Below are 144,179 nucleotides of genomic sequence, written 5' to 3' on the forward strand. Positions count from 1 at the left end.
AGATTTTAAAAATGCTGTCTTTTATTCACTTAGCACTTTTACAGTTAGTACAGGACCATTCTTTTCACTGCCTCAAAAAATCTTCTGTGTTTGGCCTATTCATCCCTCCTTCTCCCCCAACCCCTAGCAACCACCATCTTTTTACTGTCTTCATAGTTTTGCCTTTTCCAAAATGTCATATGGGGCACCTGGGTGGCTCAGTGGTTAAGCATCTGCCTTTGGCTCAGATCATGATCCTGAGGTCCTGAGATTGAGACTTGCATCGGGCTCCCTGCCCTCCCTCTACCCCTTCTCTCTGCTTGTATGCTCTCTCTGAAATAACTAAATAAAATATTTTTTTTAAATGTCCTATAGTTGGAAGTATACATTATGTAGCCTTTTCAGACTGGCTTCTTTCACTTAGTAACATGCATTTAAGTTTCCTCTGCGTCTTTTTATGGCTTGACAGCTCATTTCTTTTTAGTGTTGAATCATATTTTACTGTGTGGATGTACCACTGTTTATCCACTCACCTACTGAAAACATCTTGGTTGCTTCCAAGTTTTGGCAATTATGGATAAGCTGCTATAAACATCTGTGTGCAGGTTTTTGTGTGGACATAAGCTTTCAACTCCTTTGGGTAAATATCAAGGAACGCGTTCACTGGATTCTATGTTTAGTGGTTTTTTTGTGTTTTGGCTTTTTTAACATTTCTTTCCTTTTTTTTAAGATTATTTATTTGAGAGAGAGCGAGAGAGAGAGAGAGAGAGAGAGAGAGAGAGAGCACAAGCAAACAGGGCGAGCAGCCCAGCAAAGGAAGAGGGAGAATCAGGCTCCCCACTGAGATGGAAGCCCTATGTGGGGCTTGATCTCAGGACCCAGGATCATGACCTGAGCTGAAGCCAGATGCCTAACCGAGTGAGCCACCCAGGCACCTCCTTTTTCTTTTCTTTCTTTCTTTTTTTTTTCTTTAACATTTCTTTAAAAATAGGGATGTCCCTTTCTGGCGGTGACGACCTCCCCACGAGAACATGCCCCTTGCGAAGGATCTCCTGCACCCGTCCCCGGAAGAGGAGAAGAGGAAGCACAAGAAGAAGCGCCTGGTGCAGAGCCCCAACTCCTACTTCATGGACGTGAAGTGCCTGGGATGCTACAAAATCACCACCGTCTTCAGCCACACAAAGACGGTAGTTCTGTGTGTCGGCTGTTCTACTGTCCTCTGCCAGCCCACGGGAGGAAAAGCAAGGCTTACAGAAGGATGCTCCTTCAGGCGGAAGCAGCACTAAAAGCTCCCTGAATCAAGATGAGTGGGACACTATCCCAATAAACAGATTTTGGATACAAAAAATAAATAAAATAAAATAAAATAAAATAAAATAAAATAAAATAAAATAAAATAAAATAAAATAAAATAAAATAAATAAAATAAAATAAAAATAGGGATGCCTGGATGGTCAGCGGTTGTGCATCTGCCTTCAGCTCAGGTCATGATCCCACAGTCCTGGGATCAAGTCCCACATGGGGCTTCCTGCATGGAGTCTGCTTCTCCCTCTGCGTCTCTCATGGATGGATAAAATCTTAAAAAACAAAATAATCTCTACACCCAACAAACAGCTCAAACTCAAGACTCCAAGATGGAGAGTCACACACTCCACCGGCTGAGCCAGCCAGGCACCCTGCCTATGTTTAGTTTTTTAAGAAACTGTCAAACTACTTTCCAAAGTGGCTATAGCATTTTGTCCCCTCACCAGCAATGAGCGAGAGTTCCCATTGCCCCACATTGTCAGCAGCATTAGGCGTTGTCAACTCTAGAATCTTTCATCAACCCAAACAGAAACTCTGAACAGTGACTGAGCCTTCCTCCTTTCCTCAGCCCCTGGTACACCTTTTCTACTGTGTCTCTGAGTTCAACGACTCTAGCTCCCTCATACAAGTGAAATTGTGGCCTTTTTTTTTTTTTTTAATTGTAGCCATTTTTGAAAACAATCCATCACCTCTGCTCTTAGAATAGGTGGATTTATGGGGCTCCAAATGCTTCATCATCTATATCTGTCCCATATTCTAGGCACGGCCATCCTTTCCAGAGTCACGTGTACATGTCATCTCCAAGATGGCTGGCCTTGGGACGACTGAGTGGCTCAGTGGTTGAGCGTCTGCCTTCAGCTCAGGTCATGAACCTGGGGTCCTGGGATCGAGTCTCACATCCGGCTCCCCTCAGGGAAACTGCTTCTCCCTCTGCCTATGTCTCTGCTTCTTTCTCTCTGTGTCTCTCATGAATCTTTTTCTTATTTTTTTTTTAATTTTTATTTATTTATGAAGTCACACAGAGAGAGAGAGAGAGAGAGAGAGAGAGAGAGGCAGAGACACAGGCAGAGGGAGAAGCAGGCTCCATGCACCGGGAGCCCGACGTGGGACTCGATCCTGGGTCTCCAGGATCGCGCCCCGGGCCAAAGGCAGGCGCTAAACCGCTGCGCCACCCAGGATTCCCCTCTTATTTTTTTTCTTATTTTTTTTGTTATTTTATTTTATTTTATTTTATTTTATTTTATTTTATTTTATTTTATTTTATTTATGATAGTCACACACAGAGAGAGAGAGAGAGAGGCAGAGACATAGGCAGAGGGATAAGCAGGCTCCATGCACCGGGAGCCCGACGTGAGATTCGATCCCGGGTCTCCAGGATCGCACCCTGGGCCAAAGGCAGGCGCCAAACCGCTGCGCCACCCAGGGATCCCTGAATCTTTTTTAAAAAGATTTTATTTATTTATTTGAGAAAGAGAGAGCACAGGAGCAGGAGGGAAGGGCAGAGGGAGAGGGAGAAGCAGACTCTCCGCTGAGCAGGGAGCCTGACGTGGGAATTGATCCCAGGACCTTGCAATCATGACCTGAGCCAAAGGCAGACACTTAACCAACTGAACTACCCAGGCACCCCCCAACTGATTTTAATCAGTATTCTCACTGTAATAAACTATAACTATGGGTATAACAACATTCAATGAGTTCTTTCTAGCAAATAATCAAACCTGAGGGTGGTCTTGGGGACCCCTGAACTCTGAAGTTGGTGTGAGAAGTGAGGACGGTCTTATGGACTATTGCCTAGTTTGACAAGAGGGTACACAGATGGAGAATGCTATCCTGTTAACAGTAAATGCAAGAATAATGGTCATAATGCCCTCAGTCAGATGGGGCATGGGGATGCTTCTGGAAACTGCCCAGGGAGAATCACAAATTCAGTTCAAACTTGTATTGGTTGGTGATGATGGAAAAATGACATTCATGAAACATCATCTGGTGAATTGGAGAATCATGTGACTACATCGGAGGTTGAGGCCCATTCCTTTGTGTTCCACACCAGCAAGAGGACCATTCAGTCCAATGTATGGAATACAATAGGTCAGGAGAAATTTGGTGGACCAAGAGATTACTATTATGTATAAACCCTGTGTGCCATTGTAATGTTCCATGTGACATGAAGCGTTACTTCTGAGGATGTGCCTAACTGGCATAGAGATTTGGTACGAGTATATGAAAACATCCCCATCACACTGTGTGACAACAAAGTGGGTACTAAGGACAGGAACGTTAAGGCAAAATCCATAATCTTCCATCGAAAGAAGAATCTTCAGTAGTTTGACATTTCTGCTAAAAGTAGCTACAAACTTTGAAAAGCTCTTCCTTGGAGATCCCTGGGTGGCTCTGCGGTTTGGCACCTGCCTTTGGGCGATCTTGGAGTCCCAGGATTGAGTCCCACGTTGGGATCCCTGCATAGAGCCTGTTTCTCTCTCTGTCTCTCATGAATAAATAAATAAAATCTTAAGAAAGAAAGAAGAAAGAAAGAGAGAAAGAAAGAAAAAAGAAAAGAAAAGAAAAGGAAGAAAAGAAAAGAAAAGAAAAGAAAAGAAAAGAAAAGAAAAGAAGAAAAGAAAAAAAGAAAAGAAAAAAGAAAAGAAAAGAAAAGCTCTTCCTTTGGCTTGTTTGAAAACTAACTGTAGGGCAGCCCCGGTGGCGCAGCGGTTTGGTGCCGCCTGCAGCCTGGGGTGTGATCCTGGAGCCCCGGGATCGAGTCCCACATCGGGCTCCCTGCATGGAGCCTGCTTTCTCCCTCTGTCTGTGTCTCTGCCCCTCTCTCTCTGTGTCTATGAATAAATAAATAAAACCTTAAAAAAAAAAAGAAAACTAACTGTAGACCCTAACTTGGAGTTTGTCACCATGCCTGCTCTTGCCCCATACCAGAGGTTGTCACCGACACAGTTTTGGCAGTGCAGTATGAGGCTGGTAGAGCGGGGTGGCGGGGGGGGGGGGGGGGGGGGGGGACTGGGCGGGCCACCACAGTGTGCCCAGAAACACCATCTCCACATGTATCAGATACCTCTATCCTTTTGTGGCTGGTGAGCAGTTTCATGGTGTCCATGCCAACTACAGGTTGGCTGCTCTCTAATGAACGTGCCTTCTTCCCATTAGACCATCTTTATTTTAAGTGCCTTATAGGAAGAGATACATTTAGTTTCAAAATCCATTTGCAGGGATCCCTGAGTGGCGCAGCGGTTTGGCGCCTGCCTTTGGCCCAGGGCGCGATCCTGGAGACCCGGAATCGAATCCCACGTCGGGCTCCCTGCATGGAACCTGCTTCTCCCTCTGCCTGTGTCTCTGCCCCTCTCTCTCTCTCTCTCTCTCTCTCTCTGTCTCTCTGTGACTATCATAAATAAAAAAAAAAAATCCATTTGCATTACAGTAAGAAATTTCAACGTGGGGATCCCTGGGTGGCTCAGCAGTTTAGTGCCGCCTTCCACCCGGGGCCTGATCCTAGGGACGGAGAATCAAGTCCCGCATCAGGCTCCCTGCATGGAGCCTGCTTCTCCCTCTGCCTGTATCTCTACCTCTGTGTGTGTGTGTGTGTGTGTGTCTCATGAATAAATAAATAAAATCTTAAAAAAAAAAAAAAAAGGATAGGGGGCCTGGGTGGCTCAATTAAGTGAGTGACTCGATTTTGGCTCAGGTCATGGTCTCGGTTGTGGGATTGAGCCTCATGTTGGGCTCAGAGATCAGCCTGGCGTCTGCTTGAGATTTTTTTTCTCATCCTCTCATCCTCTCCCTCTGCCTCTCCCCACTCTGTGTTCGCTCTCTCAAATAAATAAATAAATAAATCTTCTATTTTTTTTTTTTTTTTTAGAAAGTATAAGAACAGGAGGGGGAAGTGGGTGAGGGAGGAGATGAAACAAAATTGACCCTACTCTTGATGAGATGAGCACTGGGTGTTATACCATATGTTGGCAAATTGAATTTAAATTAAAAAAATATATTTTTTAAAGATTTTATTTATTCATGAGAGACACACAGAGAGAGGCAGAGATGTAGGCAGAGGGAGAAGCAGGCTCCCCATTGGCAGCTGGATGGGGGACTCGATCCCAGGACCCAGGGATCATCACCCCAGCAGAAGGCAGATGCTCAACCACTGAGTTACCCAGGTGTCTCTTAAATATTTTTTAAAAATTTGACCCTACCTTGGTAAATGATGAAGCTGAGGATTCATTATCTATTCATCTATTTTTTAAACATGTGTGAAATTTTCCATAGTAGAAAGGAGGAAATGAAAGGAGGGTTGTGAGGGACACCTGGGTGGCTCAGTGGCTCAGCGGATTAGCACCAGTCTTCTGCCCAGGCGGGGTCCTGGCTTGATCCTGGAGTCCCCAGATCGAGTCCCACCGTGCTTCTTCCTGTCTATGTCTCTGCCTCTGTGTCTCGTGAATAAATAAAATCTTAAAAAAAAAAAAAAAAGGAGGGTTGTGAAAATTTCATTAGGAAGCTGGATATTTAACACCGCTTCTAATAGTTTATTTTTCATTTTCTTTACATGATTGCATAATACAGTTAAATCATTTCTTTTCCCACCAGGCCCCATTTTGACTCTCCAAATACTCTCCAGTTCACCCCTGAAAGTCATTGGGATATTATATAAATTTTCTGGGTGTCTCATGACGTGAACAAGGACGAGGAGCCTGGCCTGACCCCACATCCACAAACCTCGCCAAAGGCCGCCGGCGCCCCCGACAGGGCTCCAAGAGGGCAGGCGCCCCGGCCTCCCCGCCCCCAGCCGTCCCGGGCGGGAAGGGACGCTGAGGAAGCGCAGCCTCCCGGGGGCCCAGGGCGGCTCTCCCGGCCGCTCCTGCCCACGCTCTGGCTTCCAGGAGTGGCTGCGCCCAGGCTCGCCTGCCCCGTGGCGCGCGCCCCGGGCTCGGGGTGGGGGTGAGGGTGAGGGTGCTGGGAGCGGCCGGAAAAGGCGGGCCAGCCTGAATTACCAACCGCTCCAAACCATCCGGGGAGGGGCCAGAAGCATCTCTCAGGCCTTCCATCCCCACCCCCTCCCACCCGCCTGCGGCTTTGCGCACGCCCTGGCCTCCGGTCGCCCTGGGACGCCCCGGCCTTGGGGAGCGGGAGACCTCTGCCCCGCTGAGTCACACTCTCCGGGAGCCCTGGGACCCCTGGGCTCTGATCCTCGACGGCTGTACACCCGCGCAGCCCCGAAGTGAAGGGGCGCGGCGCCGAGGGCCGGGGAGATGGGGGGCGCGGCGGCCCCGGCTGGGCGTGGAGCGCCCCCCGAGGCAGTCTGGAACCCGACTTTCCGCCGCCTTAGCGACCCCGTCCCGCTTCCCGTTTGGAATGATTGATGCGAGCTCTCCTGCCTCGAAGCCACCCTCCCAGGAAGCCCTCTTTCCTTGCAAGGGCGCCCAGACCCCGCGGCGCGAGCGGGGAGGGAGGGAGGAAGGGGGGGTGGGCAGGCGGGCAGAGGGGAAGGAGGGAGAATGAATGAATTGCATTGGCCGGTGGCATCCGCAGCGGACGATGCGGACACTCCCGGTGGGGGCCCCCTCCCCCGGGCCCAGCACTCGGCTTCCCCGCGCCGGCTGCAGACAAATGAGCCCCCAGCACGCGGACCAGAACAGAAGCAAGGCTATTTTATTACTTCTTATTTATATATGTATGTATGTATGTATTTATTTATTTATTTATTTTGCACGGTAATTAATAAATAAACTGCTGCACCGGAGGGGAAAAGAAAGCTAGCAAGCAGAATCCAAACATGCTCTCGGTTGCCATTTGGTTATGTAAGAAGGAGGAACGAAGGCTAGTTGGCCGTAAAGAATTCCTCCAATGCCATGCTCCAAATCAGAGCCCCTGCAAGGAATTAAATCAAAAGGGAAAGCAGGCACCAACAGCCAGCACAGAAAGTGGGGCAGAGTTCTGCCAGCAGCTCACGTAATGTTCCTGCTCCTAAGGGGACGACTGTCACATGTCGCAGAATTAGGCCCAGAGAGCCACCAGCCCTCCACACCAGCTCCTAGTTCCACCCCTGCCTCCCCATTCACTTTCTTTCTGAGCAAGGGTGGGCTCCCAGGCAGCTTCCTTTGTTCTGGGTGCCCACCTCCATCCATCAGGGCCAGAGGTGCTGGGGCAGGGGGCACACAGCTGCCCCAAGGTACAGGGCCACCAGAGTCCCCTCACCCAGGAATTTAGGATTGAGATGGAGAAAGAGAAAAAATGTCTGAAGAGCCAGAGGCCATTGGGTGTGTAAACAGGGGAGCTGTGGGGGGCTGTAAGCCTGAGGAGGCAGAGGGAGCAGTCAGGGAGAAGAAAAGACCAAGGGAAGGAGGGAGAGCGTGAAAGAGAGAAAGGGAGAGACAGCATAAAGAGCTGCTAAGCACAGAGGGTCAGACCACAGGAATTCTGCTTATGCTCCCAGCTGCCTTCTAGGCCTTTCTGAGGCCCACCGCAGCAGCCCCCTCCCCCATCTTGCGGCAACAATAATCCCTGTCTTCTGGTTCACCAGGCACCTGTGACCTATAACCTTCAAGCTCAACGAGCTTGAAACTTCTGTTGCTTGTACTCTACGGGCTTCTAAATCACATGCCTTCTATCAAGCTTTTAGTTTTTAGAGAAGTTGTAGGTTCACAGCAAAATTGAGAGGAAGATAAGAGAGTTCCCATATACCCTCTGCCCCCTCTACATACACAGCCCTCCCCCCTCCCCCAATATCAACATCCCCCACCAGAGTGCACATTTGTTAAACTGATGAACATACGTTGACACATCATAATCACTCAGAGTCTGTAGTTTACCTTAAGGTTTATTCTTGGTGGTGTACGTTCTATGGCTTTGCACAAATGTAGAATTGTTACTGATTTGATCTATTACAGCCACTCACCCAGGAAACAGGTGAGTCCTGGCCCTGCCCCGGCCACCTGCTCAGTCCAGGGGAATCCCCGGGAAATTGGGGGCCAGACAAGTCAAAAGTGCAGCTCTTGGTTAAGTTTGCCAATGCTGGGGATCCCTGGGTGGCTCAGCGGTTTGGTGCCTGCCTTTGGCCCAGGGCACAATCCTGGAGTCCCGGGATGGAGTCCCACGTTGGGCTCCCAGCATGAAGCCTCCTTCTCCCTTTGCCTGTGTCTCTGCCTCTCTCTCTCTCTCTCTCTATGTCTATCATGAATAAATAAATAAAATCTTTAAAAAGTTTGCCAATGCTGTTGCCAAACAAACTCACATAAACTCACCGCAAGAGACATCAATAACTCAAGAGGTGAGGGTTTGGAAGAGAGAAAGGGAGAAATTTATTTCGGGTGCTGGCAACTGGGGCTGGTGGCAGGCTCAAGCGACCTCTCTGCCTGCAAGATGGACATCTAGAGCTTTCGAGAGAGAGATTTGGGAGGTATGTGCAAGAGAGCAGGCAGGGAGCGCATGATCGTGCATGGGGGTCAGTATGGGTCCAGGCCATGAAGAGGACGTGTGGGGTGTGGCCTTCTAGGCATTCCACTGGTATCAGGGCTTTTCTGGTCTGGTGCTTGGAATGTTCTGGTCATTGCAAAACATCTTCGTCAATGCCTTAAGAAAATGTGATAAGAAATAAGCACAATGGGTTTTAGTTAGAGTATGAGGTAAGCAGACTTGTCTATTCCTGGTTTTAATTGTTGGGGTCTATAGTTGAGCAAGAGGGCTCGCTGACATAATGACATGTATCCAGCATTACAGTGTCATACAGACTAATTTCATTGCCCTAAAAATCCTCTGCACTCTGCCTCTTCTTCCCTCCCCCTAAGCTCTGGCAACCACTGATCCTTTTACTGTCTCCATAGTTTTGTCTTTTCCAGAATGTTAGAGTTGGACTCACTCAGTATGTAGCCTTTTCAGATTGGCTTCTTTCACTTAGTAATTCAAATTGCTTTTTTTTTTTAAAGAATTTATTTATTTATTCATTAGACACAGAGAAAGAGAGACAAAGAGAGAGAGAGAGAGAGAGAGGCAGAGACACAGGCAGAGGGAGAAGCAGGCTCCACGCAGGGAACCTGACGTGGGACTTGATCCTGGGACTCCAAGATCACACCCTGGGCCGAAGGCGGCGCTAAACCACTGAGCCACCCAGGGATCCCCTGCTTTTTTTTTTTTTAAATTAGTTTCGTAGGTAGAATTTAGTGATTCATCAGTTGCGCATAACACCCCGTGCTCATCACATCGAGTGCCCTCCTTAATGCCCATCACCCAGTTACTCCATCCGTCCGCCCCTTCAATTTGCTTTTATGGTAGAAGTTTCCCATTTGCATTTTTCCCAACCCTTCTCTTCTTTAGTGGACATACTACATCATACCTTCCAGTTGTGGGAAAAAGCATATTTGGGATCTACCAATAAATTGGAATCAAACGTTTTTCCTTTGGGAAAAAGGGAAATGACACTCACTGAATCCTAGACACTAGAAATCCCAGCATTTCTCATTTTGGCCATAGTCCAACTGATCTAGAGCATTCTCTGACTTCATTTTCCAGAGCAGGGATGTTAAAAACCTGGGGATATGTGTTCTGAATGGCAGCTGCTTCCCCCAAGGATGGGCATGCTCCTGAGCCTGGCATCCAAGGGGCCATCCCTTAAGTGCCCCCCCCTCACCCCAGGCAGCACGGGCCCATCTGCAGTAAGTAGAGGCCAGTAATGCTGTGCATCGAGATAAAACCATGGGGGCCTGTTTCAGGGGCACTTGCAAAGACTTCTTGTCCCCTTTACCTGGAGGTCAAGAGCATCGTACTACTGGCACACTTAATCCCCACGCTGGCCGTGCGATTCTCCCATCACCTATAATAATGACAGTAACAGCAGTGGCCATTTACCTACTGCTAATTATATGCCAGGCACCTTGCTAAGCACTTTATACCTATTTATTTAATCCTCCCAACCTCATGAGATCGTATCCTTCATTTTATAACCAAAGAATCTGAGTCACAGGAAAATTGTTACATGCTCAAGGTCACACAGCTTAGAAGTGGCCTACCCAGGATGTGGGTCCAGGGAGTCTAGTTCCAGGGTTCGAGTGGGAACCACAGCGCTGTGATGGGGGAAGATATTAGTTATATATTGCTGTGTAACAAAAGCCTCCAATACTTAGTGGCTTAAAATAATGGACAGTTATGGCACACAGTTTCTGAGGGTCAGGAATCTGGGTGCTCTGGCTCTGAGGGTCTTGGGGGGAAGGCTGTAGTAAAGGTATACTCTCCCAAGACTTTACTGAAACTAGAGGATCTGCTCTTTCTTTCTTTCTTTCTTTCTTTCTTTCTTTCTTCTTTCTTTCTTTCTTTCTTTTTCTTTCTTTCTTTCTTTCATCATGAGAGACACAGAGAAAGCAGAGACACAGGCAGAGGGAGAAGCAGGCTTCCCACAGGGAGCCCTATGTGGGCTCGATCCCAGAACCCCAGGATCACCACCTGAGCCAAAGGCAGACACTCAACCGCTGAGCCACCCAGGCGATCCTAGAGGATCTGCTTCTGAGCTCATTCATGTGGCTATTGGCCGGAGGAGGCCTCAGTTCCTTGCCCTGTTGGCTTTTCCATAGGGCTGCTCAGGACAAGCTTCCCCCAGTGTCAGTATTGAGGGGGAGAAAGATATTGAGAGATGAGCCACACACTCTACCTTTTATGACCTAGTCTTCCAATTACACATCATCACTTCTGCCTTCTTTTATTTGTCAAGCCAACCCACACTCAATGAGAGGATTAAGCAAAGGCGTGAATATACCAGGAAGCAGAGATCACTGGATCACCATCTTGGAGGCTGGCTACCACAGCTAAGCATAAGGACCTTGCCCTCAGAAAATCCTAAAGCCTGCTTTAGAGGTGATAACAAATAGCTACTGAGCCCTGTGCAAATGTTTGTCACCACTCAGCAGGCCCTTCCCTGTGTCTGACACATTTCACCAGGCACTATGGGGAGAGGTAGACTCATCTGGAACATGAGCTCTGTGGGGACAGGCTCTACATCTTCGGCAACATATGGTTGTCAGGCTTCCATGAATATTTTTAATTGACTGACACTAAAGAAGTAAAAGATACACTCCCTGCTCTTAGAAAGTTAACAACCTAGTTTTAAAGCAATCTATTTTTTTTTAAAGATTTTATTTATTTATTCATGAGAGACACACAGAGAGAGGCAGAGACATAGGCAGAGGGAGAAGCAGGCTCCCTGTAGGGAGCCCAATGTGGGACTCCATCCCAGGACCCCAGGATCATGCCTGGAGACAAAGGCAGATGCTCAACCACTGAGCCACCCAGGTACCCCTAAAGCAATCTTTTTTTTTTTTTTTCCCTAAAGCAATCTTAATTGCATTTTATTTGCGTACCTTTTGTTATAAAATATACATCACATAAAATTTCCACTTGAATCATTTTTCAAATGTACCGTTTAGTGGCATTAAATACATTCACATTGTTGTACAACCATCACCACCATCCATCTCCAGAACTTAATCATCATCTCAAATTGAAAATCTGTGCCCATTAAAGAACTCCCCATTTCCCTCTCTCCCCCACCCCCCCACCCCTGGCAACCACCTTTCTACTTTCTATGAGTCTGGCAAACTCCAGGTACTTGATACCAGTGGAATCATACCATACTTGTCCTCTTGTGACTGGTTTATTTTGGCCTAATGTCTTCAAAGTTCATTCATGTTGCAGAATGTGTCAGAATTCCCTTCCTTTTTAAGGCTGAATAATATGTTCCATTGGATGTGTATGCCACATTTGGTTTACCCATTTATCTATCACTGGACATTTGGGGTGCTTCCACCTCTGGTCTATTGTGAATAATGCTGCTATGAACGTGCGTGTGCAAATCTATTTGAGTCCCAGTTTGCAATTCTTTTGGGTACATACCCTGAAGTGGAATTGTTGGGTCATATGGTAAGTCTGTATTTCTTTTCTTTCTTTTTTCTTTTTTTTTTTTTTTTTTATGTCTAATTGTTTGAGGAACCACCATACTGTGTTCTTAACAACCCAGTGTCAATAAACACTATTGTTTTGGGGCCCCTGTTCTAAGCTCTATATACTTTATTTGAAACCAACACTGCAGGGATCCCTGGGTGGCGCAGCGGTTTGGCGCCTGCCTTTGGCCCAGGGCGCGATCCTGGAGACCCGGGATCGAATCCCACGTCAGGCTCCCGGTGCATGGAGCCTGCTTCTCCCTCTGCCTGTGTCTCTGCCTCATTCTCTCTCTCTCTCTGTGACTGTCACAAATAAATAAAAATTTAAAAAAAAAAAAAAAAGAAAAAAAAAGAAACCAACACTGCAAGGTAGAGTTGTTATTCTCACTTTTCAACAGATGAGTTAATTTGCTCAACATCGCATAACTATTTAGAAGGCAAGGTCAACACAGATGGATCGCTTAGCAAGGCAAACGGCTACAAATCCAGTTCAATAAAACCCAAAGTCAGTGCAAGGCCACAGGGTGCAGCTGTCTGCAGAAAGGTTCCTACGAGTAAGTGGTGAACCACATTTTGAAGATGTTCTGTGATGAGGCATCTGATGGAAATCTAGGAAGACACTTGGCTGCAGAAGGGACAAGAGCCTTACTTTGAACCCTAGGGGTCTGTGTGTGATTCTCTTATCTGGGCTTGTCAGGGGCTCCATACAGCATCCCTATCCAGAGAGGCTTTTGAGAACCATCAGCCCAAGTGGCAGAGTGGCTTGTACCATAGCAGAGCTGTCTCTTGCTCTGGGTGCCCTCTGAACTGTCTGCCTCCCTGTTTCTCAGCAATTGGATCAGAGCAGCTGGCTAGAATGGGGTGTATGTTGCCCCTAAAATTCAAAATGGGGGTGCCTGGGTGGCTCAGTTGGTTAAGTGTCTGATCATGACCTTCAGCTCAGGTCATGATCTCAGGGTCCTGGGATCGAGTCCCCGCATCAGGTTCTTTGCTCAGCAGGGAGTCTGTTTCTCCCTCTGCCTCTCTGGCTCTCATTGTCTCTCAAATAAATAACATCTTTAAAAAATAAAATAAAATAAAATCTAAAATGACACTGTAGGGGAGCACACTTTACCAGCCCAAAATAAGTCTCTTTGGCATAAGGACCATTATAGGCTGATTATTTTCAAGGGACTGCAAATAAGTGAAACTCAGAAAACTAAGCGGATGGTACCCTTTTGAAAGAGAGGTTTACAGGTGTAAGGGAACTCACCCATTTCCAAGTGTGTCTCTCTGGTGGTTCCAGGGAGAAGGGGATGACTCCATATCTCTAGAAACTCATCAGTGGAGAACACAGTGACTTAACTCTGCATAACAACCTTACCCTTGTTGACTATGCTTTTTCTGATAACCTCACATAACTGACTCCCCACACCCAACATCTTTTGTCTTTAGTTGGAGATGATATTTAAGTGATAGCTTCTGCCATTTGGGGGAGTTACTCAGTTATCCTGGGTGTCTCTCATGCGTGCAGGAGGAATCTGTGTTTTTAAACTTCTGTTTGGTTTTCTCTTGTTACTTCATCTTGTATTTCAAGGGGGTCTCAGCCAAGGACCTAGAAGGGAAGAAGGAAAAATTATTCCACTGCTTTGACACGAAATACTGTGCCTTTTTCTTGATGGTAAGGGTGTTCCAACTTGTGTTTCATTTTGGAAGTGGCATCCCACTGGCTCCCTAGAAACTTCCTCCAGGTGGTGGAAATTACAATATGTGAATAGTGAATCCAGTTTTGAAGTTGCGATCAGAAAGGTAAATGAAGGAAGAGAATGGCATTCGAGGCGGAATAAGGGCAGAGGCACCATGACACAGACAAGCATGTTACAAATGATCTACCACACTGATGTATGCAGAGGGAACAAGGATGGTTCACCTGGAGGGCTCACGGGACTCAGGATACAGCTGCACTCATGGCTGAGATTTATCACAGGGACACAAAGCCCAATCAGCATAAGGAAAAAGTGTACGAGGCCAAGTCCAAAGGAGACCAGGAATAAGCGTCCAAGATTCCTTTTCCCGTGGGGTCACACAGGACATGCTTAACTCCCCCAGCAATGTGCAGTGATGACATGTTTGAAATGGAGTTTACCAGAGAAACTCATTAGAGACTGGTTTTTACTGGGGGCTCATGTAGGCACGCTTTGCCTGGCATGACCCACATTCCAACCTCCCAGAAAGAAAGCAGTTCAGCATGAACCACACTGTTTTCATAGAGTCTAGGCACAGTGGGCCACTCTTATCAGGTAGGGAATGGTGGGAGAACACCTGGGTGGCTCAGTGGTTGAGCATCTGCCTTCAGTTCAGGTCGTGATCCTGGAGTTTGGGGATCGAGTCCCGCATCGGGCTCCCTGTGAGGAGCCTGCTTCTCCCTCTGCCTCTGTGTCTCTCCCTCTGCCTCTGTGTCTCTCTTTATGTGTCTCGTGAGCAAATAAATAAATTTTTTTTAAAGTAGGAAATGGTGGAAGCCCTCCTCAAATCCCGATTTCCAGGCACCAGTCAAGGGCCAACCTGGGCAGCTGGCCTTTCTACGTAGAAGCAGTCAGGCTTGCTGTGTCAACCTCATTTTGCACAACACATATCCCATAGAACGGCTCAGACAGGTCCATGAGGGAGATGCACAGGTGTTCATTCAACTGCTATTGTGGTAACGGGGATCCCCAGGCACTCTGGGCATCTGTCACAGGGACAGGGTACATGGTTCAGTAGGGTGGAGGTGTACCCTGGAATATCATGCAGCAATTAGAAGCAATGGATTATATGTACACGTATTGACAGGAACGGATCTGAAAAACTTAATCCTTGGTGGAAAAAAAGGTGAGAAACAGGCTGATATATATAAGCCAATACCATTAATGTAAATTCAAAATATATACAGGTACTATTCATATAAATTTCAAAAACAGGAAACGTAATGTGTACTGTTAGAAGTCCAGATGCAAATCACCCTTGGAGAGGTAGTGACTGGTAAGGGGCATGAGGTGCTTCTGGAGCATTGGTCCCATTCTCTCTCTCTCCTGAGCTGGGAGCCACACAAAGGTGTGTCTATTTTGTGAAAAAATTTCCACCTGTATACTTATGATTTGTGCATTTTTCCATGTGTGTTACATGGCTATACAATTTACATTAAAACAAAAAGCTCATTGGAGTGCCTCGGTGGCTCAGTTGGTGGAGCGTCTGCCTTTGGCTCAGGTCACGATCCTGGGGTCTTGGGGTGGAGCCCAGCGTCGGGCTCCCCATTCTGCAGGGAGTCTGCTTCTCCCTCCCACTCTGTCCCTTTCCCCCCATTAGTGCTTGCTCTCTCTAGAGCTGTCTCTTTCTCTCAAATAAATACAATCTTAAAACAACAATAACAACAACCCATATTCATGGAAAAGAGCCCATAGGAAGGAAAAGATAAATACTAAAATGATTGTCTAGGGGCAAGGGAGGTGAGGTGGGAACAGAGAGAAAATGAAGAATACCCGCACACACTCTTGCATGCGTGCACGCAATAGGCCTTAGGGGGATCAGTGTTGTTAATAGGACACAGAGGAGTATTATTAATTTGCCCCTCTGCACCTGGGTTTTTTTTTTTTTTTTTAAGATACTAAAAAGCTCACCTTGTGATTTCACTGTTCAGAGGGACTTGATTTCTTTGCAGTGTTTATGAGCCCAGCTCTGTTTACCCAGTTCCCTAAGAGATTGGTGACCCCTCACCCCCCACACTGTCTCCAACCTGGAAGAGCACTAAGGGTTACCTAGCAGGGTTGAGATCCCAGAAGGCCCACCAGCCTCGCTCTGGAACCCTCCGGTCAACATCACCCTTGCTGAGTGACTTAGTAGAGAGGAAAGATGCACTCTCATCAAATCCCCGGAAAGACTTAAGAGAGATTTGTAAGTTCTCACCAGAGCTGCATCCCTATCCCCTGGAGGGCTCATTAAAGCACAAAGTGCTGCCCTGCCCCCCGGGGGTGTCTGATTCAATTGGTCTAGGGGGAGGCTAGAGAATTTGTATTTCTAACAAGTTTGCAAGAGCTGCTGTTGCTGATACTCCTGGAACCTCACTTTGAGAACCACTGATGCTTGGGATCCCTGGGTGGCGCAGCGGTTTGGTGCCTGCCTTTGGCCCAGGGCACAATCCTGGAGACCCGGGATCGAATCCCACGTCGGGCTCCCGGTGCATGGAGCCTGCTTCTCCCTCTGCCTATGTCTCTGCCTCTCTCTCTCTCTCTCTCTCTGTGACTATCATAAATAAAAAAATAAAAAAATAAAGAACCACTGATGCTACAAAAGACGAAGAGAAGTCCAGCTACCAGCCATTTCTGATAAGCAAGATTTCCTCCCCCAGAGCCACCCCAGGCTACAAAACAAACCTCAGCTCTGACTGTGCTCTAACCAGATAGTGTGACCCCAGACGTGGAGCTGATTGCATAGACAATGCAGGAAACTCATGAGGGGAAGATCTGTAGGTTTTGAGACATCAACAGGCCACTCCTCCAACCAGCCCAACCCTCCATCCAGCACAAGAGGTGGTGGTCTGAGCTTTCAGCTGAGAAATTTGGGCAATGGCCAAGTTCACTAGAATGGTAGTCTCAGGGAAATGTGAGTGTATATCCAAGCAGGTAATTGCATGATGACCCCACTCGAGAACAGAGCATGTTCTGGAAAGAAGTGGTCAGTAGGGAGTCTGGACCAGGGCTTCCTAACCTCTTCACACACTGAAAATGATTAACACTTGCAGTATTCATTCCAGATTGCTGATAAAAGGTTTGGTTAAAAAAAAAAAAGAAAAATGATTCTATTTCCTTTATATATCTAATCATGGTAATAAAAAAGGATTTGGTGACTAAATAAAATATAGAAGTTGTATACAATTCAAATAAAATTACAAGAAAGTGTACAAGCATCAGTTCTTGGGGCAGAGTTGTAGGCCATTACCTGCACTTAGGTAGCCACAGCACTCTGGCTGGGAAGCTCTGCTCCAAAGCCTCCTACTCCACCAAGCAGGAACCAGGTTCCACCTGCCAGAGGCAAGAGCCAAGCTGACCAAGAGGTCCCCATTGGGGTGTTGGTTAGCTATAGCTGTGTAACAAAACATAGCGGCTTAAACAACACTGAACACCCTCTCACAGTGTCTGTGGGTCAAGAGTCTGGGAGTAGCTCCCAGGGTGGTTCTGACTCCACGTCTCCCATGAGATTATAGTCAAGTTTGGACTGAAGTCTCTGAGGACTCCACTGGGCTGGAGCATCCACTTCCAAAATGGCTGACTCACATGACCGGCAAGTCAACACTGGCTGTTGGCAGGAGACTTCCATTCCTTACCACGTGGGCCTCTCTTGAGAGCTGTGTGAGTGTCTTCGCAACATGGCAGCTGGCTCTTGCCAGAAAAAAATGATCCAAGAGAGAAGAAGGCACAAGCTACCATTTCTCTTATGGCCTGACTTCAGAAGTCATGCAGTGTCACTTCTGCAGTCTCCTATTAGCTACGCTGACATTCATTGAGGGAGGGTTGTATACAAGAGAACAAATACCCCAGGGCCAACATCCAGGGCCATCTTTGAGGCTCCTGACATAGGCAGCCTGGGCGGCGGGGGGGTGAGGTGGGTCGGGGATGGCTAGGGCTCTACACTCATATCCTGGCCTACAGGAACTATTCCTCTGGGCGATGCTTCTTCCTAAACTCTAATTTGGTGCTCACTTTATCAGTTAGGATTAGGCATGGCTGTTAAACAGAACATAAGTGGTTTACACCAGATAGATGTTTATTTCTCTTTCATTTAAAAGAAGTCCAGAGATGGGGCAACTCAGGTAGCTCAGCCGTTAGCACCGCCTTCAGCCCAGGGCATGATCCTGGAGGCCTGGGATCGAGTCCCACATGGGGCTCCCTGTATGGAACCTGCTTCTCCCTCTGCCTGTGTCTCTGCCTCTCTCTCTCTCTGTCTCTCATGAATAAATAAATAAAATCTTTTAAAAAAATAAAATAAGATAAAAATAAAAGAAGTCCAGAGATAAGCAAACCAAGGCTGACAGGTGGCTCCATAGGCTTCTGGGACTCAGGTTCTTGCTATCTTTCTACTCCTTCATCCTCAGGGCAGGGCTTCCATCCCTCAGATCACAAGGCTGCTGGAAGTCCATCAGCACACCCATATTCTAGGCAGGAAGGAAAGGAAAGGCAAAGGACAAAAGGCCTTTCCGAGAAACCTCATCCACCAACTTCCCCTCACATGTCAGTGGTCATCCCTAGCTGCAAGGGAGTCTGGGACCGTCATTTTCTATCTGGCATATTGCTACCTCCAATAATACCACGGTACTGTTGGTAAGGGGGCAGAGGAGAAAGAGGAGTGGGTAGGCATGTTTGTAGTGGGGACAGAGGGGTGCAAGAGCATCTGGCTCCTGGTGGGGGGGGGTCCCAAACAGACCAGGTTTGGCCACTTGCTACTGACAAAACCCAAAGGCAGAGAAACAAGTGGAGGTGAAACAAGGAAGGACTTTATTTCAGTGAGGCCACCACCAGGAAGACAGTAGATCTGCATCTCAAATATTGTCTCCAAAGCGCCAAAAATACTTCCAGGTTTATATAAGGAAAACGTGGAGGTGGAAGCACCTGGCTGGCTCAGTCAGAATCAGCTTGTGATTCTTTATCTCAGGGTCATGAGTTTGAGCCCCACATAGGGTGTAAAGATTATTAAAACATAAATTTTAAAAAACAAAGGAAAAAATGTGGGTCAAAGATGGGTGGGTACACGCAGGTGGCAAGGAAGGTCAAACTGATCACTGTCTTGGAGTCAATCATGGGTGGGATCTTGCGGGCTCAGGGCAGTTCTTGCTCTTGAGGGGTAGTTTCATTTCCCAACAGGGGATGCTTTGCCCTGGGGTCTTCCACCTGAGCCAAGAGACAAGCTGGAAGAAACCCAACTAGAGAGGTCAAAATCGGGATGCCTGGGTGGCTCAGCAGTTGAGCGTCTGCCTTTGACTTACGGCGTGATCCTGGAGTCCTGGGATCTCGGGATCGAGTCCCACATCGGGCTTCCTGAATGGAGCCTGCTTCTCCCTCTGTCTACATCTCTGCCTCTTTTTCTGTGTCTCTCATGAATAAGTAAATAAAATATTAAAAAAAAAAAAAGAAAGGTCAAAATGGAGGCAGCTGGGGCATCTGGGCAGCACCATTGGTTAAGGATCTGACTCTTTTATTTTATTTATTTATTTATTTATTTATTTATTTATTTATTTATTTATTTTTTAGGATGTGACTCTTGATTTGGACTCAGGTTATGATCTCGGGGTGGTGGGATCTAGCCCCATGTCGGGTTCTGTACTGAGGGTGGGGCCTTCTCCCTCTCCGTCTGCCCCTCCCCTCCATGCATGGGCATGTGCACACTCTCTCTCTAAAAATAAATAAATAGTGAAATAAATAAATAAAATGGAGGCAGCTGAAGTCCTCTATCATGTCCACCATGTTTGCTAAGCAAACTTCCCACAAAATTATTTAGCCTCCCAGTATCCTTCATTCAGAGTCGGGGGGTTATTAATGGGAAACATGGATATTTCTGGACCATGAAAACTTATGTTCAGTGTAAAGAAATATGTACTTCTTTTATTTTTTTAAGATTTTATTTACTTATTCATGGGAGACACACAGAGAGGCAAAGACACAGACGGAGGGAGAAGCAGGCTCCCTGCAGGGAGCCGGATGCGGGACTCTATCCCAGGACCCCATCCCAGGACCCCAGAATCACGCCCTGAGCCAAAGGCAGATGCTCAACCGCTGAGCCACCCAGGCGTCCCAAGAAACATGTACTTCTTAAAGTCAACATACTGGAATCCAGCCTACATGTCAGCTTGGGAGCCTTTGGTTATTCCAAGACAGTGATCTGGACTGATGCTAGGGGGTCTAGGAATAGAGCTCCTGGATCCTGGAGCCCAGCCCCTCAGGTGTGCCACCTAGCCAGCTCTCCTGGGTCAGGCCACTTTTCCCAGGACACTGCCAGGGAGCAGAGCACCCCCACTGCTTGCAGGGTGGCCGGCCTCTATCCCTGCCTCTGCCCTGGGGATTCTCTGCCCCATCCCACCCGCTGGGGGGGGGGGGGGAGAGTGCCCCTCCCTCCACTCTCCTCCCTTGTCACCCAGCAGGACCTCTTCAGTCAGCCCAGGCTTTCCCTAAACACCTGAACCAGGACTTGCCTCCAGTGGCTCAGCTTTTGCCACCCTTGCCAAGGCCCTGAGGCCAGGGACTAGATCTGGGCTGGGCCTGCTCTGAGAGGAAAGTACCAGAAGAGCTGTGAAATAATAGTCCGATACATTTTCCTGTCTTGAGTGAGAGGTAGTGGCCAGCCTGGGCATGCTAAGGAGCTTAAACTTTATTCTGTAGGTGTTGGAAGCTACTGGAATTTTTTCCACGAGGAAGTGACATGACCAGATGGGCATTTTAGGAAAATGATTCTGGAGGCAGCAGGGAGATTGAACTGGAAAAAACAGGTTCTCGAGAGAAACAATCATACAGTCCAGACGACATCTTTATTTTTTTTTAAGATTTTATTTATTTATTCATGAGAGACACACAGAGAGATGACACTCTAGTGTCTAGGACCTTTGCTCCCCTTCCCAATCCTACCCCCTCCCCAATTGCTCCAAACTCCTCCACCTGGCTCCCCAGGGGGACTCTTACACTCCAAACTCACCTCAGATCTGGGTCTGACTCTCTTCCCACCTCCTCTCCAAGTCCTTCCGGTCATAATTGAGCCGTTTCAGGCACATGATCCCATAATGCAGACTCACCCTGAGCAGTAGGGGAAAGTGGGGTCACAGATGAATCTTCACAACTCCAGTGGCTGCTGCTGCTTCCCTCCCCATTGGCTGTGGTCTTCTGGGAAAGGTCGGGGAGTTGTTCCACTGGGTCAGTTTTAGGGAATGCTGACCTTCCCAGGACTTGGGGTATTTTCAACAGGCAGTTCCTATTGGCTAACCTGGACAGGGTATGGGGTCAACTAGCCAAGCTGTCTGAGGATTTGGACTTTTCCTGATGGGCCATCTTATTGGTTGGAAGGGGCACAGAATTTCAGGATTTCCTGAGAATCCAGGCTAATCGACCAAAGATAGTCCGAGGACTTTCCCATCACCAGTCCCATTGGCCAAAGACTCTCTAGGAGTGAGGCTTCCCCTTGGACTGTCCCCATTGGCCAGGCAGCCCCCACCTGTGGAAGCTGTCCACCATCTTGAGTTGGCCCCGGAGCTCCTTCTTGTTAAGATGATCTAACATGCAGGCATCCACCAGTGACTCCATGAAATAGCTGCGGTATTGGGGCAGCCCCAGGCTGGGCAGCCAGTCGTTTCCCACCCACTCATGGTTCATGTCACCATATGCCAGGATCTGGGGCCATGGGCAGGTGGGGGAGGGGTCAGAAGGCCTGACCCAGAAGATCCCGGGTCTCCAGGATAATGCCCTGGGCTGAAGGCAGGCACTCAACCGCTGAGCCACCCAGGCATTCCAATAAAACTGTTTTTTTTTTTTTTTTTTTTTTTAGATTTTATTTATTTATTCTTGAGAGACACAGGGAGAGAGAGAGAGGCGGAGACAGAGACATAGGCAGAGGGAGAAGCAGGCTCCATGCCGGGAGCCCGACGTGGGACTCGATCCCAGAACTCCAGGATCAGGCCCTGGGCTGAAGGAGGCAGCACTAAACCGCTGAGCCACCCGGGCTGCCCAAAACTGATTTTTAATAAACAAGACAGGGGCACCTGGGCAGCTCACCTGGTTGAGTGTCCCACTAGTGATTTAAGCTCAGGTCGTAATCTTGTGGGTCATGGGATGGAGCCCTGAGTAGGGCTCCTGGCTCAGTGGGGAGTCTGCTGGGGATTCTCTCTCTCCATCTGCCCCTAAAATAAATAAATAAATCTTACCAAGAAAGAAAAGAAAGAAAGAAAGAAAGAAAGAAAGAAAGAAAGAAAGAAAGAAAGAAAGAAAAGAAAAAAAGAAAGAAAAGAAAAGAAAAAAAGAAAGAAGAAAGAAAGAAGAAAGAAAGAAAGAAAAAGAAAGAAAGAAAGAAAGAAAGAAAGAAAGAAAGAAAGAAAGAAAGAAAGAAAGAAAGAAAAGGAACAAAGAGGCTCACCTAGCTGGCTTAGTTGGTAAAGCATGTGACCCTTGATCTCAGGAGTTGTGAGTTCAAGCCCCACATTGGGTGTAGAGATCACTTTAAAAAAAAAATCTAAAAAAAAAAAAAAAGAAAAAAGAAAAAAAGGAGGGAAATATTGAAATGCCTCTGAGGCTGCTGACGAGGATGGGTTCAAGGGCACAAGTGCCCGGTCAGGTGGGCCCCTGAACCCGGAAGGACCTACCAGGCGGACGAAGACATCTGACCCAGCTGCGTCCAGCGGCCCTCGGCGGAGAAGGAGGCCAGGAGGCCGGGTAGGTTATCTTTCTCGCCGACTCTGCGGTGCGAGCCCGGGGCGGGCGGGGAGAAGCAGACGGCTTTGAACCTGCTGTTAGGAAAAGCAGGAAGCCAGCCACCTGGTTCGAGTCCAAGGCTTGTCAGACCTAAAGCTGGAGCTCATTAATCAGTAATGAAGCCATGAAGCCATTCGGTGTGTTGATGGATTTTACCCTAGCAACCTGGGGGCAAAGCGGAGGGAGAAACGTTGCAAATGCCAGCGCCCTCCGGGCCTCCTGGACCGCGCCGCCGCTCCCACCGGGCACAGGGGTCTTGCAGGTTCTGCAGACCAGGCTGCCTCTGCGTGTGGGGAGGCCGCGGGGCAGCCCCAGAGGCCTGGCCTGTGTCCCCTCAGGCTGGGTGCTGTTTCTCAGGGCCTCTGCTCCCATGTGGCCTTGGACACTTCAGGCTCCCCCTGCGCCCCCCCTTGCCAGTCCCACGGCCAAGCCCCAGGTTGGGGGTGTGCTCTTGCTCTGCTGACTGCCAGCTCTGTTCAGGGAGGAGAAGCATCAGAAGTACTCTGGAACCCTAAACTTTGGTCTGCTTCCCCGCCTCAGTCACCTCCAGGGATTTAAGGGTCGGCAGACCTCCTCCCTCCTTCATAGAAGGAAAATCCTCCCCGGAGGTGCCTGTCCGCCTGAGCACAGGCCCTATTCGTGGTAATCCATTACCTTCCATCCTGCTCCATTGGAGTTTTTTCATCTTTAATTATCTTGTGATGACAAAATTACATGCTCTTTGGAAGACAAACAAGGTGGAAATGTATACTTTTCGGTGCTTCCACCTTCCAGAAATAACCCCTGCTCGCTCTGGTTTATATTCCTCAGGATAGATGTGTGTATTCTCGCATATGAGAATGCATTAATTTTATTTTTTATATTTATTTTTGATTGTGTTAAAATATACACAATAAACATGACATTGTATAGAATGTAAAAAATTTTCTAAATTTATACAATATAAAATGAAATTTTAATTTACCATTTTAAGCATTCTTTAAATTAAAAAAATTTAAAGATTTTATTTGAGGGAGAGAGTGCACATGAGCAAGGGTGGTGCGGGAAGGGAGGGGGTGGGAGAGGAGGGTGGGGGAGTGAGGGGGTGGGGGAGTGGGAGGGAGGGTAGAAGGAGAAGCAATATCAGGCTGAGTGCAAAGCCAGATGGGGATCTCAGGACCCTGAGATCAGGACCTGAGATGAAGTCAGAGGTTTAACCAACTGAGCCACCCAGGTGCTCCCATTTTGGCCATTTTTAAGTATACAGTTCACACTGTTGTGGAATCACCACCAACCACCTATCTCCAGAACTTTCTCATCTTCCCAAACTGAAATTCTGTCTCCATTAAACACTAATTCCCTACCCCACCCCCCACCCAGCCCCTAGAACCCAGGGACTTTGTGTCTTTGTGAATTGGGCTACTCTAGGGACTTCATCTAAGTGGAATCATACAATATTTGTCCTTTTTAAAAAAGTATTTAAGTAATCTTTCTATCTGACGTGGGGCTGGAACTCAAGATGCTGAGATCAAGAGTTGCAAGCTTTTCTGACTGAGCCAGCCAAGTGCCCCATTTATGTCTGTTTTATTTCTCTTAGCATAATGTTTTCAAATTTCATCCATGTTGTAGTATGTGTCAGAATTTCATTCCTTTTTAAGGCTGAATGATATTCCATTGTCTGGTTAGACCACATTTGGTTTATCCATATTCATCCATTAATGGACATTGGATTGTTTCCACTGACTGTATTCTTATATATGAGAATATGTTCTTGGGGTGCCTGGCTCAGTCAGTGGAGCATGTGACTTTTGATCTCAAGGTTGTGAGTTTGAGCCCCACCTTGGGTGTACAGATTACTTAAAAAAATAAAGGTAAAGAAAAGAATATATTCTTATATGAAAGAATATCAGTTAATCCTATTGATTCTCTCTCTCAGCCCAATCTAGTTTTCACACAGAAGAGATCACTGAATATGCCTTCTCTCCTTCCATGTCCATAATCTATAATCAGATGCCTTCCCAGACCAGGCCCCTCTGATATTCTGTACCCTGTACTGCTTTTTGCCTCTGTGCTTTTATCCCACAGATTTTGCCTTTTTCTAGAAGTTTCTATTGCCTAAATCTCTTTCAGTGCTCCTCTGCTTAGCCAATCCCTTGGTCTTCCCCAACTAGTCCAACTCTTCCCTTGTCCAGGGATTCCTGCTGTTTGTATCCACAGCAGCACTTTACAGATCAGCACATAATTTGCTAGTTTTTTTGTATGACTTCCCAACTAATGATAGGCATGATTTGAAGATGCAGTTATCACCTCTGTATTCTCCGTACTCTAAGTTCAATACTAGGCACACTGATTTATGTAGGGCTGATCCCACAGGATCCTGAGAGCCTAGCAAACAAGTTAGACTCAATGTTAGAGGGGCATCTGTAAGCATGGCAGTGACAAAACCAAGACATATTTTATGCAAATCTGTTTTTCCTATGGGGGAAAAAACTAAAGTAAATGTCCTTTGTAAGCCATAAGAACTGTGGTTTTCTCTCCACATCTGGTTAACACTCCCCATCTCATCAATATATGGACAGTATATATTTACTGCACATTTGGGGTTGGCATTCAGAATCACGACTACAAAGTCATTATGCAGGCTTTGCGGCACAGGACTTGGACAAAAGCCAGCAGGGTAGAGAGGAAAGTGTGCTGGAAGAGATTTGAAAATCCTATGCAATCGCTATGAACAACTTCATGCCAATAAATTTGGAAAATTAAATGAAAGAGACAATCTTGTAGATGTAAAGTAATAAAATCAATTCAAAAAGAAATGGAATGTCAGAATAAATCAATAACCTCTTAAAAAGATGAAACAGAAAGTAAAAATTCTCCCCCAGTGCCCACACTCTACCCTCCACAAAAGAAAGAAAAAGAGGAAGGGAGGAAGGAAGAGATCCAGCTTCAGGTACTTTCATGGATGTGTTTTACTCCATCCTCAGAAAATAGGAGATCCTATCTTATATGAACCATTACATAAAATAGAAGGGGAAACTGCCCAGATCATTTTATGGGGCTATTAGAATCTTGAAATCCAAGCCAGATAAGTACAATAACAAGATAAGGAGGAAATTGACTAAACTCATTTATAAGCACAAATTAAAAAAATTTTTTTAAAGGTTTTATTTATTTGAGAGAGAAAGAGGATGAGCATGAGTGGGTGGGGAGTAGGGCAGAGGGAGAGGGAGAAGCAGACCCCCTGTTGAGCAGGGAGCTCGTTATGGGGCTTGATCCCAGGACCCTGGGATCATGACCTGAGACAAAGGCAGACACCTCGCCGTCTGAGCCACCCAGGTGCCCCCCAAATTTTTGAATAGAATATTAGCAAGTCGAATCCAGCAATGTATAAGACACTAAAACATTATGGCCAAGGAGAGTTATTGCAGGCATGCAAGGATGGTTTAACATCAGCAAATCTATATGGAATTCAGTGTGTATAGAAGAAAGAAGTATGAGCATCAGGAAACATATTTAAGTTCTATCTCTGTTCTGCCACTAACCAACTGTGGAATCTTTCGCCTCCCTTCTGCCCACTTCCAACAGGGCTCTCAGGAGGGCCTCTTCACTGAGAGGGGGAGCAAAGCTTTGAGAAACACAGCTCCATTTTTTTTCACCTGTGAAATGAAATAGTCTATCACTTTATAAGCTTTATGAAAGGAACATGATAGAGTCGAACGAAACAGGAACGGAAAAATTGCCATGTAGATGGGCCGCAGCTAAGCAATTGTGCCCATGGTGCTGGTGGGCTCCTTAGAGGCGATCAGGCCCACAGTGCCACCCTGTGGCTTGTTGGGAAATGCATAAGAGGTATAGGCACCTCTGGGGCCAGTTGAAGGTAGACAAGAAGAAACAAATTTAGACTAAATACAATGGTGTATGATGGAAGTACACATTACCATCTGAGGTAGCTTGCTTGCTTGCTTTTATTTTTTAAAAAAGATTTTATTTACTTATTTAAGAGAGAGGGAGTGAGAGAATGAGCAAGGGGGAGGAGCAGACTCTCTGCTGAGTGGGAAGCCTGACATGGGGCTTGATCCCAGGACTCCAAGATCATGACCTGAGCTGAAGGCAGATGCTTAACCAACTGAGCCACCCAGGCACCCCTCTTTCTTTCTTTCTTTTTTTTTTTAACTTTTTAAAAAAGTTTATTTATTTGTTGATTTATTTATTGAAGTAATCTCTATATCCAACATGGAGTTCAAACTCATGAGCCTGAGATCAAGAGTCACATGCTCTTCTGACTGAGCCAGCCAGGTGCCCCTGAAGTCATTTTCAAAACAAAACTAAACTAAAAAAAAAAAAAAAGTGATTCTGATCAAGCTTCTACATCTGGTTCGTCCAAATACAGTAGTCACAGCCATATTTGGCTATTTATATTTAGATGAATCGAAATTACATAAAATTAAAAATCCAATTCTTAAGTCACACTAGCCACATCTCAAGTGCTCAGTACTCACATGTGGCTAGTGGGCAGCCATATTAGTGCAGATATAGAACATTTCTGTCATTACAAAAAGTTCTACTGAACAGCATTGGCCTAGCTCTAATTACCAACTTATAGAGAATACAGAAGACAAAGGAACATGTCAGGGCAGCCCGGGTGGCTCAGCGGTTTAGTGCCGCCTTCAGCCCAGGATCTGATCCTGGAGACCTGGGATCGAGTCCTACTTCGGGCTCCCTGCATGGGGCCTGCTTCTCCCTCTGCCTGTGTCTTTGTCTCTCTCTCCCTCTCTCTCATGAATACATAAATAAAATCTTTTTAAAAAAAAAAAAAAGGAACATGTCAAATCACACCATGAGGATGCACTAATCAACCTTTAGTCTATGGGAAATTCTTATCAGGAAATATTGAATTTCTTCAATAACAAAAAATTACAAGATAAAAATGAAATGGAGGGTAAATGTATAGACTAACAGACTTAAGAAACATACCATCAGGGGATCCCTGGGTGGCTCAGCAGTTTAGCGCCTGCCTTTGGCCCAGGGCGTGATCCTGGACACCCGGGACCGAGTCCCACGTCAGGCTCCCTGCATGGAGCCTGCTTCTCCCTCTGTGGCTCTGCCTCTCTCTCTCTCTCTCTCTTTCTGTCTCTCATGAATAAATAAATAAAATCTTAAAAAAAAAAAGAAAAGAAACATACCATCAATAGGACTTATTTACATCTGATTCAAACAAACTTTTGAAGGTGCCTGGGTGGCTCAATTGGTTAAGCGTCTGCCTTGGGCTCGGGTCATAATTCTGGGGTCCTGGGATCGAGTCCGGGGGTCCCTGTTCAGTGGGAAGTCGGCTTCTCTGCCCGTCCCCGCTCTCACAAAAATAAATAAATAAAATCTTTAAAAAAAAAAAAACACCCCAAAATGAACTATTGATTTTGTATAAAATCAGTTGGGGACATGAGACCACTGAGTAAATGGTTGATGGTATGAACTACTGTTATGGGGGGTGTTAATAGTATTGTAGTTATTTTCTTTTATAAAAGTCTTTAACTCTGGGCAGCCCTGGTGGTGCAGCAGTTTAGCGCTGCCTGTAGCCCAGGGTGTGATCCTGGAGTACAGGGATCAAGTCCCACGTCGGGCTCCCTGTAGGGAGCCTGCTTCTCCCTCTGCCTGTGTCTCTGCCTCTCTCTCTCTCTCTCTCTCTGAATAAATAAATAAAATCTTAAAAAAAAAAAGTCTTTAACTCTTAGGGGCACCTGGCTGGCTCAGTTGGTAGAGGATGTGACTCTACTCTGGGTTGTGAGTTCGAGCCCCGTGTTGGGTGTAGAGATTACTTTAAAAAATGAAATCTTAAAAAAAAGTCTTTAACTTTTAGAGATACATTTTGAAAAATCTGCAGATGAAATTATATTCTGTCTGAGATTTGTTTCAAAGCCTTCTAGGGGTAGGGAAGTGAGAAAGGAATAGAGGACATGAGATTGGCCATGAATTGATAATTTTTTTTTAAAGATTTTATTTATTTATTCATGAGAGACACAGAGAGAGAGAGAGAGAGAGAGAGAGAGAGAGAGAGAGAAAGAGGCAGAGACACATGCAGAGGGAGAAGCAGGTTCCATGCAGGGAGCCTGATGTGGGACTTGATCCCAGGTCTCCAGGATCAGGCCCCGGGCTGAAGGGGCAGGCACTAAACCGCTGAACCACCCAGGGATCCCCCGATAATTTTTGAATCTGAGTAGTAAGTACTAAGGGTACCCAGATATTTGGTCAAACATTATTCTGGGTGTGTCTGTGAATGGTTTTGGATGAGATTAACAGTTAAATTGGTAGACTGAGGAAAGTAGATTGCCCTTCCCAATGCGAATGGGCCTCATCCAATTAGTTGAAGGCCTGAGTAGAACAGAAAGGCCGAGAAAGAGGGAATTCCTCCTGCCTGCCTGCCTAAAAACTGGGACGTTGTTTTTTTTTTTTTTTTTTTTTTTTTTTTTTTTTTTTTTTCCCCTGTCTGAACTGTAAAACATCAGCTCTTCTTAGGTCTCAGGATCATCACTGAGATTGGAACTACACCATTGGTTCTCTGGGTCTCCAGCTTGCTGACTGCAGACCTTGGGACTTATCAGCCTCTATAATTGTATGAGCCAATTCTTTGTGATGAATCTCTTTATATACATACACATCCTATTGGTTCTGTTTCTCTGGAGAACCTGATTAATACATTTGATAAGTAAACACCATCACTGGATAAAAACTCCAGTAGGCTCCCTGATTTTTCCGCAGTCTTAGGCACAGCCCTATGCCTAAAGTCACAAGTACAACCTCTCTTCCATAATTAGAATATCCAGTCCAAGATAATCTTCATACCTCCTCATCTCCCCTGGCTCTAACCTACTTCTGGTTGGAATCCTCTAACAGTTAGGTGTGGCTCGCTTCCTATTTCCCCCACCTTACACTTCCCCTTCCCTCCCCCACCTCTAGCTTCTCAGAGGTGAGGTTGAGTGGAGGGAGGAGTGGTTTTTCTCTTGACCTGTTGCTCTCTCTGAGTCTGGGATGTGTCTATGGCTGATTCTCTCTCACCTGAGAGTTGCTGTGGGCTCTTCAAAGATTCTTACTACTGTCGTTCTCTCCCGGGGTGGTGGATACAGAAGTATGGGCAGTGCCTCCCTCAGCCCTGGGCATTGGGCACTACCCTCCAGCTTCTTTGTGTGTTTTCACCTCCCCTCCGCCCCAGAAGTCCTCTTGGGCAGTCTCTAAGACAACCCCAAGGGGACTGTCTCCTTTGGGGCCAAGAAAACACCCAAACTTTCTCCCAACACGCTCTGGAAGGGTAGGCTGATGTCATGCGGCAGTGCTCCTCTCTTGGCCACTATGGCAGTGAGCTTGCCGTCATTTGCCCTTTAGAAGGCTTGGGTAGGAGGAGCGCCTGGGTGGCTCAGTGGGTTAAGTGTCCAACTCTTGGTTTCCGCTCAGGTCATGATCTCAGGGTCGTGGGATCAAGCTCCACATTGGACTCCACTTGTCCTTCTCCCTCTGCTCCTCCCCCTGCTCATGCTCTCTCTCTCAAAATAAATAAATAAATCTTAGAAAGAAAGAGAGAAAGAAAGAAAGAAGTAAGTCTTGGGTGGGAGCAGTCCCCAGTCCCCAGCCTACTTTAGTGTTCTCCAGTGTGGAGTTGACACCTCTCACTCTAGCCCTGAGCTTCTCTGTGGCTGGGTGGGGAGTAGGGGCTGGGGGACCACACAGTGGCATTCTGACATGTGTGCAAACACCCCAGGCCAACTCTTGACCAATTCTGACTTAGAGCCCGTCCATAAATTCAATCTTCCTCCACCCCCACCCCCATTCCCACTCTAGGCAGACAGACGATTCTCAGGCACCTTTTAAGTGGCTCCTCAGAAACTCCTCCAGTGATATCAGAGCCCAAGAGCTCACACTGGTGGTCCCTCCTTTCCCGGTTCACTCTGGCCCCCACTCCCATTTCCTGGGGCACTTCACAATATAAACTCTGCAAGGAAGCTCCTTTCTCAGGCCCTGCTTTTGAGGGGTGGCAAGGAGACAGGCTCAGATGGACCGCTCATTAGGCTTTGGGTCAAAAGGCATCACCTCCCCCACATACCTCCTTCCCCACATTACCTGTCATTTTTCGGGGGTAGGTGGGGGTCTTAGACACAACAACTACTACCCACCTCTGCCTCAAATCTCTTCAACAGTTTTCCCCTTCCCCCTCTCAGACCTTTCCTGTCCTTGAAACCCCAGCGCAGTTGAACAGGTTCAAGGACCTTTACCTTTGTAAATCTGTACATGTATATGCCAATTTGGCCCCTCACTCCAAAAGTTCATATTTACTGTTGCTTAGTATCTGTGTAGAAGCTTCCATTTTCATATCCTGTTACACACTAAACATTCAACCCAGAGTTCCTTTTCGGGAAAACAATGGCATCTAGTTTTTTCTTTTGTGTCTATAACACAATTCCCAATTCTCCTACTATGCTGGTTGCATCTGCCCCGCCCCCCGCCATCACCAGGTCTTGCTCTGAGCCTGGTTACTAACGTCAATCTGAAACTTTGCCCACTCCCTGCCCACCGCTAGTGACAGCAATGAAGCCTACATACAATGCAGCTATAAATGCAGCCTAATGTGCTCGTTTTTGCAGCCACGTCATCTGGCCACTTCGGCAGTAGCTCCCCAGCCCCATTTCCTAATGCCTTCTGGATATTTCCACCTGGATGCCTGCAGGCTCCTCAGATTAACAAATCAGCAGCTCATTATGTCCTCCCACTGGCTGCCTCATGTATTTGTGGTCTTGGTAGATGGAGTCATCCAAACAGTGTCCTGGGCAAGTCACCTCACAGACTTTCCTAAGGCCTCTGACTCCTCCTCCCCTGCCCTTCTTCTTCTTCTTCTTTTTTTTTTTCCCCAAGATTTTATCTATTTATTCACGATAGACACACAGAGAGGAGAAGCAGGCTCCATGCAGGGCTAAACTGCTGAGCCACCCAGGGATCCCATCTCCCCTGCCCTTCTGATCTACCTATCCCCAGACTCTCTGCAGGGCCACTGAAACCACGATTTGAAGCTCTGGCTCCTTCTCTATTTCTGCCACCAAGTCCCTGGTTTCCAGTCTCTGACAGTAACCTGGTGACTGAGTTTTCCAGTCCTTTCTAGTCATTCCTTTCTGCTCTCCTCATTTTATTCTTGTATTGAGTCATGTTTCTCAATGATGACTGCCTGCTATTAATTTTCAAAGTCTCAGGATCATGCTGGCTGCATCCAAATAACAGTCATCTGAGTACATACTCCCCAATCCCCTGGGAGCATTAAGTGGCCATGGCTCATTAGGAGGCTGCACAGTGGCCTGTATGCCTCACTCAGTACCCTGGCTTTGAGGGCAGGATTCTGGAACACTGTGATCTTCTCCACCCACATCTCTCAGTTGATGTCATCCTGAGACACTAACTTGAGGTACTTTCAAAGTACCTGCTTGGGTCCATGGATCTGCAGAGGCTAATGGGCAGGCCCAACCTTGGAGTGGTCAAGGGGATACAGGGATGCTGGTACCAAATCCACAGGGTAGAAGTCATCCAGACTACAGAAGAACAGTTTTGTTTTTTTTTTTAAAGTCATCTCTATGCCCAATGTAGGGCTTGAACTCATGACCTCAAGATCAAGAGTTGCATGTTCTTCCAACTGAGCCAGTCAGGTGCTCCAAGGATGACAGCTCTCTTTTTTTTTAAGGATTTTTTTTTAATATTTTTTATTTATTTATGACAGACAGCAGAGAGAGAGAGAGAGGCAGAGGCAGAGGGAGAAGAGAGAGGCAGAGACACAGGTAGAGGGAGAAGCAGGCCCCAAGCAGGCCCCACGGGGACTCGATCCTGGGTCTCCAGGATCAGGCCCTGGGCTGAAGGCGGTGCTAAACCGCTGAGCCACCCGGGCTGCCCAGGATGACAGCTCTTAACTCTGGTGGCAAATCCCCAGAAATTCTTGTAAAATCTGATGATGGGTATTTGTAGTTCTGTTGACGATGGGGAGAAGGTTCACAATTTTCAGTAGATTCCCAAAGGGATTATGACACAAATGAAGTTCAGAAAAGAACAAAGGGGCCATCAAAATGGAACCACCATTTTGTTAGAATATGGTTCTTCCTGATTATAGTAGTAATCCATATTCATCAAAAAAATTGGAAAATGAGGGCAGCCCCAGTGGCACAGTGGTTAGGCGCCGCCTGAAGCCTAGGGTGTGATCCTGGAGACCCGGGATCGAGTCCCACGTCGGGCTCCTTACATGGAGCCTACTTCTCCCTCTGCCTATGTCTCTGCCTCTCTCTGTGTGTGTGTCTCTCATGAATAAATAAATAAAATCTTTTTAAAAAATTGGAAAATGAGAAGAGCACAAAGAAATCTCTAAAACCACTCTTGATTCCAGCATCCGGAGATAACCACAGTGGCATTTGGCTATGCATCCCTCTAGCCCTTTCTCTGGGCAAACATATTATCCTTCTAAATTTGGGCCAGAGGCTCCTTCATGACCTGCTTCTTTCTCCTTAAGATACCATAGACACTTTTCCAACTTATTAAATATCTTTCTAGAACTTTAATGACTTAAATAACTTCATAATATTCGATCACTTGGGTGCCTTATTTATTTTACTTTGCTTTCTGGGTTTTGTGTTTTTTTTGTTGTTGTTGTGATAAATAACGTTGTGATAAACATCCTCTTACATACGTTTAAAAATATTTTTTTGTGGGCGGCCCAGGAATAAATAAATAAAATCCTTAAAATTTTTTTCTTTGTTTTCTTTCAATACGATTCTAGAAGTGGAATTTTAAAAATAATTTTATTTTTTTAAGATTTTATTTATTTATTAATGAGAGACGCAGAGAGAGAGGCAGAGACACAGGCAGAGGGAGAAGCGGGCCCACGCAGGGAGCCTGATGTGGGACCTGATCTCGGGTCTCCAGGATCAGGTTCTGGGTTGAAGGCGGTGCTAAACTGCTGAGCCACCTGGGCTGCCCAGAAGTGGAATTTTTTTAAGTTTATTTAAGTAATCTCTGCACCCAACGTGGGGCTCAAACTCACGACCCCGAGATTAAGAGTCCCAGGCTCCTTCAACTGAGGCAGCCAGGCGCCCCTAGAAGTGGATTTTTTTTTTAAGATTTTATTTTTTATTCATGAGAGACACACAGAGAGAGGCAGACACATAGGCAGAGAGAGAAGTGGGCTCCCTGCAGGGAGCCTGATATGGGACTTGATCCCAGGACCCTGGGATCACATCTTGAGCCAAAGGCAGAAGCTTAACCACTGAGCCACCCAGGTGCCCCTAGAAGTGGAATTTTTAAATTAAAGGGTATAAACACTTTCATTTAAGGATTTTGATATTGACAAATTATTCTCCATAGGGTTGGCAGTTTGTGAGAATACTTATTCCCTTGCATCCTCTTGTGATCGATACTCATTGGTGTTACCTTTAGGGGAGAATCTGAGGGGGATATTTGCAATTTGCTAGATGAAGTTATTGCTTTTCAGGCTTTCCCAAGTTTCATGTGGAAGCTGGTCTGTGCTTTAGCTCTGTGTTGCACAGTTAATATTGCCTGAGAATTTTCTCCAGATTTTGACAGCCCTCTGACAGGTGCTATTCAACTGAAGATGACTCTGCTCTTTGCCTATTTAGGAGACCTGACACACGGTGACAGCTTAATTTCCAGGCAGTTATGAGAGTCCATGCAACTGAATGACAGCAGGATACAATATTTGGTGGCTCTTTCCAAAGATTCCCTCTCATCTCCAGCTTAAGTCAAAGTGTCAATGTCCTGAGAATGTTTAAGAATTGCAGCTCACCCAAAAACTCCAACCCCCACCCCTCCTCCCTGGCATGCCTCAATTTTCTGGATAATTTGAGGAGAAATGAGCACGTCTGAATAAAAACCATTTGTAATTAACAAACATCTGCATAAAGGCATTTCTGTTTTTTTTTTATTCATTTATGATAGACATAGAGAGAGGCAGAGACACAGGCAGAGGGAGAAGCAGGCTCCATGCCGGGAGTCTGAGGCGGGACTCGATCCCAGGTCTCCAGGATCACACCCTGGGCCAAAGGCAGGCGCCAAACCGCTGAGCCACCCAGGGATCCCTGGCATTTCTGTTTTTACATAACAGATATGTGAGGGATTCCAGAAAGTTGTGAGTAACTGACATCTATTTCTAATTTCTCTAGGACTAACTCAAGGTGATTCTATTCTTTTGTATAGTCTTTTTTTTTTTTTTTTGTATATATTCTCTTTTTTGTCATTATTTTGGAAATAACATCTGTTGCAAATCTCCATTTCTATCCATCCGAAAGTCACTTAGTCAGTTGGCTAACTGGGAGCCTGATTTTTTTTAAAAGATTTTATTTATTTATTCATGAGAGACAGAGAGAGAGAGAGAGAGAGAGAGAGAGAGAGGCGCAGAGGGAGAAGCAGGCTCCATGCAGGGAGCCCGATGTGGGACTCGATCCCAGGTCTCCAGGATCACGCCCTGGGCCGAAGGCAGGTGCTAAACCGCTGAGCCACCTGGGCTGCCCAGGGAGCCTAATTTGTGAAGAACATTGTACTTGGAGCTGTTCAAGGGACAGGTTTTGGTCTTGGGTCTCAATCCTGTCCCTCAGGGCTTTATTGAGGAGTGTGGCAGAGTCCCCGACAGGCTGGCTCTACTACTGTCCCTCCTTCCTGCTGGGAGGGCCCCGTTGCCGTCACAACTGTTCCCATTATCTCCTCAGCCTTTGGATACCAACAGCTGGAAGGGCACAGCTGAGGGAAAGCAGATAAATGTGGGAAATGACCCCAGAGGTCACCAGCCCACACAGTAGTGTCCCCAAACTGGCCAGCAATGTTAACTAGCAGTTTCTGTTTAAATTGAAAATTGCTCTTCCAGGGAAATTCCTGCCTTTCTCTGGTTTACAGGAAGGCTAAATGATGGAGATAGCATGGCATGGGCGCAAGCAACTTGGTCCTGAACCAACACAGAACATTCCTTAAATCCCCCATCAACTTTGCTTTTCAATATCTTTTTTTTTAAAGATTTTTATTTATTTATTCATGAGACACACAGAGAGAGAGGCAGAGACATAGGAAGAGGGAGAAGCAGGCTCCCTGTGGGGAGCCCGATGTGGGACTGGATCCCAGGAGCCCAGACCTCGACCTGAGCCGAAGGCAGATGCTCAACCACTGAGCCACCCAGGTGCCCCTTCAATATCTTAATGTAAAGCAACCAAACCCAAGTTCGTGATATAACACCATGGAAGAAAGAAGCAAAAGAGCAGGAGTCAGATACAAATAAGGATGTGTCCGCAAAATGCCATTTCAAAGCTTGTTGTTCTGGAGCTTGGAATGAAAACCAGAGCAGTGTTTAAAGTGGTTGTTAGATTCCTAGGCTAGATCTCAAAATTCTATATAATTCATACCATGGATGAAATACCTATCTTTTGTCATTAAAAATTAGTAGGAAACAAAATGTGATTTTGCAATAATATTTTTAAAACACGAAGAGGGAGATGCCTGGGTGGTGCAGTCGATTGAGCAGCTGATCCTTGGATTTGGCCTCAGGTCATGATTTCAGGGTCCTGGGATCAAGCCCCCTGTAGGGATCCCTGCTCAGCCTGGAGTCTGTTTCTCTCCCTCTTCCTGTCTCTCTGTGCCTCCCCCCAGCTCTCTCTCTCTCAAATAAATAAATCTTAAAAAACAAAACAAAACAAAGGAAAAACAATTTCAGAACAGAAAATAAGACAGGTTTTGTTCATCTGAAGCACAAGTGCTTAAAAAAATTTTAAAAATCCAGACTTATGGGCAGCCCGGGTGGCTCAGCGGTTTAGGGCCACCTTTGGCCTAGAGTGTGATCCTGGAGACCTGGGATCAAGTCCCACGTCAGGCTCCCTGCATGGAGCCTGCTTCTCCCTCTGCCTCTCTCTCTCTGTGTCTCTCATGAATAAATAAATAATTTTTTTTTTTTAAATCCAGATTTACTAGAAAATAGGGAAGAAGCAGTTCACTTTGGGGAAAACATTTTTAACAAGTACTTTTGGGAATTCTCACCGGGTTTAGGGCTTGAAGTCACAGGTTCTTTACCCTTAATTTTTCTTCAGAACTGATGGCTTTTTAAAAAAATACAAACATAGCACTAAAACCACTCTGGTTTAACATCAGCCATGACTTGGACTGGGGTGGCAGCGGGGAGGGGTCTGGGCTCGAATGTGGAATTAAAAGGGGTAGAGATTTTACTGAAGTGATTACATCCTGGTTGGAGAGAGGCTCTAGGAGATAAAGGTACTAGGTGAAAGAGGATGAAAGTGAAGAAAGATTGTCTGAGGTGGAATTACTTTGTCTGGCAAGGTGACAGATGGCAGTGAGAGAAAAGAACGGTGAAGGTAGAGGAGACCTGGGCCTACCAGTGTCCTGGGCCTATAGAATGGCCCTGTCAGCCCCTGAGAGCTTGGGTGCTGTATTAGGAGTGTTGAATACAGATGGGAGGCACCATGTGTATCCAGCCATCCACTTAGGAGACCTGTTTTAATACCCACTCTTTGAAACTAAGAGCACCCCTGCTCTGTGGTGCCAGGCTCTCAGAGCTCATTGCCAAAGATGGCCTCCCTGCTGCACTGGTATTCACGCTCTTGGATCCTGGCTGACCCTGAGACTTGCTTTTTGGCTAATAGAAAACGGTGGAATGATACTGTGTGGCTTCCGAGGCTAGATCCTAGTAAGTGCTGGGGCTCCTGGGACATGCGTTCTAGGGGAAGCCAGACACGATGCTGGCTTTGAGAAAGCCCACGTATTCAGAGACCACTACTGCGTTGTAAGGAAGCCCACATCTGCTTTCCAGCCACTCCAGACATATGAGTGCAGAAGCCTCAGGTGAGTGCAGCCTCACCTGCCATCTGACTGCAACCAAACTCAGAACCTCATGGAAGAACTGTACTCTGGGTCTCTTATCCCCCAGAACTGTGAGGAATAATAAATACATGACTGGGTTTTTTCTTTTTTTTTTAAGATTTTATTTATTTATGTATTTATGTATTTTTAGAAAGAGAACATGAGCAGGGGGAGGGGCAGAGGGAGACTCTCCAGCAGGCTCCATGACCAGCATGGAGCCAGACTCCAACTTGATCTTATGGCCCTGAGATTGTAACCTTAGCTGAAATCAATAGTCAGACACTTAACCAACTGAGCCACCCAGGCATCCAATAAATACATGGTTGTTTTAAGCCACTAAGTTTTGGGGTGCCTTTTACATAGAAGTAGATCACAGGAACCTGGATTAAGCCCCAAACTTGCTGGCCTACAAAGCACACTCACATGTTAGTTCCAAACTACCATCTTCTCCCAAGAGGGTGTGTTGACTCATAGTTCAACATGCTTAGCAAAAGGGACCATCCAGGATCTCCCAGCATGTCAATAATAATAATAATAATAATAATAATAATAATAATTTCATAGCATACTCAACATTTTTTATTCATGAGAGACACAGAGAGACAGAGGCAAAGGGAGAAGCAGGCTCCCTGTGGTGAGCCCCATGTGAGACTTGATCCCAGGACCCCGGGATCATGACCTGAGCCAAAGGCAGACGCTCAACCACTGAGTCACCTGGGCATCCCGCATACTCAACTTTTAGACCTGGATTCATTTCTTCTCAGTCTCACCCGTGGGCCGTTTGCTAGGTTAGAAATCTAGTGACTACAATTAAGGCAAAGAAATTAACCTCTTGGATGAATAAAGGCAACATTAGCTCTCTGTAGCGTTCTGGTGGGGCAGCCTTGGTGGAAACCCAGAAGTATCTCTGGGCCAATGTCCCACAGCTTACTGGAAAAGCAGCTTCCTGTCTCTACAATTTCACTGCTGTAAGTTGAAAGCTCATACAGGTTTCTCTACGTTCTCGAAGAACTGGGTCCTTCTGGAGACACAGCAGAGTGCAGGTGTTTTTCAAAGATTGGCTTCAGGAACTGAGTAAAGAAAGACCATCTGGGCACAATGCTTGAGATTCCTTGCACTGCTGAAATGACTTCAACAGAGCACTCACTTTCTGGGTGAGTTTTCACCGAGTTGTTGTTTATGATGAGGCTGGCAGAGTCATTGTTGAACAATTACACTGAGGCAATTTGGACAACACAGTCATGGAGCTAGCTTTGAGATTCCGGTTTCACCAATTCCTTCGTCTCAAAAGAACAAAGGATGTGGTCATGTTAGGGGAACTGATATGACACAAAGAATTTGTCCAAGGGGTCGGTGCCCCCTACTAGGCAGATGATCAACAAGAGTTGCTTTCCTCCTTCAACCTGGAATGCTGTCTTGAAACAGATGGCATTCAAAAATGTCTGCCCGATGAATGAATCTATGACTTAGAAGGCCTGAAAACTGAGTAGCTTGGAGTCAGGTAACTCACAGGGATACTATAAATAGCCAGATGGAAAACAACTCCATTCATGCTGTAATTGAGTTACACCCTAGGCAACTATACAGAATATTCCTCCAGGCTGGAAACAGGCAAAAATGTAGAATGTCATCAAGGACATCTTCAGGGGAAAAAAAATTACCCGTGTTTCCAGACTTTATGGACACTGTATATGTGAACATCAGACATTTCTAATCTTTTACCAGTTTGATCCCAGAGGAAGTAACAGATCTTTTTTGTTTTGGAAGGCTTTGGTCAGAACCCTGTAGCACAAACCCTCTTGTCAGCGCTGCCAAGGGGCCTCACACAGAGGAGGGACTCGGAAGTGACAAAGGTGCTTGTGAGCTGGGCTGTGGCAGTTGGTTTCCCTTGGGCTCCTGAAGGGCATCAAGAAGACATAAGCAGGGCAGCCTGGGTGGCTCAGCGGTTTAGCGCCGCCTTCAGCCCAGGGCCTGATCCTGGAGACCCAGGATCGAGTCCCACGTCGGGCTCCCTGCATGGAGCCTGCTTCTCCCTCTGCCTGTGTCTCTGCCTCTCTCTCTGTGTCTCTCATGAATGAATGAATAAATAAATAAATCTTAAAAAAAAAAGAAGACATAAGCAGGGGGGCCTGGGTGGCTCAGTAGGTTAAGCACCTGCCTTCAGCTTGGGTCATAATCCCAGGGTCCTGGGATCGAGGCCTGTGTCGGGCTCCCTGCTCAGTGGGAAGTCTACTTCTCCCTCTCCCCCTGCCCCTCACCCGGCTTGTTCATGTTCCCCACCCCCAAGTAAATAAATTAAATCCTTTAAAGATTTTATTTATTTATTCATGAGAGACACACAGAGGCAGAGACATAGGCAGAGGGAGAAGCAAGCTCCCTGCAGGGAACCTGATGTGGGACTCAGTCCCAGGACCCCGGGATCATGCCCTGAGCCAAAGGCAGACCCTCAACCACTGAGCCACCCAGGCATCCCAATAAAATCTTAAAAAAAAATCCAAACCAACCAATCAAACAAAAAACACATAAGCAGGCAGCCAGAGAAGCCAGGAGGCAGCAGCAGCAGCAGTGGTTTACCTCCCTCCAGTCCTTCCCCAGCAGTGCCGGGCTGGAGGACCAATGGTTGATCCCTTGGGAGCAATAATGGTGACAGTGAAACAAAAAGGGGCCTGATCCCCTTTCCAGAGCCAGCAACGTTTGGGGCTTTCTCCAGAAACATTTCCACTTAAGGGGACTAGCCTTTCTTTTCTCTTGGCTTTCCTTCCTAAATGGTGTTGGATTCCCTGAAACTGGAGGATGTAGGAGTGATACTACTTTCAATAGTGCATATTGAAACCCTACCCCACGGTGTGATGACATTAGGAGGCAGGGCTTTTGGGAGGTAATTAGGTCGTGAGGGTGGAGCCCTTATAATGGAATTAGTGACCTCATAAAAGAGACCCGAGAGGGCACCTGGGTGGCTCAGTGATTGAGCCTCTGCCTTCTCTGCTCAGGTCATGGTCCTGGGATCCTGGCATCTAGTCCTACATCAGGCTCCTCCCCGCAGGGAGCCTGCTTCTCCCTCAGCCTGTCTTTGCCTCTCTGTGTGTCTCTCCTCTGCCTATGTCTCTACCACTCTCTCTCATGAATAAATAAAAAATCTTAAAAAGAAAAGAAAAGAAAAGAGACTTGAGAGAGGTCCCTGGCCCTTTCTACTCCAGGAGGACACAGCAAGATGATTATCTAGGAACCAGGAAGCAGGACCTCACCAGACACAGAATCTGCCAGAGACTTGATCTTGCACCACCAGCCTCCAGCACTGTGAGAAAAACATTTGTGTCATTCATCAGCCACCCATCTGTGGAATTTCGTCACAGCAGCCTGAATGGACTAAGGCAGGTCTCCAGTTGTCCCTGTGATGAGGTCAAGATATAATACAAGGAGGTTGTGATGGTTAATTAACTACCAAGAGCGCTACCTGCTATCAAAGTTAGGTTAATTGAAAAGCATAATTGTCCAATAAACCTTTAGGGGAAAGGACAAAAAGAAGTTCAGCGTGTACATTGCTGACTAGTTTACATTTCTGGACACTTATTAAATCTTCCAGGATCCTCTGAAAATACTTCACTCAACATTTGTCAGAAGAATTTAGCAAAGAAGAAGGCAATGATGAGTTTAGTAACCTGGAGGGAAGGAAGTGATACTGGGCCTTTAAGTGAAATCTGCTCCTGCTGTTACAGCCACAAAACAATAACAAAAGAATTACCACTCTACAGGCACCTTTGAAGGCTCCGGATATATTTTAATTGCCTCAAGTTCTCATGGATCATGATGTAAGAAGCAGGTATTTAAAAGAGAGGGCTCACATGAAGAAAAAAAACGAAGTTGCAAGTCAGAAATGCTACTGGTTTCTGTTTTTAAAAACTTTCTAATTAAAAATAAATAAATAAAAACTTTCTAATTTTGAAATATAGATTCACAGGAGCTGCATAACTATGGTACAAAATGAAAGCGAGGAAATGTACAATCCACAGACCTCATTTAGATTTCTCCAGTTTTACAAGCATTCATTTATGTGTGTATGTGCACATGCACATACATATGTGTATACGTATGTGTGTATGTGTGTGTGGCTCCATGCAATGCTATCACATACGTAGCTTTGTGCAACCACCACTGCCAAGACACTGAGCTCTCCCATCTCCACAATGCTCTTTCTGATTATCCCTTTACAGTCATACCCACTCCCACCCCCACTGCAATACTAAGCTGTTCTCCACCAGAATGATGTTATTTTGTGAATGTCATACAAATGAAGTCATAGTATATAACCTTTTAAGATGGGCTTTTTTGAAAAACATTTTTTTAAAAAACATTTTTTTAAATATTTTATTTATTTACTTGTGAGAGAGCACACAGTGGGGGAGGGGAACAACAAGGGGGGTGGGGAGGAAAAGAATCTCAAGCAGACTCCCCACTGAGCACAGAGCCCAACATGGGGCTCTATCTCACAACCTTGAGATCATGACCTGAGCAAAAATCAAGAGTTGAATGCTTAACCAATGAGCCACCCAGGCGCCCCAAGATTAGCTTTTTAAAACAAGTTTACTTACTTATTTTTTAGTGATTGCTACACCCAACATGGGGCTCGAACTCATGACCCTGAGATCAAGACTTACATGCTGTACTGACTGAGCTAGTCAGGCACCCCTGGTGTCTCTTCTAATAAGGGTACCAATATCATCAGGGCCCCACCAAAACATAACCTCCTCTAAGCCTAATGACTTCCCATGGGCCCCCTATCTTCAAATACTGTCAACATTGGGGGTTAGGGCTTCAACATATGAACTTTGAGGGGGTCACAAATGTTCAGTGCATAACAATTATTCATTCTTTTTTTTTTTTAACTGTTCTTTATTTTAATTTAAAAAATTCTTTTGGGGACTCCTGGGTGGCTCAGAGGTTTAGTTTCTGCTTTTGACTCAGGGCATGATCCCGGATTCCCGGGTTCGTGTCCCACATCGGGCTCCTTTGCATGGACAAGGAGCCTGCTTCTCCCTCTTCCTATGTTTCTGCCTCTCTCTCTGTGTGTGTCTCTCATTAATAAATAAATAAAAATAAGAAAATTTTTAGGGCAGCCCCGGTGGCTCAGTGGTTTAGCGCTGCCTGCAGCCCAGGGTGTAATCCTGGAGACCCTGGATCGAGTCCCGCGTCAGACTCCCTGCGTGGGGCCTGCTTCTCCCTCTGCCTGTGTCTCTGCCTCTCTCTCTCTCCTCTCTGTGTATTCTCATAAATAAATAAATAAAATCTTGAAAAAAAGAAAGATTTTATTCATTTATTCATGAGACACACACACACACACACACACACAGAGGCAGAGACACAGGCAGAGGGAGAAGCAGCCTCCATGTAGGAAGCCCGATGTGGGACTTGATTCTGGGACTCCGGGATCACACCCTGAGCCAAAGGCAGATGCTCAACCGCTGAGCCACCCGGGTGTCCCTTAATCTTAAAAAAAATAAATAATCTCTATGCTCAATATGAGGCTTGAACTCACAACTCTGAGATCAAGAGTCACATGCTCTACTGACTGAGCCAGCCAGGCACCCCTCATTCTTTTTTATTGTTGAGTCCTATTCCATGGTATGGATGTGCCATAGTTTAGCCAGTCACCCACTGAAGGACATTTTGGATAGCTTTCAATAGTAATCTTTATTATGAATAAAGCTGCTATGAATGTTTGTGTAGAAGTTTACATGAGAAAATAAATTCTCATTTCTCTGGGATAAATGCCTGAGTCCAAGTGCTGAGTCATACGGTAAGTCCATTTTTAGTTTTGAAAGGACCTGCCCAACTGTTTGTCAGAGTGGCTATATAATGTTACATTTCCACCAGCAATGTATGAGAGGTCTAGTTTCTCTACATCCTCTCCAGCATTTGGTATTATTTGTATGTTTTATTTTGGCCATTGTGACAGGTGTGTAGTGCTTTCTTATTGTAGTTTTAATTTATTGTTTTTTTTTGGGGGGGTTATTTATTTGAGAGAGAGAGAACATAAGCAGGGAGGGGAGGAGCAGAGAGAGAGGAAGAGGCAGACTCCCCACTGAGCAGGGAGCTGGAAGCAGGGCTCCATCCCAGGACCCCGGGATCATGACCTGAGCCAAAGGCAGACGTTGAACTGACTAGGCCACCCAGGCACCCATCTCACTGTGGTTTTAATTTGTATTTCTCTAATGACTGATGATATTGACATTTTTTCATGTGTTTGTTGGCCGTTTGTATATTCCCTTCAGTGAAATATTTGTTGATATCTTTTGCCCATTTTCTAATTGGATCATTACCAGTGAGTTTTGAAAGTTCTTCATATATTCTAGATACAAGTCCTTTGTTAGATGTGTGATTTGCAAATATTTTTTCTCAGTCTTTAACAGGGTCTTTGGCAGAACAAAGTTTTTAATTTCGATGAGGTTTTATATTAAAGTTAAAAAAATAATAATCATCTCCTAGCCTGCCCTGTATTCCATGCCAAATAAGGGCAAATACATATTTCATCTGTCTGTCCATCCAAGTGATGTTTATTGAGCACCTACTATGTTCCAGGTTCAGTACCAGGTACTAGTAATCTGAAAAGGAATATAATACAGTTGCCTCCAGGGTGGCCTGGGAGGCTCAGATGGTTAAGCATCTGCCTTTGGCTCAGATCAAGTTCTGCATTGGGCTCCCTGCTCAGCAGGGAGTCTGCTTCTCCCTTTCCCTCTGCCTCTCCCTCTGCTTGTGCTTGCTCTCTCTCCAATGAATAAATACAAAATCTTAAAAAAAATACAGTTGCCTCCAAGGGTTCACAGTTTCGTGGGGAGAGGGACATGGAGCACATGCCTTCCATCAGAATGTGGTAAGGGATGTAAATCAGGCTGTGGGAGCACAAGACAGAGCACCTGCTCTGACCTGGGGAGGTGGGGGAGGCTGTTCCCTCCTTATCTCCTTCACACAGCTTCTGAGGGACTGTCAGTTATGAACCAGTTGAAATTTTAGCATTATTCTAGCTCTATGTAGGTCATAGTGTATCATGGAAATACATTTCCATCCATTCTTTTCGTCAAAATTACTGCTGGTTCATTTTCTAGAACATTCTTTCCGCATCCCCAAATGACTAATAGCAAAACTGAGATCCTGTGAGATTAGCCAAGAATTCACCCCGAATGTGATCATTTCACAAAAATAAAATGACACCTGTTAGTTCAATGGGTGGTCTTCACCGTGAAGTATAAGCATCAAGCAAATGTAGCTGGGACCTGTTGCATAACAGTCCTTGGTCCTAATATAGCAATGTTCATCTGAGAAGCTTAAAGGACTTGACTCACATGACAAGCTGCCTCATTTTGTACTGACTCTTCGAGGAAGACAAGACAAGATTTATTACACAGGAGCCTATATTCCAAATAGAGTATGATGTTCCCTACCCAGGTAACCGGAAAAGTATGTCCCGTGACGCATTCAGGAGGACCCTAGAGATCCTTCGGTGAGAAAAGAGGATCGAACCATTGGTTTAGGCCACAGTTCTGCTCCAAGAATTTTTTTTTAAAATGTAAGGCGTGATTTTGCTTATATAGAATTGAGCAAATTATTATTATAACAAATAATTGAGGTTCAAAACCTGAGTGTTGTCTGTGTTCATGTCTAATCTATACTTGCCAGTTCTTCCTGGGTGATATCCCCCCTTACATTCTCCTTCCTTCTTAGTCCTTACTACAGTTTGGTCCAGAGACACTTGACATCCAGCTGCCCAGCCTCAGTTTCTTTCTGCCCCAAACTGCCCTGTACATAACTGTTACAGATAAAATGTCTGTGTGTCCCCCCCCATCAACCAAATTCATATGTTGAAGCCTAATCCCCAATATGATGGTATTTCGAGGAGTTTAAGTAGGTCCTGAGGGTGGCGCTCTCATGAATTGGATCAGTGCCCTTATAAAAGAGGACCAGATAACACTCTTGCCCCTTCCTCCATGTGGGTACACAGGAAAAAGGCATCATCTAGGAACGAGGAAGTGGGCTCTCACTAGACACCAAATTGGCCAGCATCTTGATCTTAGATTGCTAGCCTCCCAACACTGTGAGAAATAAATGCCTGTTATTTATAGGGTCTCCAGTCCATAGTATTCTGAGATAGTAGCCTGAGCTAAGAAAGCAGCAAGGACAGATTTATATCTCAAATATGGTGTTTCTTCTTGTCACTCCCCTGCTAAGAAATCTATAGTTGCTCCTCAATGGTTACAAAATAAAGTCCAAATGCTTCATTCTCCATGATTGGTCCCAGTTGACCTTTTCCACTTACCTTTTTATCTTCCTCTACTTTTCTAAATACACATTTAAACACCATGGGCTGGGGCGCCTGGGTGGCTCATTGGTTACGCCTCTGCCTTTGGCACAGGAGCCCTGTGTTAGGCTCCCTGCTCAGTGGAGAGCCTGCTTTTCCCTCTCCTGCTCTCCCTACTTGTGCGCTCATTCTCTCTCTCTCTCTCTGTCAAATAAATAAACAAAAAACAAAAAAACACATGGTCAACAGATGGGCAGTCCCATGACATCAAGGACTGATGTCTTGCTCATTCATCACTGTGTCTCTGCATTGCAGGTTTTCCTGAATGAATGAACCATCCTCTCCAACCACTGTTTCCCAACTTGCTGCTTCCAAAAGGTCCTTGGCCAATCCTACCCCTAGCCCCTATGCATCCACACACTAGGTGTCTTCTCCCTCATTCCCACAGCCAGAAACAGCCCTTCCTCTCCTCTCTGATTATCTGACTCCTAACCATGTCTCCAGGTTTGACTCAAGTTCCAAATTTAAAGGCTTCCAGAACTTTCCTTTTTTTAAAAAAAATTTTATTTATTTATTCATGAGAGACACACAAAGAGAGGCAGAAACACAGGCAGAGGGAGGAGCAGGCTCCCTGTGGGGACCCCAGTGAAGACTCAATCCCAGGATCCCAGGATCATGACCTGAGCCAAAGGTAGATGCTCAACCATTGAGCCACCTAGGCACCTAGCCCATGCTTCCAGAGCTTTCTAGCCCATCATATCTTCCTCTTTAGAAGAGCTATTGCACTTTTGGTACCGCTCATTCATTTACTCCACATCCTCCCCCATCCACGAATGTCAGGAAGCAAGGCAGAGACCTGGAAGGTTTGTTAGATATTCCAAAGTCATAGAAAGTGGAGTTCCTAAGGAGACCAATCCTCACCCATGGTGACACTTCTAAGCAAGTAGCTCGCTAGATTTGGAATAGGTTGGAAAGAAAAATAGTGGGGCAGCCCTTTGGAGAAAGCTATTCTTCCAGGGCCCCTGCAACTCCTAAGCTTGCAGTGTTGCTGCAAAGACCCTCTCCGGTCTGGTCCTTGGCATGATTCCTTTTTCAATATAAGTTTTATTTTTTTGTGCACCTCTGCTGATCATGTGAATGAAAGAGGAACAGTTGGAAGAGCTGTACTCGCTTCACAGACTGTCTCCCTACAACAAAACTGGGTGGTCATGACCTGACTGGCCTACCAATCTAATACAGGGTAAACTCATTTGAGGAGAAACCAGCTTTAATTGTTTAAAAATCACTACTTCACTCTGTTAATTCAACAAAGAAAGGAATAACTATGCCAATAAAATGTTTTCTCCCTAAAAAAAAAAAAAAAAAAAAAAAATAGAATGCTGGCCCTGCAGTAGAGGACCTCACATTCTCATAGTCTAGATTTACTATATACTGCCTCATGTTGGGTTAATGATCTTTTTGTATATATGTCTTGTCTCCCCAGTTTTGTAATGGTAGAGCCATGTTTTAAACTTATTTGTCCCCTTCTCCCCATATCTAGCCCTTAGCATGGTGTTCACTAAACATGTTCCTTTTTTTCAGTATTATTTATTTTGAGAGAGAAAGGGGAAGAGAGAGAGCATGTGCAGATGCACACACACACACACGTGAGTTCGGGGAGAGGAAGAGGGAGAGGGAGAGAAGCAAGCAGACTCCCTGCTGAGTGCAGAGCCTAGATTCAATTTGGGGCTCCATCCCTGAGATCATGACCTGAGCCGAAATCAAGAGTTGGATGCTTAACCAACTGAACCACCCAGAAGCCCCTCAATAAACATCTTTTGAATGAATAAAATAATAATTTGATTTGCTATATCCCCCCTCTGTAGATTTCTCCCTTCACCCAGAGAAAACAATGTCCTATTACCCATTTGCAGTACTTAAGGGATGGCTCTTATTACCCTTGTTTTATCAATGAGGAAACTGAAACACAGAATGGTGAAGTAAGTGTTCCAGACTGCAAGTGAGTCATGGTTGCTTCATTCAAAATAGAGGCTGAATAGTTTTGGAACCAAAGACAGCTCCATTTCCATGGTGCCAGCATGTAGCTTTCTCTCTTAGATGCTGAGTATAAATTATGCCCTATTATATACCCGTAGAGATTTCATCAAAATCATGAACATGAACATGTGTATGTTTGAAGTCAGAGTTTGGTTTGTGCAGAATAATAAATATTCTTTTTTTTTCCAGAATGAATATTCATTCTTATGTTCAAGATCAAGTTGTATGAAAGGTAACATATGATAGATTCCAAGACATTCCAGAGAGGAAAGAGTGGGTGGCAGCTGGTGAGCTGCAAGATTTTTCTTTTCATAGAACAATTCTTGTGGAAGAAACAGCATTGCTGCCTTTTTCTATTTTCAGCCCAAAGTAACACTTAACTAATCTAATTATTATTCAAGTGAAGGTGTATAGCTAGCTGCTAACCTTCATCTGCAAGTTTTACAAAACTAATAATATACACTAGAGGATGCAAATGGGAGGTCTGCTGCAAACTTGAATTCACATAGAAGGTTTATAGTTTCAATTTGGACCACGTATACAAGGATATTTACAACATATCTATGAGGCAACAAACCCTCACGTACCCATCAACCCAGCTTAACAACTAGAACATTACCAATAGTCCTGAAGCCTTCTAGCCACACTCATCGCCTAGAAATAATAGGGATGAGCTGCCAACTGTTAAAAAATCAGGACATTTCACCTAAAAACCCAGATATCCAGCTTCTCTTGAAAAACCTGGCACTGCTGGGCCCGCATTCCTGTAGGGAAATAAGGGGTTGGGTCACTCCTCCGGTTCAGCACATCCCACCCTGTGTCTGCTATCTGGCTGTCTTCCTTCATCCACATGACCTGTCTGGCCCTGAGGCATCTGAGTTCAGAAGCCCTGGTATGTGTGTCTCCTTTCTGCTTTCTCTCCTCTGACCCAGTTCAAGACCTCCATTTCCCTAGTTCTGCCTCTGCTTTGGGGCACCTCTTTTCTGGGTGGCGCAGGACCTTTCAGAGGCACTAGGACTCCACGGAGATGCACAGATGAGAAGAAACTGTCTCAGCCCCCAGTGGACGTGAGCCGTGTACATCCTAGTGACCTGTGTACAATCGCATATTATATAAGACAGGCAATAATGGGAATGGAAAAAGGGCGTAGGAACACAAAGCAGGCAGAAACTGTGTTAGTCATGGTTCTCCAGAGAAACAGAACCAAGAGGATTGATTGATCGATTGATCGATCTGGAGATTGATTTTAAGAAATGGGCTCACATGACTGTGGGGCTGGCAAGTCAGAAATCTACAAGGTAGGCCAATAGGCTAGAGCCCCAGGGAAGAGTTGATGTTGCAGCTTGAGTCCAAAGGCTGTCTGCTAACAGAATTTCCTTTTCTTTGGGGAGCCTCAGTCTTTTTCCTCTTAAGGCCTTCGATTGCTTAGATATGCCTCACCTACATTATGGAGGGTCATCTGCTTTATTCAAAGTCTACTGACTTAAATATTAATCTTTTAAAAAATAAATTTTAATTAAAAAAAAGAATTTATTTATTTGCCAGAGAGACAGCGCAAGCAGGGGGAGCGAGAGAGGGGAAAAGCAGACTCTCTTGGGATGCCTGGATGGCTCAGGGGTTGAGCGTCTTTGGCTCCGGGTGTGATCCTGGGGTTCTGGGATCGAGTCCCGGATCGGGCTCCCTCTGAGGAGACTGCTTCTCCCTCTGCCTGTGTCTCTGCCTGTGTCTCTGTCTCTCATGAATAAATTTATAAAATCTTTAAAAAAAAAGAAAAGAAAAGAAAAGAAAAGAAAAGAAAAGAAAAGAAAAGAAAAGAAAAGCAGACTCTCCACCAAACAAGGAGTCCAATGCAGGCCTCGCTCCAAGGACCCTGGGACCATGACCTGAGCTGAAGGCAGATGCTTAACCTACTGAGCCACCCAGGCACCCTTCAATGTTAATCTTATCTGAAAAACAACTTCACAGCCACACCTAGACTGAGTTTGGCCAGATATCTGGGTACTGTGATCTGGCCAAGTTGACATATTAAAATTCACCCTCACAGACTGTATGGGTGCACGTGTGTGTGTGTGTGTGTGTGTGTGTGTAGGTTCATTTAAGAGGCAGGAACACGGGGGAAGAACATTTTGTGTGGAGGAATCGTTGTGAACCAGGGAACAGAGGTGGGCTTTGTGCTGAGTATGTTTGGAGAATAATGAGCAGTTCAGTGGAGGAGCACAAAGTGTGAGGACGGCGCTGGGGATTGTGGGGAGGGGTGGTGAGGGGACGAGGTGGACAAGAGGGGTGAGGAATGGTTGGGGACAGGAGAAAATGGGATTGGGGCTTGAATGGGAGGTGTCAAAGTGTTTTGAGCAGGGAAGTGGCACAATAAGACTGTTGTAAGAAAAACCTGGACTTGAGGTGCCTGCGTGACTCAGTCCATTAAGCGTCTGCCTTTGGCTCAGGTCATGACCCGAGGGTCCTGGGATCGAGAGCCCCATGATGGGCTCCCAGTTCAGCGGGGAGTCTGCTTCTCCTTCTCCCTCTGCCCCTCACCACCTCACGCACGCGCACTCTCTCTCAAATAAATAAATAAAATCTTTAAAAAAAAAAAAGAAAAACCTTGGACAGACTTGTAAAGGATGGGGCAGAGGAGAAAGAGTGAGGCAGGAAGAGCAGGGAGGAAGTTTCTGGCATAATCAAGATCAGGCTTGAGCAAAGCTCGAACTATCGGGGAGAATTCTTATAAACATGTATATTCTGAAAGTGGCACTCCTGCAAGAGAGAGAGATTACTCCCTACTGATGTAAAGGTAAGTAAGAGCCTCAACGAGGCAGTGGGACAAGACTAGTTGGAGAGGCACAATGTGGGAAGGAGGAATGGTCTGCTTATGGATCACAGGTAGGCTAGAAGAGAAATGGGAGTCCAAAAAAAATCACTGAGGTTTTAAGTCTGGGTGTGTGAAATGATGATGCCTCCATGTGAGATAAAAGCCAGAAAAAAAAAAGAAAAAAAGCCAGAGACTCAAGTGGTTTGGGAGCTGATGGGGAATCCTGTTTAGGACTTGCCAAGTTTGAGGTGTAGGAAGGGCCCTGGTTAATGGTGTGTGGGGCCCTAGCTTCATGGGCTGATTTGACTTCCGCTGGTGTCCACCAATTGCCAGGCCTGTCAATGACAGCATGTCCTTGGGCTTTCTGTCTGTGCGCAAGGCAGGGCTGGTTCTCCTCCCTTCTAGAGCCACCGTGAGGATTAGATGAGCTAATAATACGTATGAGGCATTTTAGAACCGTGCTTCTGAACAGACACACAAAACCAGACCATGAAAAATGCAGCTCCATCTTCCCAGAAAATGTGAAAGAAGTGTTTCAAAGCATTTTCCTTGTGGGTCTCCACATTCCAGGAGGGCTCATCTGCCCTGTGTGGGTGGTGACACTCACAACTGTGATGAAACTGAATTTCCATGATAAATCTTTCCTGCCTTTTGGTTCGTAACATTAGGATGGCCAACATGGAGGAAGACTCCCTCAGGAAGAGGGTTCGGGTTCTGCCTAAGTACACAATTCTACATTAATAGAGTACAATGGGCTGGACAGTATGATTTTGACTCCCAATTATAATGTGTAATTTTTTTTTTCTATACCATCAGGCAATTCTGACACCGGCTGGGAGCCCTACATTCAAATTCTTTCTGATGCTGTCTCCAGGTAGATCCTATAGGGTAAGGGTGCAGTCCTACATGATTGCCCCCTGTCCCCCACTTCAGATGTCACAAATCCAGATTATTACCTGTGCTTCTGACCAACAGCCACAGATCGGAGCTCCCAACAATCCCCACCTTTGGTTCAAATAATTTGCTGGAGCGGCTCATAGAGCTCAGAGAAGGGTTTCACTTAATAGATCGCCAGTTTATTATAAAAGGATGTAACTCAGAACAGCCAGATGGAAAGAGATGCACAGGGCAAGGGCGGGGAGAAAGAGAGGGAGGCTTCCACATCTTCTGCAGGACCCTGCCACTCTCCTCACATCCCCACGGGCTCACCAACCCAGAAACTCTCTGAACCAGCCTTTTTGGGTGTTTATGGAGGCTTGTTACATAGGCACGATTAAATCATTGGCCATTGGGGGTTGAATTTAACCTCCAGCTCCCCGCCCCCTCCCAGGTGGGCAGATTGGGACCGAGAGGTCCAACCTGCCAACCAGCGCCCACCCTAAGGCACTTTCCAAAAGTCACTTCATCAACCTAACAAAAGACCTTTATCACTCACTCTTTTCACAGGAAATTCCAAGGGTTTTAGGAGCTCAGTGCCGCGGAATGGGGGTCAAAGACCAAATACGTATTTCTTATTCTAAATCACAATCTCATTGACAGTCCTAGCAAGAGGTCTTTAAAGAAATCAAAATTCAAACGTTGAAAAGGTCTAAAACACTTCAAAAATGATTAAACCTAGCAGCCACCAAGGTCTGTAAAACGACGGCAATAATCACCAAAGCAGGAGGGGGTGGGGGAAATAATTAGTGAGTTTTACAAAGCACAGAGTGCGTAATTCCAACACAGGACAGTGACTGTGAGGTTCTGGCTAAGTTCTGGATTGCCCGAGAGAGAAAGACTGCTAAAGATGCCATTACCTAAGACGCAGCGTGGAATCTTGGAGGCATGTGACCCCTTTCGTTGTATTTCCAAGAGTCCTCCTCTTTCCCTAGACAAGGCAGCCTCGTTGTCCCCGCCCCTCCCGTTCTTCCAGCTCAGAGCCTCCACCCAAGGCTTTCCTATTTATCCTTTGTACTGGCTAGTCACCTTGCACGAACGGAGGCAGAAATACACTGGGTTTTTCTGTTTGAAAATGTTTTCAGCAGTGTTAGTGGTAGTGAAGATACCCTCCACGTAGCTTGGTTTTTCATCTTGCCATCTTTGTGGGAGGAAAGTGAATTCCAGGCCAGATCTGCTACTTGGGAATATAATTGCCCAAATCATGCCTAGTTTTGAATGTACCAGCCCTGACCCTCGGAGAATAAGAGTGTACAGCAATATCTCAAAGTCTAAGACTCTTCTTTTCCCTTTAGAACTTTTATCAGCTTCCATAGTAATATCTTCCTAATCACAATTGACCCTGGAAGAATGTAGGGATTAGGGACGCGGATTCCTGACCAGTTTAAAATCCACATGTAACTCTCGCCTGCCCCCAAACCTTACCACTAATAGGTTACTACTGACCAGAGGCCTTTCTGATAACAAACAGTTGATTAACATTTATATAGTATTACATACTGTATTCTTAGAATAAAGTAAGCTAGAGAAAAGAAAACGTCATTAAAATCATAAGGAAGTGGCGCTTGGTGGGCCCAGTTGGTAGAGATGTTGAGCCCCATATTGGGTGTAGAGTTTACTTTAAAAAAATCATAAGAAAATATAGGGGTACCTAGGTGGCTCAGTTGGTTAAATGTCTGCCTTCTGCTGAGGTCACGATCCGGTATCCCCTAGGATCAAGCCCCAAACCGGCTTCCAACTCAGTGGGGAGTCTGCTTCTCCCTCTGCCCCTCCCTCTGCTTGTGCTCTCTCTTTCTCACACATGTTCTCTCTTTCTCAAATAAATAAATAAAATCTTAAAAAAAGAAAATACATTGATAGTCCTGTACTGTAAAAAGATCCATGAATAAATGGACCGCGCAATTCAAAGCCCTGTTGCTCTAGGGTTAACTGTACTGTAAATTAGCTGGCAGTGGAAGCTGATCTGCTTTATTGGGAGCCCGAAACAAACAGAAACTCAAAAAGGCTATTACACTTGAAAACATAAAAGGAAACTCAGTGGGCGATGCTTTTACTTCCACACCTAGTAATTATCCTTCTGATTACAGGGGAGTTCCGCCCTCCCCGAACCTTATTCCCTATCCACACTAAAAGGAAGGATGGGGCAGTTGGACCTAGGAGATCTTTCCTCTGGACCTTGCAGAAAAACTACTGGTAATCGCGAAGGTTCACAAAAAGGCTCTGAGGTTTCTAGCTCTTAGAATCCCTTTTCCTATCACCTTTCTTCAAGCTGCAAAATAGTCTGATTATCTTTCTGCAAGGTTTTAGGTTTTTTGGGCACATTATTTCTTTGCACCACGATAATGTGATTTCAGTTTATCTTAGTCTCAGAGAATGGTGATGGAATTTACTTAAAACTATTTGCGGAAGCAAAATTATGGATTTAGATTCCTTAACGTGCCCCATATTACAACAACTTGCCCAGGGCGGGCATTTGCACTAATTACTCATCATCAAACATCTATTGGGCAGTGCAGAGTTGTGACAAGTTCCCTCTTCTCTGTGGGCTCACTCAGAACCGCAGCACAACACGGTGAATGTATCAGTGGCTTAAACAGTGGGTGCATCGGCTTAAACAGTGGGTGCCAGAGCAACTCACTCTGCTAGAAGAGTTAAGACAATGGGGACAGAGACAAGTGTATACATACTTATATCGACCATGTGCTAATTTCTCACTCCTCGCAAAGCATTTTCATGCACTAGCCCCTGAATCCCAACCACCTTTTGAGACAGAAACTATTTATTTTTATTTCTTATTTTTTTAGTAATCACTACACCCAACATGGGGCTTGAAGCAATGACCCCAAGATTAAGAGTCGCATGCTCTCCCGACTGAGCCAGCCAGGATCCTCGAGACATTAACTAGTTTTCTTCTAACTATAGATAAGGAAACTGAGGCACGGAGCTCTCAAGTAAGTTGCCCCCAGTCACACAGCTGGTCAGCAGCGAAGCAGGAATCTGAACTGCCAGTTAAAGGATCCGCAGTTTTTAGGCTTTTGTCTGCTCAGCTGTCTCTAGGGAGGGGGGAAGGGGATGGGGTGGTGCAAAGAGTATATTTGCTTCAACATGGGCCATCAACTTAAGAATGTCTGGGAATGTAAGGAAGTGAGAATGCAAAAATGTTTCCCTGGTTTCAGCTTTTCCTAACCCTTTTTAGGTTACTTCAAATAAAATTTGCAAATGACTGCCATGTGGAGAAGATATGCAAATAACCGTTTAGTGGAAGAGTCCTTCGGAGTGTTATGAAAGTTGGCTCATTTAGCTACCTCAAGTGTGCACATCATACTTTTTCAGAGTGAATGTGTTTGAAGACAAAGCTTTGTATGTTTCCTGGCCTCCTTTCCAATTTGATATTCCAATTATAACATATTGATTAACAAAACACCCTAGTGGCTTGAACTGAGTATGCTATGAGCAGGGGTTAATTGAAAATAGGAAACTGCTGTATATTTTAATTCTTTTAGGTACTCCCATGGTGGTACCCTGTACATCGGCTCTACTGAAATGTAAAACAAGGCCCAGAACCGAGGATATCAGGATATCCCATTGTTGCTATTTGCAGTTCGAACTGTCAGAACTATACCTTTTCAACCTGTTTACCCTGGTCTATATTAAAAGGAAACCGAAAGCAGACCAAGCAGAAACACCTCACCAATGCTCCGTGAGAATTCACAAATGTCAGGGCTGAAAGGGACCCTAAATGGTCGTTAAGGTTAATGATTCTCAAGGGGGGGCATTGTGGATATCTGTATTTTTGGTTGTCACAATGACTAGCACAACTATTGGCATTTAGTTGCCAGGAACTAGGCAAGCTAGATGTTTTACAATGTTGGTCAGTTCCGTGCTGCAAAGAATTGACCCGCTGGACATTCACATAAAGGAAAAAGTAGCTCATCCTAAAGCCTGGAACTATTTTACACATAGAAATATTCTCGCCTACTTTCGATGTAACATTGAAATCTCTATGAATGTACTGTAACAATTGAGAGAAAATGTTACTGTTTTGTTTCAACCATTACCAACACTTCCATCATTTTGGAAAAGGTCAGCAGTGGCAATGCTGCTCACCGTACTTGAGTTGCGAAAACACTATTTCCGTTTGCGTTTGTTGATCACCCTGAGCAGGGGTCTATCATCGCTTAGCGTCGTCGGGCGGGAGCATTCACACATTAAAGTACATCGTTTTGTTACAATCATTTTTATTCTACAGTTAGGTCACGTTTTTTGAAATTGTGTGTTGTCAGGTTTAGGTTATATTATCTATGATTTGTTATTTCAGCATGTTTAAAGGGGGCGTTAACAAGCGGTTGTCATAAAAAGGAATGGAGTCTTCTACAGGGTTTATGTAGCCCAGTCAACTCCTTATATAGATGAGGAAATGGAGACCCAAAGCAGTTAAGCAACTTGCCGGGACACAAGTGTTATGTTATCTCCCATCTCGTTAGAATTTCAGTTTCAATTTTAAAAATCTGAAAGGGAGAGAAGCTACGTGGTAATTTATGCGATGAGCACTAGTTATTTGAATTCTGGCAGAAGACCCTTTGAGGGATGGTGGAAAACCCTGTATATTATTTAATTCTGTCAGTCTGAAGGTTAGAAGAGAGGGGGGAAAAGCGTTTTTAAGAACCACGTACGCGCGGCTGCTCGCTTAAAGCCGGGGATCTACTAGTCAACACATTTTCTTCTATTTAAGGGTCTGTGTCACTGAATCAAGAACTAGGGGTAAAAAAAAAAAAAAAAAGAACTAGGGGTAGCCTGCTTCGGAGGGGGCCACAAGAAGGGGTTCCTCCGGCGGCAGAAACTCATTTCCTGCCATCCCTCATTTACTGCAGGGGCCTGAGGGCCACCCCCACCCCAAGCAGATAACGCCGTAACACGTTCTTCGGCAGGCCCTAACTGCGCCTAGCCACAAACACTGCCGACTCTGGGAGGGCCGTTTGCAAGCCTCATGAGCGCCCCGCGGGAGGAAAGGAGGGGCCTAATGTCGCCGTTGTTCCCACGGAGGGCCAGGGTCCCGGGAGGGTACGCCAGCACCGCCTCAGGTTCAGCGCCTGATTGCCTCATTGTTTCCTCACCGCGGATGAAACAGGAGGGGCTATTGCGTTCCTAGGCGGTGCCCCCGCTGCCTAGGCAACCCAGCAGTTAAGCGTCGGGCCACCAGCCCTCGTCCCCAGATCCCCAGCACTCCCGCCCCAGTCACTATTCCCCCCTCCTTCCTCCTCCTCTCCCCCCTCCTCCTTTTCCCCTTCTTCCCCCATTTTCCCCTCTTCCCTCTCCTGTCCCCTCCCCCCCCACCCCCCCGCATTTCAAGCACTCAATTGAGGCCAAGGCTTCCAGCTTCACAAAATGGCCACCGCGATCAACACCTGCGGTCACGTGACCCGCCGTCCTCCCAGCTTCGGGCTTTCTTTTGCTTGACTCCGGTTTCGCGGAGGCTGCCCGAGGAAGAGCAAGGGCTGGTTAATTCTAAGAAATCTCCAGACGCCCCCAAGCCCGAGGACTCAGAGAAAAAAGAACGAGTGCGCAACCGAAAAGAACAACAACTGGGAACACAGGGAGAAAAACAGTAAAGAGGCCTAGGTTAAATTTAAGACCTCGCAGGCGGAAAACGGGACACGAGTTATCGCGAGATCTCAAGAACTCAAAGACAGGCTAGGGTATCAGCGGAGAACAGGGGAACTGAAGCTCAAGGGAACTAGGGCAGCATTTGGCGCGCTGAACTCCAAGGTAGGACGACAAGCCAGGGACGGGACTGAATCGGAAATCACGCGAGGTTTGGACTTAACCAGCGCGCAGTAGCTAGGCAGAAGTCACAGCGGCAGGGGGAGTGCGGGTGTGAGAGGGCGGGCCTACGTCTTACGTGCTGACGTAGTAGCCTTTCGAGTGGGTATATTAGATCCGTGGTCGCGCCGTGCGCTCCAGAGCCGCAGTTCTCCCGTGAGAGGGCCTTCGCGGTGATTCTAACTCACTCAGCAGAGGAAGACTCCGAGTTCTCGGTACTCTTCAGGGATGAGTCATGTGGCGGTGGAAAATGCGCTCGGGCTGGACCAGCAGGTGAGCTGCAAGGAGCCTACCGGGATGGTTGTTGACCTAACTTGGCTTATGGCGCAGCGCTAACTGGCACTCTTAGTTCCCATTTCCTGAGTGCCTCAGGCTGGCCAGTGTCAGTGTTTTGCAACTGTGGAGGGACGGGAAGGTGGCAGAAATACTGGTTATGGCTCTCGCTCGGGCCGGGGCTCCGGCCTGGCCCGCGGTATTGTCCCTGGGCCGAGCACAATGGCGGCTTTTGTGTGTGCGTGCGCAGGCGGGTGGAGGGGGAGGGGGTGCGCGCGCTCTCGCCGAGACGCGCACGCGCGAACCTCGACTGGTTAGTGACCCAGGGGTGGTGGCGGGGTGTGTGGTATGTTGGTGCGCGAACGGGGACCTTTTTGGCCTCTTGGTCTTTCGACTCATTGCGCGCGCCGCCTGGATTCCTGTCCCAGAGACTTGGCGGCGTCGGTGTGTGTGTGCGCGCGCGCGAGCGCGCAGCGGCATTGGTGTGCGTGTGCGTGTGAGCTGGAGGGACGCGGCCCTGGAATGTAGGAGGGGGCGGTGCGGGGGGGTGGCCTTCGCTCGGGGTAATGGCGGCGGCCGCCTTTGTGTGGGGCTGGGTGCCTGGGCGGCGCTGCGGCCCACTAGCGGGAGAGAGCGGGTCCCGGGCTGGCTAGGGCCAGGAAAGGAAGATGGAATGGCATGTTGTTCCTCCCGGGCTTCCTTCCGTAGGCCTTTTCTCTCAGGCTCAGTTTCCGCAGGGGCCATGGCATGTTGGGTGCCGCGGCGGCCGAGGCCGCGTTTCCGGAGTGGAAAGTTTTGTGACGCAGAAGATTTCGGGGAGGAGTGGGGGGAAGGGGAGGGAGTAATGGGTCCTTGCGTGCGCGGTGGCGCTGGGCTCTAGATAGAGATTGAACGCGGCGGGGAGACTTCAGGGAGATTAGGGACTTGGAGCGGCTCCTTTTCCTAACTTGATCCAGATAGTCTGTGTGAAGATTTAGCGAGGGTCGCGCGTTGTTTTGGGCGGTACCTCGGGTTGTATGACCGTTCCCGTGTTTTAGTGACGTTTGATCCAGGAATCAGCCGGAGGAAAAATACCCGGAATGTAGCTTGGGGGAAATAAACAGTTTCGTTGTTGACTTGTTGCTGCCTGTGCAGTGAAATTGTGAAATAGGTCAGAACTCCGGGTCTGTCATCTTAACCGGAATCCCCTTTTCTAAAGCTTTGGGGGTAGATTAGAGGAGGACGTATGCTCTGAGCGAGAAGGGGCTATGGGCTTCGGTGGAAGGAGTCTGCATTCCTCTGCAACAGAGGCACCGTGCTTCGGATAAGCTTTTCGGTGGGATGTTTGGAGATTTTAAGTAAAGTTTTGTTTAACCACGAACTCTGGAAAAATCCTGAAACGAAGTTTAGTGACACAAATTGATAGATTTTAATGTAGTCGTGTGTAATACATTTGTAGAGACTTAACGACCTGTTTCTCTGGGAGCATTTCCCCCCCATTAATGAATCAGTTACATCCTTCAAATTGCTGACACGTCATAATGTTGAATGAAGCACATAGAGTATCTTGTCAAGAGCACAGGCTATCCCCAATTTTAGCATTTTCTATATAGGTGGTGCCGGTTTAAAAAGATTATAGGCAGGAATGAACCTTATTTGTGATATAATTAAAAAGTAGACTAGTTAGAAACAGGCAGCAAGCAAATTCATAACAAAATTGCAACAATTTAATCCTCAGTTTACAGTATCCTTTAAAGCGCTCTTGCCCAGTGTAAAATTAACAAAACTTGTACTGTAGCAAGTGCAAAAGGAATATTTATTCCCGTTGGGCTTTATTTAAATATCAGTCTCTTGTAACAGAAAGCAGGCAACATTGCTAATTCAAAGTATGGAAGCGAGGTGCCCAAAAGTCTTAACCATACTTAATTTCTTTTTAAGATTTAGCATCTGCTTCTAGTTTTCAGTGATTCCACTGATGATGCTTGCAATTTGACCGTATCCGTCTTGAGCTTTTAACAGAAGACTTAATATCACCTCTGTGACATCAATACTGTGTGATTTGGTCTTTTGTGGCTTTCTTTAAAAAAAAAAAAAAAAAAAAAGTGTCTCTTTTGACACAGTTTTTTCCCCCTGGTATTGCTTGCAGTAGTTTCTGGTTAGTCGTAACAGAATGAGAACATAGCAGATCTTTTTGTAGAATATTTAGGTTTAGAGCTTCCAGTGAAGGAGAGTAGAAATGGAGATTAAAAGTAGTGAAATGTGTTCTCTTTAAAAACATTGAATATCGGGATCCCTGGGTGGCGCAGTGGTTTGGCGCCTGCCTTTGGCCCAGGGCATGATCCTGGAGACCCGGGATCGAATCCCACATCGGGCTCCCGGTGCATGGAGCCTGCTTCTCCCTCTGCCTGTGTCTCTGCCTCTCTCTCTCTGTGACTATCATAAATAAATAAAAATTAAAAAAAAAAAAAAAAAAAAAAAAAAAAAAAAAAACATTGAATATCATTTGTGCCATTTATGTCCAAAGTCTTCTGAACCTAATCTCAGTCTTGAAAATGAGAGAATAAATAGGTAATATCTAGTTAGTTTTTAAGAGTGTTCCCATAATTAAAAATGCTTGTGCAATATTAGGGGTAAAAGGACAAATGGTCAGTTAAAATTTGTCTTTTTAAAAGCGTGCTCCATAGGCTTAAAATATTCCAAGTAGAAAGTTGGCATTGGAAATGTCAAATGTGATTGGAGTAAAAAATGAATTCCTTTGCCTATTTGACATTTTAAAATAATTTTAGTTTCTTGGAACTTTTACTATGGAAAATGTTACAGGAAAAATTCATTTTTAGTCAAATGACTTAAATTTGGATCCAACTTTTACCAGGTAGTAACACCAGCATCCTAGTGTGCTGGTTTCTAGAGTATAAACAGTTACTGCTATTTTGTGTTTGCTTAGACAAGTTTCACATCAGCCCCATTAAGCAGGCAGGGCAACTAGGGTTTATTCAATGTTAGAGGACAGGACTAGTTTTCTCTTAGTGTAATATTTCAGCACGCGAGCTGCTAACCATTTAAAACTCTCTTCTAGTTTGCTGGCCTAGACCTGAACTCTTCAGATAATCAGAGTGGAGGAAGTACAGCAAGCAGTAAGTAAACCATTTTATGGATTTCTTGACTATTAGAGCTTTAATAATTTAGTGTTTCATTGGACTTACTAGAAGCATTGTGGCCTTTTGATAATAAAAGGGTCTCAGATTCTTGAGTACAAACAATCATTAAAAAGAACTTGATAGGGGCAGCCCAGGTGGCTCAGTGGTTTAGCGCCACCTTCAGCCCAGGGCGTGATCCTGGAGACCCAGGATCGAGTCCCATGTCGGGCTCCTTGCATGGAACCTGCTTCTCCCTCTGCCTGTGTCTGCTTCTCTCTCTGTGTCTCTCATGAATTAAAAAAAAAAACAAAAAACAAAAAACAAAAAAAAACTTGATACAACGCACAAATTATCTTTGGAAGAGTTTATGTCCATTATGAATCTCTAGCCCAACTTAAAGAGGTTGTGGGAATGTGTTTATTCCTGTTACAGTGAATTTACCAGAATTAAATCCAGTAAAGGGAACATTCAACGTTCGTTAGCTACAGTTAACCCTTTCCTGTGAAGAACATGAGACTTGATGATCGAACAAGGCTATACTGAATCTTGAGATGGTTAGGATTTTAAATGCTGAAGTGAATCTTTTTTTTTTGAAAAGTTAGGTATAAAAGTTTTATTTCATTCTATTTTTTCAGAGTTTTTTTAAGATTTGTTACAGATTAGTATTAAGGTATAGGTGATTTTTTTGAATTTATTTTTTTTTTAAAGATTTTATTTATTCATGAGAGACACAGAGAGAGGCAGAGGGAGAAGCAGGCTCCCTGTGGGGAACCCAATGAGGGACTCCATTCCAGGACCCTGGGATCATGACCTGAGCCAAAGGCAGCCGCTCAACCACTGAGCCACCCAGGTGCCCCAGTATAGGTGGTTTATTATTTGGCAGTAGACCTGCTTCAGATTCCTTTAGGTCAAGTCTCTTTCTATAACTCCCCCACCCTGCCCCAAAGGAGGCGGGAAATGGATATAGGCTGTAGGAAGTGGAAGCATTAATTTTTTTTTTTTTCCCCAAGCACCGTTAGGTGGTAAAGGATGTGGCCTCATTTTTAGGCAAGAAGGGCCTCACTGGGGGCATAGAGTTACTTGGTATTTTTTTTTATATTTCACGTTATTTGCCATGTTAAAAGATCTTTTAAGAGTTGATCATCCTAATAGAGATCTTTAATATTTAATTCTACCCAAAAGTTGGAAAAGAAAGTATAAAATTGCGATTTATTAGTACTAGAGCAGGTTGGCTTTCCTTTACTTGGTGGATATACATTATTTGCTTTTGCTTCTCATCCATCGTCTAGACTGTTGTCTTGCCTGCGTGTACAGAACAACAGTTGACTATAGACTCCTCAAACCCCAAGTTAAAATTAAAACTCTCGGTTCCTTGAAATTCTTTTGCCTTTGCAGTTTTTCCTTAATACGTAGTCTTTTTTGGGGAACTTAACTGGATGGAAACAAAAAAGCCTCTTAGTGTCTAATTGCATGATTTTTTACAATTGTTTTAGGTTGTTGTGGTAATATTTATGTTGTAACAGTTTCTGTTTATGACTGTTCTCTGGAATAATTGGCCTTTATTTTTTTATTTTATTTTTTTTTAAAATAATAATTGGCCTTTAAAAAAAACTTGTGTTACATTAACCACTAGTGGCAAGTTATATTTATTTGTGGATTTCAAGATAAGGATTTTTATTTACTAAAACTTTGTCTTCCCCTTCCCTTTTTAAAGTTCTTAAAAAGCAATAACCATTTAAAGTAAAAACAGATTCGTTTTCTCCCTCTCAGTCAGACTGGAAGGCTAGATCCTAAAAAAGTTTTTTCCAAGAGCATTTTTTAGTAGCCTGAATTTTGGTAAAAAGCTTTAACTTGAAGTTTTGGCATTTAATTTTGTATTTTTTTTTTTTTCTAGAGGGGCGCTATATTCCTCCTCATTTAAGGAATAGAGAAGCTACTAAAGGTAAGTCAAGTAACTTGGTGGACCGGGATCCCTGGGTGGCGCAGCGGTTTAGCGCCTGCCTTTGGCCCAGGGCGCGATCCTGGAGACCCCGGATCGAATCCCACATCGGGCTCCCGGTGCATGGAGCCTGCTTCTCCCTCTGCCTCTGTCTCTGCCTCTCTCTCTTTCTCTCTCTGTGTGACTATCATAAATAAATAAAAAAAAAAAAAAAAAAAAAAAAAAAAAAGTAACTTGGTGGACCTAATTCTTGTGTTTAGAAGTTGAAGCCTAGGGAAAAATGAGGCATTTTGGGAAAACTCCTCTAAAGTCACACAGTGGAAAATTTCCTGTTTGCTATGTCAGATTTCTTTGTGGCCAAGGGCATGGTTTTGTACAAATTTACTGGTGTACTTTGTGATTATAATTATTTACATCGTGATTTCAATTTGAAAAAGGTGAGTAGGCATCCTACTATGTAAACCAAATTGCATGGTGATAACCCAGTTATTTGTGTTTTGCAAAACTGTCGAAAGATGGGTTATTGCAGAATAGTTAACAGATTATAAACAGATCATAACACTGGGCATGCTCCCAAAGTTGGGAGTGACTCTCTGGTTTCATCTCCTTGGGTTTAACTGCTTCATTTGAAAAGTTTTGTCTGAAACTAATGGTTATGTTTGTAATGTAGTGATAACTAGTAGATAATTCGTTATGGGACGATTGTTTGGGTGCTGTATATTCATAAAATAGGTGATCTGAGGCTTGGAGGAAAAATGAAGTTTTAGAAAACTAAAGGTTAAGGGAAGATGCTAAGACAGAATTGGAAGGGTGAAGAAATCCCAGAAACTTGGGGTTTGCTGTCATTCCTTCATGTGCACGTTCAGTCTTTATAGTAGCTTCCCTGTCCTTGGTGATAAATGGCTATAAAATCTGTATTATAGTTTCTTAACTATAGTATCATTGTTCCTAGTTACTGCATATTTTGTCTTAGATTCTCTCATTCTTAAAGTGTTCTAGCTAAAATTGGCTCCATACCTATTTAGTGCTTTTCCCTCTTGATTGCAGGGAGAGATCAAAGGGAAGAGGCAGTATCAGAGGTTTTAGAACTGGAAGAAGGCTAGACATGTAATTCAGTTTTCTTATTGCTAGCTAAGGCTGTCGATCACCTGACTGGCTAATGGTAGAGGCATTAGGCTGAAGGAAAGTAACTTATAAACAATCTCTATTTAATGAAGTGCTATTGAAATTAGTTTAAATCCTCTACTACTAGTCTTTAAACCCTCTACCTGTTGGGCTAATTCACACATTTTTCATTCTCTGTTGAATGTTTATAGTTGTACCCTAGGAATCTGCCCACACCAGTAGTGTAAAGGGATGAGCACTTCCCTTTTTTTCTAGATATTCCTGATTCTTGTCTGAGAGTATATTTCATGTGAACAGAGCATTGTTCTACTTTTTTACTTTTGAAGCTGGAAAATACTGTATCAAATCAAGTAATCTGACACCTTTAGGAATGCAAATAAACATCACCTCTAAGAAACATTGAAGCAGTGGTAACTTTCCTAGTGTAAACTCATACACATCTATAAAATGAATGGTAATTGTGGTGGACTTCAAACATTTTTTTTATAGGCAAGGCTATTGTCCTTTTCAGAGGTGGTATTTTATTCATTTATAACACTTGTAGACTGTCAAATTGCTCCATTTAGTGCACAGTATTTTCTAGTGGAGAAATAAAAATCTGAACAATTTTGTGTGCCATTGTGAACCAGCTCTAAATCTTGGTTGTCTTCTAGTACCATGATAGGAATATTTCCATTATCTTTCCAGTTCACAGAGATAAGATAGTAGTAGAGGGCTTTAAATTCAGAGACCTAGGTATTGTAAACTTCTGATTAATAAAAAAATGGGTTTGCTTTTTTTTTTTTTATTGAAGGATTCTACGATAAAGACAGTTCAGGGTGGAGTTCTAGTAAAGATAAGGATGCGTACAGCAGTTTTGGATCTCGTAGTGATTCAAGAGGGAAGTCTAGTTTCTTTAGTGATCGTGGCAGTGGATCAAGGGGAAGGTAAGTGATTTTTATTGATCTTTGTGTCTTGTGTATGCAATTCAGGAATTGGTCTTTAATTTGATGAGTACTCATTCTTTTACTCTGACCATTAAAGCATGATTTTTTTCCCCCTTAATAGACCACCTATTTGGATGTTAAGCATTATGTCTATATAATCCTATTTTCCTAGTTATAAGAGGTCTTTCTTCCTAAATTGAACTTGTTACATAGAAATTAGATGAGAATAAGAATGCCCCAGGTGTAATGAAATCCGTTACTTTTATATTTCTTTAGTTTTATTTATATTTAAAGGAGTAAGTTTATCTAGTGAATGGCCTATGGTTGAGATTTTTTGTGGTTATTCTATATGACAATTTTAAACACCTTATATTTTTGATTACACAAGTGGTGAACTGACCTCATGCGCCTAATAGCTGTGGTTAGTCCTGTGTGTCCTGATTTTTCGCAAACAGGCCTAAAACTAAAAACATCTTTAATTCAGGTAAGGATTATTTTCTACCTTTTATCCAAAGTCTGTCACACAGGTAAATTGATTGTCCTTTTAAACAACATTCTAGTATAACTGGGACAATTATTTGGTGTGCTGTTTTCTTCTCTTTCCTACCACTAAAATATTTTTGGATGAGAAGTTTAAATAAAGGTGTAAGTTATGTGCTGATAGCAGATATTTGAGACTTGGTTCTTAATTCCAGCATGTGTGAGGCCTGTGTAGGCTGTATAATTTTACAAAAATCAAGGATACTTAATTTTGAAAGTAAAGCTAAGTAAATGACACATATGATCTGATTAATTAAAGAGCCTTATTTTCAAGAGTAAGCAAAATTGACATCCTTGAAGTTAGCCATAATGAACAGTTCAACTTCTCTTTTGGTACAGTTGTAGTTACAGATACAGGAATCTGATAGTGGTTAAGTGATATGATACTGATGAGTTCGTTATGCTATTCAGGTTTGATGATCGTGGCCGGAGTGACTATGACGGCATTGGCAGCCGTGGTGATAGAAGTGGCTTTGGAAAATTTGAACGGGGTGGAAATAGTCGCTGGTGTGACAAATCAGACGAAGATGACTGGTCAAAACCGCTCCCACCGAGTGAACGCTTGGAACAGTAAGTTTTTGAAATGTATATCAATTGTGAGTAAAGCCTCATTAGCTAATATAACAAGTAAACTTACTAATCTTTTGATTTTAGGGAACTCTTTTCGGGAGGAAACACTGGGATTAACTTTGAGAAATACGACGACATTCCAGTTGAGGCAACGGGCAACAATTGTCCTCCACATATTGAAAGTGTAAGTATTTGTGCTTGAGTTGTTAAGACACAGAGGGGCGTGTATAAACTTTTCCACAGCACATCAAAATGAGGTGGGCTTCCTAAAAGCAAATGCAGAGTGTGCCTGCTTTATTTTTTTAGTTAATTAAAAAGATGCCTCATTGGTTATGGAAAGGGGAAGATTGAGTTCAGTGTTAACATTGCTAATAATTGGAAATAGAAATATAGGAAGAACCCCGACTTCTCCAATGTGTATTGAGCCTGAGGAGGTTGATTTTTCTCAAAATAGGTTTTTCATTTAAAGCAGCTGTAAAGTACAAATCAAATTGTTAGGAGTTTTTCCCCCATATTATTCGTGTATAGTAAAAATGGCTCCAGATAGCATTTCTACCTATTTAACTCTGTTGAATTTCTTGACAGTTTAGCGATGTTGAGATGGGAGAAATTATTATGGGAAACATTGAGCTTACTCGTTATACTCGCCCAACTCCAGTGCAAAAGCATGCTATTCCTATTATCAAAGAGAAAAGAGACTTGATGGCTTGTGCCCAAACAGGTAAGTTTACTTGCTAGAGTAAAAAATTGACAATTGTCAAGAATACTGTAATTAGGTTTGCTCTTGTAAAACTAGTACCAAGAAAACACATGGGGTATCTAAGTATCGTAGGGAAACATGAATCCCAGATGTAGCCTAACTGGTATTCTTTAATATGGGCATGCAGTACTTGGCTTGGTATTTCTTGTCTTAGACCTTTGGATTTTATGTTATCACTAGTATTCTCATTGGGATGTCTTGGGGAGCCTATAGAAAGTCCTCAGCCTGGAATTACTGCAATAAGGATAGATTGTTGTCTGTGCATTGCTGGGAAATGAGAACTATTAATATTATTGCATCTGGAATAAGGATAAGAGTATAGAATAGTCTGTGATCCATAGGAATGTGGCCAAGGGGAAAAGAGATGCCTTTGTGGGAAAGGAGCACCTCGCATCTTTTGGGAATGGATGTAGTTAGAGCCTCTAAATTGAGTACAAGTTTTGCTATATTGGTGAGTTTGACCAATATGAGAGTGGCAAATCTCCCATCCCCATTAAAAAAGTATAATAATCATTTGGTATTTTTCCTACCCTATGGAAGTGAGAATGTCATCGTTTGTACACTATCAGTACCTACAAGGAAGTGTTAGAAATTGACCTCACTTTTGAGGCAAAATTGCTGTTTTCTTACACATACAAATGCAAAGAAGTGAGTTAGGTATCCTTCTATAAGGGAAGAAAGTAAACAATTTTGGTTTTATGGGTCATGTGGTCTCTATCACCAATTTACTCATTTCTCCTGTTGGAGTGTGAAAACACCTATGGACTGTAACTTGGGCATGGCGGAATTCCAACAAAGCTTTATTTACAAAGATAAATACGCTGGGTCTTAGTTTCTTGACTTCTGTTACATCTGACCTACAGATGGGTCAAAGAAGTCACTTCTTGGTATTTTTAACTTTGGTGTTAATTTTTAGAAAATTTATTTGGGTGCAAAGTAAAACATTAGTAATAGGGCAGTTAAACTCATCTACCAATACTTATTAAAAAATAATGAGCAGGTTTTTCTGTGGTTGAATTAGATTATGCTTTCTCTTAAATAGGGTCTGGAAAAACTGCAGCGTTTCTCTTGCCTATCCTAAGTCAGATTTATTCAGATGGTCCAGGCGAGGCTTTGAGAGCCATGAAGGTAAATATTGTTAAATGGGACATTATTTTTAAAGCAAGCTTTATGCCCAACTTGGGGCTTAAACTCACCACCCCAATTCTCTACCGACTGAGCCAGGCAGGTGCCACTATAAATAGGACATTATAGAACTTTGGAGGTAGCTGCTGAGAGTTCTTTATAAGGAACTTTGTACTTATTCCAAGTTATTTAATGAGAATGAATTTTCAAGCATAATCAGTGAATTACAGAAGGGAATTATGTTGCAGTAGTTTTTTTTTTTTTTTTTAATAAAGAATGTTACAAATATAACTTCCTTAAATTACTTCTTAGGAAAATGGAAGGTATGGGCGTCGCAAGCAATACCCTATCTCCTTGGTATTAGCACCAACTAGAGAATTGGCAGTACAGATCTATGAGGAAGCCAGGAAAGTAAGTATGCATTTCAGGGATTATTAGCTTTCTCATTGATTATAATGAAATGTTTTATGACCATGTGAGAGTTGGCCTTGAAATTGATAAAATTTCTTTTCTTTCAGTTTTCATACCGATCTAGAGTTCGACCTTGCGTGGTTTATGGTGGTGCTGATATAGGTCAGCAGATTCGAGACTTAGAACGTGGATGCCACTTGTTAGTAGCTACTCCAGGACGACTAGTGGATATGATGGAAAGAGGAAAGATTGGATTAGATTTCTGCAAGTATGTTAATTTTTAAATGCATAAAATATAATTTTTTAAATTACTGGCCTTTAGTGTGTTTTTTTAAATATAGGATTGCTTAATTTATGGATTCTTTTTTAAAAAGATTTATGTATTTATTTGAGAAAGAGAACAGCATGAGCAGTGGGGAGGAGGAAGAGGGAGAAGCAGACTCCCTGCCTAGCAGGGAGACCTGGACAGGGCTCTATCCTAGGACTCTGGGACCATGACCTGTGTCTGCCTTCAGACACTGAGCCACCCAGGCACCCCTGGTCATTAGTTTTGTAGTTAATCAGCATTGTTGACATTTTAAGATTTGAAAAGTGGTTTTATCTTAGTCCTCTTTTATAAAAAGTTTGCTAATTGTAATTTTAATGTCGGAAAATCAACAAGCTTTTAGTAGAGGCTGAGAATGACCAGATTGGGACAGAGTGAAAAGTAGTAAGTGCTAGTTTTGCTGTGTGCTTGTGAATGATGGCCGAAATCCTGGGCTTGGGTCTTGTGTACATGTGTCCAGTCATGCAGTATGAGGGATATAACTATCAAAATGAATATATTAATTTTAATAACAGTTACACTAAAACTTTTTTCTTAAATTCTAAACTTGACAGATACTTGGTGTTAGATGAAGCTGATCGGATGTTGGATATGGGTTTTGAACCTCAGATACGTAGAATAGTTGAACAAGATACTATGCCTCCAAAGGGTGTCCGCCACACTATGATGTTTAGTGCTACATTCCCTAAGGAAATACAGGTATTGTTTGATGCTGCAACTTTTATTTACTTAGGAATTTGTTGATCTCGGTGGATAATAAACATTTTTTTTCCCTTTTAGATGCTGGCTCGTGATTTCTTGGATGAATATATCTTTTTAGCTGTAGGAAGAGTTGGCTCTACCTCTGAGAACATAACACAGAAAGTAGTTTGGGTGGAAGAGTCTGACAAACGGTCATTTTTGCTTGACCTTCTAAATGCAACAGGTAAATGACAATGTTAGCATCATTCTCTAGTGGCTTAGGTAATAATGAGAATCCACTTGGATCCCCTTTACTGCTTTTCCTCCCCATTCAGAATATTCTGTTAAAAGCCTGGCTTTTTATTTACTTATATTTGCTTGTTTTACTAAATGTAAAAAGAACTAAATCCCTATTAGTGACAAAAACTTGGTAATTTTTCACAATCAGGCAAGGATTCACTGACATTAGTATTTGTGGAGACCAAAAAAGGTGCAGATTCTCTGGAGGATTTCTTGTACCATGAAGGATATGCTTGTACCAGTATTCATGGAGATCGATCTCAGAGAGACAGAGAAGAGGCCCTTCACCAGTTCCGCTCAGGAAAAAGCCCAATTTTAGTGGCTACAGCAGTATGTATAAAGACCTCCTCACTTTTGAGTTCAGCATGTTCAACTTCTGGCTTTAAGTGCTCCATGTATAACAAAAGTTATTTTCCAGGTAGCAGCAAGAGGACTGGACATTTCAAATGTGAAACATGTTATCAACTTTGACTTGCCAAGTGATATTGAAGAATATGTACATCGCATTGGCCGTACAGGACGTGTAGGAAACCTTGGTAAGTGTTTGGTTACTTTTGATGGTCTGGTGGTGGTTTTTCAGTGGAATGCATGCAGACAAGAACTTTCCAGGATCTTAAATCTTAAGCACTCCTCTGTTTCTGAGGGATGTGATTAAAGTCTATCTCAGCGATACAAGTGACTTGTAATCTCTTTTCTTGGTATTCTACTTAATATTCTGTGTAGGAAAGTAAGAATACTATGCTTTTGTGGAAGACCTTAACTTAAGTACTTTTTTGGAACTGGTTTAGGCCTTGCCACCTCATTCTTTAACGAGAGGAATATAAATATTACCAAGGATTTGTTGGATCTTCTTGTTGAAGCTAAACAAGAAGTGCCATCTTGGTTAGAAAACATGGCTTATGAACACCACTACAAGGGTAGCAGTCGTGGACGATCTAAGAGGTAAGGCAGCATCCAGGTGGTATATAAAGAGCTGTGTCCACAGTTCACTTTTCCAGTATTTAGTTGTGTGGGCTTTGTATTTCTTGGTTGGTTGCCTTCATCCTTTGCATAAGAGGCATCGGAAGGGGTTGACACAGTTAATGCCAGCTGTTCATGGCTACAGCCTTTAAGATCACTATTAGGGAACATAGGGCTGGATAGGGAGTCATTTGAATTGCAAAATTGGAACTTGAACCCTGGGAAATTTAACAAGAATTGGGTTATTTGGAACTCCTTCCCCCGTGAACCACCAGCACATTTGTCGTTGCAGTAGTAGGTTTAGTGGAGGATTTGGTGCCCGAGACTATCGACAAAGCAGTGGTGCCAGCAGTTCCAGCTTCAGCAGTAGCCGTGCAGGCAGCAGCCGCAGTGGTGGAGGTGGCCACGGCAGCAGCAGAGGGTTTGGTGGAGGTAATGTGAATTTCTAACCTATCTTTGGGGAAGGGCTTCTTCCTCCTAGTTGTGTTTTTCAAAGTGTAATTAAAAACATTGGGGAAGTTCAGCCCTATAGATTGCTTTTCGTAATTTGACATCAAAGTATTTAAAGAAGGGAAAGAGGGATCCCTGGGTGGCGCAGCGGTTTGGCGCCTGCCTTTGGCCCAGGGCACGATCCTGGAGACCTGGGATCGAATCCCACGTCGGGCTCCCGGTGCATGGAGCCTGCTTCTCCCTCTGCCTGTGTCTCTGCGTCTCTCTCTCTCTCTGTGTGACTATCATAAATAAATAAAAATTTAAAAAAAAAAAAAAAAAAAAAAAAAAAATAAAGAAGGGAAAGATTATGTTGAACAGTGGATGACTTAATTAATTTCTCTTTTTTTAAATCTCTCATTAGGTGGCTATGGAGGCTTTTACAACAGTGATGGATATGGAGGAAATTATAACTCCCAGGGGGTTGACTGGTGGGGTAACTGAACCTGCTTTGCAGTAGGTCACCCTGCCAAACAAGCTAATATGGAAACCACATGTAACTTAGCCAGACTATACCTTGTGTAGCTTCAAGAACTCGCAGTACATTACCAGCTGTGATTCTCCACTGAAATTTTTTTTTTAAGGGAGCTCAAGGTCACATGAAGAGATGAAAGGAACAATCAGCAGCCCTGTTCAGAAAGGTGGTTCGAAGACTTCATTGCTGTAGTTTGGATTAACTCCCCTCCCGCCAACCCCCATCCCAAACTGCATTTATAATTTTGTGACTGAGGATCATTTGTTTGTTAATGTACTGTGCCTTTAACTTTAGACAACTTTTTATTTTGATGTCCTGTTGGCTCAGTAATGCTCAAGATATCAATTGTTTTGACAAAATAAATTTACTGAACTTGGGCTAAAATCAAACCTTGGCACACAGGTGTGATACAACTTAACAGGAATCATCGATTCATCCATAAATATTATAAGGAAAAAAACTTATGCGGTAGCCTGCATTAGGGCTTTTTGATACTTGCAGATTGGGGGAAAACAAACAACAAACGTCTTGAAGCATATTAATGGAATTAGTTTCTAATGTGGCAAACTGTATTAAGTTAAAGTTCTGATTTGCTCACTCTATCCTGGATAGGTATTTAGAACCTGATAGTCTTTAAACAAGCCATTCCAGTCATGATGAGGTGATGTATGAATACATGCATACATTCAAAGCACTGTTTTCAAAGTTAATGCAAGTAAATACAGCAATTCCTCTTTCAATGTTTAGGCAGATCATTAACTATGAGCTAGCCAAATGTGGGCATATTATTACAGGGAAAGTTTAAAGGTCTGATAACTTGAAATAGGTTTTTAGGAGAATTCATCTACTTAGACTTTTTAAATGCCTGCCATAAATGAAATTGAAATGGTAGAATGGCTGACCACAGCAATGACCAGCCCTCCTTGGGGCCCTGGGTGATTTTTGGTCTAATAACGCATGCTAGTGTTGATGTTTTTTGGTCAAGAGGGTATGAACAGGAAGAATTAATGCAGCAGGCTTTATTTTAAATGCCGATTCACATTACTCTGTTCAAGCTGCGTTGAGATGTTAAACTGGCTTACTATAGACTTTGTAAAAATGGCTCCAGAAGAGTAACAAACTGAAATCTTTGAGATCACACAGGTTGGAAATATGTACATAACTGCACAAGGTGTCAATTCTGCTCTACAGTGCAGTTTTAGTCAGTTTTAGTTGCATAGGTTTCCATTGTATTTATAGTCTGTTTATGCTAAATCTGGCCAAAGATGAGCATTGTCCACCACTAAAATGCCTCTGCCACTTTGAATTCTGTGCTAATTTTGTGGCCAGAATGCGGTGATCAAAACGCTCAATCTTTTTACAGTGGCATAGGAAGATGGCAAAAATTTCCTAAAGTGCAATAGATTTTCAAGTGTATTGTGCCTTGTTCTAAAACTTTTATTAAGTAGGTGCACTTGACAGTATTGAGGTCATTTGTTATGGTGCTATTTCAATTAGTCTAGGTTTAGGCCCTTGTACATTTTGCCCATAACTTTTTACAAAGTACTTCTTTTATTGCACATTCAGAGAATTTTATATATATGTCTTGTGTGCGTGTCCTTAAACTTCCAATCTTATTTTGTCTCTTGGAGATTGTTGAACGCAGCTTGTCTAGGAAGGGGATGGGACTAGATTCTAAAATTTATTTGGGACCACGGGAATAATAGTTGGGAAGAAAACTATTTGCACACGACAGATTTCTAGATACTTTTTGCTGCTAGTTTTATGTAATATTTATTGAACATTTTGACAAATATTTATTTTTGTAAGCCTAAAAGTGATTCTTTGAAAGTTTAAAGAAACTTGACCAAAAGACAGTACAAAAACACTGGCACTTGAATGTTGAATGTCACCGTATGCGTGAAATTATATATTTCGGGGTAGTGTGAGCTTTTAATGTTAAGTCATATTAAACTCTTAAGTCAAATTAAGCAGACCCGGCATTGGCAGTGTAGCCATAACTTTCTGATGTTAGTAAAAACAAAATTGGCGACTTGAAATTAAATCATGCCAAGGTTTTGATACACTTGTCTTAAGATATTAATGATACACTTCAAAAACACTGATAAGAAGTGTCCAGATTCTCAGATGTTTGTTGCGTGAGTTTTGTTTAGTTGTGTGTATTTTTTTTTTCAGTGAATGTCTGGCACATTGCAATCCTCAAACATGTGGTTATCTTTGTTGTATTGGCATATTCAGTGACTTGTACATTCAGCGGCAGCATTTAAGCAAGTTTTATCAGTAAGCAATATTTTCAGTTAAATAAACGTTTCAAAAAATCACATAAGAATGGATTTAAACTTGCTGAATGTAAAGATTGAACTTCAAGTCACTGTAGCTTTAGTAATTGCTTATTGTATTAGTTTAGATGCTAGCACTGCATGTGCTGTGCATATTCTGATTTTATTAAAATAAAAAGTTGAACTGCACAGTCTCCTTTGTTGTTGTCAATTGTGGTTTATTATAGGTGAAAATAAAGTTGTGCTCTTGCCTGAAGAATTGTAAGGTGTAATTTTTTTTGGTTTGCCGTCCAGTGCTAATTTGGAGATGTCTCTTGAGATGTAATAAAAGATGAAGTTGGCCAAAAGGATTCAAATAGATGGGAATCTAAGATTCTTAATGGAATACAGCATGTATTGCAAATTGTTTTGTACTTTGAGCAGTTTGATATGGGTGGGATTCTTTGTTCTTTGAAGCACTTGATATGAAGGTCAGCTTGAACAGTGGAAGTTGGGTAAAAATCTAATGTACTAATAATCCAAATGCAGATGAACACGTAGGGATCAAGAATGTATTTGGGGTCTGGGCAGGGGAGCTCCTAGTTGGCTCAGTCGGTAGAGCATATGCAGTTAAGTCTCAGGGGTGCGAGTTCAAGCCCCACACTGGGCGTGGAGCCTACTTCTAAGTGTATTTGGGTCAGGGGGATAGACCTGGCATGGGCACCCTTTCTCCCTTTATTTGCTGGCCTCCATTACCTCACATTCCGGCCAGCCCCTAGTACTGATTAACAGGACATGGTCTGAATCAGAACTGGATAAGACCTAAGAAGTTACGTTGGACCATATGAAAGGACTTGTTTTGGGGGTCAAACATGGTCAGGGGTTGGCAATTGGATATGACTAAACCTAGGGAAAGTACTTAATTCAGCTTTTTTTTGTTTAATAAAATGAGTTTTAAGTTTATTTTTACATTTTTTCTTTTTTTTAAATTTATTTTTTATTGGTGTTCAATTTACCAACATACAGAATAACCCCCAGTGCCTGTCACCCATTCACTCCCACCCCCCGCCCTCCTCCCCTTCTACCACCTCTAGTTCGTTTCCCAGAGTTAGCAGTCTTTACATTCTGTCTCCCTTTCTGATATTTCCCACACATTTCTTCTCCCTTCCCTTATATTCCCTTTCACTATTATTTATATTCCCCAAATGAATGAGAACATATGATGTTTGTCCTCCGATTGACTTATTTCACTCAGCTTAATTCAGCTTTTGTTTGAGTTTTTGCAGTATTGAGAACAATTTTTTATTTTTTGGCATTATAAAATACTTGCTGGATAATTAGCCATTTTTGGAGTTAGTAGTGATCTCAAACAGCAATCCTAAATTTGGGGGGCAGAATTTTGAAGATGATCAGCCACATTGGTTTTGGAGATGGGAAAGAGGAAGGATCCTGGGTTTCATCAGAAGTGTGGAAAGAGGTTATGTTAGGATGGCTGGGTTGACAAGATAGTGGCAGAAGGTGATAAGTAGTGAAACTGGATTCTAAGGATTTAAGGTCCTTTATATTAAGAGTGTACACAAGCTATCTGGGGGGGACTAAATCATTGAGATTATTTCTAGTCTAGCAGGGTTAAGATTATAACAGGTTTATTTGCATACTCTTAATTTTTGTAGTTTATTTTAATTTTTGTAGTTGAAGTGATCATGTTTATATATTTAAATGCTATTGTCACCCTACCCCCCATCAATGTTAACTGGGTTTGTTCTTAAACCATGTTTTGGCTGAATTTCAACAGATCTTTTCTAAAACAACTTACAGGGTCCATGTTTGAAAATGTTCAGTGTCTTTATTTATATAAATGTTTTTCTATCATGGGTGGCTGGTTCCCTTGCCCCTATGCTCCTAAGTGACCTGGCTGAACAGTCACTGACTTGATTTCTTTGAAGCTCAGTAACTAAGCCATCTGGGTGTTGACACTGGTCTTACCTGCCTTCCGACTGGAGTGCAGAGCTTCCATTCACTGCATTTTAGGAATCTCTTTCTCTTCTGTTCTCATTGAACACGATTCCAGATATGTTTAAGCTGCTTTGCTTCAGATCCTGTCCTCATTTCAGTTGATGTGCTTTTCAACATGTTCAGTCTGTTTCTAATATGGTTTTCCTCTGTAGTGACTTCTCCATTTCTTTCATTTTCTTTGTTGATTTTCTTCCCCCTGAGTTTTTCCTACCTATATCTGACTGGGGTGTCTTCAGGATAATTCTGAAATGTGATTGTTTTGACACAGGGCACTGTTAGTGTGGAAGAATATTTCATGACCTGGAAACACGTTTATTATGGGAGAAAACATAAAACAGATGAACACATTTACTTTATGAGGAGAAGAGGTCTCAAAACATGTTAAACGTAGAATTACCATATGACTCAGCGATTTTATTCCTAGGAGAATTCTACCCAGGAGAAATGAAAACAAGCCTACAGCTTAGGTTTGCATGCGAATGTTCATAGCATTCAAAATAACCAAAAAGTGGAAACCACCAATCAGCTGCCAATCAGCTGGTGGATAGACAAAGTCTGTATACATGGAATGGAGTGCTGTTTGGCCATAAAAAGGAAATACTGATGCTATCTCTATCCTTTGGGGACATGACCACATCCCTAATTTCCTTTCCCCTCCTCAAAGGATCATTAGGAGGGCCTTTTAGCACTGTGACACATGACTGTACTCTGACTTAAGGTTTTCTGTGGATGTCTGTATGGTTTCAGTCCTGATTTTGTTGTGTTAGCAGATCTAGTCATGGTTTATAATTTGAGGGTTCCTGTTTTCTTTGTTACAGTGAAGATGACATTTGACCTTTTTTTTTTTTTCTTAAAGTAGACTCCACACCCAACATGGGGCTTGAGCTCAGGATCAAGTGTGGTGCCCAGACGTTTTAGTTTTTAAGAACTAAGTGGAGTAAAAACGCCACTCCCATCTTTGGAAGAAAGAGGAAATCCTCATTCTTCCTTTTCCACTCTCTTCATTCTACTCTATACTCACCTAGATTTTCAACAGCCCATCTCATTTACCTGACATCAGTTGGGTAGTTGTATGCAGGATGGTGTTTGAACCTCCACTCCTGACCCAGTCACCTGATAGAATCCTAGTGGGTTATCTGGGAGACATTTGGATAGCCAAGGTTGATTTAGGACTCATTCAAAAACTGGGAGTCTGCTTGGTGTTGGGGAATGTAGCAATGATTTCAAATGTAGTCCTTGTCCTCTTGGGACCCTGGTTTTTCTTTTGCAGTTCCCCAACTTGATGTTGCAACAAAAGAATCTGGGAAATGATTCTATGGAAACTCTCCTAATAGAATCCATCCCTGGGGTTCACTCAGGAATTTCTTTTGCTTTTAATTTCCCCAGGCAACTCTGATGAAGCAAACTTAAGGTATGGAGTCTGCTGTTCTCTACCCTTTATCATCTGTTCTAAAACTTCAATTACCATAATCATGTTTCAGGTACTTCATGGCACAGACATCTCTATATTCCAAATTACAATAGATACTGCAACCAAATGAATAGTGCTCTATTAAGTTGGTCCTATGGTGTGGCACCAGTCTACCTTTGCAGCTTTTAACTTTTTCCCCATATCCTATACCGTAGCCAAATATGATGCTATTGCCCAGACACATCCTGCCCTCTGGCTTTGCTATAGTTTTTTTTTTTTTTTTTAAGATTTTGTTTATTCATGAGAGACAGAGAGAGAGAGAGGCAGAGACACAGGCAGAGGGAGAAGCAGGCTCCATGCAGGGAGCCCGACATGGGACTTGATCCCAGGTCTCCAGGATTACACCCTGGGCTGAAGGCAGCGCTAAACCATTGAGCCACCCGGGCTGCCCTGCCATAGTTCTTATTCACCCAGTTCCTTCTAACTAGAATTAGAGCTGAATTAATATTTAATTTTATATATTGTACTCAGAATTAATATTCTGCCACCATTTACAGTATTAGCGAGGTCAAGAAAATAATTGCTTTAATGGGTTAAGGAAGGAGTAGGCTTCAACTGGAGTGTGCAAAAGGAGCTCAACTCTTTGGGGGAATATATAGAAAACTAGAGGGAAATTGCAAAAATAGTGACAGTTCTGGTAAAGCAGAAAAGATTTTCTGCAGCTTCATACTTTTCCTGTACTGAACAGGTTTTATACAATTTTTTTTAAGATTATTTATTTATTTGACAGAGAGAGTGAGCAAGCAAGCAGGGGCAGAGGTAGGCAAAGGGAGAGAGAAGCAGGCTCCCCCACAGAGCAGGGAGCCCAATGTGGGGCTCGATCCCAGGACCCTGGGATCATGCCCTGAGCCAAAGGCAGACACTTAAGCAATTGAGCCACCCAGGCACCCCACAATGGTATTTTCTAATAAAACTTGTTTACTTTTATTAGTCTGAAATGACCTCTGAAATGAGGTCATGTGTACCTTTCTTGCAGTTTCCCGCTAGTAACATCTGACATAACTAGTGCATCAAAACCAGGAAATTGACATTGGTACAATCTACAGACCTCCCTTAGATTTCACCAGTTTTCTGTGTATCTTGTGTGTAGCTCTATGCAGGTTTATCACATGTTGATTTGTATAACCACCACAGAACTCTTCCATCACCAAGATCTCCCTAGTGCTACCTCTTTATAGGCACACCTGCCCCCCCCCCTTTCTGCTTCTCTACCCTGTCACCCCTGGCAACTGCTTATCTATTTTCCATCTCTAAAATGTCATTTCAGAATTGTTAACATAAATGGAATTGTGCAGTATGTGACCTTTTGAGATTGGCTTTTTATCATTCAGCATAATGTCCTTGAGAGCCCTCCAAGTTGTTGCAAATAGTTTGTTTCTTTATTGCTGAGTGGTATGGATGTTCCACAGTTTATTTATTCAGCTGTTGAAGGATATTTGGCTTGTGCCAGTTTTTGACTATTGCTAGTCAAGGTTGCTATGAACATTCGTGGACAGATCTTTGGACACAAATTTTCATTTTTCTGGCAGAAATGCAATTGTTAGATCATATGGTAAGTGTATGTTTAGTTTATGCTAAACCATTTTCCAGAGTGGCTGTACCACTCTGGTTGCATTCCCACCAACAATACACCAGAGATGCAGTTTCTCTGCATCTTCACCAACATTTGGCATTGGCTTATTTTATTTTGGCTATTCTAATTGGTGTGAGGTGGTATCTCCCTGTGGTTTTATTTATTTATTTATTTTTTCCCTGTGGTTTTAATTTGCATTTCCCTAATGGCTAGTGATGTTGAACATCTTTTCATGTGCTTGTTTGCCATCCTTCTGTTCTCTTTGGTAAAATATGTGTCTTTTGCCCATTTAAAAAATTGTTTTTCAATGCTGAGGTTTAAAAAAAATTAGTGAAATATAGTTGACATACAACGTTACATTAGTTCAGGGATTTGACAATTCTGTACATTACACAGTGCTCACCATGATACGTGTAGCTACCATCTGTCACCATACAAAGTTATTGCAACATTATTGACTGTGTTCCCTATGCTGTACTTTTCATCCCTATGATTTATTTTATAGCTGTAAATTTGTACTTCTTAATCTCCTTCGTCTATTGCCCTCATCTCCCCAATTCCCTCCCCTCTGGCAACCACCAGTTTGTTCTCTGTATGTAGGAGTCTGTTCTGTTTGTTTGTTTGTTTTGTACTGTTGAGTTTTGGGAGTTCTCTCTATATTCTAGGTACCAGTCCTTTGTCAGATGTTTGATTTACAAGTATCTTTTCTCAGTCTATAGCTTGTCTATCTTTTTATTATTATTTTAATTCCAGTGTAGTTAACATACTGTGTTCTATTAGTTTCAGGTATACAATATAGTGATTCAAAACTTCCAGTGCTTGAACACTTATCTTGACAAGATAAGTGTACTCTTAGGGCGCCTGGCTGGCTCAGTCAGAAGAACATGTGACTCTTGATCTTGGGGTCATAAGTTTGAGCCCCATGTTGGGTGTAGAGATTACTTAAAAAAAAAAAGATAAGCGTACTCTTAATCCCCATCACCCAGTTCCCTCATCTCCCAACCCACCTCTTCTCTAGTAATCCTCTGTTCTCCACATTTAAGAGTCTGTTATTTGAAGGGTGCCTGGGTAACTCAGTCAGTTGGACGTTTGACTCTTGATTTCAGCTCAGGTCTTGATCTCAGGGTCATGAGCTGAAGCCCCATATTAGGCTCCATGCTGTGGAGCCTGCTTAAAAAAAAGTCTGTCATTTGGTTTGTCTCTTTTTTTCCTTTGTTTTGCTTCTGAAATTCCACATATGAGTGAAATTATATGGTATTTGTCTTTCTCTGGCTTATTTCACTTAGCATTATATTCTCTAGATCCATTCATATTGCAAATGGCAAGATTTCATTTTTTTAAATGGCTGTATAATATTCCATTACATATATATATATATATATATATATATATATATATATATATATATTCACATCTTCTTTATCCACTCCTTTATCGATGGACATGTAGGCTGCTTGTTTTTTCTTAATGGCCTTTTGCAGAACAAACGTTTTTAGTTTTTTTTTAATTTAAAAAAAATTTATTTATGATAGAGAGAGAGAGAGAGAGAGAGAGGCAGAGACATAGGAAGAGGGAGAAGCAGGCTCCATGCACCGGGAGCCCGACGTGGGATTCGATCCCGGGTCTCCAGGATCGCGCCCTGGGCCAAAGGCAGGCGCTAAACTGCTGCGCCACCCAGGGATCCCACAGTTTTAGTTTTTAAAAAACATTTTCAATCTTGATGCAGTCCAATTATCAATGTTTCCTTTGTGGATTGTGCTTTTGGTATCATGTTTAAGAACACTTCACCTAGCCCTAGGTCCTAAAGATTTTCTATTTTTTCTAATTTATAATTTTACATTTAAATCTATGATCCATTTTGAGTCCATTTTTAAGATGTGAGGTTTAGGTTAAGGTTCACTTTTTAATCTATGGATGTTCAATTGCCCTAGCACTATTTATTGAAAATACTCCTTCCTCTGTTGAGATGCCTTAGCAACTTTGTCAAAACTCAGTTGACCAGCCTTGTGTGGGTCTGTTTTGGATTCTCTTCTGTTTCATTGATCTCTGTGTCTACCCCTCCACTAATACCACAGTTTCCATTACTTCTAACTATATAGTTAGTCTTAAAACTGGGTAGAGTGATTCTTCCCACTTTATTCTTTTTCAAATTTGTTTTAGCTATTCTAGTTCCTTTGTCTTTTCACATAAGTTTTAGAATTAGCTTTTCTTTCTTTCTTTTTTTTTTTTTTAAACTAAGCTCTATGCCCAGCATGGGGCTCAAACTCATGACCCTGAGATTGAGTCACATGTTCTACTGACTGAGCCAGCCAGGCGCCCCTAGAATAAACTTCTCTTTACAAAAAAATCTTGCTGGGATTTTGATGGTAATTGTGCTGAACCTATAGATCAATTTGGGGGAGAACTGACATCTTTACTATGTTGTCTAAAATATATTTTTAAATTCCAAACTCAGAATATCCAGCCAACAGGAAAAATCATCTGCTACTTCCTTTCTGGAGCATTCCTGTTTATTCATCTTAGGATCATGCTCCTTGTTTGGAGCATGTCCACAGAGCAGGTATCTCCATGAAATGCTACATTTTGTAAAGGAAGTTCATGTAGGAATATATGAAAGAGTCCGCCTGGTTCTCATTCTGATCCAGACATTCCCCTTCTGATCCAGTAAGCATCTTCTGGAAGGGTTCGTTCCTGTTTGTGAGGCTTCCTGAAAGTCAAGTCAGTAACCGCCTGTGCAAAAAATGCAACATTGAGGGGCGCCTGGGTGGCCCAGTGGGTTAAGCATCTGCCTTCAGCTCAGGTCACGTTCTTGGGGTCCTGGGATCGAGCCCTACATCAAGCTTCCTGCTCAGCCGGAAGTCTGCTTCTCCCTTTCCTTCTATCTGCCATGCTCTCTCTCTGTCAAATAAATAAAATCTTAAAAAGGAAATACAATATTCAGTTCATTTTAAACTTGTAAAAAGCCTTACACCTTTTCGGTTTCATCTTCTTAAAACTCATTATTGGGAGAGTACTTGGGAGTCTTACTTGAATATCAATTCTCAGCATGCACTGAACTTAATGACTATAATGTCCCAGAATTTTAATAACAAAATTTTAATGTCAGTTTTCATCAGGGAACTGTGTCCTTGGATTGTACTGTGGTGGTGACTTCCTGTAGAAGTTCTTTAATTGGCATAAGCTTAGGCAAAGCTGTCTTCTCCACAAGAGGCTGGGAAGCTGCCATGTGCAATTTGCGAGTCTGTTTATTCCATGGATTTCTAAAAGATCTACAATGTTAACAGTATCCCTTGTAATAGGACCTGTGGGATAAATTTATTTGGGCGTCAGTGTCACAAATAGGCTTTGTTTTTAAGGAACATGTTTTTCTCTTACAAACACTGAAAACCAGCCCCCTCCTAGGAATCAAGTCTGTGGCATTTATTAACCATACCCCCGGCTGAATCTCAGCCTACTCATTTCTCTCTGACTTTTCATTTTCTCGCACGGACATCTGAAACTTGCCTCCAAATTTTGGAGAGAGATAAGGTATACATATATGAAGTGAAACTTAATGCTATTTTCTAAAAGTCTGTTGTTTTGGTTTGTTACCACAGGAAGGAATATCTGGAGATGGGAATTCAGATTTAACAATGATAATACAAAAAAGGAGGGGATGTGATTCAATTTTGACAGTGCAGCAACCTGGGTAATCCTATTTATTTACTGCTTTGGAGTTGTGTGAGACATAACTCAGATTTTATCTAATTCTATAGGGCAGTTGGGTTTGTATTCCTGTTTTAGTGATCAAGCAGCCAAAGCAAAGGCATTTTTAAAAGGCATTTAGTACCAGATGATAAAGATGTACTTGGTAACAACTCTGTAGAAAACCCCAAGAGAGGAACTGGGATCACCCCTGACCTGATTCATTATCTTCTCTTAGATGCTTTCCATTACTTCCTCCATGAGGAAGTGTTCCTGTTTAAGGCCTGTCTAGCTGTGCCTTTCTCAACCACTTAGTGCTGTGGTGCCCTCTTACACCTCTGAATGCATCATCTGTATTTCCCTCTCTTCTGGATCATTCCCTTAACTTCACCCATCTCAAAGCCCTAGCTTGACCTCATGTCTCTATCCAGCTTGCGCTTCCACCCATGTTCATAGCTTTCGATACCATGTCTTTTTATTTAATATTTTACCTAGATAATACATTGAATTATTTTAAGAATCACGTGATACGTGAAGTTATATAGCAAAGTCTTACTCCCACCTTGCCCTCATCCCAACCAGTAGCCACGTATTTCTTGTCTATCCTTCCAGAGTGTCTTTATGCAAAAGTAAACATATATGAATATACTTTCTCCTCATTTTACCAGTCAGTAGAGCATGTGACCAGTCAGTAGAGCATGTGACTCTTGATCTCAGGGTCATTCAAGCCCCATGTTCGGCAGAGAGCTTGCTTAGAAAAAAAATTGCACACTATATTGTTCCATACTTTTCTTCTACTAAACAATATTTAGTGGAAAATTTTGCATGTCAACATGTAAAGTCCATTTTTTTTACAGTTCTGTACTCAGAATATTCTTATTGTGTGGCTGTACCATAATTAAGCAGCTATCCTATTGATGAATGTATAGGCTGTTTTCTATCATTTGCTATTCCTAGCAATACTGCAATAAATGATTAACTTTGTACACATAAGTATATCCATTGAAATTTGAATACATATGGTCAAGTTCTCCCCAGGAGTTGTATCAATTCACACTGCTACTAGTGATGTATAAGAGTGCTTCTTTTTCCATAATTTTGTGTATTGGCAAACTTGTATTTTGGCTAATGTAATTGAAACTTTTTTTACCTGGATAGTTTTATAGTTCTCTTCTGAGTAAGCTCAAACATCTTCCCATAATTTAAAAGGCTATTTGTATTTCTTTTTCTGTTAAGTGTCTATTCTCAACAGTCTTTGGCCGATTTCTCTTTTGGGTTATTGATCTATTTCTTGTTTGATTTGTAGAAGCTCTATAGGAGGATGATTAGCTCTTTGTTACAGTAGTGGCCAAATTGTTTTTGTTTTTGTTTTTTTTTACATTTGGTCATTTGTGTTTTCATGTTGCTTATGGTGTTTTGATTTTTGACAATATAGAGGGCTTTAAAAAATTGTTTTTTATTAGGTATTCTCTATGTCCAACATAGGGCTCGAACTCACAACCCCGAGATCAAGAGTCACATGCTCTTCTGACTGAGCCAGCCAGGCACCCCTGAGAATTTGTTTTTTTTTTTTTTCAAATGTGTAGTTTATTTCATCAATCTTCCGAATATTGAGTCATATTTTTTCCTACTCCAGCATGTCATAAAAGAATTATCCTAAAAAAAGGAGAATTCTCCTGTGTTTTCTTTTCTTATAGTTATATTTCTACCTTTGTGGTTTTATTTTCACATTAATTTTTTAATTTGGAGTTTATCTTGGTATATTATAATGGTCTATGGATCCAACATTTTTTTCTATTTGAACCAACACTATCTATTGAAACATCCATCTTTTCTATACTGTGTTAGGATACAGTTGAAGAGTTGTAACCAAGAGGCCCTGAAATAGAATAGCTTCACCAAGATAGAAGTGACTTCTCTTACTAGTTCAGAATTCATATTCTTGGGTCAGTGAGTGACTGTTGTTCTCAGCAGGATTGAGGTTCCTTCCATTTTATTTCTCAACCTTAGGGCAAGTAGTTCTCAACACGTGGTCCCTAGACCAGTAGCATCAGTGTCGCCTGGGGATTTGTTAGAAATATAAACCCTTGAGCCTCACCCCAGACCTGTTGTATCTGCAACTCTGGAGATGGAGCCCTGCCATTTGTGTTTTAGTAAGCCCTCCAGTGGTTCTGATGCCTGCTAACTTTGGGGAACCACTGACTTAGGACATTGTCCTCATCTGCGTGGTTCAAATAAGACTGCATTGTAGACGGAAGGAAAAGGGCATGGAGGAGACACTCCAGCAGTTTTCATGTGTCAGTACTGAAGGGGCACACATCACTCATGTGCCAGTTTGGGCAAAATCTTGGTCGCATGGCCACTTCTAACCCCAAGGGAGGCTGGGTAGGATCATCTAGCTGGGCACATTGAGAGATAGCTAACAGTCTCCAAATGTGGCCAACAGTGATAAGATACAAAACTCCCTTTATACAAGTAGGGTTGCTTCTGGAATTGTGAACGCTGACCTTTTTTTTTTTTTTTGAGAGGGTGGGAGGGAGGGAGAGAGATTCTTAAGCAGGTGCAATGCCCAGTGCAGAGCCCAACATGGGGCTCAGTCTCACAACCCTGAAATCATGACCTGAGCCAAAATCAAGAATTGGACGCTTAACCAACTGAGCCACCCAGGTGCCCCAACACTGGCTTTTTTGAATCATGTGCTAGAACTACATAGTTTTAATAATTCAGGCTTTGTGATATTTTTTAATATCTTTACTATCTAGTCCTTCAGTGCTCTTTTATTTAGAGTTTTGTTTTGCTTTGCTTTTTTTTTTTTAAGATTTTATTTTTAAGTAATCTCTACACCTGACATGGGGCTTGAACCCACAACCCTGAGATCAAGAGTCTCATGCTCCATCAACTAGCCAGCCAGGTGCCACTTGCTTGTTTATTTTTTAACATTTACAGTCAGTTTGTCTAGCTCTAAAAATTTGTCAGGTTGTTTTGGAATGATGTTGATTTACAAAGTAACTTAAGGATAATTGACCTTTATGATGACTCTGTTCAGTTGCCTTTTATAACTTCAGTAATGTTTTAAAATTTTCTTTGTTAGGTTTTACGCTTTTTTTTTTTAAAGATTTTATTTATTCGTGAGAGACACCCAGAGAGAGACAGGCAGAGACAGAGGGAGAGGGAAAAGTAGGCTCCTCGCAGGGAGCCTGATGTGGGACTCAATCCCAACTTAGTGGCACATAAGATTTTATTTTATTTTATTTTATTTTATTTTATTTTATTTTATTTTATTTTTTTTATTTTATTTAAATTCAACTTACCAACATATAGTATAACACCCAGTGCTCATCCCATCAAGTGCCCTCCTCAGTGCCCTATCCCTATGTACTTTTTATGTTATTTATTGCTATTATAAGTGAGGTATCTTCTTCCATTATATTTTCTAGCTGGTAATTATATATAGGAAAGTTGTTGGTTTCTGCATATTTTATTTTCTGCTACCTTATTGAATTCTTATATTGTTTATAGTAGTTTCTTGGTTGAGTCTCTTGGCTTTTCCAGGTATACAGTTACATTATGTACAAATAATAATAGTTTTACTTCCTCCTTTACAATCATTAGATCTTGAATTGGGGGAGGTTGTGTTTCTTTATTTTATATTTTTTCATTGCAGAAATGGTACTATTTATTAAAGATATACTATATTATATACTATATAAAAGATATACTATATTTAAGATATAAAGATATACTGAAATCACTCAAATAATACATAAAGTAATTTTATCTGTTCCTTAAAACTATACCATTAGACCTCTATCTATTTCTCATGTCCAATTGCCTCAGTTGGTTTCTCCAGTACAATGTTAAAATAAGAATTGTGAATTCTTCTGGTGTTTGCCATTAAGCACAATGCTGGAATAATGTTAAACATGTTAAGGGGATCAGTCTGTTCATATTTTGAATTTTCACCAAGAATGGGTATTGAGCTTGTCACATGCCTTTTCAGCCTCTGCAGAAATGATTATATGTATTTTTCTCCCCATATTTATAAATATACTTAAATATTTTAATAGATTTTATGATATTTAGATAATGGGGTACTCTTCACCATCCGAACTAAAGAACTGAACAGATGGTGGATAATAGCAGATACCTGTACCTTCTCCCTCCCTTTCCCTGACCTCTCCTGGGTCCTTCCCCCATTTCATTAAATGGCTTGATCAGTTCACCTACTCAGGTCAAAGGCTTAGAAGTCGTTCCCTTTTTTTTTTCTCTCATACCCTTCATCAACAAATCTCAGACGTTCTCCTTCCAGACCTGGCCATTTCCTCATCACCACTCTAAAATCCTGGTCCAAGTTAACTTCCTTTCTTTCCTGACTATAACAGTCTCCTTAACTGGCCTTCCTGCCTCCATTATGACTTATAAGACTATCTCTAATCCACTGTGTCCCTCTCACACCAGCCTCCTTTCACTCCCTTAACCATGCCAATTTCATCCTTTCTGCTAGAACTTCCTTTCTTCTCATGGCTGTCTCCTGCTCATTCAGGTCTCAACCCAACTGTCTCCTCTTCAGAGAGAGCCTCCTTGACATTCTTAGCTAAGTTCTCTAATTAAGTACCAAGGAAGCCCTAAAGAAATGATGTGCAACCTCTGACAGGGCCCTGAGCCAGTCTCTTGCCTACAAAAGGTGGATCAGGAGCTGCTGAGGCTGATGACACTTGTTTGGCCACCTCATTTCCAGCTTATGAGGGACAGGTCAGAGAGGGCTGGGCTTCCACTCCCTCACGGCCACTAGATGTGGCACACTCCAGGCAGATAGATGCTTCCTGGTTCCCTTGACGCTCCCATACTGAGGGCCATCCTCCCTTACTGTCTTCCTGCCATGAAAGGACCTATAGTGAGAAAGCACACTTCCTAAAAGTAAGATGCTGTCTATTTGTGAGCAAGAGGATGCCACCTTACTGCCTGTGGCCTTCAGCAAGTGACTTAATCTCTGAGTCCCAGCTTTCTTTATGTGAAGTCAGAACCACAGTACCTGCCTTTACACTTTTGGTGACAATTAAGGGAGGATATATTTAAAGAGCCATTGTATGATTCTATGATTTCAATAGACATGGAGGCAATAGTAAACTGTCATGACTGTCACAAAAAATAAAGCCCTGCCCCTCCCTGCCAATCTTCTCACTTCTCTGCCAGGGTAAGAAGCTTAGAGCCGCCCCAACAGTTCATTTTACCATCTCTCCTACAGTCACCCAAGGCTGGTTCGTTGTTTCGGAACATGGCTCATGTCTGCTATTCTTCCCTTCCTGCTGCCTTTAACCTGGACTCTGGAGATAGCTACCTCTCTGTCTTTATTCTCTCCCTGTCTGTGACAGATACTCCTTTCTGGTCTCCCTTCCCAACACAACTCCAGTTTGGCTCAGGGTGGACGTGCCTCTCTGAAAGTATACTTGGCTCCTCAGCCTCCCTCGCCCTTGAGTAGCTTTGTCTTCCAATTCTGGTCAATGAGATGTAGGTAGAAGTCCCCAGGATGGGTGGGTGTCCCTTTCTTACGTAAAACCTCATGAGAAGAGTTTTGGATCTACTATTTTTTCTTTCCTAGAACTTGGAGCCTCACACCCAGGGGGACAGGAGCTGATCTGTGACCACAAAGACAAAAACCAAATGCTGACCATAGTGGAATAGAACAATGAGCAAACCTACATCATGGATGACCCAGTGAAACCAGTACCCCAGCCTTGGCTGTCTTCCCCAGTGTGCCTCATTACATAAGAAAAATAAACCCCTGTGCATCCCAGTTTCTATCCTTTGCACTGTTTATTCTTACAACTCTTTGGCAAGTTTAAATTTTCTTCTAAATGAAAGATCGGGAAGCAAACAAGCCTATAAGCTAGTGGGAAAGGGAATCTCCCATCTGTTATGATACATAAATATTTTTACATATATTTTCCATCATATGAGATATTATCTACATGACCCTTTGGCAAATACGAAATTTCTTGTTTTAAAACTCTAACCGGATGTTTTATTTTTTCTGTTAAAAAAGAACACACACACACCTCTCGGGAATATGGAGAGCATCTGGCTGTGGTGACAGTATTGTCACAGTGCCACTATGATGGAGGTGAGCCCGTTACACCGAAACACCGTGAATCAGTGACTCACCAGTAACTACCACCACTCTTGATTTCAAGTTTTCTCTGTGAGCCAGACATTGCTCTCACTAGTTCTTGCAAGCACCCCAGTGTTGAGTTTTCTGCCTTAGGTGTGATAATGGTAGTGCAGTTACTTTTTGCAAGGGTGATTCTTACCTTTCGGAGATACATATTTATTTACCAGTGAAAGGAAGGGATGTCTGGGATCTGTTTCAGGATAATCGAGGGGCAAAAGTGAGTCAGGGTATAAACAGAACAAGATTGTCCAATCAGTTGATGGTTGTTGAAGCTGGATGGTAGATAAGTCATTTATTTATTTATTTATTTATTTATTTATTTATTTATTTATTTATTTATGAGAGGCACAGAGAGAGGCAGAGACATAGGCAGAGGGAGAAGCAGGTCCCATGCAGGGAGCCTGATGCGGGACTTTATCCCAGGACCCCGGGATCACAACCTGAGCTGAAGGCAGACTCTCATCTGCTGAGCCACCCAGACGTCCCGGTGGGTAAGTCTTTTAAAAAGATTATTCCCTTGGGATGAATTCCCAGGACTGGGGTGGTGGGTCAGAGGGTGGGATCATTTATGAGTTTAACATCGGGTTATGGCATTGATTCCTCTCTGGACTGCTAGGGGTGGGTGATCCCCATGTGTGTTCAAACTCCATGGTTTCTGGCCCTTAAAGCACATTTGTCTTCTCCTAATGTAAACTATCTGAAAAGCAGGCAAAGGGCATGCTTGTTCCAGCCCACTGTGTGGACTAAAGGAGCATTATAGAAGGCTGATATTAGTATAATAAGGGCTTCACAGCTCAAAACAGTGCTCAGGATGAGCCCAGGCCCCTGACTCACTGCCCTGCCCCAGCCCCTTTGTCAACACCCCCAACACATTAACTCCAGTTGACACCAATGTCCCAGAGTTCCGCAGAACCAGCCACTTCTCCTTAAAACCCTATCACTGTTGCCCTCATTGGGGTTCTCCACGCATCTATGCTTCTCCCCCGAATTGTTCTAGCACTGTCAGAGTTGGCCCCCCTGGCCTTTTTCTCATCCCCAAAACTACTCTCCACCCACAGGTCAGCATGCTCTTTGTAAAGGGCGACTTGGTTGTGTTATTCTCCTGCTTAGGCAAACTCTGCCAGGCTGGTTTAAACGCAGAAAAGTGCCTATCATATGCTCATAATTTAATAAATAATTACAACACAAATACCCATCCAACCAAGAGTAGAGTTTTGCCAGCATCCCAGAAGCCCAGCACATATTCCTCCCTAATCTCAGCTCCTCTTCCCAGAGGTAACCACTATGCCTTCCTTGCTTTATAGTTTTATCACTTACACATGCCATCTTAAATATTGATTTTGCCTGGTTTTGAGCTTTCTTTGCTATATAATATTCCATTTCATGGATAACACAATGTTTTGAATCCATTCTCTCATTGCTGGACATTTGGGCCATTTTCTAGTATTTTGCTCCTGAGAACAATGACAGAGCAAGCTTTGGGGTTCTAGAATTTTTGAAAAAACAAAAGTAGAGAGAATGAGTGGTATGATGAATTCCCATGGAGCCACACACAGCTTCAACTTATTAACACTGCAATGCAAGTGTTTTTAATGCAACATCAGAATCTCTGGGGGCACCTTTACTGAACGTATGGGTTCTAGCTAAATCCCTGGAGGTCCTGCATTGCATTTAGTTATGTCACTGTTTGCCAAACTATGGACTTAATCCCAATATCACCAGTGTTTTCACAAATGTTCTTGATCTGTTTCAGGATCCAACCCACAATTCCACATTGCATGTGGTTATTATGTCTCCCAGTGTCTTCTAGTCTTTGATGCTTCTTCGGTCTTATCTTTTCTCAACACTCGTGAAGTGTCCCAGTCATGTATTTTGTGGAGTGTCTCTTGATTTAGGTTTGTCTGATGTTTTCTCCTGATTAGATTGAGGTTATATATTTGGGGCAAGAATACCATGGAAATGATGTTGTGCCCCTCTCATCTCATTGCGGGGATACAGGATGTCAATGTGTCTTATTCCTGGCAACCAGCTTGATCACTGGTTAAGGTGATTTCTGCTGTGTTTCTCTACTGTAAAATTACTATGCTCCCAGCATTATTTTTTTTAAAAGATTTTATTGTTTACTAATCTCTATGCCAACATGGGGCTTAAACTCACAACTCCAAGATCAAGAGTCACTCACTCTACCGACTGAGACAGCCAGGCACCCCCCATCCTGTTTTTATTAATAAATATCTTAGAGAAGCTATTTTGAGATTATGCATCTATCCTGTTTTTCTTGAAACTTTTGCCCACTGATTTTAGCATCTATCAGTAGATCTTGCCTGTGACGATTATTATTGTGTTGTTTATATTTCTCTCGTTCCTTCTATATTTATTAATTGGAATTCTTCTGTAAGAAAGAGCTGTCCCTTCTCCCGTGTTTATTTATTTATTCAGTTATTTATCAATATCAATATGGACTCTTGGATATTAATTTTATTCTATGGGTTATAATGCAATACTGTTGTCGTTTATTGGTCGAATTGCTCTGACTTTGGCTATCGAGAGTGCCTTCAACATGTTCTTATCTTTTTGTGAGCATTTCCTTATTTTCTTTATGCAGAATTTTTGGGGAGATTTTTTCATTGACACTACCATTTACAAAGATGTTGGCAGGATTGGGGGAATTCACAAGGGATATTGAGGACTCAGGAACTAGCAACATCAGGAAGACATTAACACCCATAGATCTGAAGGGGTAGGTGAGGAAAATTATATTATTGGAGGCTGGTGAGAGCTGGTGCCATGAAAAGGGGCCACTTGACAGGAGCTGTGGCCATGGAAGGTTCCAGTCACTGCCAGAACCACAGTGAAGCAGAAAACAAGAACAGACTCCCGACTTCTTTTTCTTCCCCCCTCTCAGTCTTTTGCCTGATCTTCTGATTGTCTGGACCCACTTGGAGTCCAAAGAAGCAAGGAAGTCTGGTTAATGAAATCCGTTAAGGGTCACTTTCAAGGGCAGAGAAAAACAAAGAATGGATTTGGGGGCAACTGGAGAATAACCTTCACAAGCTAATACTTCCTCCAAGAATCCTTTCCTGGGCTGAAGGCGGCACTAAACCGCTGAGCCACCCGGGCTGCCCGGGGGTGCTGCTTCTCATTCACCCTGTTACTTCTGCTCAGGGTTGGCCCATCCACAGGAAGTGCTCAACATATATTTTGAGAAGAGATGAAAATCTGGGTGATGCAGGCCAGAGCTGGAATAGTCACAGGCCCATCTATTCCCGAATATGGCCACCCTCCAGCCCTTCAGGGGCTGAGCACACCACACAGTGTTCACACCCTGTGCCTTTTATATGCTGTTCCCTCTCCTTGGAATACCAACAAGTGACAAGTGTTAAGTGAAATTAGATGGGCAAAATGTTGATAATTGTTGAAACTGAGCAATGAGAACATAAGGGGCTCACTACACTGGTCTCTCAATAGCTTTTGTATGCTTGAGAATTCCCATAAAAATAGGTTTCAAAACAGTATTTCTGGAGCCCATGCTGTGTGCCAGACCCTTTGCTTACAGATACTGGAGACACAGTGGTGAAACAGCCAGGCAGTTGATACAAATAGGAAGAGACAGCCCCTCCTCTCACTGGAAGACTGCCCATTGTCCTATCCAGGCTAGGCTCAGGTGGTCTACCCCTGCAGCATCCCATCTGTCTTCTTCAGGACTCCAGCTCAGTACAGAATGGTCAGGGTCTTCGTGCTTCTTGCTATGACTGAACTGTGCCCTCCCCCATTCGTCTGTTGAAGCCTTAACCTCCCAGTGTGATGGTATATGGAGATGGGGTTTTTGAAATGTAATTAGGTTACATGAGGTCATGAGAGTGAGGCCCCCATGATGAGATTAATGTCCCTATAAGAAGAGATGCCAGAAGGGCACCTGGCTGCCTCATTGGTAGACCACGTGACTCTTGATCTAAGAGTTGTGAGTTCAAGCCCCACATTGGGCATAGAAGCTTACTTATAGAAGATAAATTCAGGGACATCTGGGTGGCTCAGCGGTTGAGCATCTGCCTTCGGCTCAGGGTGTGATCCTGGGATCCGGGATTGGGTCCCGTATTGGGCTCCCCACAGGAAGCCTGCTTCTCCCTCTGCCTATGTCTCTGCCTCTCTTTGTTTTTCATGAATAAATAAATAAATCTTCTAAAAAAAAGATAAATACAAAATAAAACACCACTGTGCACTATAGTTAAAAAGAAGAAGAAGAAGAAGAAGAAGAAGAAGAAGAAGAAGAAGAAGAAGAAGAAGAAGAAACACCAGAGAGCTCCCTCTCTCTCTATCATGTGAGGACACCTCGAGAAGGCTGCAAGCTAGGAAGAGGGCTCTCACCAGAAACTGACCATGCTGGCACCCTGATCTCCAATTCCAGCCTCCAGAACTATGGGAAAATTTCTGTTGTTGAAGCCACACTGTCTACGGTATTTTGTAATGGCGGCCCCAGCTGACTGATAACTTCCCTTGAGGTGACAACTGCTCCCACTGCCCCAGTTCCAGCGATATGGTTCATCACCCTTGGCCTTAGAACTGCTGAAGGGTCAAGAGCTCTGAGAGCCATGGTCAAGGCTCCACATCCAGGGTTGTTGGGGGTGAAGATGTATGAGCTCCTTTAGAGCTTTGTATGTATCCACCAAAACTGAACAGATGCAATCTCTGACCCAGCACTCCCACTCCTGGCTATATCCCCAAGAGAAATGCAAATATACACTTATCCCAAGACAAAAATGTTCATGGCAGCATTCTCTGCAATAACCCTAAACCAGAAACTGCCCAAATGCCTGCCGCTGACATGGAACAGAAATAAATGGTGTCTTCAGACAGTGGAATAAGTACAGCGATGAGAATGAATAAGGTCTTGAGACAACACGGATGAATCTCATATTGTTGACCAAAAAAAAGCAAACAAACACGAGTCGGTACTGTATGATTCCATTTATAGGAAGTTCAAAAACAGGCAAAATGAATCCACGGTATTATGAGTCAGGATAGTAGTTATGCTCCACTAAGAGTTTTTATTTTTATTTTTTAAAAACATATTTTTTTATTTTTTAAGGTTGTTTGATTATTTGTTTTTTATTAAGGAATCCTTATACCCACTGTGGGGCTCGAACTCATGACCTCAAGATCAAGAGTCGCACGCTCCACAGATGGAGCCAACCAGGCACCCCTCCACTAAAAGTTTTTAAATCCGTGCTGACAAATGGTTTGCAGGGTATGAAGTACCCGTGCACATCTGTTACCTCATTCTTTGTGCTTTTTCATGCCCACAGTGTTTTCTTGATCTCTTATTTTAGATACAGCAAAATGCGTAAGTCTTAAGTGACCAGCTTGATGAATTTTGCCACATGTATACACCTGGGTAATCCATACCTAGGTCAAGCTACAGAACTTTCCACCACTCCTGAGGGCTCCCCCACATTATTTCCTTTTATCTTCATGACAATCTCAGGATGGCAGAGCTGTTATTTGTTCCCATCACCACCAAGAAACAGCCTCAGAGATGGAGCCCTGGCACCTGGCACTGCCTCCTCAGAGTCAGGCTGCTGTTGCTCTTTACGGTGGTGTAGGGATGACTGAGTGAACCCTTGGAGACAACCTTCAGCAGCCTTCTCAGCACACCTTGTCTCGAGCTTGCATCATTAGCCAATGAGTTGACTTCCTGGAAGATGAAGCTCTGTCCCCCTTCCCACACAGCTGGGCAAGGGAGTTGGGGTGGCCAAGTGGGAGGCATCTGTTAGTTATTTTTTTAGCTCTGGTTATTTTCCAGAGTCATCTCCCAACCATCGACATTCTGGACAATGCCCTAGAGTCTGAGAGGTGTCAATGCCAGGTGCAGGGACGCTGGTGCCAGGCTAGAAACTGCCCCTGGGGAGGGAGTGGCCCCCAACTCGTTAAACTGGGTGGGCAGGGTGCCTAGGGAAGAACAGGTACCTCTAATCCATCTGCGCTTCAAAGGATCGGGGCCTGGATCGGGGCCTGGAATGGGGCTCAAGCTGAAGCTTTTGGAAGGCCAGCATGGATGCTCTTGGAGTCTAGTTTTCACAGTCTCTCGATCCCTGCCTGGGGCTGAGTGAGGTTTTCGGGCTGACCCTACACACACTAGAAGAACAAAGAGAAGGTGCATCATGACGTTTCCTGGCGATTTCTCCCTCCGTTCAAAGTCCTTCCTCAGACAGGCTCTATCCCCAGGTCATGGCCCTGGGACTTGTGTGACCTATGCTTCTCAAGGGTAACCCAGTAGGCTCCCAGTAGACACCCTTGCTCACGGTTCCCTCAGAGTTCTGGCAAGTTTCTTAGTCCTCTGAGGAGAATACTCTTGACTCTTCCATTCAGGAACAGAGCTCCCCTACCTGCTCCTGGGACTGGAACTCCATCCTCGGGAAGCAGAGGACTGCAGAGTAGCCAGGGGGACAAAGGCCTTCCTGGTTTTCCCTCCTTGCAGAGCCCCCTCCAGCCACATGCTCACTGGCTTCTGTGAGTGGGAGGCTGAGGAGCTGGGTGACTCATCCTGTTTCTGGGAAGGAGAGGATCAAAGGTTCCTTTATTTCTGACTGAGATCTGGATGACGACGTGACATGAGAATCATACAAAGGCTTGACAAAACCTAGCCTTTTTTCTATTTTTCTTTCTTTCCTTTTTTCTTTTTTAAAGATTTTATTTGAGAGAAAGAGAGCAGAAGCAGGAAGAAGGGAGGAGTAGACTCCTTGCTGAGCAGCAGACTCCCTGATGAGCAGGGAGCCTGATGCAGGACTTGATCCCAGGACCCCGGGATCCTGACCTGACCCAAAAGCAGATGCTCAACCGCCTGAACCACCCAGGTGCCCCTTCTATTTTTCTATTAAAATACGCACATGCACACACAAACCTTAACATTCCGAAGCCACAAACGAACTTACACCATCTGCTCATCCCCCAGCCTAGGAACACAATTCCAGGAAGTAGGAGAAGGCAGGCCTGCCCCAGCTGTCCTGTGAGGACCGTCGGGATGGGAACAGCTGCTTATCCTCAATGACTCTTTCCACGCAGACCCATTTCTGGGGTTTGCTGTCCCTTGGGTGGCAGAAGGGAAACTGACCCCCACCTCTGCCTAGAGACAAAGAAAAGCCGGATCTCTACTCCCATCTACCCTACAGGAGCTGGGGCTAGAAAATGAACAGCCTCCAGTGCCTCAAGCTTTCACTTGGTTAAAAACAAAGCAAAACAACAAACAAAACAAAGTAAAACAAACAAACAAAAAACCCCCACAACCCTGGGACACCTGGGCGTGATCCTGGAGACCCGAGATCAAGTCCCACATCGGGCTCCCTGCATGGAGCCTGCTTCTCCCTCTGCCTGTGTGTCTCTGCCTCTCTCTCTCTGTCTCTCATGAATAAATAAATAAAATCTTAAAAAAACCACAAACAGTTTTATTGGAACGCCTGGGTGGCTCAGCAATTGAGTGCCTGCCTTCAGCCCAGGGCATTATCCTGGAGTCCCGGGATCGAGTCCCACATTAGGCTCCCTGATGAGGAGCCTGCTTCTCCCTCTGCCTGTGTCTCTGTCTCTCTCTCTCTGTGTCTCTCATGAATAAATAAGTAAAATCTTAAACAAAACAAAACAAAACCACAACCCTCCTCATGTTCCTGGGGCCTGAGCTTCTGAGTAACTACTGTCAGCCTCTGTCCCGACAAAGAGCTTTGTCTGCCTTTGCAACAAGATTCTGGATGTTGGGCTTTGATGTGAATTCTAGTTCTTTTATTTCGGCATATGCCCTCTTGATGTCCTAAAAGTGTGTGTGTGTGTGTGTGTGTGTGTGTGTTGGGGGATGCGTTACTAGAATGACTTTGGGACAGGAAGTTATAGAAGCTCCCCCGCCAAAAAAACCCCTGCAAACCCACCCCAGATGCATCTTTGCTGGGAGTACAAAAGTAGCCAGGCCTCAGCCTGAAAGGTCCCTTTCAGAGCAAAAAGGAACCGGACAGCAAAAGTCACATGCCACCCAAGCCTCAGTGAGGTCTGGGTGAAATGGAAACTTCCTGTTTATTTTAGTCCATTCGAGCTGCCGCGGGGGGGCAGGGATTTAAACCAGGGCTATTGCAGCTTGGAAAGAATCAGAACTGCTGCATCAGTCCTGAAAACTGTGGCATGGCCCGTCCCATCAACCACGCCCTCCTGTTCCCACCCGAGGAAGAGACAGAGATCATACCATAATAATGCAGAAGAGTTACCCCGAACTTGCACCAGATGCTTTCAATGAGCTAATTTTAACCCCATGGCATCCTTTGGGGGGTGGGGGTGGGGGGTGGGGATGAGAAGCAGACACAATCCTCATTTTTTTCAACACATCACAGCCGCCCACCCCTGGGAGGCTGAATAACCCAATCGGGGTCAAACAGCAACTCAAAGGTTGAGTCAGGACCTGGCTTGGTCTCCCTCCTCCCTCTACCCCAGCTACTCCTCCCTCTACCCCAGCTACTTCCTCCTTAAGAGCTTTAAGCACTCGGTTTCTCCCGCCTTGAGTTTCAGCTCTGGGGCTGCCGTGATCATTTCCCTGGCCATGCTCCCACTCTGCCCTCCCCACCCCGGGGGTCTCTGTGGAAGGGGATCCAACCCCGGGCCACCCCACACCTCAGAGTTGGTCCGGGGTAATTCTCGGGATGGGAAACAAGTCGGGCTCCCAGAGCTTAGTGCAGGGGGCTCAAAGTTCATCACAGCTGTGCCACATGATAAAGATCCACAGGCCGAGGATGTGGGGAACTTGGCACCCTCACTCATTGCCAGTGGGATGGGTCAATGGTGCGGCTGCTGTAGAAAAGAGTTTGGCCGCGCCTCACGGGATTAAACAGAGAGTTACCCTAAGACCCGGCAATTCCACTCCTAGGTACCCACCCGAGAGGAGTGAGGACATGCAATCCTGCAAAAACTTGCACGTGAGCGTTCACAGCGGCGTGATATATGACAGCCCCAAATGGAAACGACCCGAATGTCCATTAACCAATGAGTGGATAAACGAACTGTGCTCTATTTGTACAGTGAAATCTGATTCAGCGTTAAAAGGAAGGGAGCCGCACGTGCTACATCACGGAGGGACTGTGAAAATGCGATGCTGAGTGAAGAAGCCAGACACACAAGGCCACATATTGTACGATTCCGTGTATAGGCAACGTCTAGAGCTGGCAAATAAATCCACAGAGTCCCAAAGTAGATTAGTGGTTGCCAGAGGCTGGAGGAAGGGGGGTGGGTGGAATGAGGAGTGACTGCTAATGGGTTTGGAATTTCCTTTTGGGGTGATGAAAACGTTCTAAAATTAGATAGTGGTGATGGTCGCAAAACTGTGAATATGCGACAAACCACTCACTGGTCTGCTGTAAAAGGGTGAATTTTATGGTACGTAAATTATACCTCTGTTAAGCTATTACCCAAAACAAAAACAAGACAACAACAATAAAAAACATATGCCTGGGCCCACCCTCGGAGATTCTGGTTTAGCAAGTTTGAGATGGGACTTGGGCGCCTGCCTTTTGAAAAAGTACCCTAAATGTTGGAGAGGGAGTGGTTTGCAAAGAAGCGTATGGCCTCGCTCGTGTCCCCAAAGAGCTAGTTCACAGTCACACCGGGGAAGCATGGGAGTCTGTTAGGGAAAAGTCTGTTAGTGTCAAACTGTGTGATCCTAGAGGAGAGTACATAAGAAGTTCAGGAAACAGAGAAGACAGTTTGGGTCGAGGTGGCCTGGGAAGGGTGGAGGGACTGAGCCTTGGGGGATGGGCAGGATTTACATGGACAGAGGGGCCACATTCCAGGCAGGAGAAGGGGCCTGGCAAAGATCTGGGGGTGGGAATGGAATGAGCATGGCATGGATTGGGGTCTGTTTGAACTGACCTAGAAGGTGAAATTGGGGGTGTTGGGGAAGACAAGCTTGGAGGAGTGGTCTGGGATCCTCTCTGAGTGCCAGCCAGGAAAGCACTAATGGGGGAGATGTGGAGCCAAAGAGGATTAGAATGGCGCAAAGAAAACCAAGTTTTAGGAGGAGTAACCTGCCATTTATGTAAACATGTATTGTAGGCAAGGACTGGCAGTAAAAGGCTGCTTGAAAAGCTGGGGCAGGGAGGCGCCTGGGTGGCTCAGTGGTTGAGTGTCTGCTTTTGGTTCAGGTCATGATCCCGGGGTCCTGAGATTCAGTCCCACATCGGGCTCCCCGCAGAGAGCCTGCTTTTCTCTCTGCCTATGTCTCTGCCTCTCTCTGTGTCTCATCATGAATAAATAAATAAAATCTTTAAAAAATAAAATAAAAATTAATCCTGAATAAAAATAAACAGAGGAGACTACATCACACTAAGAAAGCTTCCCACACAGCTGGGAAACCGTCAGCAAAATGAAAAGGCACCCTACCGGATGGGAGAAAATATTTGCGAATCATATATATATCTTATAAGGGGCTAGTATCCAAAATAAGCAAAGAATTTGCACAACTCAATAATACCCCCCCCCAAAACAATCCAATTGAAAAACCAGGCAGAGGATCTGAATAGACATTTTTCCAAAGAAAGCGTATAGATGGCTAAAAGATACATGGAAAGGTGCTCAATGTCATTCATCGTCGGGGAAATGTGGATCAAAACCACATGGGATATCATGTCACTCCTGTTAGGATGACTATTATCAAGAAGGCAAGAAATAACAGGTGTTGGCGAGGTTGTGGAGACAAAGGAACCCTAGTGCATTGTTAGGAATGTAAATTGGTGTGGCCACTCTGGAAAACAGTATGGACAGTCCTTAGAAAATAAAAAACAGAACTGCCATAGGATCCAGCAATCCCACTTCTGGGTATTTATCTGAAGAAAACAAAAAACACCAGTTTGAAAAGATACAGGCCCCTCCATGTTTACTGCAGCATTATTTATAATAGCCAAGGTGTGGAAGCAGCCCGTGTCCCTCAACAGATGAAGGGACAAAGAAAATGTGGTGTACATATATACAAGGGAATATCACTGAGCCATAAAAAAGGATGAAACCTTGCCATTTGCGACAACATGGATGGATTGAGGGCATTAGGTGAAGTGAAGTAAGTCAGAGAAAGACAAATACCATATGATCTCACTTATATGTGAGGTCTAAAGAAACAAAACCGGGGTGCCTGTGTGGTTCAGTCAGTTGAGCATCTAACTCTGGAGAATTCAGATCACGATAGTTCTTCCATGATGGAGAGACACTGCCTCTTCCGCCAGTATTGGTCAGGCTGTTGCTTTTGAGTAGGAAGATAAGACCTAGAGGAAGTGAAAGCCCAACATTTGTCCTATCTGATCCCCAGGAATTGTGGGAAGAAACATGGAGGCGGGGCCAGGAGAGACCTGGCGGTGGGTTCCCAGGTTACTTTTCTGGGCTTGTGGCCAAGAGAAAGGGTGAAAAGTTGAAGTTGAGAGGGAAGCCAGAAGCAGGAAGCCTTTGGTCAGATTCATATCTGGGACTCCGAGAGGTGACCATGTCCTGCACTGGCCCCTGCCGCCAAACACACACTGGGGGGCCCATGAGGATGTCTTGGCAGTGCCACCAGTTGACATAGAGCAGGGAGGAGGGTAGCTGCCCAGGATTTCCTCCCTGTGCTGCAAGACTTGGATGGAAATTTCTGTTCTGGCTGGATGTAGGCCAAGAAGAGGGCAACAGGCTATGGGTAGAAATGTAGGAGTCAACATAAATTGAGCCCCTAGAAAATTCTGCTCTGGGAAATATAGAAAGAGTGGTGCGAAGCTGACCTACAGTTTGAGCTCCCAAATGATCCTTGAATCCAAGCTTGGTGAACTCACTGACAAGCGGGGTGGGGAGACCCATAAGTTAGGCAAGACTAGGTGAGAAGCTTGAAAGCACCCCCAGCCCAGAGAAGAGACCAGAAGTGTGGCAGGAAAACTGGCAAAGTGCTTTGTCAAAGACTCCAGGGGAAGCCACAGCTTCCATGACAGACGTTCAGTTCCGGAAGCGCTTGGTGCATGCCCACGGGTGGCCAAGTTAGGCTAATCCACGTGGTCAGAGCTGTGTCTCTCATTTGCCTCGGAGCTGTTGTACCTGCCTGATGTTCAGGATGGGCAAGCTGAATTCTCCAGGCCTTGAATGTGTTCTTTTCAGAGGGGACAGTACTCCCGTTGGATCCCAGGCTGACAGGAAAGCAGGTCCCTGTTTGGGAGGCCACCCAGGCCCTTACTGGAAGAGTCCCTGCTGGAGCCACACCTATTGTCGGGGAGAGGTGAGTCAGGGCCTTCAGTAGCCCAGGGGAGCACTTCCTGTCATCAGGGAGCCTGGGTCCTGGCTGCCGGCCAGAGGACAAGGGAGCAATGGCAAGTTCCCTTCCACTACCGTGGTTGCAACTCCAAGTGCCAGAGTGGCAGAGGCCGTGGGAGTGCCCAAAGGCAGGCAGGCAGGTCACTTGCGTGGTCAGGCCTGCCCGGTTCACATCCCTGAACTGGGCCAGGAGGGCGTGTTGGGCAATTAACTGAGGATGACAGTGGCAGCTGGGCACACAACCCCTGATTTCCACATGGCTTGCTGCTTCTTGTTCTTCCTGTCTGGGGTAATTTTAGTTTTGCTTCGGTTGTTACTTTCTTTTCTTTTTTTTTCTTTTAAAGATTTATTTATTTAATTGCTAGAGGGAACGGGGAGAGGTAGAGGGAGGGGGAGAAAGAGAATCTCAAGTTGACTCCATGCTGAGCCCACGAGGGGCACGATCTCATGACCTGGGCTGAAATCAAGAATCGGATGCTCAACCGACTGAGCCACCCAGGTTCCCCGGTTGTCACTTTCTATAGCCCTTGGACTGAAAAAGGAAATGAAAAAGAAGTCGCCCCCTCCATTTGGACCCAGAGGGAAGTGTGGGCTTGGATTTTCAAGGCCTTGGTTGAGGAGGGAATAATGAGGACGTTACTTCCTGAGACTCTTGGTCGCCACAAGAAATTATGGAAATGACAAATGTTTTTCATAAGATATATTCATCCTTGGGACACAAGGTGGATATGGACACAGTCTCATTCACCAAGTTGTTTTGAGATTTTTTAAAAGATTTTATTTATTTGAGAGAGAGATTGCAAGAGAGAGAGCAACAGAGGGGCAGAGCGAGAGGGAGAAGCAGACTCCCCGCTGAGCAGGGAGCCTGATGCAGGGCTGGGTTCCAGCACCCAGGGATCATGACCTGAGTGGAAGGCAGATGCTTAATCAACTGAGTCACCCAGGCAGCCTGAAGTTGTTCCAAGGTTTTGAATTATTTGAGCCTCCTATGTTTTTTTTTTTTTGACAATTTTTGCATGTGAAAGTTGTGACCTCAAACTGTTAAAATAGACAACATTTCTGACATTCAAAGCCACTATACTTTGATCTTAGCATGATGAAAATCAGTCTTCTCCCTCAGTACTCATCGACATCAACTCCAACCTTGTTCACTCATTTATTGATTCATTCATCCATCTGTGTATTCATTCATTCATTCATTCATTCATTCAATAAACAGTTTTTGAGCATGAAATGTGTGCGATGTACTGCTTGAAGCTAGAGATACTGAGATGAAAGATAGAGTCTCTAGGTGCCAAGAGGGAGAAAATAAAAACCAATTTACCATTCCATGTGAAAATGTTAGGCTAGGTGCTGCAGGGTGCTGTGGATGGCCTGCCCCATCTCCCCTGAGCCCCCGAGCTCACCTGGAGCTTCAGTAAGCAGGTGACCACTCTACCTCCAGGCCTGCCTCTCAGCTTCTCAGCTTGAGCACCTGGCGGGGGGACCAGAATTATGGGTGAGGGTTAGCAAAAGGGCATGGCAGTTGGTAGAAAAATGTCCCAGCCTCCCAGTCTCTCAGTGTGATGGTTGGGAGGCATGTTCCTGGCCTCTGAGATGATCCCTAGCAGGTCTAAGCCCCAGTTGCCCAGGGTGCTCATCAACTCATAAACATAATCTTTATTGGCTTCCCTCTGTGTCTCACTTTCTCTACTCGAAAAGAGTAAGACTATAATTCTTGTTCTAAGATTTAAAAAAAAATACGATTTTAAAAGATTTTTATTTATTTATTTGACACACACAGAGCACACATAAGCAAGGGGACGGGAGAGGGAGAAGCAGGCTCCCTGCTGAACAGGGAGACCCATGTGAGGCTCAATCCCAGGACCCTGGGATCATGACCAGAGCCGAAGGCAGACACTCAACTGACTAAGCCACCCAGGCGCCCAAAAGATTTATTTATTTGAGAGAGAAAGAGAGAGAGCAAGTAGGGTGAGGGAGAGGGGTGGAGAGAGAAGCAGACTCTTCCCTGAGCACCAAGCCTGAGATGGGGCTTGATCTTAAGGCCCTAAGATCACCTAAGTAAAAATCAAAAGTCAGATGTTTAACCTGCTGAGCCACCCAGGTGCCCCTAAAACTTTACTTCTTTACAGGAAGGAACTCACTTGTGACTCCTGAGGTCACCTCTCAAATAAGCTACTTGCCTCCAAATCCTCCTCTCAGGGGTTTGCCTTGGGGGGGGGGTCAAACTAAGACAACAAAGATATGAATTGGGGGAGATATGGGAGCCCAGAGGAGGTACCCCCAAACTGGAAATCATACAAGTTTCACCAGACAAAAAGCCTTGAACTGAGTCAGACGAGAAGCTCGAGTTGATCGGGGGCGGGGGTGGGGTGGTGGGGTAGGTGGTGGGGTGTGTGTGTGTGTGTGTGTGTGTGTGTGTGTGTGTGTGTAGAAGACCGAGAAGGGCTTGGGCTCCAGGCGGAGGGGCCAGCGGGTGAGGAAAGGGCTGTAGGTGGGAGAGCGCGGGGAGCTGCACGGGGAGCCTCCAGCCTGCAGGGGGCGCAAGTGCGAGTTGCTGGGGTGGGCGGGGCGCCCTCCGCCCTCAACTGCCGCTCTCCTTTTTGCCTCAAATCCTTTGCCCGGTTCAAAACCGGTTCACCGGTTCGCTGGGAGCAAATCCTCTACCCCGCCTCTTAACCCCACTGGCACCCCCTGGAAATAAAGGACATCCAATATTGAAAAGCGACTTTTTAGCCAAAGTTCAGAAGTCTTCGAGGGGGGGGCGCCTGGCTGTTTCGGTCAGTAGAGCACGTGGCTCTCGATCTGGGGGTTGTGAGCTGGAGCACACACGTTGGGTGTGAAGATGACTGAAAAATAAAATCTTTAATTAAAAAAAGAGGAATCTTCGAGGAACGTAGGATCAAAACCCCATTTGCACCCTGACTTTCGAAGGAAAGAACATAGATAAAGCAGCCATCAGGCGCTCGCTCAGTCCCGCGGTAAGTATTTATGGGGCACCTGCTGGGAGCCACATGGGTGCACAGTCAGCATCAGGAGACGGCAGGGTGTCCTTCTCACAGAGGATGTCTCTGTACCCACTGGCAGGTGGACCTTTGCCTAAAAATGAACCGTAGCATTGATAGCAAGGAAATGGATTCAGTTAAACAGAGGGTGAGTGGCAGCAAGTCTCGCCTTAGCCCTTTCTAGTTTTCTCCCTCCCTTCCTTCTCCTTCCTTTTTTAAGAATTTCTTTTAAAATTTTTATTTATTTATTTGACACACACACACACAAAGAGCAGAAAGAGCACAAGCATGAGTAGGGGAGGAGTGGAGGGAGAGGGAGAAGCAGACTCCCCCCTGAGCAGGGAGCCCAATGTGGGGCTCGATCCCAGGACCCCGAGATTATGACCTGAACCAAACGCAGACCCTTAACCGACTGAGCCACATAGGTGCCTCTTCTTCCTTTAAAGGGGTGTAGTTGGGGATCCCTGGGTGGCTCAGTGGTTTAGTGCTGCCTTCAGCCCAGGGCATGATCCTGAAGGCCCAGGATGGAGTCCCATGTCGGGCTCCCTGCATGGAGCCTGCTTCTCCCTCTGCCTCTCTCTCTCTCTCTCTGTGTGTCTCTCATGAATAAGTGAATAAAACCTTTAAAAAAATAAAGGGGTGTAGTTTTATTCTCTTTGACTACCCAGAAGGGCAGCGCTAATCTTGTTCTTTTGCTTGTGTTTAGTTTTCTTTTTTCTTAAAAAAAGATTTTATTTATTTATTCATGAGAGACACAGAGAGAGGGGCAGAGACACAGGCAGAGGGAGAAGCAGGCTCCCTGTGGGGAGCCCGATGTGGGACCCGATCCCATCGAGATCATGCCCTGAGCCCAAGGCACATGCTCAACCACTGAGCCACCCAGGCGTCCTGTGTTTAGTTTTCTGAACTGGTAATACACCTTCTTTGTTCTGGAAAGAGAGAACAAGTACCTTGGAAATGGTCGTCCTCCTTCTGTCCTCTAGTCAGTGGATCACCTCCCCCAAGGTAACCCCTGTGACCAGTTTCTTGGTGTATCTTCCAGAAATATCCTTTGCCTTTATCGACATATATGGTTGACCTATGTTGATATATGATAACCATATTGATATATGATTATATATGGTTATATTTTTCTTTTTTTTTGGCTGCATGTAAATAGTAGCATTCTATACACCATCTAAACCTTATATTTTTACCTAAAAATAATCCCTGGAGGGCTTCCAATATCAGGGTAACTGGAGTGGCCTCATTTGGGAAGCCATACCATCTTGTTTTTGGCTAGCCTACTATGGATAGATAGCTATGTAGGTTGCAGACAGTCTGTTGCTGTTACAAACAATGCTGCGATGTGTATCTTTGTTGACAGATCATCTTGCACAGGTGTGAGTGCCTCTGTAACATGCCTTCTTAAAGGAGGAGTTGTTGAGTCAAAGGGATGAGCAACTTTAATTTTCATAGATATTGCCCACTTGGCCTCTGTAGAGGTTATGCATATTTACGTGCCAACCAGCAATAAATGCATGCAGCTGATTCTCCACACCCTGTTAAACACAGCGTATTAGTTTTCTATGGCTGCATAACAATTTACCTCAAACTCTGTGGCTTAAAACAACAACCATTTATTAGCTCACAGCTCTGTAGGTAAGAAGTCTGGCACAACATGGCTGGGTTCTCTGTTCAGGGTGTCACAAGGTTAAAGTCGAGGTGTCTGCCCTACGGAGTTCTTGTCTCAAGACTCTAGGGAGGCATCTGCTTCTGAGCTTGCTTTTAGTGAATTTCAGTTCCTTACGGTTGTAGGACTGAACTGGGAGAAGTTGTGTGTACACTGGGGGGTGGGAATTTGGGAGAGCATCTTATGCTTCTGCCTGCCACACATAGTGTTATGAAACCTTTTGATCTTTGCCAGTGTGAGAGATGAGAATGGAATTTATCGGATATTACTCTTCTAGGCTTGTAGGTATTTTCTTTTTTTTTTTTAAGATTTTATTTATTAATTCGTGAGAGACACAGAGAGAGAGAGAGAGAGAAGCAGAGACAGAGGCAGAGGGAGAAGCAGGCTCCATGCAGGGAGTCCGATGCGGGACTCGATCCTGGGACTCCCAGATCATGCCCTGGGCTGAAGGCAGACGCTCAACCACTGAGCCACCCAGGCATCCCAATATTTTCTTTTTTTCTGTTTTTTTTTAAATAGAAGTTCGATTGGCCAACATATAGATCAATATTTTCTTTTTTTAAAATATTATTTATTTATTCATTCAGAGAGAGCAAAGAGAGAGGCAGAGACACAGGCAGAGGGAGAAACAGGCTCCCTGTAGGAAGCCCGATGTGGGACTCGATCCTGGATCTCCAGGATCACACCCTGGGCTGCAGGAGGCGCTAAACCGCTGAGCCACCGGGGCTGCCCAATATTTTCTTTTTTTATAAGTTTTTTCCTCCCTTGCAAGTGGGGGCAGGGGCAGCAGAAGAGGGAGAGAGAGAGAATCTTAAGCAGACTCCACACTCAGCACAGAGCCTGACTTGGGTCTCAGTCTCATGACCCTGAGATCATGACCTGAGCCGAAATCAAGAGTTGGACACTTGACTGACTGAGCCATCCAGGTGTCCCACAAATATTTAAACATATTTAAGATCCATTTCCGTTTTTTTTTTTTTTTTTGGATGAATGCTATGTGCTTATGTTTTTTGCCCCTTTTTCTACTGGATTCTTGGTCTTTTTCCTTTTTATTAGAAAAGCTCCTTATATGTTAAGGATATTTCCTTTTTTTTTAAAACCCACTCCCTCCTTCCTTAATGACTTTGTTTTCCTATTTATTCTACCTGAAACCCCACCCTCCTTCCTCAGCTTTCTGAAACATCATTCGTTCTTTACAGTCTAGAATTCAAACCCACATTACTAATGCCATACTGATGCACACTCCCCCACTCCTCTTGACTCTTTTCTTGTGCCATTCTATGCTTTTTGTTTGTTGGTTAATCTTAGTTCCCCAGTTGGGATGTTGAGCTTCTTTACTGGAGGGATACAAGAAGATTGAAGTATAAGACTGAACATGGAGAGGAGGGGCAAGATGGCGGAAGAGTAGGGTCCCCAAGTCACCTGTCCCCACCAGATTACCTAGATAACCTTCAAATTATCCTGAAAATCTACGAATTTGGCCTGACATTTAAAGAGAGAACAGCTGGAATGCTACAGTGAGAAGAGTTCAAGCTTCTATCAGGAAGGAAGACGGGGAAAAAGAAATAAAGAAACAAAAGGCCTCCAAGGGGGACGGGCCCCGCGAGGAGCCGGGCTGAGGCCGGGGCGAGTGTCCCCAGGACAGGAGAGCCCCGTCCCGGAGAAGCAGGAGCTGCACCAACCTTCCCGGGCGGAAAGGGGCTCGCAGGGAGTTAGAGCAGGACCCCAGGAGGGCGGGGGTGCCCTCGGGCTCCCGGGGACACTAACAGCACCTGCGGCGCATGCAGGAGAGTGCACTGAGCTGAGCTCCCTGAAGGCTGCAGCGTGCATGGGGGGACCCGGGAGCAGCTCGGGGGGGCTCGGGCGGCGGCTCCGCGGAGGGGGCTGCGGGGCGGGAGCAGCTCGGAGGGGCTCGGGCAGAGGAAGAGGCTCCGCTGGAGGGGGCTGCATGGCCGGGAGCGCGAATCCAACAGTGCAGGTCCCGGAGCACGGGGCGCCGGGGACACAGCCCGGGATCTGGCCTCCCCCGGGACAGGCAGAGGCCGGGAGGGCCCAGGACAGTGAGGACGCTCCTGCCCCCTGCCCCGAGCTGAGCAGAGCAGCGGCCCAACCCCAGAGCATCCAGGCCCTGCGGACGGTGAGCTCCGGAGTTACTGTAGAGGCTGAATCCAGGGCTCCAGAGCTGGCCCCGCCACTGGGGTTGTTCCTCCTGGGGCCTCACGGGGTAAACAACCCCCACTGAGCCCTGCACCAGGCAGGGGGCAGAGCAGCTCCCCCAAGTGCTCACACCTGAAAATCAGCACAACAGGCCCCTCCCCCAGAAGACCAGCAGGACGGACAAGTTCCAGGGGAAGTCAAGGGACTTAAAGTACACAGAAGCAGAAGATACTCCCCCGTGGTTTTGTTTGTTTGTTTGTTTTTTGTTTTGTTTTGTTTTGTTTTTTGCTTTTTGATTTGTTTGCTTCTCCCACCCCCTTTTTCCCCTTTCTTTCTTTTTCTTTCTCTTTTTCTTCTCTCTTTTTTTCTTCCTTTTTTCTTTTTCTTCTTTCTTTCTTTCTTTCTTTCTTTCTTTCTTTCTTTCTTTCTTTCTTTCTTTCTTTCTTTCTCTCCTCTCTTTTTCTCCTTTTCCCAATACAACTTGTTTTTGGCCACTCTGCACTGAGCAAAATGACTACAAGGAAAACCTCACCTCAAAGAAAGAATCAGAAACAGTCCTCTCTCCCACAGAGTTACAAAATCTGGATTACAATTCAATGTCAGAAAGCCAATTCAGAAGCACTATTATACAGCTACTGGTGGCTCTAGAAAAAAGCATAAAGGACTCAAGAGACTTCATGACTGCAGAATTTAGATCTAATCAGGCAGAAATTAAAAATCAATTGAATGAGATGCAATCCAAACTAGAAGTCCTAACGATGAGGGTTAACGAGGTGGAAGAACCAGTGAGTGACATAGAAGACAAGTTGATAGCAAAGAGGGAAACTGAGGAAAAAAGAGACAAACAATTAAAAGACCATGAAGATAGATTAAGGGAAATAAACGACAGCCTGAGGAAGAAAAACCTACATTTAATTGGGGTTCCTGAGGGCACCGAAAGGGACAGAGGGCCAGAATATGTATTTGAACAAATCATAGCTGAAAACTTTCCTAATCTGGGAAGGGAAACAGGCATTCAGATCCAGGAAATAGAGAGACCCCGCCCCCTAAAATCAATAAAAACCGTTCAACACCTCGACAATTACTAGTTAAGCTTGCAAATTCCAAAGATAAAGAGAAGATCATTAAAGCAGCAAGAGACAAGAAATCCCTGACTTTTATGGGGAGGAGTATTAGTATTAGGAGATCTCTCCACAGAGACCTGGCAGGCCAGAAAGGGCTGGCAGGATATATTCAGGGTCCTAAATGAGAAGAACATGCAACCAAGAATACTTTATCCAGCAAGGCTCTCATTCAAAATGGAAGGAGAGATAAAGAGCTTCCAAGACAGGCAGGAACTGAAAGAATATGTGACCTCCAAACCAGCTCTGCAAGAAATTTTAAGGGGGACTCTTAAAATTCCCCTTTAAGAAGAAGTTCAGTGGAACAATCCACAAAAACAAGGACTGAATAGATATCATGATGACACTAAACTCATATCTTTCAATAGTAACTCTGAACGTGAACGGGCTTAATGACCCCATCAAAAGGCGCAGGATTTCAGACTGAATAAAAAAGCAGGACCCATCTATTTGCTGTCTACAAGAGACTCATTTTATTTATTTATTTTTTAAGAGACTCATTTTAGTCAGAAGGACACCTACAGCCTGAAAATAAAAGGTTGGAGAACCATTTACCATTCGAATGGTCCTCAAAAGAAAGCAGGGGTAGCCATCCTTATATCAGATAAACTAAAATTTACCCCGAAGACTGTAGTGAGAGATGAAGAGGGACACTATATCATACTTAAAGGATCTATCCAACAAGAAGACTTAACAATCCTCAATATATATGCCCCGAATGTGGGAGCTGCCAAATATATAAATCAATTAATAACCAAAGTGAAGAAATACTTAGATAATAATACACTTATACTTGGTGACTTCAATCTAGCTCTTTCTACCCTCGATAGGTCTTCTAAGCACAACATCTCCAAAGAAACAAGAGCTTTAAATGATACACTGGACCAGATGGATTTCACAGATATCTACAGAACTTTACATCCAAACTCAACTGAATACACATTCTTCTCAAGTGCACATGGAACTTTCTCCAGAATAGACCACATACTGGGTCACAAATCGGGTCTGAACCGATACCAAAAGATTGGGATCGTCCCCTGCATATTCTCAGACCATAATGCCTTGAAATTAGAACTAAATCAGAACAAGAAGTTTGGAAGGACCTCAAACACGTGGAGGTTAAGGACCATCCTGCTAAAAGATGAAAGGGTCAACCAGGAAATTAAGGAAGAATTAAAAAGATTCATGGAAACTAATGAGAATGAAGATACAACCATTCAAAATCTTTGGGGTGCAGCAAAAGCAGTCCTAAGGGGGAAATACATCGCAATACAAGCATCCATTCAAAAACTGGAAAGAACTCAAATACAAAAGCTAATCCTTACACATAAAGGAGCTAGAGAAAAAACAGCAAATAGATCCTATACCCAGCAGAAGAAGAGAGTTAATTAAGATTCGAGCAGAACTCAACGAAATCGAGACCAGAAGAACTGTGGAACAGATCAACAAAACCAGGAGTTGGTTCTTTGAAAGAATTAATAAGATAGATAAACCATTAGCCAGCCTTATTAAAAAGAAGAGAGAGAAGACTCAAATTAATAAAATCATGAATGAGGAAGGAGAGATCACTACCAACACCAAAGAAATACAAACGATTTTAAAAACATATTATGAACAGCTATACGCCAATAAATCAGGCAATCTAGAAGAAATGGACGCATTCCCGGAAAGCCACAAACTACCAAAACTGGAACAGGAAGAAGTAGAAAACCTGAACAGGCCAATAACCAGGGAGGAAATTGAAGCAGTCATCAAAAACCTCCCAAGACACAAAAGTCCAGGGCCAGATGGCTTCCCAGGGGAATTCTATCAAATGTTTAAAGAAGAAACCATACCTATTCTACTAAAGCTGTTTGGAAAGATAGAAAGAGATGGAGTACTTCCAAATTCGTTCTATGAGGCCAGCATCACCTTAATTCCAAAACCAGACAAAGACCCCACCAAAAAGGAGAATTACAGACCAATATCCCTGATGAACATGGATGCAAATTTCTCAACAAGATACTAGCCAATAGGATCCAACAGTACATTAAGAAAATTATTCACCATGACCAAGTAGGATTTATCCCTGGGACACAAGGCTGGTTCAACACTTGTAAAACAATCAATGTGATTCATCATATCAGCAAGAGAAAAACCAAGAACCATATGATCCTCTCATTAGATGCAGAGAAAGCATTTGACAAAATACAGCATCCATTCCTGATCAAAACTCTTCAGAGTGTAGGGATAGAGGGAACTTTCCTCGACATCTTAAAAGCCATCTACGAAAAGCCCACAGCAAACATCATTCTCAATGGGGAAGCACTGGGAGCCTTTCCCCTAAGATCAGGAACAAGACAGGGATGTCCACTCTCACCACTGCTATTCAACATAGTACTGGAAGTCCTAGCCTCAGCAATCAGACAACAAAAAGACATTAAAGGCATTCAAATTGGCAAAGAAGAAGTCATACTCTCCCTCTTTGCCAATACTCTACATAGAAAACCCAAAGCCTCCACCCCAAGATTGCTAGAACTCATACAGCAATTTGGTAGCGTGGCAGGATACAAAATCAATGTCCAGAAATCAGTGGCATTTCTATACCCTAACAATGAGACTGAAGAAAGAGAAATTAAGGAGTCAATCCCATTTACAATTGCACCCAAAAGCATAAGATACCTAGGAATAAACCTAACCAAAAGGATCTATACCCTAAAAACTATAGAACACTTCTGAAAGAGATTGAGGAAGACACAAAGAGATGGAAAAATATTCCATGCTCATGGATTGGCAGAATTAATATTGTGAAAATGTCAATGTTACCCAGGGCAATTTACACGTTTAATGCAATCTCTATCAAAATACCATGGACTTTCTTCAGAGAGTTAGAACAAATTATTTTAAGATTTGTGTGGAATCAGAAAAGACCCCGAATAGCCAGGGGAATTTTAAAAAAGAAAACCATATCTGGGGGCATCACAATGCCAGATTTCAGGTTGTACTACAAAGCTGTGGTCATCAAGACAGTGTGGTACTGGCACAAAAACAGACACATAGATCAATGGAACAGAATAGAGAACCCAGAAGTGGACCCTGAACTTTATGGTCAACTAATATTCTTTAAAGGAGGAAAGACTATCCATTGGAAGAAAGACAGTCTCTTCAATAAATGGTGCTGGGAAAATTGGACAGCCACATGCAGAAGAATGAAACTAGACCACTCTCACATACACAAAGATAAACTCGAAATGGATGAAAGATCTAATTGTGAGACAAGATTCCATCAAAATCCTAGAGGAGAACACAGGCAACACCCTTTTTGAACTCAGCCACAGTAACTTCTTGCAAGATACATCCACGAAGGCAAAAGAAACAAAAGCAAAAATGAACTATTGGGACTTCATCAAGATAAGAAGCTTTTGCACAGCAAAGGATACAGTCAACAAAACTAAAAGACAACCTACAGAATGGGAGAAGATATTTGCAAATGACGTATCAGAGAAAGGGCTAGTTTCCAAGATCTATAAAGAACTTATTAAACTCAACACCAAAGAAGCAAACAATCCAATCATGAAATGGGCAAAAGACATGAAGAGAAATCTCACAGAGGAAGACATAGACATGGCCAACATGCACATGAGAAAATGCTCCGCATCACTTGCCATCAGGGAAATACAAATCAAAACCACAATGAGATACCACCTCACACCAGTGAGAATGGGGGAAATTAACAAGACAGGAAACAACACATGTTGGAGAGGATGGGGAGAAAAGGGAACCCTCTTGCCCTGTTGGTGGGAATGTGAACTGGTGCAGCCACTCTGGAAAACTGTGTGGAGGTTCTTCAAAGAGTTAAAAATAGACCTGCCTTACGACCCAGCAATTGCACTGCTGGGGATTTACCCCAAAGGTACAGATGCAATGAAACGCCGGGACACCTGCACCCCGATGTTTCTAGCAGCAATGTCCACAATAGCCAACCTGTGGAAGGAGCCTCGGTGTCCATCGAAAGATGAATGGATAAAGAAGATGTGGTCTATGTATACAATGGAATATTACTCAGCCATTAGAAACGACAAATAGCCACCATTTGCTTCAACGTGTATGGAACTGGAGGGTATTATGCTGAGTGAAGTAAGTCAATCGGAGAAGGACAAACAGTGTATGTTCTCATTCATGTGGGGAATATAAATAATAGTGAAAGGGAATATAAGGGAAGGGGGAAGAAATGTGTGGGAAATATCAGAAAGGGAGACAGAACGTAAAGACTGCTAACTCTGGGAAACGAACTAGGGGTGGTGGAAGGGGAGGAGGGCGGGGGGTGGGGGTGAATGGGTGACGGGCACTGAAGGGGGCACTTGATGGGATGAGCACTGGGTGTTATTCTGTATGTTGGTAAATTGAACACCAGTAAAAAATAAATTTATTAAAAAAAAAGAAAAAAATAAATCTTGGGATCTATGGAAAAAAAAAAAAAAAAAAGACTGAACATGGGGCAGCCCGGGTGGCTCAGCAGTTTAGCGCCGCCTTCAGCCCAGGGCGTGATCCTGGAGACCCGGGATCGAGTCCCACGTCAGGCTCCCTGCATGGAGCCTGCTTTTCCCTCTGCCTGTATCTCTGCCTTTCTGTGTGTCTCTCATGAATAAATAAATAAAATCTTAAAAAAAAAAAGACTGAACATGTGGGATGCACAAAACTAATATCTATAAACTGATAAATTGATGCCTTGGACTGGAGGTTAAAAAATTTCGTGCTTCCTCTCCATATTTCCTATGTTCATTATAGGTATATATCACCATACACCTCAAATAGCCTTGTCTTTGTAATTATGTTTTTAAAGTTTATTTATTTTTTAGTAATCTCTGTGCTGAACATGAGGCTTGGACTTACAACCCTGAGATCAAGAGTCACATGCTCTTCTGACTGAGCCAGCCAGGTGCCCCTATTTTTATTACTTTTAAATGATATTAGACCATGTTAATGAGTAATCTGTCATGTAATCACTCATTTTTTTTCTGTTAGTTTGTTTCTCTTTGGCATGGCTTGATTAGTGAAATTTGTCTCCAAATCCATAGTATTTTTTAAATTTGATTTGATTTGAAATTAATTTAAGATTTTATCAGAGAATGTGTTCATTTTCTTTCTTTTTTTTTTTTTAAAACTAGGCTCCATGCCCAGTGTGAAGCCCAACATGGAGCCCAACGTGGGGATGGAACTTATGACCCTGAGATCAAGACCTGAGCTGAGATCAAGAGTCAAATGCTTAAGTGACTGAGCCACCCAGGTGCCTGAATATGTTCGTCTTTAAAAGAGTTAAGTGGAATTGAGAGTTTCATGATGAATCAGGGCAATCACCTTGCCTGGCCTTCCCTACCTCCTTCACTTCTCTCCCAAAGGAGATTATTTTCAGCCCTTTCTTTTTCTCCTCATATATTTCTCCGTATTTCTAATTAATACACATTTTTAAAAAGACATTTTTTAAGATTTTATTTATTTATTCATGAGAGACACACAGAGAAAGAGAGAGAGAGGCAGAGACACAGGCAGACGGAGAAGCAGGCTCCATGCAGGGAGCCTGACGTGGGACTCGATCCTGGGTCTCCAGGATCATGCCCTGGGCTAAAGGTTGTGCTAAACCACTGAGCCACCCAGGCTGCCCCTTAAAAAAGATTTTTTATGTAATCTCTACACCCAGTGTGGGGCTCGAACGTAAAATCCCAAAATCAAGAGTCGTGTGCTCTACTGACCAAGCTAGCCAGGTGCCCCCAATTAATATAATTAAACCACTCTGTTTAATTTTTTAAGTTTAGACAGCATTTGTGACTTCCTGTCATGGCGTTGAAGATGGGGCCTTTTCTTATAGTTCTGGTCCCATTTTCCCCTTCTTTTATTCCCCCAACAGGGCTATTTTGCAATTTTTGGTAAAGCAAGTCACTGTTTATATTATTATAACCATGCAAATGCTTACTGCTGAGGTAGATCGTGCTCCACAGCCACACTTCCTTTCTTAAACAGCAGTTTTATAAATGTGAGTGTATCAGTAAGGATGCCATAAGCTTAAGCCATAAGACCTCTCCTCTCCTCTCCTCTCCTCTCCTCTCCTCTCCTCTCCTCTCCTCTTCTTCTCCATGCCCAACATGGGGCTTGAACTCACCACCTCAAGATCAAGAGTTGCATGCTCTACTGACTGAGCCAGCCCGGCACCCCTCTTTGTTGCTTTCTTAATGAGCATGAAGTGGGTGGGCCAAGGGTTGGTTCAGAGGCTTGGCAGTGTCATCAGAACCCAGTTCCTTCTGTCCTTCCATTCTGCTGGTCTGTGTCCTTGTCTTCGTATTCAGTTTTGCTCTGAACAGTAACAAGATGGTTGACATGGCTCAAAGAGTCACATGTTCATACTACATCATTCAGGAAGAAAAGAAAAATTCTCCTGTGCCTCCTTTTTTATTTTGGCTGGTGTGGGGGTGGCAGCGGGTGTTCCAAGTGGACTTTCCTTTATGTCTCGTGGGCCAGAACTAGGTCACATGAGCTACCAGCTGCAAGGGAAGCTGGGAAAGCAAGTATCTGGCATTTTCACCCTCTATAATGGAAAAGACAGTTGGCAATGGGTAGCCAACCAACAGCCTATGCCCATGAGGCTGTTTTGTCTGCAAGTGACAGAAGCCTCGATTTAAAATGGCTTAGACAATACTGGGGTTTGTCATCTCATACAAGAAGTCCAGAGCTAGGGAATTCCAGGGTTGGTAAATTCACTGATTCAATGATACCAGCAAAGATCAAGCCCTTTCCACCTTTCTGCTGTGTTATCCTTAACTGTTGGTTTTTGTCCTCTGGCTTGTCTCCTCATGGTTGCAAGAGGGCTGCAGCAGCAAGGATCACAAAGTATCAATCGGATTAAAGAGAGAACATTTTGGGGGCATCTGGTTGGCTCAGTCAGTAGAGCATATGGCTCTTGATCTCAGGGTTGTAAGTTCGAGCCCCATGTTGGGTATAGAGATTATTTTTAAAAAATGATTAAAAAGAAAGAGAGAGGGATGCCTGGATGGCTCAGCAGTTGAGCGTCTGCCTGTCTTTGGCTCAGGGCATGATCCTGGGGTCCCGGGATTGAGTCTCGCATCAGGCTCCCTGCATGGAGCCTGCTTCTCCCTCTGCCTGTGTCTCTGCCTTTCTCTCTGTCACTTATGAATGAATAAATAAAATCTTAAAAAAAAAAGAAAAAGAGAAAAAGAGAATATCCTGTCTTCCTATCTCACTCTCTTTCTTTTTTATTCAAGTGTAGGTAACATACAGTGTTATATTGCTTTCAGGTGCTCAATATAGCAATTCAATAATTATATACATTACTCAGCGCTCATCACGATAAATGTACTCTTCATGCCTTTCACCTATTTCACCCATCCTCTCACCCATCTCTGCTCTGGCAATCACCAGTTTGTTCTCTATATTTAAGAGTCTGTGTTTTTTTTTTTTGTTTATCTCTTTTTTTTCTTTGTCCATGTGTTTTGTTTCTTAAATTCCACATATGAGTGAAATCATATAGTATTTGTCTTTCTCTGATTGACTTATCTCACTAGCATTATGCCCTCTAGATATTGTTGCAAAGAGAAGATTTTGTCCTTTCTATGGCTGGGTAATATTCCATAGCATGTGTGTATATATATGTATATATGTGTACACACACATCTTCCTAATCTTCCTTATCCATTTATCTGTCAGTGGACACTTGGGTTGCTTTTATATCTTGGGCTATTGTAAATAATACTGCAGTAAACATAGGGGTGTGGATATCTTTTCAAATTAGTGTTTTGTACTTCTTTGGATAAATACCCAGTAGTGGAATTGCTGGATCATGTGGCAATTGTTTTTTTTTTTTAAAGATTTATTTATTTATGATAGACATAGAGAGGCAGAGACACAAGAAGAGGGAGAAGCAAGCTCCATGCGAGGAGCCTGACGTGGGACTCGATCCCGGGACTCCAGGATCACGCCCTGGGCCAAAGGCAGGCGTTAAACTGCTGAGCCACCCAGGGATCCCCCCAATTCCTTTTTTTAAGATTTTATTTATTTATTTGATTTTTAAAAATTTATTTATTTATTTATTCATGAGAGACACATACACACACAGAGGCAGAGACACAGGCAGAGGGAGAAGCAGGCTCAATGCAGGGAGCCCAACGGGGGACTTGATCCCAGGACCTCGGGGTCACGCCCTGGCCCGAAGGCAGATGCTCAACCACTGAGCCACCCGGGCCGCCCTATTTATTTGATTTTTTAAAAAGATTTTATTTATTTATTCATGAGAGACACACAACCACACACAGAGAGGCAGAGACACAGGCAGAGGGAGAAGCAGGCTCCATGCAGAGAGCCTGATGTGGGACTCGATCCCAGGACTGGGGGATCACGCCCTGAGCCTAAGGCAGATGCTCAACCACTAAGCCACCCAGGCATCCCAATTTATTTATTTATTTGAGAGAGGGTGCTCGTGCATAACTGGGTGAAGGGCAGAGGGAGAAGCAGACACCCTGCTGAGGAAGGAGCCTGACTCAGGGCTCGATCCTGGGACTCGATCCCAGGACTCTGGGATCATGACCCGAGCCAAACGAAGGTGGATGCTTAACCAGTTGAGCCACCCAGGTGCCCCCATATGGTAATCCTAATTTTAATTTTTTGAGGAACCTCCGTACTGTTTTCCAGTGTCCATACCAGTTTGCATTCCCACCAGTAGTGCACAAGGGGTCCTTTTTCTCCACACTCTTGCTGACACTTGTTTCTTGTGTTTTTGATTTTAGCCATTCTGACAGGTGTGGGGTGATATCTCATTGGGGTTTTGGTTTGTGTTTTCCTTATGATGAGTGCTGTTGAGCATCTTTTCATGTGTCTGTTGGCCATCTGTATGCCTTTTTTGGAGAAGTTCTATTCATGTCCTCTGCCAGTTTTAAAATTGGATTATTTGTTTTTCTGGTGTTGAATTGTATAAGTTCTTTATATATTTTGGATATTAACCTCTTATCATATATGTCATTTGCAAGTATCTTCTCCCATTTAGTGAGTTGTCTTTTTTTTTGTGTGGATGGTTTCCTTCACTGTGGGAAAGCTGCTTATTTTTATGTAGTCCTTTTTTTAAAAATTTTTATTTATTTATGATAGTCACAGAGAGAGAGAGAGAGGCAGAGACACAGGCAGAGGGAGAAGCAGGCTCCATGCACCGGGAGCCCAACGTGGGACTCGATCTCGGGTCTCTAGGATCACGCCCTGGGCCAAAGGCAGGTGCTAAACCGCTGCGCCACCCAGGGATCCCTTTTTATGTAGTCCTAATAATTTAATTTAGCTTTTGTTTCCCTTGCCAAAGGAGGCATATCTAGAAAAATGATTGTATGGCTAATGTCAAAGAGATTACTGCTTGTGTTTTCTTCTAAGAATTTTATGGTTTCAGGTCTGACATTTAGATCTTTAATCCATTTTGAGTTTGTTTTGTGTATGATGTAAGAAAGTGGTCCAGTTTCATTCTTCTGCATGTAGCTGTCCAGTTTTCCCAACACCATTTGTTGAAGAGACTGCCTTTTTTTCCATGGTATATTGTTGCCTCCTTTGTCATGGATTAATTGACCACATAATTGTAGGTTTATTTCTGGGCTCTGTATTCTGTTTCATTGATCTATGTGTCCACTTTGTGCCAGTACCATATTATGTTTTTTTTTAGATTTATTTATTTATTTGAGAGAGAGAGCATGAGCAGGGTGGGGGCAGCGGGGGAAAGAGAGAGAGAGAATCTCAAGCAGACTCCCCATTGAGCATGGAGCCTGATGTGGGACTCAGTCTCACAACCGTGAGATCGTGACCCAAGCCGAAACTAAGAGTTGGATGCTTAACTGACTGAGCCACCCAGGCACCCCTATTGTGTTTTGATTACTAAGGCTTTGTACTATATTTTGAAACCTGGGATTGTGACACCTCTAGCTTTGTTCTCTTTCAAGATTGCTTTAGCCTTTTGGGGTCTTTTGTGGCTCTATACAAATTTTAGGATGATTTGTTCTAGTTCTGTGAAAAATGTATTGGTATTTTGGTAGGGATTACATTCCATTTGTTTATGTTCTCTTCAATTTCTTTCATCAATGTTTTATGGTTTTCAGAGTACAGGTATTTCACTTCCTTGATTAAGTTTATTCCCAGGTATTTTTAAAAAAGATTTTATTTATTCATTCATGAGAGACACAGGCAGAGAGAGAAGCAGGCTCCATGCAGGGAGCCCGACGCAGGACGTGGGACTCGATCCCAGTTCTCCAGGATCAGGCCCCGGGCCAAAGGCCGCACCAAACCGCTGAGCCACTCAGGCAGCCCCTATTCCCAGGTATTTTATGTATGTATTTTTTGGTGCAATTGTAAATGGGATTGTTTTCTTCATTTCTCTTTCTGCTACTTCATTATTAGTATATAGAAATGCAATAGATTTCTGTATATTAATTTTATATCCATTCCTGTCCTTTTCTTAAGAGTGAGAAGTGTCTTAGAAACTTCACTGCAGACTTCTCAGGTCTCATTGACCAGTATTGTGCCACCTGTTCATTAGTAAACCAGTCACCATCAAAGGGAATATATTACCATGATTGGACTAATCAGGATTCTCCCTCTGGGGGAGACAGGAGTCCCAACACACTTGGGACTAGTAGATGAAACTGACATATACTTAATTGAAATCAGAGTTTCGTTAGCAAAGAAGGAATGGATGCTGGGGAGGCAAATAATGTCTACCACACCTTCATTTTTCCTGGAGTTTATAATTACCTTGATTTTTATATTCACCCATTAAAATTTTTTTATGAATATTGAGGATCTACCAAATTCTAGGCACTATTCTAGGTACTGGGTATTTTTCTTAAACAAGAAAAACTTAAGTTTTTGGCTTTATGGACTTTACAACAAGATCCTACATGTTTGGAACACTGACTGATGGGTAGTTCCTTAAACTGCCATTGACAATGGTCTCCTGCAATTTTCATTTGTGTCTACATGTACTTGTTTGAAGAACTCAGCTTGCTCAACTGTTATTTATTCTTCTTTAAAATTTGAAACATTTAAAAAAAGTTGAAACATTTTTTTGGCCTGTCTCTGAGTAATTCATTTGAATTTTTAAGAGAGGCTTTAAATAGTTTTAGTTGTCAGTTACTTTTCAGGTTCCTCAAACTGGATGATCAACAAAACAATCTTAATTCCTCAGCTGTGAAAGGATCAATATTCTTATTTTCTTGTGATGAGCACCTTTAGGTACCTTTAGTCATTCCTGATTTGGAGATAATGTTCTTTTTGATTACTGTTTTCATTGAGAAATAGTAGACGGATGAGGCCACTATGATATAGAAGGAGAAGGGATTTTTCAAAGATTCTATGCTTTATTCAGATTATCCCATTCAGGACTGTTCACCCCCTCCCTATTGAAATTAGAATAATCAAGGTGTCTGGCTGGCTCAGTTGGGAGAGCATATAACTCTTGATCTTGGGGTCCTGAGTTCCAGCCCCACATTGGTGTAGAGATTCCTTAAGAAAAAGAGAGAGAAAAGAAAGAAATTAAAATAATCAATAGATGCTCTCAAGATTTGCCTATACTATTATTAGCAATTGTCTCCTGCAGAAGCTACAAAATTTCAGAAGTTTTTCTCTCTTCTAAACTCTGCTACAACTTTGTAAGTTTAGCTTCTCCAAAATCAGTTTTTATATTTTGAGTAAACATGCCAGTAGTCTTGGTAGCATGTTTTTTATGGTTCATAGCAATGAAAACATTTACTTAATCAGTCAACTCCCACAGTAGAATGTAAAGTTCAAGAACTTTCACATTAACTGTAGTGTTTTCATGAGATATTTTAGTAATGATAGGGACAAATTTTGTTTGAATTTTGATAAATCTATCTGTGAGATAAAGTTTCATCTAGTGCCATTGGTTAATTCTTATGAGGCTTTGGAACAAAACTTTTCTATAATTGTTCTATTTTTTGTTGGTACTGATGAAAAATGTAGGTTTTAACTTTGTGAAAATTGGTGTGTATACTATGATCTGAAATCACAGCCATGTTAGGAAAGGGGGTTATCCATTCAAAAGAGAATTGTTTTTTCTCACTATAAAAGGACTCTTGCATTTTACCAGGAAAATTTTATGAAAACTTTTTTTAAGAATTTATTTATTTGAAAGAGAGACAGAACATGAGCAGGGAGGAAGAGGCAGAGGGAGGGGGAGAAGCAGACTCCCCACTGAGCAAGGAGCCTAACTTGGGACTTGATCTCAGGACCCTGGGATCATGACCTGATCCAAAAGCAGATGTTTAACCACCTGAGCCACCCAGGCACCCCTATGAAAATTTTCTTGATAAACATAGAAACTATAGAACTGGTAGGAAATTGATGATTCTTTGGTGGTGTTCATAAAGTCAGATTCCTACTGTAAAGAACATTTATGCCACTTTTCTACTGAGTACAAATGATATAAAGTCAACTTTGTAAAATTACATATTCTTCTTATGTCTTTTGTACTCATTTTGACACTAAAATTAAAAATTATATTTAAATGTTCCCTCAAACTCTTCAAACAGCCTGAAACCATTGACAAAGTTAGCCCAACTGATTAAGGCACACCCCAGCATGGAAAACCATGGAACATTCCATGGGTGCCCATGCTTTTAGTTGATGAGTTGCTCAGCCCTTCCCAGCTTTGCACTGGACCCCAGCGCTGGATTGCCTGACCACTTTTCACCACGGCAGAGACATGCCCTGTGTTATAGGAACAAGGGTGCAGTGACTTGTTGGGTCCCAAGGCCTTCCCTTGGGGGTGTGCATCATCACCCCCCTACATGCATGTGCCTGGCTGAAAACAGACTTGGACATCCACTCTTGACTACTGAGCATCCATGGGGAGCCACTTGCTGGGCTTCCTGATGGACCCACCTGATGCTAGTGTCACAGCCTGATCGGACACACCTCAATACCTGAACTCGACAGACCATCATTTGCCCTGTTTATCAAAGAGCCTTTCCACCTCCGCAGTCCGCCCTCTCTCTGAGTTCCAATCTGGGCTGCCGTTTTACTTACCTGTAGCCTCCTCTGAGCACTTTCTGTGCACCAGGCAATGCACTAAGTGTTTCACATAGATTATCACCTTAAGCCTAGTTATAACCCTATGATGTAGGTAGTGTGTTCAGCCCGTTTCACAGATGAGGGAACTGAAGCTTCCAGAGTTTCCATCACTGGGCTGATTAATGCCCCACAGACAGACTGAATGACTCATCTGGCCCCATGCTGACTCACCATCCAGGTGGGCAGTTAACCAGTCAATATGCCTCCCTCTACCCAGAACATTCCATTCCTTGGTTGTTAGAGCTTTCATCCCTCTTGCTTCTGAGCCTCGCCATAATGTCAGCTGCCTGTTAACATCTAGCAAGACTTCTCCTTGCCCAGGTAGGACAGAGCCCCTGTCAAAATTAACAGGATACCCTACAATGTGGGAAAGAGGCATATATGGTATGGGCTGACAGACATTGGCTCCAAGGGAAACAATCAGAGAAAACTGGCTTAAGACTCTCCTTCCTCCCCCACTGTTTCAGCTCACCCTGTTGAAAAGTTGAAGTGTACTTTCTCATCCCATGTAGGCTGATGGGTTTTCTCAGCCCCGTGGAAGTCCACTGTTGGTGACCCCCTCCAAGCATCCAACAGTATCTTCTACCACTTTCTGCCTTGGCTGACTCACTGAGAGCCTGCTCCATTTCCTTCCTGTGTTAGTTTCTATCACTGCTGTAACAAACTTAGTGACTTAGAACAACACCCGTTTACCATCTTACAGTTTGAAAAACTAAAGTCCAGGCATCAAGGTGTTGGCTGTGTTCCTCCAGGAGACTAGAGGGGAGAATGCATTTCTTTCCTTTTGCCAGCTACAGGCTACCTGCATCCTTTGGCTTATGGCCCCTCCCTCCATCCTCATAGCCTGCGATGTAGAATCTTCCAATCCCTCTCTTTCTGTCTTTGACCTCTGCTTCCATTCCCACATCACCTTCTTTCACTTTGCCTCCTCTTGCCTCCCTCTTAGAAGGACCCTTGGGCTCACATTGGGCCCAGCTGGATAATCCAGGCTGATCTCCCCATCGTGAGATCCTTAACTTGATCACATCCACAAAGTCCCTTTTGCTGTATTAAGATCATATGTTCATGGGTTCTGGGGCTTTCCATACCTCCCACTACAACAGCCCAGCCACTAAAGATGGGAGCTGAAGGACACTGGGGAGGAGGTACTGGGTTGTGGCAGAGACCCTGGCCAGGTCTAGTTAATAGGTCCTGTGGAAAGAGTAGGTGGACCAGAAGCACTGGAGGAAACCTACCTGCCTTCTCAGGAAAAGGCAAAGTTCTTTTTTCAGACAGATTGGAGCAGCCTTGATTCTGACTTGCCCTGCCCAGCTGCCTAGGTGGGAGAGGGCAGAGGATGGGGGCTGCCCATAAACCAGGTCATCTTATCATCATCCCCCATGAGATGGATGGCCAGCAAGGAAAGACACCACTTCTACACACAGGCCTGCTTTTGTCCTGTCCATCTCCTGCCTCCTGGCCTTGCCCATGTTTCTATCTGCTTCTAACCTGAAGTCTTGCTCACTGACCTTCCTTTACTACCCTCTGCCCCAGTGGTTGTTGAACTAGGCCTACCTTCCCGCTCTTCTACTCCCATAGAAATCTGTGTACCATCTTTGGTCCCATGGCTATCAACCACTGTACCTCAAGGAGGTGGACATTGGTCAGGGAAGAGAGTCTAGAAATATTTGCCACTATTCTCTTGTTCTGTCTGGCTCCTTGCCCTCAGGCATTCTGGCTAGAATGTGCCATACACACAATCTTCCCTCAGCAGAATATGGGTCACTGTGAGCTCAACTTTGTGAATAATTGTGAGGTGCTGGTTTTTTCTTTTTTTTCCAAGCCTGCCATCTCAAAAAATGCTTAATGACTTCATTCATGTAGATATAATTCATCAGGATCCTAAAATTTAAGGGGGAAATGATGATTTGTAATGACAAGCAGATAGACTATTTAAAAATCAGGGCTCACCCAAAATAGCCAGAACATATGATCGACATCTGGAAAACATCTGCATGAATGGTGTGGTCACAACAGATACCAGAGAAATGGAAATTTTAAGAACTCAACTGAGGGTTTCTGGGTCCTAAGAACGCTAAAAGTCCTCCTGGATTATATAGCAACCTTATATTCAAGGGGATTTTTTTTAAAAAAGCAAAGCACTTTTACTGTAAAATAGAATGCAGACACAACCAAACAAATGTATGACTCAATGACTTATTTTAAGCCAAACATTCTTGTAACCACCAGCTAAGGTCAAGGCACCCTAGAAACCCCTTCATGTTTTCCATCCAAACCACATCACCCCCCTTCCCGCTATGTAATCATGAGCCTGACTTCTCCGCTAATCATACACACACAAATAGTTTTATCAACCAATTGTACATCCCTACATACTATAGTTTAGTTTGCCTTTTAAAAACATTTTAAATGTCTTCTAAGTCACTTTTAACATATTTCCCCCTTCCATTTCTTTCTTTTCTTTTTTTTTTTTTAAAGATTTTATTCATTCATTCATTCAAGACACAGAAAGAGAGAGGCAGAGACATAGGCAGAAGGAGAAACTCAGGGGGCCCGATGTGGGCCTCGATCCTGGGACCCCGGCATCGCAACCTGAGCCGAAGGCAGATGCTCAACCACTGAGCCACCCAGGCATCCATTTTTCTTTTCCCTACAGTCTAGCTGTTGAAAGGCCTAACCCACTTTGTTCTGGAGAGTTTCCCATAGTCAGGATTTTGCCTATTTATACTCCTGGCACTGTTCATTTTCCTCGGCCCTCTATCTGAGGAGGTTTTGGCTGCACAAAGGAGGAATGGCAAACATGACCACCTCACCAGCTCATCTGTGGTCCTTTCCCAGAAATCTTGTGAATGAGGCTGGTGCATATTTAGCTCTCCATGACTGTGGGGGCACCCACTTCCTCAGCCTGGTCCCTTGGGTTCCCATCCAGGGCCCCCCACCCCATTCCAGGGCCAGGGGATCTTGCACCTGGCCACAGTTTCCTGGCTTCAGTGAGCTTAGGGAAGCAGCCAGTGCTCTCCACTAAAGATGTACAGCCTGCCTGAGATGGAGCCTGTCTTCCTGCAAAAGAGCTTTTCAGCAGGCCAGGAAACCTCTGCCTGTGGTAATGCCTCTGGCAAATTGCTTCATAGGTGAGCCTGTGTCTGATGAAACGCAGGTGATTGTCCAGAAGCATTCTGTGCCTCATTCTTCTACTACACTGTCCTGGATGGGCCTGCAGCATGGGCTGGGCTGCTCCAGGCAGCAAAGGGAGCTCCTACTCCAGTATTGCCTTCTGGCTTGGGCTCTATGCTTTGGAATGTGCCGTGTCACCACACTAGCACACTAGAGTTTGCAGGGGCATCTCCACCCTGGGATCCAGTGGTCAGTGTTGGCATAGTCCTGAGCCCTGAACTGTGCCCTTCTTGGGACAGGCACTTGCATGACTAATACTGTTCAGGCCCTGGGGAAATCCTTCTGCACAGCGCTTGCTCTGTGTTCTCAAACAAAAGGCGGCTATTTATGGATGCCGTGAAGGTTTATGGGTTGTGCCTTCTCTGATCTTGGAGATGGCCACAGCTTTGGAGTAAGGGGGAAATGTGAACAGCAGAGGCTTACAAGAAAGAAAAGACAAATTAACTCGGCAGACCCTTCCTTCCAGATAGCAAGAATGCAAGAGTTACACTTAACCGAGTATCATTTCCCACTGATGCTACACGTCTATACTCTTGTTTCTCTTTGTGTTCAAAATTGTGGATCCAGAGGGACCACATAAGGAATGCCATGAAACATTAAACAATTAATATTACTCTTAAATATATATGCATATCCATAAACATGTACACTCCTTTTTTAAAATATTTATTTATTAGGGAGTGTGTGTGTGGGGGGGAAAGAGAGAGAGAGAGAGAAAGAGAGAGAGAGAGAATCTTCAAGCAGACTCCCTGCTGAGCTTGGAGCCTGATGGGGAGCTTGATCTCACAACCCTGAAATCATGACCTGAAATGAAACCAAGGGTTGGACATTTAACCGACTGCCCTGTAAACATACACACTCTTAATGTACAGGAAGCATGATATTAGTTCTCTACAATGGTGCTTAGAGGGACATTGGACACTAATAATGCAAAAAGTTGTATATTTATAAAAATATTTAATAAGACTTCATTAAAAATTCAAATTAGTGAGGCGCCTGGCTGGCTCAAGTAGGAAGAACATGCATCTCTTGATCTCGGGATCATGAGTTTGAATCCCACATTGGGTGTAGAGCTCACTAAAAAAATAATAAACTATTAAAATTAAAAATTTATAGTATTAAAATTCCAGCATGATTTAAATCACTTTGACTTCAAATTCTGATCTATACATTTTATTTTATTTTAAAATTTTTATTTATTTATTCATGAGAGACAGGGAGAGAGAGAGAGAGAGAGAGAGTGAGGCAGAGACACAGGCAGAGGGAGAAGCAGGCTCCATGCAGGGAGCCTGACATGGGACTCGATCCCGGGTCTTCAGGATCAGGCCCTGGGCTGAAGGCGGTGCTAAACTGCTGAGCCACCAGGGCTGCCCTGATGTATACATTTTAAATAAACATGCAATATGGGGGCCTGCATCTGTCCTCTTGCCCTTGAGCTTGCAAATCTGGGGACTGGGCCAGACCTCGTAGCTCTTGAACTCCAAGCTGTCAGGCAGCTCAGAGTAACATCCCAGCAGCCCTTGCTAATTGCAGACTTCTGTCTTTAAAGCTTAAGTCTTGAGCCATTCTGCTTTGAGAATGCCATTTTTCTTTCTCTTTTTTCTTTTTGCCTATTTCTAATCTTTCCATCATGGACATGGATTACTTGATTACAGTTGTAAAAACCTTCGACTGTTTGTGGTAGCCTAGAATAGTAAGATATCAGGATTCTTCTCTCATACTATTCTGTTGTTTCCAAATTCTCTACATTTCTGTTTTTAAGATTTTATTTATTTATTTATTTTAGAGAGAGAGAGAGAGAGAGAGAGCGAGCACACGTGTGAGTTAGGGGAGGGGCAGAAGGAGAAGGACAAGGAGACTCCATGCTGAGCACAGAGCCCTACGTGGGGCTTGATTTCATGACTCTGAGATCATGATCTGAGCCGAAATCAAGAGTCAACTGCTTAACCTACTGAACCACCCAAGTGACCCTAGAAATTCTCTACATTTCTAAATTTTCAAATTTTCCAAATTACTTTTATAACCTGAGAAGAATTAAAAGGAAAGAGAAAGATAGACTTCTGGTGTTGAGCAGGGTATAAGTCTTTTTGATCAGGAATCTGACTTGTATAAACCCAAATAAATGTTAAGATGTTTGATTCACTTATTCAGTGGCTATTGATCAAGTGCCTACTCTGTGCTAGGCACCATTCTGGGAGTTGAGGATCCAACAGCAAATCTTTCATTCTGTGAAACAAAACATAAAAAGTTCCTCATGAGAAAATGAGTGAAAATATCAGTGAGGGTGACAAAACATGAGAGACACTTAACTCTGGGAAATGAACAAGGGGTAGTGGAAGGGGAGGTGAGCGGGGGGTTGGGGTGACTGGGTGATGGGCACTGAGGGGCACTTGGCGGGATGAGCATTGGGTGTATGCTATATGTTGGCAAATTGAACTCCAATAAAAAAAATAAAAAAAAAATTTCCTCATGAAAAAAAAAAAAGCCACAATGAACTGTAGGGTTGATGAAGCCAAATGGATGAGGGTTGGGAATGAGGAGAGGCAGAACAGGAGGTACACTTAACTGAATTGATTTCAGGATTGGTTTATTTTGTCCTGCACCTGAGTCTCCCTACCTATGAAATGTCATCAGTATTCTGTACACAAGCTTATGCGACAAACCTTATTTTAAATGGATAATTAGGGAAGCCTGAGTGGCTCAGCAGTTTAGCGCCGCCTTCAGCCCAGGGCCTGATCCTGGAGACCTGGGATCGAGTCCCACGTTGGGCTCCCTGCATGGAGCCTGCCTCTCTCTCTGCCTGTGTCTCTGTCTCTCTCTCTCTCTGTGTCTCTCATGAATAAATAAATAAAATCTTTAAAAAAATTAAAAAATAAATGGATAATTAGTAATTATTCCAATGAAATGGATATAATTATTTATTTATTTATTTATTTATTATTTATTTATTTATTTATTTATTATTTTAAAAAATTCCAGTATTGGGCACCTGCCTGGCTCAATCAGGGGAGTGTGAGACTTTTGATCTCAGGGTTGTGGGTTCAAGCCCCACATTGGGTGTAGGGATTGCTTAAAAATAAAATCTCTTAAGGGTACCTGGGTGGCTCAGTAGGTTGGGTATCTGCCTTTGGCTCAGGTCATGATCCTAGGGTCCTGGGAACGAGCCCCGAGTTGGTCTCCCTGCTCAGCGGGGAGTCTGCTTCTGCCTCTCCTGCTTGTGCTCTCTCAAATAAATAAATAAAATCTTTAAAAATACATAATTTATATTTTTAAAAAGATTTTATTTAAGAAGGGGAGAGAGAGCGAGAGCGATTGAGAGTGCAGAGTAGGCAGAGGGAGAAGCAGTCTCCCCACTGAGTAGGGAGCCTGGTGTGGGGCTAGATCCCAGGATGCTGGGATCATTACCTGAACTAAAGGCAGACTCTTACCGAACTGAGCCAGCTAGGCACCCCAAAAATAAATATTTTTTTAAGAGCTCAATTAAAAAAAAAGATTTTGTTTATTCATTTGGCAGAAAACAAGAGCACAAGCAGGGGAAGCAGTAGGCAGAGGGAGACTGAGAAGCAGGTTCCCTGCCAAGCAAGGAACCCAATGTGGGGCTTCATCCCAGGACCATGGGATAATGACCTGAGCCAAAGGTAGATGCTTAACTGACTGAGCAACCCAGGGGCTCTCCACAAAATAAAATCTTTTTAAAAATTTCCAGTATAATTAACATAGTGTTATATTGCTCTCAGGTGTACAATATAGTGATCCACCAATTCTGTAAATTACTCAGTGCTTATCATGGTGAGTGCTCTTTTTTAAACCTTTTTTTTTTTAATTTTGGTTTTTAAATTTTTTTTTAGATTTTATTTATTTATTCATGAGAGACACGGAGAGAGGCAGAGATATAGGCAGAGAGAGAAGCAGGCTCCATGCAGGGAGCCTGATGTGGGACTCAAGGATCACACCCGGGCCAAAGGCAGGCACTCAACTGCTGAGCCACCCAGGCATCCCAGGTTTTTAAATTTTTAAATAGGCTCCATGCCCAGGATGGAACACAATGTGGGGCTTGAACTCATGACCCTGAGATCAAGACCTGAGCTGAGATGAAGAGTTGGATGCTTAACTGACAGCCTGGTGCCCCATGGTAGGTGTACTTGTAATCCCCTTCACTTATTTTACATATCCTACACCCTCTTCCCCTCTCGTAACCATCAATTTGTTCTCTATAGTTAAGAGTTTGTTTTTTGGTTTGTCTTTTTTGTTTGTTTGGTTTTGTTTCTTAAATTCCACATATGAATGAGGTCATATGGTATTTGTCTTTCTCTGACTTATTTCACTTAGCATCATACCCTCTAGCTCCATCCATGTTGTTGCAAATGACAAAATTTCATTCTTTTTTTTTCATTCTTTTTTTTATGGCTGAGCAATACTCCATTGTGTATATATACCACATATTCCTTATCCATTCATCTATTGATAGACACTCAGGTTGCTTTTATATCTTGGCTATTGTAAATAATGGTGTAATAAACATAAAAGTGCATATATCCTTTTGAATTAGTGTTTTGTTTTCTTTGGGTAAATAACCAGTAGTGGAATTATTGGATTGTATGGTAATTCTATTTTAAATTTTTTTAAAAGAAAATACCATACAATTTTTCATAGTGGCTTAACCAGCTTACATTCCCACCAACATTGCACAAGGGTTCCTTTTTCTCCATATCTTTGCCAACACCTGTTGTTTCTTGTGTTGTTGATTTTGACCATTCTGACAGGTGTGAGGTGATATCTCATTGGGGTTTTGATTTGTATTTTCCTGATGATCAGTGATGTTGAGCATCCTTTCATGTGTCTGTTGGCTATCTGTATGCCTTCTTTGGAGAAACATCTGTTCATGTCCTCTGGCCATTTTAAAATTGGATTTTCTTTTTGGTGTTGAGTTATATAAGTTCTTTATGTATTTTGGATATTAACCCCTTATTGGATATGTCATTTACAAATATATTCTGCCATTTAGTGGATTGTCTTTTGTTTGTTGATGGTTTTTTTTCACTGTGTGAAAGCTTCTTATTTTTATGTAGTCCTAATTGCTTAATTTTGTTCTTGTTTCCCTTGCCAATGGAGGCATATCTAGAAAAATACTTCTATGGCTAATGTCAAAGAGATTACTGCCTGTGTTTTCTTCTAAGAATTTTATGATTTCAGGTCTCACATTTAGGTCTTTAATCCATTTTGAGTTTATTTTGTGTATGATGTAAGAAAGTGGTCCAGTTTCATTCTTCTGCATGTAGCTGTCCAGTTTTCCCAACACCATTTGTTGAAGAGACTTTTTCCCATACTATATTCTTGCTTGTTTTGTCATAGGTTAATTAACTATATAATCATGACTTTATATCTATATTCTGGGCTCATTCTGTTTCATTGATCTATATCTCTGTTTTTTAGAGATTTTATTTATTGATTGATTTTTTAATAGATTTTATTTATTTATTCATGAGAGACACACAGAGAGGCAGAGACATAGACAGAGAGAGAAGCAGGTTCCATGCAGGAAGCCTGATGTGGGACTCGATCCTGGGACTCTGGGATCATGCCCTGAGCCAAAGGCAGATGCTCAACTGCTGAGCCATCCAGGCGTCCCAGATTGATTGATTGATTGATTGAGTGTGAGTTGGGGAAGGGGTAGAGGGAGAGGGAGAGAGAATTCCAAACAGACTCCAAGCTGAGCATGGTGCCCGATGCAGGGCTTGATCTTATGACCCTTGATCATGACCTGAATTAAAATCAAGAGTCAAACACCTAACTGACTGAGCCACCCAGGCATCCCATGTGTCTATTTTTGTGCTGGTACCATACTGTTCTGATTACTATAGTTTTGTAGTATATCTTGAAATCTGGGATTGTGATACCTCTAACTTTATTCTTCTTTTCAAAAAACTACTTTTGCTATTCTGATTCCATCAAATTTTTAGGATGATTTATTCTAGTCCTATGAAAAATGCTGTTGGTATTTTGATAGGGATTGCATTAAATCTGCAGATTGCTTTGGGTAGTGTGGACATTTTAACAATATTAGTTCTCCCAGTCCATGAACATGGAGTATCTTTCCATTTGTTTGTGTCCTCTTCAATTTCTTTTATTTATTTTAAAAATATTTTATTTATTTATTCATGAGAGACACACACAGAGAGAGGCAGAGACATAGGCAGAGGGAGAAGCAGGCTCCCTGCAGGGAGCCTGATGTGGGACTCAATCCCAGGACCCTGGGATCACGACCTGAGCTGAAGGCAGATGTTCAACCACCCAGGCACTTCTATCCTTTTCAATTTCTTTCATCAGTGTTTTATGGTTTTCAGAATGCAGGTCTTTCACCTCCTTGGTTAAGTTTATTCCTAGGTATTTTATTCTTTTTGGTGTACTTACTTATCTTTTGTTTTTAAAGATTCTATTTTTAAGTAATCTCTATGCCCAACACAGGACTTGAAGTCATAACCCTGAGATCAAGAGTTGTATGCTCCACTGACTGAACCAGCCAGGTACCCCTCTTTTTGGTGCACTTATAAATGGGATTTTTTTCATTTCTCTTTCTGCTACTTCATTATGAGTGTATAGAAATGCAACAGATTTCTGTATATTGATTTTGTATCTTGTGACTTTACTGAACTAATTTATCAGTTTTAGTAGTTTGTTTAGTGGAGTCTTTAGGGTTTTCTATATATAGTATGTCATCTGCAAATAGTGAAAGTTTTATGTCTTCCTTACCAATTGGATGCCTTTTATTTCTCTTTCTTATATGATTACTGTGGCTAGGACTTCAGTACTATATTGAATAAAAGGAGTGAGATAGACATCCTTGTCTTGTTCCTGATCTTAGAAGAAGAGCTGTCAGTTTTTCACCATTGAGTATGATGTTATCTGTGGCTTTTTCATATATGGTCTTTATTTATTATGTTGAGGTATGTTCCTTCTTTTTTTCTTTTTTTTAAAGATTTTATTTATTCATGACAGAGAGAGAGAGAGAGAGGCAGAGGGAGAAGCAGGTGAGAGAGAGAGAGAGAGAGGCAGAGGGAGAAGCAGGCTCCCTGTAGGGAGCCTGATGTGGGACTCGATCCTGGGACTCTGGGATTATGCCCTGAGCCAAGGGCAGATGCTCAACCGCTGAGCCACACCCAGGTGTCCCGAGATATGTTCCTTCTAAACATACTTCATTGAGAGTTTTTATCATGAATGCATGTTACACTTTGCCAACTGCTTTTTCTGTATCTATTTAAATGATCATATGGTTCTTATTCTTTCTTTTATTGATATGATGTATCACATTTCTTCTTAAGATATTATTTTAAGTAGGGGTACCTGGGTGGCTCAGTTGGTTGAGCATCTGACTCTTGATTTTGGCTCAGGTCATGATCTCAGGGTCGTGGGATTGAGCCCTGTATCAGGCTCCACACTCAGCAGGGAGTTTTTAAAAAATATTTTATTTATTTATTTATTCAAGAGAGATAGAGAGAGACAGAGAGAGGCAGAGACACAGGCAGAGGGAGAAGCAGGCTCCATGCAGGGACCCTGATGTGGGACTTGATCCTGGGAATCCAGGATCATGCCTTGAGCCGAAGGCAGACACTCAACTGCTGAGCCACCCAGGCATCCCTCAGCAGGGAATTTGCTAGAGATTCTCTCCCTCTCTCTCTGCTTCTGCCTTCCTTGCTTGTGCTCTCTCTCTCTAAAAATAAAATCTTTTACAAAAAGATGTTATTTTAAGTAACCTCTTTAGCCAAAATGCGACTTGAACTCACAACTCTGAGATCAAGAGTTGCATGGTCCTCCTGACTGAGCCAGCCAGGTGCCCCTGATGTGATGTATCACATTGATTTACAAATATTGAACCACTAAAATAGAGTATTTTTGGGTGGGTTTTTATTTTTTAATTTTTTTGTATATTTTTTTATTGGAGTTCTATTTGCCAACATATAGCATAACACCCAATGCTCATCCCGTCATGTGCCCCCCCTCAGTGCCCATCACCCAGTCACCCCATTCCCACACCCACCTCCTCTTGGGTGGGTTTTTATAAAATATGAATCCCTTATGTTCAAAAATACATTTAAGGGGTGCCTGGCTGGCTCATTCAAAAGAGCATACAACTCTTGGGGCACCTGGGTGGCTTAGTCAGTTAAGTGTCTGCCTTGACTCAGGTAATGGTTTCGGGGTCCTGGGATCTAGCCCCCTGTCAGGCTCTCTGCTCAGTGAGGAGTCTGCTCCCTCTCCCTTTGCCCCTCTCCCAGCTTATGTTTTCTCTTTCTTTCTCAAATAAATAGATAAAATATTTTAAAAAAAGAGGATACAACTCTTGATCTTGAGGTTGTAAGTTTGAGTCCCACCTTGGGTGTGGAGATTACTAAAAAAATAAACTTAAAAAAATACATTTAAAAAGCTTCGATGAAAAAAAAAAAAAGCTTCGATGAGAATGCATAATAATTGAAGTCAGCCTCTTTCATGGAAGCACAGGGTAGAAGACCAACAGCCACCTCCCTAGGTGAGAAGTCCTCTGCAGATTTTGTACTTATCAAGGATTTTAGCTTCTTGCTCAAGGAAATTGCAGAGAGGATTCTTTAATCCTCCTCAGCATGGGGACGGTGGTAAGGGTGTGAAGAGGCACACCCTGAGGAAGGCAGGAGAACTTGCTGCTGCTGAAGAGGGAAGGTTAAGGTGGAGATTACTTAGCTAGCTGGAAGAACAAAGTTCAGTCTAGGCTCCACACCCCTTCCTGGCCAGCTGCAAGCCCCTAGCCTCAGCATTCAAAATTAGAATATTTTATAAATTGGTCCCAAATTGAAGAGAGAAGGTCACTTCTGTTGGAGGGTGGAAAATGCACCCCCTAGTCAGGCTGGGGTTAGGGACTGTTGATAGAACAGCCCTTTCTGTCTCTACCTGGTGGAACAAAGGAAACAAGTCTTCAGTGAGGGAGACTTGCTACTTACCTGAGGCTTTGGTTGCGGTTGGCCCAACCAGCACTGGCTGTTTCCTGATTGACATTTAGCTTTAGCTCTTCAGCACTGTTGTTTCCTTGTGTTTGTAAAACTGGAGGGAGATTTGTCAAACTTCCTCTTGCCCAAGTTCTGGATGATTCCTTGCTTCTTGAATTTGCTTTCTTTTCTTTCTTTCTTCCTCCCTTTCTTTCCTTCAGATTTTATTTATTTATTCATGAGAAACACACAGAGAGAGGCAGAGACATAGGTAGAGGGAGAAGCAGGCTCCTTGCAGGGAGCCTGATGCGGGACTCCATCCCAAACCCCAGGATCACACCCTGAGCTGAAGGCAGATGCTCAACTGCTGAGCCACCCAAGCATCCCTTGAATTTGTTTTCATATGATCAGGTTCTCATAGCCAGTACCACCCTTAGATCTGGGCAAGAGGGGTCCCTGCTCCAGACCGTGCATTTCAGAAAGCACCACAGGTCACAAAGACACATTTATCAACAAACACATGGGCACCTCTGGGCTTAGAATCAGCTAGTCAGCATTGGCACTGCCCAGCCCAAGATCTTGAATGTCCACTCCTGTGACTGACAGGGTCTAGGCCCCAGGAAACACTGCTCCATGGGCATAGACCTGTGTCCTTCAAATAAAAGGCGACCAAGGCTACATGCTGTGGAGATCTAGAAGTTGTGCTGCAGATGCCAGAGGTAGTCAGGGTTTTGGAGTGTGAGGTAGAGGCTTTGAGGGACTGAAGTGCTTGAGAAGTGGCAGTATCATCAGACTTACCAACTCTTTCCTCTCAGAACTGTTCATGGTTCTGGAGGTTCTCATGAATGAAAGGGGTTTTCACAGCATGGCAGCTGAGGATCATTGGCAGTATTGAATCATATTTAAAAACATATAAACAGGGCAGCCCGGGTGGCTCAGCGGTTTAGTGCCGCTTTCAGCCCAGGGCGTGATCCTGGAGTTCTGGGATCGAGTCCCACGTCAGGCTCCCTGCATGGAGCCTGCTTCTCCCTCTGCCTGTGTCTCTGCCTCTCTCTCTGTCTCTCGTGAATAAATAAATAAAATATTTAAAATAAAAAAATATTTAAAAATATTAAAAAAACTAACAATATAAAAAACAATTTGTATTACTCTTTTAAAAAAGATTTTATTTATTTATTTATTTGAGAGAGAGTGCGTGTGCACGAGTTGAGGGAGAAGCAGAGGGAGAAGCAGAGGGAGAAGCAGAGGGAGAAGCAGGCTCCTCACTGAGCAGGGAGCCCGATGTGGGGCTTGATCCCAGGACCCTGAGACCATGACCTGAGCCGAAGGCAGATGCTTCACTGACTGAGCCACTCAGGTACCTCTTTATTATTCTTAATTTGCTATGTATGTGGGTTTGGACCTAATGTGTGCAATGTGATGCCATTTTTAAATTTTATTTACTGTTATAAGATATTTCTTAAGAATTAAATTTTCAAAAACTTACATGTTTTCCCAAATGTGATGGGTTTATTTTATTTTACTCTGATGCAAGACCAAAAATTTCACTTCAGCACAGAGACCAATATATTATTATTACTTTTTTAAAAAAGATTTTATTTTTTATTCATGAGAGACACACACACACAGAGAGAGAGAGAGAGAGAGAGAGGCAGAGACATAGGCAGAGGGAGAAGCAGGCTCCATGCATGTGGGACTCGACCCTGGGTCTTCAGGATCAGGCCCTGGGCTGAAGGCAGCGCTAAATCGCTGAGCCACCCAGGCTGCCCGAGACCAATATATTAAAATGTCATGAAAAAGTGGCTAAAAATAGATCTGCCCTACAACCCAGCAATTGCCTTGTTGGGGATTTACCCCAAAGATACAGATGCAATGAAACGCCGGGACACCTGCACCCCGATGTTTATAGCAGCAATGTCCACAATAGCCAAACTGTGGAAGGAGCCTCGGTGTCCACCGAAAGATGAATGGATAAAGAAGATGTGGTTTATGTATACAATGGAATATTCCTCAGCCATTAGACACGACGAATACCCACCATTTGCTTCGACATGGATGGAACTGGAGGGTATTATGCTGAGTGAAGTAAGTCAATCGGAGAAAGACAAACATTATATGGTCTCATTCATTTGGGGAATATAAAAAATACTGAAAGGGAATAAAGGGGAAAGGAGAAAAAATAAGTGGGAAATATCAGAAAGGGAGACAGAACATGGAAGACTCCTAACTCTGGGAAACGAACTAGGGGTGGTGGAAGGGGAGGAGGGCGGGGGGTGGGGGTGACTGGGTGGCGGGCACTGAGGTGGGCACTTGATGGGATGAGCACTGGGTGTTATTCTGTATGTTGGCAAATTGAACACCAATAAAAAAATTATTATTAAAAAAATAAAAATAATAAAAAAGAAAAAAGAAAAAAAGAAAAAGTGGTGTGGGACATGCAGGATGTGATGTATAAGCTGGAAGGCTGGGTCATTTCCTTTGTAACGTGACACTGTATCGTGGCTGAGGAACACATTTAAAATCATATTTCGGAACTCACCTAAAATGTGGCACAAACATGACAACTTCCAGGCATGCCTTCAAGTATCTCCTGTAGGATGGACTTGTGATCTCTAGACTTCAGTGTGGGGAGGATTACAGTTCTTTGGAAGAATAAAAAGTGCATACTTTTAAATTTCACAGAAGAGTTTTAAGGCTAAAACAGTGGGTTCTCTTCACCTCTAGGAACAAATTGGATGCTTTACTCAAAACCACATTAAGCTTCTAGTTCAGGGGCACCTGGGTGACTCAGTGGTTGAGTGTCTGCCTTCGGTTCAGGTGGTGATCCTGGGGTCCTGGGATGGAGTCCTGCATTAGGCTCCCTGAGGGAAGCCTGCTTCTCCCTCTGCCTGTGTCTCTGCCTATCTCTAATGAATAAATAATCTTAAAAAAAAAAACTTTCTAGTTCAAATCCCAACCCAACCTTGTGACCTCCTGCACTGAAGTTCTTTCTGTTGATTAAGGCTGATAGGGTCAGTTTGACTCCAGGCCGAAGAGTCGGAGTATAACCCAGTCTGATCAGACTGGCATTATTTACTTCAGCAGACAGAGAAGTTCTACAATCCAGCATGTATTTAGCAGCGATGCCAAAATGGGTATTATTACTGCTGGGCCTCTAAGCAAGGTTTATTGATGTTTCAATCTTCTCGTTAACCTTCTAATAGACAGACTCCAAATTCAGTGTCATCATTCACATGAGTGTGCAGCTGGAAGTCTGCAGCCTTGTAACCCAGGGCGAAATTGTTCTGTGACAGTTTGGATTTGGCTGTGTCAAAACTCATCTGATAGCCAGCAAGCCAGCCTTCAAAGGCTAACACAGCCCAGCCATAGATGGATGATCCAGAAAAATCTCTACCAACGTTACTGCCAAGACTGAAACAATCTCGTTTATAGGAGGCCTTCAATTTTCCACTCTTCTTTCCTGTGTTTGGTACAAATATAGTATCAAGAGTTTGTTTCAACTCTTCAGCCAACTTATTCTCCAAAGATATTTTTGTTGCAGGAGTATTATCTGTGTTCCATTTCTGGGTGAAGGTAAGTCTGTAGTTACAGACCTTATATTTGGTCTCTAGGTTGCCTGATGCTTTCCCTGTATCAGTGTAAGCATGACTAGAAGTAGAAAGTTCCACTCTACTACAAGACTTGGTTCTCAGATCTCTTTTGACTACTCTAAATCCATATCCTTCATTGAAGACATCCTTGGCGGTCTTTCCTAGGTCACGGTAAGTCAGTGCATTACACATATATCCAATCAGAGGCCCGGACTCTGTTCCACCAGGGCAATGCCAAAGGTCTTCTTCCAAAAACTTAAATTTAATATGTTATCTTTATTTAAAGAACTTAGATAAAATTTTTTTCTTAGATAAAAATTTGATATATGTTGATTATATTTGCCATTTAGCTAAAAATGTTTTGATTGTGTTAAAATACATATAACAAAATTTATCATCTTAATCATTTTTTCCCTAAGATTTTATTTTTTTGTTTGTTTGACAGAGAGCACAAATAGGTGGAGCAGCAGGCAGAGGGAGAGGGAGGAGCAGACTCCCCGCTGAGCAGGGAGCCCGATGTGGGGCTTGATCCCATAACCCTGGGATCATGATCCAAGCCAAAGGCTTATATCATGCTTAACTGACTGAGCTACCCAGGTGCCCCTCATCTTAACCATTTTTAAGTGTATAATTCAGCAGTATTAAGTACATTTATACTGTTCAACCATCACTACCATTCCTCTCCTAAACTCTTCGTCTTGCAGAACTGTAAGTTTGTACCCATTGACCACTAATTCCTTATTCCTCCCTTCTCCAGCCTTTGGCAACCGCTGTCATTTAATTTTAATATAACATTTTAAATATTTTAAAGATTTGTTTATTTATTTTAGAGAGGTGGGGGAGGTGCAGAGGGAGAAGGAGAATCTCAAGCAGACTTCCTGCTGACTGGAGTCCAATGCAGGGCCTAGTCTCACGACCCAGAGATCATGACCTGAGTCAAAATCAAGAGTCTGATGCTTAACCAACCAAGCCACCCCAGCACCTTGACATTTTAAATATTTTAGAAGAAAAATATTTTAAAAACATATGAAGATGTTTAAATATTTTGGTTTTTACTACCTCTTTTAATTTTAAAATCTGATATAATTTTATATATCAAACATTTAAATGTGTACAATTTTAATGCAATTACCTCTTGTGAGATAATAGAAAATATATAAATATACGTTGGTTTCTGTCCTTGGTTTCTGGTAGAGAGCTCCTAAAACCCCTTGTAAATTCCCAAGTGGTAAGAGCACTAGGAGCATCTTTTATTTTATTTTATTTTTATTTTATCTTTTTTGCATATTTTGTTTTAATATTTGGCCTTAGACCCAGGTTTGTGATACAGAGTTCCTAAATCCTTTGTAATTTTCTAGGTGATAGCAATGTCTTTTTCTTTTTTTTAAAAGATTTATTTAGAGGCTCCTGGGGGGCTAAGTTGGTTGGGCATCTGCCATCAGCTTGGTTCATGATCCCAGGGTCCTGGGGTCAAGCCCCACACTGGGCTCTCTGCTCAGTATCAAGTTTGCTTCTCTCTCTTCTTCTGTGATCTCTCTGGCTCTTTCTCTCAAATAAAAATATCTTTTAAAAATTTATTTATTTTTAGAGAGCGAGCGAGTGCATATGAGCAGGGGGAAGGGCAGAGGGAGAGAATCTTTCAGGCAGACTCCCCACAGAGTGAGGAGCCAGGTGTGATAGGAGGCTCAATCCCACAACCCATGAGATTGTGACCTGAGCTGAAACCAAGAGTAGGATGCTCAACTGACTGAACCACCCAGGTGCCCCTACAATATCTTCCATTTTAATGAAACTGCTGCTGGTGGCTCCTGGATGGGGGCTGGTCACTGGAAAGACCAAATCATGATTAGAAGGTAGAATTTTTAGCTTTACTCTCCATTCTCCAGAGGGAGAAGAGGAGCTAGAAATGAAGTTAATGATCAATCATGCCTCGGTGAGGAAGTCTTCATAAAAACTCAAAAGTACAGAATTCAGAAAGCTTCTCTGTTTCCGGGTTGGTGAACACATGGAAATGCCAGGGAGTGCTACATGATGAGAGGGCATGGAAGCTCCACCCCCTTTCCCACACTTTGCCCTATGCACTTTTTTTTTTAAGATTTAAATTTATTCATGAGAGACACACAGAGAGGCAGAGACATAGGCAGAGGGAGAAGTAGGCTCCCCATGAGGAGCCTAATCTTCGACTCAATCGCAGGACTCAGGATCACGACCTGAGCTGAAGGCAGACTCTAAACCGCTGAGCTACCCAGGCGCCCCTCTTTTTTTTTTTTTTAAGATTTTATTTATTTGAGAGAGAGCGAGAGAGGAGGGGGAGGAGCAGAGGGAGAGGGACAAGCAGACTCCACACTAAGTGCAGAGCCCAATGTGGGGCTCTCGATCCAATGACCCTGAGATCGTGCATGGCCTGAGCCAAAATCAAGAGTCAGATGCCCAACCAGCTGAGCCACCCAGGCACCCCTATGCACCTCTTCATTTGGACATTCATCTGTATCCTTTGTTAGACTCTTATAATAAAATGGTAGACAGTAAGTAAACTTTTCCTGAGTTCTGTGAGCTCCTCTAACAAATTAATTGAACCCAAAGAGGGGGTCATAGCAATCTCTGATTTATAGTGGATCTGGCAAGAACAGGCAACAATCTGGACTTGTGACAGGCATCTGAAACGGGTGGGGGGCAGTCTTGTGGGGCTGAATCCTTAACTGTGGGATCTCATAGTAGTGTCAGAATTGAGTTAAATTGTAGGACGCCCAGCCAGTGTCACAGAGGATTGTTGGCGAGGGACACCCCCACGCATGTGGTGTTACAAGTGTTGTGAGTGTGGTAGTCTTGTGAGAATAAAAGAGATACATATAAGAAGACAGTTTTTCCTAACACACATCTTCTATTAAAATCCTTTAGATAATTGCTGTTAAGAGAACATAAATCATGTAAACTTTTTTTGATTATAGCAGCATAATTTGTGATTTTATAAAATAAAGGCAATGCTATTATATAAATTATATACATCTTTCTTAAAGTTTTTTAAATTTTTATTTATTTATGATAATTACACAGAGAGAGAGAGAGAGAGGCAGAGACATAGGCAGAGGGAGAAGCAGGCTCCATGCACCGGGAGTCCGACGTGGGATTTGATCTCGGGTCTCCAGGATCGCGCCCTGGGCCAAAGGCAGGCTAAATTGCTGCGCCACCCAGGGATCCCTACATACATCTTTCTTATTACTCATCCAAACTCAAAGGATACACAGGTACCCACAAACATAACTGATTTCAGTAGTCTTTGATATATTTTTAAAAGATTTTTTAAAAAATATTTTATTTAGGGGAACCCTGGGTGGCTCAGCAGGTTAGCGTCTGCCTTTGGCCCAGGGCGTGATCCTGGAGTCCCAGGATTGAGTCCCATGTGGGGCTCCTGGCATGGAGCCTGCTTCTCCCTCTGCCTGTGTCTCTGCCTCTCTCTCTCTATCATGGATAAATAAATAAAATCTCTTAAAAAAAGATTTTACTTATTTGAGAGAGAAAGAGCAAGAGAGAGCACGAGCTAGGGGGAGGGGCAGAGGCAGAGGGAGAAGCAAACTCCTCACTGAACAGGGAGCCTAACATGGAGCTTGATCCCAGGACCCCAGGACCATGACATGAGTGGAAGGCAGACACTTAACCAACTGAGCCACCCAGGTGCTGCCCTTTAAAGATTTTTAAAATTTATTTTTATTTTTTCAGTTTTTTAGATTTATTTATTTATTTATTATTTATTTATTTATTTATGAATGAAAGAGAGAGAGAGCATGCAGGAGGGAAAGACAGAGGGAGAGGGAGAAAGAGAATTGTAAGTAGATTCCCTACTGAGCACAGAGCTCGATGCAGGGCTTGATCCCATGAGCCTGGGATCATGACTTGAGCTGAAACCAAGAGTTGTATGCTTAACCAACCGAGCTACTCAGGTACTCTTAAGATTTTAATTTTAAGTAATCTCTACACCCAACATGGGACTTGAACTCAGAGCCCTGAGATCAAGAATTGCATGCTCCACTGACCAAGCCAGCCACGTGACCCAGTAGTCTGTGATATTTTACTGACTTTCAGTCATATGAAAGATGATAGCTTAGGGACGCCTGGGTGGCTCAGTGGTTGAGCGCCTGCCTTCGGCCTAGGGCATGATCCTGGAGTCCTGGGATCGAGTCCCACATCAGGCTCCCTGCGTAGAGCCTGCTTCTGTCTCTGCCTGTGTGTCTCTCCCTCTCTCTTGCTGTGTCTCTCATGAATAAATAAATAAAATCTTTAAAAAAAGAAAGATCATAGTTTAATTTAAATTAAAAAAGACTAACTCACTTAAAATATAAAAAAATAAAAAACCATAGCTTTACATATATACTTCCAATTTTGTCGTGTGTGAGTGTATTAGTCAAGATAGGAGAATAGAACATACTTTATTCGACAGTTTGCTAGTTCCATGTATAACTTAGTCTTTATACATATGGTATAGGGACTTCCCTTTGTACTCTTGTCCTGGACAGTTTAGGGTTGCCAGATTTAGCAAGTAAAAATACAAAAGCAAAGTTAGATTTGAATTTCAAATAAACAACAAATAAGTTTTTAGGATAAGCTTGTTTCATGAAGTATAGTTGAAATATACTAAAGAAGTATGTTTTGGTTATCTGAAATTTAAATTTATCGGGCCATTGTCCTCTACTTTACCTGGCAACATGAGCTGAATTGCTCAAATGTAAGAAGACATCTACAACCTAGTCTAATCTGTTGTGAATTTTTACTATAATTCAACTTTATCTGACCTGTTCTTATTTTTTATTTTTTGTCTTTTTATTTTTTTAAAGATTTTATTTATTTATTCATGAAAGACAGAGACAGAGAGAGAGAGGCAGAGACACAGGCAGAGGGAGAAGCAGGCTCCATGCAGGGAGCCTGACATGGGACTTGGGCTGAAGGTGGTACTAAACCGCTGAGCCACCCAGGCTGCCCCTGTTCTCATTTTTTTTAAGTTTTTCATTGTAAAGTAAAAAACAAAAAGTGCCTAAAACTTACATGTGTGATTTAACAAATATTTGCAATGTGAACACCCACATCAGCAACACCCAGATAAAAAAATAGGACATCATTTCCACTCTTGAAGTCCCTAGGTATCCCTTCCAATCATAGTTTTCATCTGTCCTCAAGAAACAATCCCTCTTCTGACATTTATAGTAGTCATTTCCTTGCTTTTCCTTACATTTTGACTATTCCTGTTTTTCCTTACATTTTGACCGTTTGTGTCTGCATTCTAAAGCAATATAGTTTAGCAAACAAACAAAAAAACCAGAGACAGGGTGCCTGGGTGGCTCCGTGGTTGAGCGTCTGCCTCCGGCTCAGGGCGTGATCCCAGAGTCCTGGGTTCGAGTTCCACATCCGGCTCCGTGCATGGAGCTTGCTTCTCTCTCTGCCTGTGTTTCTGCCTCTCTCTGTGTGTGTGTGTCTCTCATGAATAAATAAATAAAATCTTTAGAAAAAAGAAACACCAGAGACAGACTCATAAATACAGAGGACTAACTGGTGGTTGCCAGAGAGGAGAAGTGGGGGGAATGGGCAAAATAAATGAAGGGATTAGGAGGTACAAGCTTCCAGTTGTAAGATAAATAAGTCACGGGGATGAAAAGTACAGGATAGAGAATGTAGTCTAATAATGTAATAATGTTGTATGGTGACAGATGGTAACTAGACTTATCATGGAGAGCATTGTGTAATGTACCGAATTGTTGAGTCATAATGTTGTATACCTGAAACTAATCTAACATTGTTATCAGCTACACTTCAATAAAAAAAAAGAGATAAGTGGCACCTGGGTGGCTCAGTCAGTTAAGCGTCCAATTCTTGGTTGCAGCTCAGGTCATGATCTCAGGGTCATGAGCTTGAGCCCTGCCACGGGTTCTGGGCTATATGTGGAGTCAGCTTGGGATTCTTTCCCCACCCTCTCGCTTCCCTCTCTGTTCCTCCCCCCTACTCTTGCACTCTCTTTCTCTCAAATAAATGAATAAATAAATAAAATCTTTCAAGAAAAGAGATAAATCAATATGGTTTTACTTCTTTATTTTTAAATAATCCCTATGCCCGACATGGGGCTCGAACTCACAAACTCAAGATCAAGAGTTGTGGGATCCCTGGGTGGCGCAGCGGTTTGGCGCCTCCCTTTGGCCCAGGGCGCAATCCTGGAGACCTGGGATTGAATCCCATGTCGGGCTCCCAGTGCATGGAGCCTGCTTCTTCCTCTGCCTATGTCTCTGCCTCTCTCTCTCTCTCTATCATAAATAAATGAAAAAAAAAAAAAGAGTTGTATGCTCTACCAACTGAGTCAGCCAGGCACCCCACTATGGTTTAGCTTTGCCTTTGCTTGAACTTTACAGAAATCAATTATACTTCATGTATTTGGAGGGGGTGCTAACTACTCTATATTGTGGCATGTAGCTTTAGCTCATCCATTCTTACTGCTATATAGCATTCCATGGTTGAACATTATGTAATGGTCTTATTCTTCCTGCTG

At 43.6% G+C, this 144,179-nt stretch overlaps 2 protein-coding genes and 2 pseudogenes across 6 annotated transcripts; 3 read left to right on the top strand and 1 right to left on the bottom strand.

The window, feature by feature from the left end:
- The first annotated feature begins 981 nt into the window (after positions 1-981).
- LOC119878016 (40S ribosomal protein S27-like) lies at positions 982-1,327 on the top strand. Its single transcript, XM_038586493.1, has one exon. The coding sequence runs from the start codon at positions 1,011-1,013 to the stop codon at positions 1,263-1,265; it is 255 nt and encodes an 84-aa protein (XP_038442421.1). The 5' UTR covers positions 982-1,010; the 3' UTR covers positions 1,266-1,327.
- Positions 1,328-3,168: 1,841 nt separating this feature from the next.
- Positions 3,169-14,239, top strand: LOC119878102 (annotated as a pseudogene).
- Positions 14,240-57,493: 43,254 nt separating this feature from the next.
- On the top strand, positions 57,494-88,227 carry DDX3X (DEAD-box helicase 3 X-linked). 5 transcript variants are annotated; one of them, XR_005386258.1, is made up of 18 exons: positions 57,498-57,687; positions 60,743-60,800; positions 62,698-62,745; positions 64,661-64,793; positions 65,745-65,903; positions 65,988-66,087; positions 66,489-66,624; positions 67,706-67,791; positions 68,101-68,199; positions 68,307-68,467; positions 69,079-69,223; positions 69,305-69,449; positions 69,654-69,835; positions 69,924-70,041; positions 70,294-70,447; positions 70,758-70,897; positions 71,319-71,595; positions 88,031-88,227. XR_005386258.1 is itself a non-coding variant. In XM_038587207.1 (17 exons), exons 1-17 carry the CDS (start codon positions 57,643-57,645, stop codon positions 88,111-88,113), a joined length of 1,989 nt encoding a protein of 662 aa, XP_038443135.1. In that variant the 5' UTR covers positions 57,494-57,642; the 3' UTR covers positions 88,114-88,225. The 5 variants fall into 5 exon arrangements, 4 of the variants coding, with proteins under 4 accessions (XP_038443135.1, XP_038443136.1, XP_038443133.1 ...); XM_038587207.1 differs by lacking the exon at positions 71,319-71,595 and having other exon boundaries at positions 57,494-57,687; positions 70,761-70,897; positions 88,031-88,225; XM_038587208.1 differs by lacking the exon at positions 88,031-88,227 and having other exon boundaries at positions 57,494-57,687; positions 70,761-70,897; positions 71,319-73,964.
- A 48,759-nt stretch (positions 88,228-136,986) lies between these two features.
- LOC491836 lies at positions 136,987-137,845 on the bottom strand (annotated as a pseudogene).
- Positions 137,846-144,179: the final 6,334 nt, after the last annotated feature.

The sequence above is a fragment of the Canis lupus genome, chromosome X (assembly GCF_011100685.1).
Source record: "Canis lupus familiaris isolate Mischka breed German Shepherd chromosome X, alternate assembly UU_Cfam_GSD_1.0, whole genome shotgun sequence".
Taxonomy (NCBI): Eukaryota; Metazoa; Chordata; class Mammalia; order Carnivora; family Canidae; genus Canis; species Canis lupus.

Excerpts from the sequence above, each read along its gene's own strand:
- LOC119878016 (XM_038586493.1), top strand. The coding sequence starts at position 1,011 with ATGCCCCTTGCGAAGGATCTCCTGCACCCGTCCCCGGAAGAGGAGAAG.
- DDX3X (XM_038587205.1), top strand. The coding sequence starts at position 57,643 with ATGAGTCATGTGGCGGTGGAAAATGCGCTCGGGCTGGACCAGCAG. Across the intron at positions 65,904-65,987 it reads CCGAGTGAACGCTTGGAACA|GGAACTCTTTTCGGGAGGAA; the intron begins GTAAGTTTTTGA and ends TTTTGATTTTAG. Across the intron at positions 70,898-88,030 it reads CAGCAGAGGGTTTGGTGGAG|AACTTGGAGCCTCACACCCA; the intron begins GTAATGTGAATT and ends TTTCTTTCCTAG.